At 43.6% G+C, this 121,896-nt stretch overlaps 4 protein-coding genes across 6 annotated transcripts; 3 read left to right on the top strand and 1 right to left on the bottom strand.

The window, feature by feature from the left end:
• Positions 1–543: 543 nt before the first annotated feature.
• GPR61 (G protein-coupled receptor 61) lies at positions 544–1,899 on the top strand (the record flags this gene model as incomplete). Its single annotated transcript, XM_081225065.1, has 1 exon — positions 544–1,899. The coding sequence occupies one exon, from the start codon at positions 544–546 to the stop codon at positions 1,897–1,899; it is 1,356 nt and encodes a 451-aa protein (XP_081081191.1).
• Positions 1,900–6,115: 4,216 nt separating this feature from the next.
• GNAI3 (G protein subunit alpha i3) lies at positions 6,116–43,653 on the top strand. Its single transcript, XM_081222675.1, has 9 exons — positions 6,116–6,334; positions 27,021–27,063; positions 27,179–27,320; positions 32,271–32,428; positions 34,215–34,343; positions 37,715–37,844; positions 38,412–38,565; positions 42,897–43,110; positions 43,201–43,653. The coding sequence occupies exons 1-8, from the start codon at positions 6,217–6,219 to the stop codon at positions 43,085–43,087; spliced, it is 1,065 nt and encodes a 354-aa protein (XP_081078801.1). The 5' UTR covers positions 6,116–6,216; the 3' UTR covers positions 43,088–43,110; positions 43,201–43,653.
• A 1,840-nt stretch (positions 43,654–45,493) lies between these two features.
• GNAT2 (G protein subunit alpha transducin 2) lies at positions 45,494–64,701 on the bottom strand. The gene is made up of 8 exons (XM_081222685.1): positions 60,923–64,701; positions 59,149–59,191; positions 58,705–58,846; positions 57,585–57,742; positions 55,553–55,681; positions 55,192–55,321; positions 53,360–53,513; positions 45,494–52,825 (listed from the first exon to the last, which is right to left on the bottom strand). The coding sequence occupies exons 1-8, from the start codon at positions 61,038–61,040 to the stop codon at positions 52,635–52,637; spliced, it is 1,065 nt and encodes a 354-aa protein (XP_081078811.1). The 5' UTR covers positions 61,041–64,701; the 3' UTR covers positions 45,494–52,634.
• A 3,154-nt stretch (positions 64,702–67,855) lies between these two features.
• AMPD2 (adenosine monophosphate deaminase 2) lies at positions 67,856–79,442 on the top strand. 3 transcript variants are annotated; one of them, XM_081224343.1, is made up of 18 exons: positions 67,856–67,940; positions 72,860–72,990; positions 73,208–73,338; positions 73,894–73,962; positions 74,052–74,163; positions 74,416–74,602; positions 74,835–74,976; positions 75,089–75,178; positions 75,433–75,562; positions 75,729–75,923; positions 76,012–76,143; positions 76,353–76,516; positions 76,752–76,878; positions 76,968–77,131; positions 77,424–77,544; positions 77,798–77,971; positions 78,154–78,264; positions 78,380–79,442. In XM_081224343.1, exons 1-18 carry the CDS (start codon positions 67,931–67,933, stop codon positions 78,587–78,589), a joined length of 2,400 nt encoding a protein of 799 aa, XP_081080469.1. In that variant the 5' UTR covers positions 67,856–67,930; the 3' UTR covers positions 78,590–79,442. The 3 variants fall into 3 exon arrangements, 2 of the variants coding, with proteins under 2 accessions (XP_081080469.1, XP_081080470.1); XM_081224344.1 differs by lacking the exon at positions 67,856–67,940 and adding an exon at positions 68,838–68,943; XR_014015070.1 differs by lacking the exons at positions 67,856–67,940; positions 77,424–77,544 and adding an exon at positions 68,780–68,943 and having other exon boundaries at positions 78,380–78,398.
• The last annotated feature ends 42,454 nt before the right edge of the window (positions 79,443–121,896 follow it).

The raw sequence follows: 121,896 nt of genomic DNA, 5'->3' as shown, positions 1-121,896 counted from the left end.
TCAGAAGAGTTAGTAGTTCCCAGACCTAGGACTGGAAACGAGATCTCATGCTCCTTCTCCTCCCCGACAGCTGCTGCCATTCTGAGGAGACAAGAAATCAGGAAGTTTACATAAGCAACCTTAATACTGGGGCACTATCCCAGAGTTCAGCAGGACCCTGGGAAAGGGAGACAGAGGATTTAGAGTCCCTGGATAACAGTCCTTGAAAGGGGAGAAGGGTGTGGAGAAGAGAGGAAAGGAGCTGGAGACCACTCAGAAGACGGAGTGTTGAGTGGGTGAGGCTCCCGCATCTCTCATGCTCCTGCTTCCCTGCAGTCACCAAGGTGGACCCGGAGCTGCCTCCCGAGCCCTCAGTCCCCGGCCTTGAGGGCTGGCAACAAGAGCCTGCCCGAGAGGCTCCAGCAGGAGGCGCTCTCTCCCCACCCCAACCCACACACACAAAATTGGGAAGCCTGGGCCTGGGCTTGCCATCCCAGGGTCACTGGACTAGGATGGGGGATGGGCCTGTGACAGGAGGTGCCCTGGGTGTCCTCTTTCGGCCCCATGGAGTCCTCCCCCATCCCCCCGTCCTCAGGGAACTCTTCCACTCTGGGGAGGGTCCCTCAAACCCCAGGTCCCTCTACTGCCAGTGGGGTCCCGGAGGTAGGGCTGCGGGACGTGGCTTCAGAATCTGTGGCCCTCTTCTTCATGCTCCTGCTGGACTTGACCGCTGTGGCTGGCAATGCTGCTGTGATGGCTGTTATCGCCAAGACACCCGCCCTTCGAAAATTTGTCTTTGTCTTCCACCTCTGCCTGGTGGACCTGCTGGCTGCCCTGACCCTCATGCCCCTGGCCATGCTCTCCAGCTCCGCCCTCTTTGACCATGACCTCTTTGGGGAGGTTGCCTGCCGCCTCTACTTGTTCCTGAGCGTATGCTTTGTTAGCCTGGCCATTCTCTCGGTGTCGGCCATCAACGTGGAGCGCTACTATTATGTGGTCCACCCCATGCGCTACGAGGTGCGCATGACGCTGGGGCTGGTGGCCTCTGTTCTGGTGGGTGTGTGGGTAAAGGCCTTGGCCATGGCTTCTGTGCCGGTGTTGGGAAGGGTCTCCCTGGAGGAGGGAGCTCCCCGTGTTCCCCCAGGCTGCTCACTCCAATGGAGCCACAGTGCCTACTGCCAGCTTTTTGTGGTGGTCTTTGCTGTCCTTTACTTCTTGTTGCCCCTGCTCCTCATCCTAGTGGTCTACTGCAGCATGTTCCGAGTAGCCCGAGTGGCTGCCATGCAGCACGGACCACTGCCCACGTGGATGGAGACCCCCCGGCAACGCTCCGAGTCTCTCAGCAGCCGCTCCACCATGGTCACCAGCTCGGGGGCCCCCCAGACCACCCCGCACCGGACGTTTGGGGGAGGGAAGGCAGCAGTGGTCCTCCTGGCTGTAGGGGGACAGTTCCTGCTCTGTTGGTTGCCCTACTTTTCTTTTCACCTCTACGTCGCCCTGAGTGCTCAGCCCATTTTGACCGGGCAGGTGGAGAATGTGGTGACCTGGATTGGCTACTTCTGCTTCACTTCCAACCCTTTCTTCTATGGATGTCTCAATCGGCAGATCCGGGGGGAGCTCAGCAAGCAGTTTGTCTGCTTCTTCAAGCAGGCGCCGGAGGAGGAGCTGAGGCTGCCTAGCCGGGAGGGCTCCATTGAGGAGAACTTCCTGCAGTTTCTTCAGGGCACTGGCTGTCCCACGGAGTCCTGGGTTTCCCGACCTGCACCCAGCCCCAAGCAGGAGCCACCTGCTGTTGACTTTCGAATCCCCGGCCAGATAGCTGAGGAGACCTCTGAGTTCCTGGAGCAACAACTCACCAGCGACATCATCATGTCGGACAGCTACCTCCGTCCTGCCCCCTCACCACGAGTGGAGTCCTGATGGGCTGCTGGACACTTGGAGGGAGATGGGGCTGGGGGCCGGTTAGGACCGCAAGGAACTCCTTGTGGTATCACCTTTTCCCAGCTAGCTGGGGCTGGGGGTCTCTGCACACAGCTTTCGCTTAGTGTTTTCTGGGTCAGGAACAGAGCCAACTGGATGGATATGTGGCAAAAGCCTTGGACATGGCTGTGAGCCTTGACTCCTGGGGGAGGGAACCTGGTGAGATGGTGACGAGAGTAAAGGGTCAAGAAGGTGAGATGATGCCTCTCAACCAATGAACTTCCATGACTCAGGAAGCAGGGAAACTCTAAGGGTAGGAGTTGGAAGATATAGGGCAGCAGACCAGGCTTGGAGTTATTCTGGGGACCCTTTAGGATCTTTCATTTTTCAGTGTAATTGTCCAGGGCAGAAATTGCACTCAAGCAAGGTAAGAAAATGACCCATGTCTTCTCATTTCCTTGCTAGGTTTAAAAACAACTAAATTACAGCCAAGTGTTTCCTTTGAGTTTATAGATTTTTTTTTTTCTAGTTTTAAACCTGAGGTTTCCTTAAAGCGAGAGGACCAGCTGGGTATATTCCTTTCTTGAGTTTGGTCAAGCAAGGGGAAACAGCAATCAGGGCACACAGAGTAGAAGAGAGGAAAGTTGACTGCAGCTCTCTCTCTCCCACCCTCCAGGAACAGCCGTTTTGTTGTATTTTTCAGTTTCTCTTTTGGACATGGGAGATTAAGTTTGGGGCTTGATCTTAGCAGAGGCAAGAATAAAGCAGGAATGTTTTTCTCTTTGTCTTTTAGGATGAAGAAGTGGAAAGATTGGGGGTTGGATGGCTGAAGGTGGGGGTTAGCATTTGAATCGCTAAGGTGGTTGGATACAGAGAGGCCTGTAGTAACCCAGACCAATAATCCTGTAAATCTTTTTTTTCCAGAGCTGGCCTCCCTGATCTCTCTCTTCATGGCAGTGACCCATCGCCAGCCCTCTGGACAATCGGGTACAAGAGACTAAGGTTGGGAATGGGAAAGGTGGGGTTTCCATGGTTCATTAAATGCCTCCCTACTCCCATTCATCGCTCTCAAAATTAGCTTCAGTGGCAAAGACTTAAATCTCTCTCTTATCTGCAGCCCTGGGTTGGAGAGGGGGCATGGGAGTTGGGCTCAGCTGTTCACTGATTGAGACTGTAGGAACTGTGTTGGGTGGTCTTGGTGGTGGTATATTCAAGGGAGGGGGAATAATCACAAACTGGACAGGACACCCATCTAGGACTACCCGTCCGTCCACTTCCCTCAATTCAATCAGGTCACATTAGAGAGTTGAGGCCGGACCACATGGTGGTGTGATCTGTATTTGAACAAATTCCTGGCTTAACTGAGCATCAAAGAGGAAGATGGCTTGGTGGGAGTGGGACAGTTTCCCCTCTGAACAGTTAATAAATAATTTTTATTATAAAAAGTTATGCTGATATCAACATTGACTCCTTCAGTTCAACTCAGTGCATGATAGTTGAATACCCTATTCTGTAAGATTCACAGAGGATTTGCAGTCACTGCCTTCAAGGAGTTCACAGTCTAATTTGATCAGGTACCTTGTATTTTGACAGAGCATTTACATATAGTAAAGCACTATGGAATGTGTTAAGAGAAATATATTGAGGAATATGTTCGTGGTTCTAACTTCTGAGAGTTCAGCCTATTGCAGCAAGATGCCTATATGGAGTCTTCCTGCAGATTGAAAGTCTGGGGGCTGTAGATGAAACTCTAGTTGAAGAAAATAATTTATCACATGAAACGGGGCAGCTTCTCCTCCTCAGATCTAGGAAATTTTCCACGTTTCTGTCTTCCTACCACTAGACTTACTCTAGTCCAGTGCTTATTACATTGAGGAAATCCCTTAGATAATATGTACACCGAGGAGAGTCTTTTGCGATTGAAATGCATGTTCTCCTCCTCTCTCTCCTAAAGGTAAATTCATAAGGGACGAATCTCATTCCTAGATACGGGGAAAACTTCCGACCACCACTGATGAGCTAGCCGACCCTAAACATTGCCAGCAGGTGGCAGTGTGAGCCCAGTGGAGCTAGGAAAGATGAGTGCAGGTGGGGAGGGGCGGGGGGGGGGACATTAAACACTGCCTGGCAGCCATTTTGTAAACTTATTTTGCCTTTTTGTTTGACTTTGCCCTCCAACTCTTCCTTCGCATACATCAAAGGAGAAAATCTTAAGTACAAGAATATGGCTAATTCAGGCTGAAGTTTCCTGACACTGTGATCTCACTGGTGTTTATTACAGAATTTGACATATGCTGGTTCATTTGCCATTTATTTTTCCCGGAGTGGATCATGAAGGAAATAAAATTTTCTCTTCTATTATGCTGAGAACTTTCCCAACAATTTGTCATGACCACCTTCCAGGGGTTTTCTAATCACCAGGATCACTTGGTAAAGTTCCATATGTAATTCTTAGCTGTGAAAGCCATTCCTGGACAAAATTTGACCTCTAAATCCACTGAAGAAATCAACAGGTTGAGAAAACCGTGCTCTCAAGTTATTTTTTCCCCGCACCCTGGTGGTGTTGGGGTAACTCTCAATCCTAGATGAAAACCTTCTGTTGTCGGGTCTCCCAGGTAACATCTTATAGTAGCATGGTAGAAAAGGAGTGAATTTGGAGTCAGATCTACTTACTCACTGTGTGAACTTGGGAAAGATGCTTAATTTCTCTGAGCCTATCTCCTCATCTGTAAAAATGGGGATAATATTAACCTACCTCACAGGGTTGTTGTGAGGAATAAAAGAGATGACACATGGAAGCACCTAGCCATACTTGGCAAATAGGTACTCAATAAATATTGGTTTTTCTTCCCTTTCCTCTTGCCCTTTTTCCCCATAAGTATTGATTATGGGAAAGCAGTCCCTTTTATTCTAACGGTCACTTGGAAAAGAGTAGGAGACTTCGAACTTTGAAGAACTGGCAGTAATAAATTATGGTGGATGAGGCTGTTTAAGGTGGATCTCAAGAAATTCCTCTAATGATCATCAATCACCATATAGACCTTTCTGTTTGGACCGTATATTCTAAGGTTTAGGTTCTATTGGGGAGATAATATTTAATCGTAGGGAAAGGTTTTGGGGGCTACAAGAGTTCCCCACCCTAGAATATATGGTGAGAGTATTTGTGGGGCTATTTGGAAGTAAAGGTAATTTAGGGCTACTTTCATTGTAGTATCCAGGATTATGAGTAAAAAGGCTATCAGTCTGGGGCTTTTATAGGGGATTTATCAACTTTCAGGTGATGCTATGGCTGAGAGGCAAATTTTACCAGAACTTCCCTTTCATGTGGTACAACAGGTAATTTTAATAGGAGATTCACAGGATGCACTGGTTTGTTTTAGGGTGTGGAACTTTGGTTGACTAATCCTGGTAGAAGTCCTAAGCGCTTAACGCAGGACGATATGTGAGCGCTAAAACTGGCTTATGTTGGGGAAAGACAGCATGGAAATTTTATGGAGAAACTACACTCTTACCTTTCAAGTAAAGTAAGATCTGTTAGCGATTTCAAGTGACCATTTACCAACGTAGTAGCTGGGCAACTCTCAAGTTCACTGGGTACATTTTGAGAGCAGGAGGCGGTGGGCCAGAGGAGAGGGCAGAAAGGGATCGATAAAGTCCCAGGCATGGTCGGTCTTACTAATTTCAGATGTGGAGCGCGGCCAGGGCCCAGACTCTAATTCTCATCCTATAGATCTGGCTGAGACAACTTCGGCCGAGAAAGTGTCCTACACTTGGGCAGAGGCTCCGTATCTCCACAGCCAGAGTCCAACTGGGTTTTCTGGCCAGTGAGAAATTCCCAGCAGAGATTTCCGTGTGGGCTGCGGCCTTTTATTTGGGAAGTCCCATCCCCCACGTCAATCTGAAGCCGCCTGTGTGACCTCGGGAGAGTGTCTTGAGCCGGAGAAGCCAGTCCCTGTTTTTTCCACACTTATCCAAATAAGGCAGCCGAAAAGGTGAAAGGGGACTAAGGTCGAGCGGCGCCCGGCGAGCTCGACAGGGCAGCCCTACACCACGGAACGGCCGCTTGACCTGCTCGCTCCTCTCTTCGTTCTCTCGCTCCCGGTTGTTCCTCCTTTACCCTAGCTAGACAGGGCCGAGAAGTAACGGCCGCGGGCGTTGCCGGAAGTGTCGTAAACCGCCGGATATCCGGTTCCTCTGGGCGCTCAGGGAGCTGACGGAGAGGGCCGCCGCCCAACAGTAGTCGCTGTCTCTGCCGGCTCCGCCGCAGTCTCCGGTGTGTGAGTGAGGCCGGGCCTGGTCCCCTCTCCCTCCGCCGCCATGGGCTGCACTTTGAGCGCCGAAGACAAGGCGGCGGTGGAGCGAAGCAAGATGATCGACCGCAACTTGCGGGAGGACGGGGAGAAAGCGGCCAAAGAAGTGAAGCTGCTGCTACTTGGTGAGGGGCTGGGGGCGGGGCTGGCGGGGTGTTCCCGAGGGCCCAGGCACTTGGGAGTCCTGGGCGGGGGTTCAGGCCGCGCCGGAGGAGAGGACCCCGAAGAATCTGGAGGGCGTGACGGACGTGGGGCGGGGTGTGGGGGGTTGGTGGCTGAGGCCGGAGGGCGTGATGAGGGGGTGGGGTTTTGGGGTGGTAGGAATTAGGCTGTAGAGAGGGTGTGCCTCCATGCTGGAATTGGGTTCAGCGAAGAGAGCTTGGAAGTGTGGTCCAGTAGGACATTGAGACTATTAGGAATATGGGAAAAGCTCATAAAGGAAGAGCTGCTGTTAGGGAAGGTTTTGCAAGGGGGAGGGGTTGGAGTGAGTTGGTAGCGAGGACGGGAGAGTGTGTTGGGCTTGTAGAGAGGGGGGCAGGGACAGAGTGGTCACATAGGACGTTGTCATTTATTAGAGAGTGGGCATTTTGAACTATCGGTAAGGTGGAGGAACTCGGTTATCCAGGAACAGGAAGGTGTGTGGTTGAGATAAATGACAAGTTCTCAGGTATAAAGGAAAAGTTTGGGTGCAGAAGCTGTGTGTACTTATCCACCTTTTTCTATTATTTTTATTCTCTTAAGGTTTTATAACTCCTTGTTTTTATAAAGTGGGAGGTTGTGTGAGCTGAGGAGATTTAAGGACTTGCTGGTTTGAGGTTTGTGGCATAAGATGTGATGATAATAGATTACACAGTGGGAGTTGCTGAATAGTTGCTAGGGATGATGTACAGTGGGACTGCAGTTATCTTAGGATAAGATAAATATTGGACATATTTACTGTAAAAGGTGTGACAGTGACAGATTTCTGGTCAGCTGTTCTTTTTTTTTTAAATATTGGCTTCAGGAATTACTTTTATTTTACCTGACATTTGTTTTAAGTAGCTTTTATGTACAGTCAGATGCATTTTACTCAGCATGGTTAGTTTTAGAATTTTTGAGAGACTGGTTTCTAGAGGCTCAGTAAATCACATAAAGTACCCTGGTATCAGCTTACCAAAAGATCAAGCCACATTTCTTCACCTTTAGTATTTTCTAGGGATCTGTTAGGGAAGACTAAATAAGAGTAATGGTTTCTGTAAGCAATAGAACTTTACTTTTTAAAACAAGTGATTTTTGGGAAAAAGAAGTTGCTTTAGAAGTGCCAAATTTTTATGGTGTAAAGCTCCAGAGGACACAATGCAGCACCATAACCCAGGGTTTATTTTGTACTCCAGGGTGTTCTGGGTGGCCATGCTAGTCTTTTCATGTTAACATGTTTGATGGTTTGTAGATTGCAGAAGCCCTGGTAACAGCTTTTTGGATAAAGAGGGAAAGTTATGCATTGGAGCTTGAGCTTTCAGTTTGAAGACCCGATCTTACAGAACGTATGAAATAAAATTGAAATTCCAGACTGCCACTGTCCATATAACAGTATCATTTGTGAATGAGCGTGGTCCCTGGTACATAGTAGATGCTTCTTAAATATATACTGTTAACCAGCATGTGCCAGCTAATGTTGGACATTGCTCCTTGGGGCCTTTCAGATGTTTGATATAAACCATAATACTCAAGGCATTAGCATTGTCTCTATTGATCGATTAGTTATGAAAGTAAAGGTGTATTTTCATCTTCTGTGGTTATTTTGATTTACATTCATCATTAGAGATCCCCTCAGGACATTAGCCTATTGTGATACAGGACTTTATAAATAGTGCATTTAATTAAAAACAAAATTAAACACATGATCACTTAGGGAACTTCAAAAGCAGTAAGTAAAAACATTTGCTTTTACTTTTCATCAGTTTCATTGTTTTAAGTAATATTTTTTTATATTCTTGAGCAAGTTAAATCAACAAATTCAAATAGGTGGCAGAGAGAGATGTTCTTGCTTGAACCATAACATAACACACTTATGAAATTAAAGTTACCTTCCTTGCTATTTCTGTAAGCAAAATGCACCCATCACTGTATACAAATAATTTTCTTTTTGCTGTAGAATACCTCCTTTGATGTACATGCAAGTCATTTTTTAACTTCATCACTGTAAAACTATCAAACTTAGTCTAAGTTGAGATCTATTTACTTACTTTTGGGTTTCCTGGCACATAATAGGTGTTCTTTAAATATTACTGTATTTCCTTCCTTGCGGGGATGTAATTTAGCATAGTGATTAACAACATGGGCTCTGAAGTCAGACTGTTTCAAATTCTAATTTCCAATTACCAACTATAACCTTGGAAAGTTGTTTACTCAATTTCTCTCTGCATCAGTTTCCTCATCTTTAAAATGGAGAAAACAGAGGTACTTCATAGGATTGCTCTGAGGATTAAATATGATAATGTGAAGTAGAACACAGTCTGGCACAAAATATTAGTGTAATGAATATTAGCCATCATTGTTATTATTATATCAAAATGAATGTTATAGATTAAAGGTACTATAGAAATTCAGATTAGTTAAGGAAGAATACAGTGTTATAATTCTCTGGTTACCTTTGGTTTAAATTTCTTTTAGATGTGTTATTGAGAAGCTCTTGATATACCAAATTAGTGTTTAATCATAATATTCTACAGAAAAACAAAATTATGTTATGCAGGGCTTCCTAACCAGAGTGTAGTGCATAGGAAGGCATCCAGTGTGCTGTTTGCAAATGTTTTATGGTTTTGAAATTTTAAATCATTTTTATGATGTTATGATTTTTAAATCATTTTATGATTAACTTTTCAAAATTTTACAGCAGTTGGAATGATATTTGAACATTTTTGGTATGATTCCATCAGTAAACTCTGAATTTGGCAATTGAAAATATTTGATTCAGAAGGCTTATACCAATTAGTATTTAATATCATCTGTAATATTTTGTATTTTATTTTTCATGTCATAATTTTATAATATAAAAAAAAAGTATTATTTTCACCAAGTCCCTCCAACTTACCCCAGTAAGCTTTACAAGTATTACCATTTTCAGCATGCGACATGATGTGACCAAAGTTGGGAATCACTGGGATAAAGCATAACAGTACTTCTTTTGGAGTCTCATAAAACTGAATTCAATTCCCACCTCCATTTACTAGCTGTGAGACCCAGAGCATGTAACTTAAACATATGAGTCTTAATTTTCACATATATAAAGTGGAGATGTGATGCTTATTTCAGAAGATCAAATGAGGTAACGTATGTAAAATACTTAGATAAATATTCACTAAATGGTGACTTCTATCATTACAATGATGTTTGGAAAACTTATCATTTTAGCTACTTTTTTCAAGGGTGTTTCAGACAGATATTTGATTATTTTTCAAATATTAATGTACCCTTTTCAAAGATCTTCAAGGAATTTTAATATAACTGTTGTGTGGTAAAAGGAATTAAACATTATCATTTAGTTTTGTAAGTTATTGAATGATCTACTCCTGTGCTATCTCTATCTATCCATTTCTTGATAGTTCCCCTTAGCAGATCTTGAGAAAACATTGTTACACAAAATGAGGTTAATGCTTTGTTCTTTAGGATTTTGCTGGTAGTGGTATGGCAAAAATTGAGTTGCATGCAGAGAATTGGAATCATCTAATTCACTTAAACCTTATATTTTATATTTGATTATTTACATTTAAATATCTGCATGTTACTGGCAGAATATGCTTGTTATTGAAAATCAGACTGTCCTTTGATAAATATGCTATTATATTGTCATAAGATGATATTCTTTATAATGTTTGCTATTTATTTGGCTTGAGATTCCTGGACAGTTATTAGATTTCTTGTGGGGATGCATCTTGTGCCTGGGCAAAAGAAACTGGCATAAAAAACAGAAATTCACAGTGCAAAAATAGGTTTGTTTCTTATAAGCACTTATTATTCTTTGTGTCTTTTATTTGCATTCATCACTTCTGCAGTCTGAAAGTGTGGTATCCCTTTCAGGAATTATAGTATTGTAATCTTGCCTGAGTATGCTAATTATGTAGTAAGTACAGGGATGACCATAGAGTTGGGTGCTTAGTACTTATTAGATTTGACAGGACATGTAACTTTTTAATCAGGGCTGCAACTGTGTTTCTTTAAAAATTTTAGCCTATTGAATGTATTTGCACTATTACAAAAAAGTCTTTTAGTTTTGGAGCAGTGGTCTCTGATAAAAATAGTTCGTTCTTTTATAGAGAAGTGAGGTAGAACCTCAAGCACTGTGCTCTTTATCCCTCCCCTGTGGTGCTGAGCTGCTTCATCCTCTAGTTGCTTGGAGAGGAAAAGGGAGTGGATGAGTCTCTACAGATATTTCCTCTTTTTTCTGAACCCTGTCTCTTCTTTCACAGTTTCTTCCACATCATGCCTTAAAAAAAAAAACAAAAACAAACAACCTGGGGTGTGTGTACCCCTTAGGGCTTCAGAAGATCCATGAACTTTCTAAAATTTTTAGCAAAATTTGTGGTTACATGTGTTTTTCTGGAGAGAAGAGCCATATTTTTCATCAAGTTCTTCTTCCATGGTACTGCCTAACCTCCTTAAAGTCCCTCATCTTTGGACCAGGAAAATCAGTAGCTGGCCAAAAATGGAACATTCAGAATGAAAAAGAAAAAACCTAGACGTTGTGGAAGGTCTTTTACGTCTTCTAAAAGTTTTTTCCTTGGAATTTTTGAGAAAACTGTTTTCTGTACTTGAGATGGCTCCTCTTTCTCCAGTTCCCCCAGTGACACTTGCCTCAAGTCAATATATCCAGTACAGAACTTGCCACCCCTCCTCACTTCTCTCTCCCAAATCCACCTGTTGTGAACTTTTCTGTTCCGGCATTGTCATTCTCAAAATCATATACACTGAAAACTGAACTTGTTTTTTTAACTCCTGGCTTGCTCTCATCCATATAACCAGTCAGTTGCCAAGTTCTATGATTCAGTTGTTACCAGATTTTTGTATTTCATGGGCCAGTAAAATTAATTTTTTTGTTGTTGACTGACTTAGGATTCTGACATTTTATTTTTGTTAGTAAATACATTTAAAAAATATCCCAAGGTCCATCTATTATTATTTCTATTTTAGTTCACTTTCCTCCATGAAACCTTTTTGATGTTCTGAATTGGATATGATCTGTCCCTCTTTTTGAAACCTCATAGTACTTTTTATGCTTACTGTTTACCATATATTATGGTTATTTGTATACTTAGCAGCTCCTCACTGTATATGGTCCTTGAGGGCCAAGAGAACTAACTAGGTATTTCTTATCTTTATATGTGCTGCAGCACCTAAGATAATGCTAAGGTGTTTTGCCTGAAAGGAATAGAAATTCATACTTCTTCCGGTCAAGGAAGGCTTTGTTGAAAGGATACAGTAGGCACCTTCATAGGCATCAGACAAGGATAGATAAGAAATGCAATACAACCAGGTTGCCTGCACGTGGAATGTAATACATGTCCCCTCCCCCCATTTCTCCTAGAGTAGACTGGTCACTTGCTCTGCTTTGTTGGTAAGTCACCTCTTCAGAACAGCTTTCTCTGCTCACAGGACTTCTTTGCCCCTACTCCCCTTCCCCCAGTCTTCAACTTTGACTTACTCTCATACCTCTGGCTCTCACACTGCCTAACCTGGTAGTTCAGGCACTTCATGTCATCTGACTCAGGTTCTCAGGATTCGCATTCCAGGTTCCTGGGAAAGAATATCAGATTGGCCCTTCCTTGTCAGGTGCCTGCCGCAGTCTAGTCATCTGTGGTGGGAATATGGCAGGGCTGTGGGGTATCATGAGTTTCATAAGGCTGACCCTTTCAGGGATAAGGTGGGTCAAGTTCTCAATTAAAAAGGCATGGCTAGAAAGTTAATGTTTAATAGATGACAGTGCCTACCAGCTAGTAGACACTCACTGAATATAAGGTGAAAATAATGGAATGAGATGGAAATATTGAAGAACTAAACATATCATTGCTTTAGTTTTTCTTTAATTCACAAGAGCATGCCTGCTAATTCTCAATATTAAGTTGTCATTTTGTATGGTTGGGAGATGTAATTAAATTCAACTTGAGGTAGGTGCAGGATTTTAAACTCCCATTATCAATGCATCCAACTCAGAATAGTTAATGTCACCTGATTTTAATTACCTTCAATTTTAATTCAGGAATTAATTTTCTTAAATGCCTATAATCAGTTCAGGGTCTATGCTTCATTGTCCCTGCTTTTTTCCAGTTAATTTTCCCCCCTATTATTTTTATGAGCACCAGAAAATTGTCCAGAGCTAAGGGAAGAGGTAAAATGGACCATTTTGCTCCTTGTTAATAATCTTGCTTAGAGGTTTTTGTTAGGGAGTAGGTAAAAACATTTGGCAAAGAGATTGCTCATAGCTTTTAGTTATCCATGCTGTGTCTTCTCCTGTTTAGTTTAGTTTTGTTTTATTGTGGGTTGGGGCTTGTCGGGGGAAATGGGGAGGAAGAGATGCTTTAAGTATTCAAGAGCTAGAATATTAGCAGTAAAGACCAAAAAATTTAAACGTGGGTCTCATAAGAATTGTCTAGAGCAGTGGACACTAAATTTGTTCAGATTACTGAAATTTGTTTTAAAATTTGTTTTGTAGTCAACAGAATACAGTAGACTAGCACTAATAAAATCCATCTATTTGAACTAGTAACTCAATTCAGAAATAGGAGATACCATGTAATGTAGGGCAAAGAGCAGAGACTGAAGACTGGGAGAGCAGTCCTAATTTCTGAGCTTCATTTTCCTTTTTCTGTACAATGAGGTCTGACCTCAGGGGTCCCTTGTCTGTGAAGTTAATATTATCAACTAGATGGAATATTTTAGCAAATTATAAAGAGGGCTATTTTTGTGTTGTTATTTCTCTTGTTCTTGAGTTTGATTAAAAGTAGTTTAACTTAATAAACCTGTTTAGGAAGATAGTTAAAAACTGAAGTTAAAAACCTGAAAGACATAAATTCACAAAGTACCCGTATGTAAATGTTCAAGGGAATATAAAGAAGTTCTTCTAGTATTTGATTTCTCCACCAATTTTAATTATCTTCATTTTGGTACAATTCTTTATCAGTGCTGAGCAAGTTAGAGTTATCCTTAGGCCTTTATCTATCCAGGCTATCCTTTTACCTCCTTGGTAATCATGTATATCGTTTCTGTAATTCAGGCTGCTTGAACTGAATAACATTGTGTTAGGATCACTGTTTAATTGTTCTAGTTTTGGTGCAATGCTGTATGTAAATGAAATATACTGTTTTCAATGTTTTGCTATTAGGTGGTAACAGAAATGAACATATCTGATAAGAACCAAGCAAACAAAAGATACCAAAAAGACCAAATTTGTTTGACTTGTACCTGAATAATGGCCTAGGTGATCTTAGAAACAATTTTCAGGAGGGTATAGTCTTTTTTTTTTTTTTTCTTCCTTTTTCTTTTTGGCTGCGCCACATGGCTTGCAGGATCTTAGTTCCCCAACCAGGGATTGAACCCAGGCCCTTGGCAGTGAAAGCATGGAGTCCTAACCACTGGACCGCTAGGGAGTTCCCGGATATAGTCTTTAGACATGAATTTCCTTTGATTTCTAAGTTAGACTTGGAAGATACTTAAAATTTAAGACTGTTAAGGATTAGCTGAGATGTTACTGTATACATTGTTCTATTACTATTTTGCTGCTATAGTCATCAGTCTAATTCTCAAATGGGTAAGTGTTTTAACATACATACAAAAGTCTTAGTTTTTTGGATGATGTTAGTATTTTACATCTCAAAAAGTTTTCGTTGCTTAACTTAAAAGTAGATAGTATTCTAAATTTTTTCTAGCTGCTCATGTAAATCTACAGCTGGCATGTCAGGCATCTCTCACCAGGATTAAAATACACACTATTTGTATATTTAAATTGTTCTTGTATCTCCTGCTTTTATTCATGTGGCCTGCTGTTAACACTTATTACACTGGTGATTTAGGGACCATTTAAATCAGACCTCTTTAAAATTAGCAAGGTAGCTGGATTCTTGTCATATTGTAATTAATCTTCCTGTAGTGGTTGATTGTGCAACCTATTTACACTGGGTCAGATACTCAAAATTTCCTTTATCCTTTCAAGTTGGATTTGAAAACTAAAATAGTATTCCATTGAATTCTAAGAACTAATGAAAATGTTACATTGTATTTGGATTTCTGTTTTAGCCATGTATTGATATCCCTAGTTTTTATGTTTTTATTTAGTGGATAGTTTGTATATTATGATATGATCTTGGAACTTACCGGTATGATTTTAGAATCATTAAGTTTAAAATATTTTAAAATCAGTTGAGAAACAGCAAAACTCCTCTTTAGTCACTGCTCTTGAGCTAATGTGGAAATGAATTTTGCCCAGGACCTTGGAAATTATATTTTACAAATTACTATAAATTATAGAGGGATTGTTTTAGAATGAGATACCTTTAATAGAACATTTCCCCCTCTATCTCCTGCAGTTAGAACATGGGAATCATTAACTTCAAAACAGAGCTCTGTTTGAAGTAATGATATAAATACTATAATGATTTATGTAGATAATGTAGTTCTGATGTATGGGAACTTCCTTCCTGTCTACTTCTAAGAAGAGAAGTATATTTCTTATTCTTTTATTTTTGTTATTGTGGTTGCAATTAAAATCCACATTCATGTTCTCATTGGTATTTGTAGTTCTTTCAACTTTTTCTAGACTACTGAAAAGTTTTTTAGTAAGCTTTTTGTTTTGGAATAATTTTAGATTTGTAGGAAAGCCGCAAAAATAATGCATGGAGTTCCTGTATACTGTTCACCTGATTTCCCTTAGTGTTGATGTGTTACATAGCTGTGGTGTATTTGTCAGTACTAAGAGATTAATATTGGTGCATTAATGTTAACTAAATTTCACACTTTATTTGAATTTCAGCAGTTTTTCCGTTAATGTTCTTTTTCTGCTCTGGGATCTAATCCAGGCCACTGCATTGCATTTAGTCAAAGCCACTTTTTATTAAGCTTTTTTGGTTTTCAGTGTTCAGAAGGAGGCTCATTTATTGACTTATTTATGATTAGGTATCTCTGGTTGTCTTATGTGTACACAGGTACTTTCCTAGCCTGGAGGTATAAATGAGAAATAGACAAAACTTTTAAGCAGCTCAACTTGTGGAGATATACAAGTAAACAATGGTAATGGAATGTGGTTACAGAAAGAGTAGCCAGTTTTGGAAGGAGGAAGAGGAGGAAGAGACAAATCAGGGAAGTCCTCCCAGAGGAGGTGACATTTGAGATGGACCTCGAGGGATAAATAGGAACTCTTATGGCAGAGACTGGAGAGAAGCACATCCAGACAGAGGGAATAGTATGTACAAAGACTCAGAAATATGAGTGAGCAAATAGATTTGCCCTGGAATAAAGGGTTGGCGCGGGAGGAGTGTAGGAGGTAAGGCTGGAAAGGTTTGCAGTGGATTTGGAGAGTATTGATTTGAATTTTTAGTAGCTGTATTTTTTTTTTTTTTTTTTTTTGCGGTACGCGGACCTCTCACTGTTGTGGCCTCTCCCGTTGTGGAGCACAGGCTGCGGGCGCGCAGGCTCAGCGGCCATGGCTCACGGGCCCCGCCGCTCCGCGGCATGTGGGATCTTCCCGGACCGGAGCACAAACCCATGTCCCCTGCATCGGCAGGCGGACTCTCAACCACTGCGCCACCAGGGAAGCCCAGTAGCTGTATTTTTAAAAAGCCACAGTTTATTATAGATAGATAAAGATAAATATAGATATAATTTGGGGAAGCCATCTAGAGACTTTGCGTTCTCCTCCCTCTTATTACCTGCCTTTTTTGCCATTCCACTACCATTTGCCATTCCAAATTCCATTTGGGTTTTTGTTTTGTTTTGGTTTTTTTTGTTTTTGCGGTATGCGGGCCTCTCGCTGTTGTGGCCTCTCCCGTTGTGGAGCACAGGCTCCGGACGCGCAGGCTCAGCGGCCATGGCTCACGGGCCCAGCCGCTCCGCAGCATGTGGGATCTTCCCGGACCGGGGCACGAACCCGTGTCCCCTGCATCGGCAGGCGGACTCTCAACCACTGCGCCACCAGGGAAGCCCCTCCATTGGGGTTTTGACTTACAACATTGGTGAGCATTTATATGGTAAAGGAAATTGAAATTGTAGGCATCCTTAGGAATGCGGAACCGAATTTGAATTGAAACTGAGTTGAAATTGTAGGCAACTGAATTTATAATATTTTGTTATTGGTGAATTTTTAAAGTTGGTATTAATTTACATTCAATTAAATAGGCATGCAGAAAAGTGCTGTATGCTGCCGTCAATGTTTGCGACTTAGATAGGGATATGATTTTAATATTTTTCAATGTAAAAATTTGATGAATGGATTTAACATTGCAGTTAACTTTGTAGGACACCTCCACTACATATGAATTATTTGTGTGGGTTAAATGTATATTTTACATTTTTATCTCACAAAATTTTGAGGCAGAGCTAGTAAGAAATGTACCTATTCAAAAACAGTTTTCAGTCAGGTCATATGTACATACCATGTAATTTAGCATTAGCACCATAGTGACATTTTGTTGCTCTGCTTTCAAAGAAGTAAAGGGAAAGTTACCAGAAGCCAAAATTAGAACATTGCGGGAGCCAGAGGATGATCCCCCTTCTTGCTCACAAGTGATTGATCCCTTAAGCATTCTTTCTATATTCCACAAAAGTGAGGAAGAAATCCCTCTTCTCCCTGTAAATTGGCCAGTTGCCCAAAGAGAACACATGATTCTTAGCAACACTCGAGTTACCTTGTTCATATTCTCAGGTGAAAAGATATTGAGGAGAGCTACTTGGCTGAGTGAGCTGCCTCTTTTTTTTTTTCCCCATTTAATCAAACCAACATTTTCCTTAGGTGATTTATGAATGTTAAAATGGCTATTAGCTTTCTGCTTTATGGTTTATAAGGCTTGTAAAATGATAGGATCATGTCCATGAAAGATGTGAAACTGAATAAATGATGCACTACTGTGTAAGCTGGACATATTTTGGTTGTTAGGGAGTTAAAAAAATTTCTTCCCTTCCCTTATTGCATATTCACCCTCTGGAAATATTTAATGAAAAAGTAATTGATATTGGGGAGGAACACATAGGTGACTTCAGAGATAACTGGTAATGTTTAATTTTTTAAATTGGGTGATAGGTACACAGATGTTTGTTTTGTCACACACGTCATAAATATCCCTTTTTGTATTCAATATTTAATTGAAACAACTTAAAAAGTTTTAAAGGCTGAAAAGGGGGTAATTGATTCTAATTAACTTAAAGCCAGTTCCATTCAAGGTGGTTTTTGTTTTTGTTTTGTTTGGTCACAAGGAATAGAAGACTCACTCAAACTAGCTCAAAGACTTGGAGAGGGGAATTATTGTTAGAATAGAGATAGGTTTTATGAGAATGAAGGAAGACCTGAAGAATCAGGCCACAGAAACTGAGGCAGCTCTGGCATTGGCCAGGCTATTTTCTCTGCCTTTCTTCTCTTTCTTTCTCATTGTCTTCATTATTTACTATTTCTGCCTCTTTTTACTTTCTTGTCTTTACTTGTTCTCCTTGGTCTCTTCCTCTCTTTTTTGTCTCCTTGGTCTCTTTCCTCACTCATTTTCTATCTCTCCTTTTGTATGGACTCTCTTCTCTCATGACATCTGTAAGTCTCTCTGTGCCTTTGTCTATTCTGTTTTCTCTCCAGATCAACTTCCTCTGAATTCTTTCCTTTATGGTATTGATGTGCATGAAGCCCTATAATGGTAACCTAGGTTTTCACACATTGTGACTTTGTAGTTTAGGATGACTTTTTCTGTATCTTCCAGTGCAGATTCCTCAGAAAATCTGGCTGGTCTTACTCATCTTTTGGAGCTAGATCACAGAGGGTGTAGGCCCTCTGTCCCCCTGTACTGGGTGACTCCTGTGTCAGGTATTTATTTACTCATTATCCAGCCACAGAGAGGGGCATGGCCCAGATCCTGTAGGCCACCTGCCCTGCAAATGAAATAGGGATTTCTCCAGAAGGGGTTATGGGCAGGCAGGTACTATAATATATCAATTAAGTTTCATCAAAAATTTCTTAATGCATTTTAAGCCTCTTTGGTGATTGGTATGTGATTGCTTCCTAGAAAAATCTTTTTCAGAGAAGAGACCCATTATCTTTGTCCCAGTCACAACTCACTGCTATCTTTTATTAAGATATTCATTCATTCACTGAACAAATATTTAATGACCACTCACGTTTCTTGCACTCCTTCAGGTATTAGGATACAGAGTGGGCAGGACAGATTCATAGCAGTTAATTTCACTGAAGCGGATGGTGGGCACAAAGGAGCTGGGACTGGGTTTTGAGAGTGAGGTTTAGAGGGGAATAGGGAGAACAGGAGGCTTGTGAATGAGTCCAAATTTATTGCCAAGTATAGTTGTGAGATGAGAGTTGAAGGCATAACCAGGAATGGGTGTGGGGCTGACTAAAGATAGCAGAGGAATGGAAATCTTCTGTTTCTGTTAACTGCCTATATCGAAAATTCCATCTATTGCAACTGGCATTTGGAAAATGTAATTAGGCAACCACTGGATCTCATAGAAACTCAAGCCATTCATCTCACAGTTATTAATGTGTCTACTGTGTCCTAGACTGTGCTCTAGACTGGGGGTAGAGGCACAAAAAGAAGGCACTGTTTTGTGCTTTCGAGGAGTGTGCTTTTGAGTTTAGGACTAGTGGAATACTAAACAGGCACCAACCCAAATAATTAAAATAATTTGACCAAGTATTAGTGTTGTGGTGTTTGACATTAACCTGTAGGATCAGGTTGAATCTGGTCAGAGTCACCTTGAGGGAGAATTACATAGATGTGGAAGGGTTTTCAGGTTGTACCAAAAAGAGTTTTGTTACCATTTAAATCAAAATCAAGAAAACCCATTAGCAGTTTATGAGATTCGGAGCTGGAAATAGAGACAAAAAAATTTTTATTTTTGAGTAGCCAGAGCTGGCTAGAGATAAAATGAGGTCAGGTGTCTGGGAAGGACAGTTTGGGACTTGATTTTGGAAATTAACCTCTGGGACTGATGCTGAAAGGGAATAATCTGTGCCAGCCAACAGAGCGGGACTATTAATTGTGTTCAGAGGGAATGGGAGAGGCTTCAGCAAAGATTGAAGTTTGAGTTGAATAGGGTTTTCAAAAATGTTTAAATGCAGAGGCTTGGCATGCTTAGAGGGACAGTGGGCTGGGTGAAAAAATTATTCTGTTATTTCAGGTTAAGGAAACTTGCTAATTTCACAAGAAAAATATATCTAACTTCTCCCACGAGACCATAAATTCCTAAACTTATTTGTATTTGAAGTCTCATTGTCTAGCAATGCCAGGCAATGCAGGATATGTGTGTGTGTGTGTGTGTGTGTGTGTGTGTGTGTGTGTGTGTGTTTTAAAGGCTGAATAACAATTTTTGTTTGCTCTGTGACATTTTTCCCATCTGTAATTTTGCTAACCATTTCTTTTACTGAATCAGGAAGCTGGAAACTGGTTTTTGTGCTAAGTATGGTACCTTGAAAAGCATTTTGGATGAAATGTCATTTTTTACCTTAATCTGAGTTTTTATTATCTTGGCTACTTATACCTCTATAGAAAGGAATCAGTGGGAACAATAGATAACCTTATTTTTGGAAATAGCAGGAACTGTGCTCCTGTGATCCTTAGTTATAGATATTCACATTTTTTTTTTTTAAGAATAGCAGTCTAACTTGAATGTTCTGCTAGTTTAAGACTGTATATAGAATATCCTTGAGCATGAAGATAGGAGCTTGGCTGCCAGACAACTCTTACTTCCTTACTGTTGCTACACTCTTTAATTCTTTCTGCTCTTTGTCCCTTCTTGATCAGTAGTGCATAATTGAAGAACATGCTGATCACTGTACTATGGTAGTATTGTGGATTGTTGGGTTAATAGGAAGATGTGGATCCATGGTTTGATTTGAAGCCTCTGTGTGTCAGAATTAGAGATTTAGTCTGCCTTTAGCATTATAATAATTATAATCATTGAATATTAGAATGCAACCATAAAGCACATCTAAGCCAAAGTCCTTCACATTTTATGTGTAAGGAGACTGTCATGAAATTAGGTGACTTACCCAGGGTCACAAGCTAGTCATGGCAGAGCTAGGACCAAGGTCTCCTCTTCCATAGAGTTTGTTCCTACATGGTATCCCTAACTAAAAAAATCTTTTTAAGTGCCTGAGTTGTAAATGAAAGGTGAGAATAAGTTAGAAAGAAAAATCAAGTTACTGACTAAGCTTTCAATCTGCTGTGGGAGAGAGGCTGGTCTGTGCCTATTGCAGTCATATGTTCCCATATATCTGATTATGCAGGCCTGTAGAGAGACCATGAGCATGTGTGTCTAGCACTGGCTAGAGGGTTATCCAAAAATAGTGGCATATTGGGGCTGTGAGACTTCTAGAAAAGGGGGTGTGCTGTAGTTATAATCCTGGCCTTTTAGAAGTTTCATGCCTTCTCTACAGAAGCAAGTATTTAAAAGGAAAAGGAGGTGTTTCAGGTGCCACTGGAATAACTACTAGTACATGAGGTAGTGGTGCAGACTGTGGGCAAACTTAAAGGAAAAGCTGCAGAGGTGCAGATGGGTGAGAAGTATGGGAGAAGAGGTAGCAGACAGGAGTATCTAGGGCTGAAAATAGATTTTAGGAAGAAAGTGTTTTTGTTCTTCAGGGTAGGGCAGAGAAAATGACTAATGCTTTGATGTAGTTTGCTGTAGCTTTTAGGTTATAAGTTGCTGAGTAAGTGTGTGAATCCAGGTTCTATCCACGGTATTGTTATTGTGAGACAGCAGCTAAGTAGTTACACCATTTCTACTGAGGTTTTGAACCAACATCAGTATCCAAGAAGTTTTCATTAAATTAAACACTTCGGGCCTTAACATTACTTGGTGGTACTTGGAACAGAGGAAACAGCATTCACAAATAATGGCTGGTTAACATTTACTGAATACCTAGTATGTGCTAGGCACTGTTCTAAGAATCATCTGTTGACCCCTGTTTTACAGATGCGGAAATTCATTATGCCTGATGGCACCGAAGTATGAAAGAGCGTAATATACTCATGTACCTCCTTTGGGCTGGTTTTAAGCTTTCTTTTAGGCAAAATGAGAGAGAAAAAGGAGGAGGCATCAGGTGACAGTGTGGTTTTGAGTGTCAGCCATCTTTCAGGGTAAATTTTTAAAACCACTGTGTATGTGAGCTGAATGCGTTTACTCATATATAATAATTTGTACTAGCAATTCACTGGCCTTAAAGATCTTGCGAAGAAATCATCACCATTTCTTATTTTTCACATTCATAATGTAGTATATGTTATGGGAAGAAATAGGTGGGCCTGTGATACGGTACCTGCTCTCAAGGAGCTCCTTAAAAATAAAATTTAGAGTATATTTAGCTAAATACAGTGAGTCTACAGTAGAATATATACTGGTAAATTGTTTTCTGTCTAACGGTGTTGGTGATTCTGTGTGCTATCCTGTACACACATTTCTTTCTTGTTCTGTTTGATTGTTTATAACATGGTTTTCTAAATTAATTCCATTCCTTTATTCTCTGCAGATTGCCTTGTTTCTTTTGTTGAGAACAAGACCATCTAACTTAGTTACTTGTCTTCCTTTTCTCTCAAAAATCTCTGTAGCTTTAGCTCTCATCCTTTTTTCCTATTTATATTGGATGTACTTTAGATACATATCGTTTTAAGGATACATCTTTTAAGTTGAACTGATCCCATTGCCTCCTGTCTCTGGAGCCTTTCAGACTTTTCTTCCCTACATGTCCTATCGCCTGCCCAGTTCCTCCCTTTCTGCCTACAAAATCATCTTCAGTTCCTTCCTCTTCAAGCCATAGAGTCTGTCTTTGCAATTCCTTTATGTCTATCCCATTCTTTATATCCTTATTATTGAAGATTGAAGATGGGCAAATGAATCTCTCCTTAAATTTGTGATGAATTTTGAAGGAAGATACATAAAAAGATGTACATAAAATTAGGAAGTTTCAAACACCACATGTGTATTGGGGAAGGAAGGTGAGACAAGGGAAGCAGTTTGGGGAAAACCTAAGAGTGAAAAGTTATTAGAGAGAGAACATACTACTGAAGCAGTGGAGCACAGAGGACTGAGGTAAAAATAAAGAGTTCAGACCTAATAAGAAAGGGTCATAGAAAATGTTGGAAGAATTTGGAGAATTATTAGATAAAGTGATGTTTTTTTAAAATTTATTTATTTTTGGCTGCATTGGGTCTTCCTTGCTGCGCGGGGGCTTTCTCTAGTTGTGGCGAGTGGGGGCTGCTCTTTGTTGCGATGCGTGGGCTTCTCATTGCGGTGGCTTCTCTTGTTGCAGAGCACGGGCTCTAGGCGTGCGGGCTTCAGTAGTTGTGGCACATGGGCTCAGTAGTTGTGCCTGCGGGCTCTAGAGCACAGCTCAGTAGTTGTGACACATGGGTTCAGTTGCTCCGTGGCATGTGGGATCTTCCCGGACCAGGGCGCAAACCTGTGTCCCCTGCATTGACAGGCAGACTCCCAACCACTGTGCCACCAGGGAAGCCCTGATGTTTTTTTAATAGTGCCATTTGGAGATGATGAGAGGGAAGAGGGGCTTTGAGCTAGAAGTTTGAGAAAATTGCAGCAGTAACATCCAGTAGGTATATGTCAGGCTCAGATAGATGTGTGAGGAGTAGAAAGGATTAATTTGAGAAATGCATAAGAAGAAGATTTTGTTACAGCTTGATGTAAGGAGAGAAGAGTGAGTAGGTTCCAGATGACTCTTAGATTTCGTACCTGGAAGGAAGGTAAGATGGTGGCACTTTTCATGGTGATCTAGAAGCTGAATGGGTCAAAGCCTTGGTATAAAACAATTCATTCTTTATTTGTATGAAATGCTATGGAACACCTACTGAAACAAATCTTGTATTTAGTTCTGTGGTCAGTAAGAGGTGCTTTCTTTTAAGAGATAGAACTGGATGCCTAATAAAAACTTGGGTGAATATATGTTGTGTGATAATAAAGAGAAGGACAAACTGACATTTTATCAGGGAGCCTTGGAAAAACATGAGAGAGAGAGTGCAACATTTCTTTCTTTTTTTTTTTTTTAAATCAGCACCTTCATAGGGGTAGAACTTCATGAGATGGGTAAAAATTGATTCTGAGATTAATAAACTTATTATTTCACTCAAAATAATCCAACATCAATGGTAGAAATGCTGTTTTCAATACATTAAAGAATGGTGCACATTACTTCATTAATCTCTACTTTTTGTAGTTAATTTTGTAGTTGCTGCTAACATGGGATAATCTGGGAATTGTGTGTTATAGACTATTTTAAATGTAAGTGGTATGCTTTTGTATTCTCTTCCTCAAAATTGAATCATTAGGGGTTTTTTTAGATATGCATGGGAGAAATCACTTCTTTCTCACACTGTCATTAGGAAGTTCTTTGTGTGCTCCTTGAATATTAACTGTTTTTGTGCTACCCCGATTACCAATTAAGTGATAAGAACAGAGATAAAATCATATATAAATGTGCCTTTTGATTCTCTAAAAATGTAGATGTTTGAAATTATAAAATTATTTGAACTTTATTTTAACTAACGTTTTTGGTTGATAGAGTTGAGAAATATTAATAAAGGATCATGCTTATTGAACAATAGTCATTCATCTGTTCAGCAGTATTTATCTACGTAACCAATTTATGTCAGGCACAGTTCTAGGCCCTGGGAATACGAGGATAAATAAACGTTCATGGAGCTTATATTTTGTGGAGAAGACAGGGGATGAAATATGTAATGTGAAGAAGTGACATGTGCTTTTAAAAATATAACAGAGTAAGGGGAGAGAATGTGATTGGGTGGGGGCTGTTTAGATAGATTAGTCAGGGAAGGCTGTTCTGAGGGAAGCAGAAACATGGGTGAAGAAGATCTTGTAAAAACTTATTCCAGGCAGAGAGAATGGTAAATGTGAAGATCATGAGACAAGATCTAGCTCATTGAGAACCAGTTTGGTATGTTGGAGGAAAAACAAGAAAGCTGGTCTGACAAGTGCAAGACAACAAAGTGGAGAATAATAGGAGTTGAAGGTAAAGGGGTAGACAGGGGCCAGAGCATATTGGGCCTTATTGCCCATGAGTTTTATTTTGAGTGTCATTGGACACCATAGGAGAGTTTTGGGACAGAGTTGTGACATGATCTGATTTACATTTTACAAAATTCATTCCAGCTACTGAGTGGAAAACTGCCCATAGGAAAGGTGAGGTCTAAAGCATTGGACCATTTAGGAAGCTTTTGCAATGATCTAGGCCTATGGTTTCCAGTATGCTCATGATCATTGTGGTGCAAGAAGAAACTGTTAGAGCTATATTTATTTTTATTTTTAAAAATTAAGCTCTACTAATTCAGTATACATATTGGTCCTGGCACCCACATTCCATCTGTATGTTAACTACATGTCACTTACCAGTTTTAGCCTGAGTAACTGGGTGAATGTTGAAGTCATTTACTGAGATGAGATACATGGTGGAGCAGGGTTTGTTTGAGGGTAAAGGTGGGGAAGCAGTAAGTCAGTTTGGGCATTTTAAGTTTGAGATGTCTACTAGAAATATAAGATTTATCAGGTAAGTAATTTAGATATATGTGTCTGGAGCCAAGGTTAGAAGCCAGGGTATGGATTAGAGATCTAAATTTGGGAATCATTAGCACAGAGGCAGTGTACAAGAACTTTGGAGCCAACCTGTGTGTATTCAAATTTCAGCTTTGTCACTTACTATGTAGTGGTGGACAAGTGAATTTGTCATCTGTCTATAAAATGGGGATAGTAATAATATCTACCTCACTGGGTTATTGTGAGGATTAAATGAGTTAACCCAAGTAAAGTGTTTAGAATAGTGTCTGGCATGTAGTACTCACTAGCTGTTAACTCTTATCAGTTTATGAGTGGTGTTTAAAACCATGAGCTTAGATGAGATGACCTAGAGAGTGAATTTAGATAGAGAAAAGGTCCAATGAAGGAGCTCTGAAGCAATACAACCTTTGGAATTCAGAGACAGGAGGGAGGACACTGAGAAGGAGTGGGGTAGGAGTCAAACCAGTAGGATGTTGGACCTAGAAGCTTGCCTAATGAAGAAAATATTTCAAGAGAAGTCATCAACTTGGACTAGTTCTGCTTGAGAGTTTGAGTAAGATGAGGACTGAGAATTGACCATTGGATTTGTTAAGATGGAAGTTGGAGACTTTGAGAAATGGGTAGAGTAGTGCGTATGAACACCTGATTGGAGTGGGTTAAGGAGAGAATTGGGGGAAAGAATTGAAGAACATGTATATAGACAACTCAGAGGGGTTTTGCTATGAAGAAGAAGAGAGAAAATGGAGTGGTAGCTAGAGGAAGATTTGTGGAGTCAAGGAAAGGTAGGAAATGGGGTGTGTTTGTGTTGATTTTAAGATGGATAGTATAGCAAGTTTGTATAACGAAGAGAGTGACCCAGTGGGTAGAGAAAACTTGACGATATTTGAGTGACATGGGACAATTGTAGCAGCCAAGACCTTGAATAGGTAAAATGAGGTGGGTAAGTGCACAGCCTCCAATTGTGAACTCTCTCCAGGGTTAGTCTTAGACACTGGCAGAGGTAGTTCATCCACTGATAAAGGTAGAGATTAATGGAGGTGCAGATAGATTGGTGGGTTTGGTTATGGGAAAATGAGATAATTTTTTCAGAGTGCTTTACTTTTTCCATTAAGAGGGTGGCAGGATCATTAGCTGAGAGTCAGAGTGGGTAGGGGTTTGTAAGGTTTGAGAGAGAGAAGGTGGTGTCAGATAGGCATCTTGGAAGGGGGGAGAATGAGTTGACTAAGGAAGTGCAGGTGGAGTGTCAAGGAGTTCAAGTGGTCCATCTGACATTTGTGGTTGTTAAAGTGATTCCAGCTGGCTGAGGAGGGAAATGTGGTCTTGAGGGGGTATACAGTGGGAAAGTGGTAGGGACGATGCCTCCTCTGTTGTGAACTCTTTAGTCTCATGGCTGAGAGGATTGCTGCTTCTTAGGTCCATGGATGTTGACAGAGGAATTAATAAAAGTGAAGAAGCCAAAAAAAATCATTTCATTTTTGCGTATGTTCAGTGTCTATGTCATTCACGATGTTTCATGTAGAGCAGCGGTCTTCAACTTTTTTGGCACCAGAGACCCGTTTCATGGAAGACAGTTTTTCCACGGGAGGCAGAGGGGAGGCAGGGGGATGGTTCAGGTGGTAATGCGAGCAATGGGGAGCGGCAGATGAAGCTTCGCTTGCTCGCCGCTCACCTCCTCCTGTGCGGCCTGGTTTCCAACAGGCTGAGGACTGCTGTCAGTCCGCCGCCCAGGGCTTGGGGACTCTGGATGTAGAGGATGAGTTCCTAGAGGTGTTTATGTTGCTGTATCTCCTTTAGAGTGCCTACGTTACACAGGTGATAATCAAGATGGCCCTGGAACACTTTCAGTGAATTATATTTGGTTGCTGTGTTACATAAAGAAAGAAAAATCTCTACTGGAGAAGCTTTATAGTTTTTCCTGATAGATAGAAAACCTCACCAAAGTTTTCCCTAGGACCTGTGGTTTCTGTTAATCTAGAATTATCACTTAGGTTGATTTCATACTTTTGAGCTGGATTACAGATGAATTCAAAGGCTGGTTTTCTTTTGTTTCAGGTGCTGGAGAATCTGGTAAAAGCACCATTGTGAAACAGATGAAGTAAGTTGGAACATGGTCTTTTGTAAAACTACATTTACTCATAATGCATAAAAGTCCATAGTGTCTTTTCATTTTAGGTCCATGGTAATGAGTTGTGGTTTTCTTCTTTTTAAAGAATCATTCATGAGGATGGCTATTCAGAGGAAGAATGTAAACAATATAAAGTAGTTGTCTACAGCAACACTATACAGTCCATCATTGCAATCATAAGAGCCATGGGACGGCTAAAGATTGACTTTGGGGAAGCTGCCAGAGCAGTAAGTGTTTCTCATTTCCTCTTTACTCGCTCTTTTTCAGTAGATGCAGTTAAGCACAATTTGCTTCATGTGTTAGGGAAATAAATTTAAGCAACACTCTCAGATGTAGCAAAGTACTGTCTGCTCATTTGAGACATGTTAGCAATCTACTTTAAGAGATATTAGAGTACTACCACAAAGGTAAGTCTAGGAAATGGGATTCTGTGGATATACTATAGGTTTTTGTGGTAACTGTTTTATTCACTTGCTTCTTTTACAGCACTGTTGACTTTTATAGTAGTAAATGATAGTAAATTGAAATAATCTAAGAGAGGTTGTCATGATATGGAGCTCTGCTTTCTGAGGTGTAGAGATTAAAGGTAAATATCAGTGTCGCAGAATAAACTTGGTAAGGACATGAACACTAAGTCTTAATTTTAGAGGCAAATTTCCAGTATTCAAGAATAACTGTATCCCTATACTACATTGTACTATAGGCTATATAGAATTGGATTATACCATGTCCTAGTATAATTCTTGCACATGTCAGATATTCAGAAGTTGTGTTGATTGATTATAATACTTAGTGGGCCCTGAAGGTCTAGTTTATAAATTAGGATGTTTGATACAGTGGGGAGAGAGCCAAAATGAAAGTGGGGCATTTTTATATCATCATCAGCTAAATTCCAGGAGAAGGCTGGGAATGTATAGAACGCTTTCCTAGAACTAAGGGAGTCATCAGGTGTGTTCAGTGTCATACTTAGGTGCTATGGGCAATAAAAGGAAGTGACTTGGGGAGACTGCCTGGAAAGGCAAAGCCTATATGTCTGTGAAGTAGCTTAGGAACTCTTCTAAGCAACTCTCAATTTCTCAGATGTAAATTAATATTCAGTAAATAAGTGAGGAAATTCTTGGAGGGAAAAATAATAGAAGGATGGTTCTAATTGGATAGTATTAGATTAGGAAGACTAGAGGTGCCATAAAGGAAGGGCAGCTAGAGTAAGGGTTGTAAAATGATTGGCAAGAAGAGGAGCAAAAGAAGAAATGAAGAGGAATGTGTGGGGCATGACTTCTACATTTTTGTAAAAGGGTTCCATATCACAAAAAATCAGACACTATTTTTCTAAGCCTCTGAGCAGGAAAAATGTGATAGCTAAGGCAAAAATAAACAAACTCTTATTTTTGTCTTATTCCTTCTATCCCCTCTCTCAGCTGCCTTTCTTCTTCCTTTTTCCTCCCTCTTTTGACCAGCTCTTTCTTGTGTTCTTACTTTTTTCCTCCCTTTTCTCATTCCTTCCTATTACCCAACTCTGTTTCTCTGTTGTATTTGCTGTATCCAATAATTGGTTAGTAATACTGTATTTATTCTCTTCCCTCTCTTTGTTGGCTTTTTCTCCATCTCAGTTACTTACTTATTTTCTTAGTTTCCTCCTTCTTTACTTCTCACCCTCTGTCTGACCTCCTTTCTGTCTCTTGGTCATCCCTCCTCCTTTCCTTTCTTTCCACTATCAAATTAGTTGTTATTAATCATTAGGTCCTATCATTCCTTTGTCACCAGATGTAGTTGTCATATTCTGTCTTAGTCTGTTCAGGCTGCTATAATAAAGTACCACAGATTTGGTAGCTTATAAACAACAGAAATTTATTCCTCACACTTCTGAAGGCTGGAAGCTGAGGTCTGGGTGCCAGCATGGTTTGGTTAGGGCCCTCTTCCAGGTTGCAGACTTCTCGCTGTGTCCTCATTTGGCAGGAGGGGAAGGGATCTCTCGGGGGTCTCTTTTATAAGGGCACTAATCCCACTCATGAGAGCACCACCCTAATGACCTAATTTTCTCCCAGAGGCCCTATTTCCTAAAACTGTCACTTGGACATTAGGATTTCAACGTAAGAATTTGGGGGGGGGGGACACAAACATTCACACCATAGTATCCTTCCTCCTTTCACTTCTCTTTTATCAAATCAGTATCATTAATCTCTGGGTCCTAACACTCCCATGTCACCAGATGCAGTTGACATTATTAATTCCTCTCAGGCCTCCTGAATCACCTAGCCCTCCAGCATTCACTCATCCTAATCTACAACCCTTTTTTTGAAGTTTCTCTTTTCCTCTTGCATATGTAAGGATTTATATTTATAGCTCCTCTCTTATCCTTCTCTAGTTTTTTACACTTGTCTGGAGAGTGAATAGAAAAGCATAAAGCTGGGTGTGGAATAGGTTGCTTTTTCATATCTGCTTAAGGGTGGAGGTATGAAGTTCACTGTAAAGAGGGGCCTCTTTATTGACCTATAAAAGAGGGTTTATTATGGGCTAGCAGGAGTAGGTCTGTAGAGGGGTTAAGTGGTAAGGGAAAAATGTTTTGTCCTAAAACTTTACAAAGTCAGGACAGCAAAAATACGTAGCAGTAGCTCTCTCTCTATTTTAAAGTTTCTAAAATTAGAATCATGGTATTTAAAAAAAAAAAAGCAATACTTATTGAGGTTTTGAATACCTGCATGAGTATAGGTCAAATTTCAGAACCAAGGGACTATAAAGTCATTAAATGTTAAATAAAGTACTATTCCATATGTGTAGAAGGACATGCCCACTGTTGAGTACATTGCCAGTTTGTGTAATTTTTCAGCTTTTCTCATTCGTTCCTTTATTGAAAATTTTTATCTCTAAAAAGAGACGAGGGGAATATAGATATTAGATGAAGTTTCTTAGAGACGATTGGGTCTAAAGTATTACTAGGAAGAATACTGGAAAGGATCTCAAAGGAAGAGAATATTACTCAGCTAAGGCTGAAGATCCTGGGTTCGGCAAAATTAATTGGAGTGCACTATGGTTAGTTTTGGTTTGTTTTGCTTAGATGGATGCACGAGTTTTGGGAATACACAAGTCTTAGGAATTTTTGTTTACAATTTCACCTGTGGTCCGAAATGCTTTGTGCGTGCTAGTTTATTGTCCTAATGACTATTTATAATACAATTGATTGCTCCCCTTCCCCCTTTACTTCTTCTTTACCCAGTATATGTTTTTCTTTAGTAGTTGCATTTTTATGATTATTTGGAAATCTCTTGAGGCAGATAAATATTAGATTTGAGGTGGGAAAATCATCCCATGAAACCTATGTTTATTTTTATAAAGTATCTGACAAGCAGTGCTAGGTAGAATAAAGCAAAGCAATCACAATTCTCAGCCCTTTCTGCCCTCTTTACCTCTCACATATCTTTGTTTTAAAAACCGTAACCAGGACTTCCCTGGTGGCGCAGTGGTTGAGAGTCCGCCTGCCGATGCAGGGGACATGAGTTCGTGCCCTGGCCTGGGAAGATCCCACATGCCATGGAGCGGCTGGGCCTGTGAGCCATGGCTGCTGAGCCTGCGCATCCGGAGACTGTGCTCCGCAACAGGAGAAGCCACAGCAGTGAGAGGCCCTCGTACCGCAAAAAACAGAAAACAAAAAAACCCGTAACCACTTACAAAGCTATGTCTGTGACTCACGAAGTTTTGATCAGATCTCTGTGTTACTTTCTTCTTCTCCTTCTGCCTTTCTTTCTCTCTCATTTAGAGGATTATTATACCTTTGGGGAACGTAGAGACTGAATTATTCCCTTAGGGGTTTATTTCCCTTACTAGATTTCCAGACTTCTTAAATGTTTCAGTCTCTTCTTCTTCCTGTTCCTCTGAGATGAAGAAGGAAAAAGAGGACAGTTTCCTTAAATTTGATTAATGTTTTACTCCCTTTGACATGTTTAGACTTTACCTCTTCTGTGCTAGTCTTTTCATTTCTTTTTTTTTTTTTTTTTTTTTTTTTTTTGTGGTACTTGGGCCTCTCACTGTTGTGGCCTGTCCCGTTGCGGAGCACAGGCTCTGGACGCACAGGCTCAGCAGCCATGGCTCACGGGCCCAGCTGCTCCGCGGCATGTGGGATCTTCCCGGACCGGGGCACGAACATGTGTCCCCTGCATCGGCAGGCGGACTCTCAACCACTGTGCCACCAGGGAAGCCCTTCATTTCTATTTTTATTGTAGGCTTCCTTTAACAGAATGAGGATGTGTTACATGTGCCTGTCTCACAGACAGATCAGTATTTTTCTGTCAAAAAAAAAAATCATGGGCTTCCCTGGTGGCACAGTGGTTGAGAATCCACCTGCCAATACAGGGGACACGGGTTCGAGCCCTGGTCCGGGAATATCCCACATGCCGCGGAGCAGCTGGGCCTGTGCGCCACAGCTACTGAACCTGCGCTCTAGAGCCCGCAAGCCACAACTACTGAAGCCCGTGTGGCTAGAGCCCGTGCTCCACAATAAGAGAAGCCACCACAATGAGAAGCCTGCGCATCGCAACAAAGAGTAGCCTCTGCTCGCCACAGCTAGAGAAAAGCCCGTGCGCAGCAACGAAGACCCAATGCAGCCAAAAATAAATAAATAAATAAATGTATTTTTAAAAAAAATCATATGAGTAACCAGGATGGGGATTTGTAGGACAATCAGAAGAGATCTTTTCAGGGGACGGTGGTGTGTGAAAAAGTGGTAGTGGGAGTGAAATCATTCCTCAACTCTGCTCTGCACTTCTAACTGTAGTGGAGAGAGAAGGGGGACAGACTTCATTGTAAATTCTCTCAGACTGCACTGCCAGGAAAGGCCTCTTTCATACCTCTTTTTTTTTTTTTTTTTTTTTGTGGTATGCGGGCCTCTCACTGTTGTGGCTTCTCCTGTTGCGGAGCACAGTCTCCAGACGCGCAGGCTCAGTGGCCATGGCTCACAGGCCCCACTGCTCCGCGGTATGTGGGATCTTCCCGGCCCGGGGCACGAACCCGCGTCCCCTGCATCGGCAGGCGGACTCTCAACCACTGCGCCACCAGGGAAGCCCCATACCTCTTTTAAGTAATATAACATATAATGTATATCTGTGTGTGTGTTAAAGAGACTCTTGTCAATTCTTTAAGAAATGGAGAATCATGTGTCTCTCTCCTTTAACTGCTTTCTTCAGGATGATGCCCGGCAATTATTTGTTTTAGCTGGCAGTGCGGAAGAAGGAGTCATGACTCCAGAATTAGCAGGAGTGATTAAACGGTTATGGCGAGACGGTGGGGTGCAGGCTTGCTTCAGCAGATCCAGGGAATATCAGCTCAATGATTCTGCTTCATAGTAAGTAATTTTTCTCTGTGAAATGAAAACAGAAAGTAACTTGGTGACCCTAGTGAAAGTTCAGTGCCCATTCTTAAGGAACAGACGCTCTTAGAATTCTGTAGGATCCCTTTATAAAGATTGTTTCAGTTTAGTGTTATAGAGCCCTTGGTCATTTTATATGATTTGGAGAAAAATATTTCCTCTTGGAGTGTAAATGGGAGACTTTGCATCATGAAAATAGCTCCGTGGTCATTTATAGTAAAGAAGTGAAAGAGCAGAGAAATCTATTGCATCTGAGTCCTGGATCTCTTCCAGCTCAGTAGGTTCCCTCTGCATAAGGACTTTGCATTGATTGCCAACTAGCAAGGGAAATTAATATGTGATATCCCGTTTATGCATACAACTCTCTGTGGCTGGGCTGCACTATGGATTTCTCTGGTACTAGTCACCACTTATAAATCTTTTGCCAGATCACAATAGTAGACTTTGTATAGAAAGAGAATGTTGAGTCTTGGGATGAAGTTGAAGCATCTATTTGTTAAGGAAATTCTCTAGTGTTACATAGTTTTAGAGAATTTGTATTGATAATTAATACTTCTGTTAAGCTCTTACATGTTGTCCTATATTGTTTCTTTTACAATATGTTTATTTATAAGACCTATATTCAGAATGTGTGGGGTTTTTTTCTTAACGTGCTTTTGGGGGGCTTGGTAAGTTCTTGTTACTTGTATCCATCTCCATACTAAATGAAGGCAGTTCTAAGCATTAAGGTATTTTCTCCAATATTATATTTTCCTGCTTTTCCTATTATTCTAGCTCAAATTATTATAAAAAGATGAAATGATATTTGAAGAACTTAGCTTACTTTTTAAATGAAAACTTGACTTTAGAAACGTTTCAGGATTCATGTCCATCTCAATAATATTTTCAGTTGCAGATGTTGGTAGTTTAAATAATTCTCCCAGTAGTCATCAAGCTAGATTGTAATTTTTTTTAACATACATTCAGTAAGCTCTGAATCCTCTAACTACACCTGAAGACACATGATTTATAGAGTTTTTTTTTTCATAATTGTTGATCTGAGGTTGACTGATTCCTTAACATGAATGATGGTACTTAGTTTTATAGAAGATCATTAAAAATTCAGTTATTATGGTATCACCTATTAAAAAAAATCTTTGGGAACCCTGAAATTGTGAAGAATTTAATTTAGCTTTGAAGCAGTTTTTAAATTATTCCACTGAACAAATGAAGTTTCTTTGGAGGTATTTGTTTTTGGCTTAGATAAAAAAAAAACAACCTGTAACTTTTCTGTTTCATGAAGGAAAACAGGAAATACTCATTCTTATTGAGCTAAGTAGTTCTTTTTAATTTTAGTAATTCAAACAGCATTTTCTAATGTCCTAGCAAATGTTTAAATGTACAGAAGACCCATTAAATGTCTGAGGGCTTTTGTTTTGGTTAGGTTTTTGTACTGTGCAGTGCACAGTTGATTTAGTATTAAGTTTCAGGAATCTTTATTAAGAATAGCATTCCATGTTTGTTTTTAATTGGCTTTCACAGTTTAATTTTGGTAGAATTAAAACCACTTTTGTGTAGTGTATATAAAACCTACTTTAATTGTCCTATGCTAGGTTCATTTTTTTCTCATTATCTTCTGTGATACTGAAGATCTGATTTGTTCTGCTACTTTAGTGACAGGTTCAGAACCTGCTTTTGGCAGGGAACTAGTTTAGTCTGTTGACTTGCTGTGCACATGGTTGGCTTCACTAAGTAAAAATAAATGTGTATTTTACTTACTTAGTTACCTAAATGATTTGGATAGAATATCCCAAACCAACTACATTCCAACTCAGCAAGATGTTTTGCGGACAAGAGTGAAGACCACAGGCATTGTGGAAACACATTTCACTTTCAAAGACCTGTACTTCAAGTAAGTCATTAGCCTTTTTCTAGATATGCCACACACAAATATCTTTCTTTTAGTTAGTATCTCTTAATCAGGGTAAAATTTCTGTAGGCAATATTCTTTGATTTAGAAACTTATAATTATATTCATCAGCCAGTATTTGACTGTTTAAACTGAATGGGGGCCCAGGCGTTTCTTCTTTCTCCAAATAGCATCAAGTATATTTTCCATTTGGAGGAACTTAAATTCAAAATTAATTGTAACTTACATATCAATAAAAGTAATCATATGGTTACCAATTTATGTTATTTTTAATTTTATTTGTAGCTGCTTTTTTATTGGAATCGCCAAAACATGTATTGAATGTTTGTTGTTTAGAAGGGTAACAACAATACTAAAAGGATAGAAAGCTAGTGTTTTGGTTTAGTTTATGTGGCTTTGTTCTGGCATCTTGATATTAAAACAGAAATGCTTTTCTCACCAGTGTCAATCCTTTCTTACTGGATCGCACTTCTCTCTCAGTTTACTGGAATGAAGCTAACACTGTCATGGCCTTTGACTGATTTGTGCACAGTATCATGCACAACTTAGTTCTTAATACAGTACAGAATGGAATATCGATCTAGGGATAGAGGTATTTTGTGGAGGTATGATATAATATAAACAATTATTGTTTTAGAGAGAGAAGATTCTAGTATTCTAATACAGAGGATTTTCTCATCAGCACTAGTAATTCTAGAATACGCTTCAGCTTGTCTCTGTGTTAATGGTCTTTTGTAAATAATAGAACTGTCTTTTTGGTTCTTGTTTTCTGCTTTTATGACCTTTGAGATTAGGAGTAAATTTACCCCCTTCAGTATATGATGTCCTTTTTAGCTACTTCATTATGCTTGTATGTAGAATGTGATATTCAGCATTGTTGCGTGCAAATGTAACTTTTAGTTCAGATTCTCTCAATTTTCTTTTCTCTGAAAAAAATTGCTTCATAGGTTTCGCAAAACCCACACAGAGTTTAGATACTACTACATACTAGTTGAGGTCTTGAAATCTTAATACACCAAAAGAGATTTGAAACCTGGTGCAGGAAAATAGCAGTTCAGCTGAATATTTTTAGAATAGAAGAGCTGCTTATCATAGTACTGATGAATTTATTTAACAAGAATAGCAGAGTCTCCATGGATTATCACCCATGAAACCATAAGAGTGAGATATCTCTTGGTGTGCTATAAGATTAGTAATCCATTCATAATTATATGTCATGACCTTTATTTATTTAGTGTGGGAACCTTTTTTGTTGATGTCATAGATTGATCTTCAGTTAGGTGATTCCTGTTGGTCATTTTATGTCAGGATCAATAGCCAGATATAATTAAGGTGCTGCACCCGCTTTATTGTTGGCATGTAGATATCTTGTTATGAAGTACTATCACTTCTTCCTTTTCCTCTTCTCTCTAGGCAAAACCACTATCCATTTATTCAAACATTTATTGAGCATCTCCTATATGCAAGGCATTGTGTAATTGCTTACTTGCCTCTCAGTTATGAGGTAATGTCTATAAAATGTTGATCTGTTAGTGAATGATACTGTAAATGTTAATATGTGTGAAAAGCCCACTTTGGGAACTTCACAATGTTCTGCCAGTTTTATGGACTTTATAGAAAGAAATGGTGGAGCAAATTCAAATTATGGTGTACCAGTGTGTGTCTGCTCTTGAAAGGTCTATGGTGAAATATGTGATGTTAGCTTTCTTAAAACCTATAATATGACCTTGTATTAGAGCCAACTTGTGATTGCCTCATTCCAGGTGTCAGGACTAAAGGTTGAAAAGAACTGGGGAAGATCAAAAGACCAAAAGAAAAAGTTGGGTCATGAAGAGATGAGATGACTGTTCTCTTTCAAACATACATTGAGGAATTACTCAACTGTGTCTTGTCTCTCTCAATCTCTAGGGAGAAAATTCTCTGGAAATAGATCCCTAGTCACTGTAGATCTGACACACTGAACCAGCTTGGCAGAGTTTAACCCTAAAACATTTTATCATTGTCAGCAAACATATATCTTTTTTTTTTTTTTTTTTTTTTTTTTGCGGTACACGGGCCTCTCACTGTTGTGACCTCTCCCGTTGTGGAGCACAGGCTCCGGACGCACAGGCTCAGCGGCCATGGCTCACGGGCCCAGCTGCTCTGCGGCATGTGGGATCTTCCCGGACCGAGGCACAAACCCGCATCCCCTGCATCAGCAGGCGGACTGTCAACCACTGCGCCACCAGGGAAGCCCCCAAACATATATCTTAAGAGTAGCTAACCATTTGTATGCATACCTCCTCAGACCCTAGTACCAGTTAAAAAACAAAGCCGTGCAGGTCCTCCTTTTACTATAGGTGGTAGATGAGGACACTGCTGACAGAAGTTCAGCAGTTGACTCAGGATATCAAGTAAGCACCCCAGAAGGGAGTAGTGGTCTAAAACTGATCTGAAGTGGAACATAAAATGTGTGAACCGTTGAGGCTTTGTTATTTTTAATTAGGTTAAATAAGACTTGGAGTTGGGAAATATTGGTTAAATTTTGTGTTTAGATATTGGGTTCTTAGAGTCCTACCATAAAATATAATTTACTTTTTTCTGTAATTAATCTCTAAAATGTTTTCCTTAAAGAAAAATGTATCTCAGTTAACCTCAATTAAAAAAAAAAGAAACAAAAAGTAAGGAAAACAAAGTTTTGAATCAGTAGAGTTATGGAAGCAGAATGCAAGTTGGGGATTTATTGTTCTTTTTTTTAGCTAGAGAGATAAACCATTTTGAGAGGTAGAGTAGTGTTGTGGGTACCAGGTTGGATGCTGGAGTTAGAGTTCCAGTCCCCATTTGTTAGTAGTGTTCCCTTGGGCAAATTATTTAACATATCTGTGCCTCAACTTCTTCATCTGTAAAATGGGAATAATAATAGTACTGACAGGAGTGTTATGAGGGTTAAATTAGCTAATGTACTTTAAGACGTTTAGTGTCTGGTAAATGTTAGTTATTGTTACTATCTTAAGTTGTGTTGTTCAGCTCTTCATTTTTCCTGTCTTTTTCCCCTCCTTCTTTTAATCCATTTCAGTGCTTACTCTACTGACTTTTGGCATGTTTGACACAAGCTTTGATAGTGAAGAGGCTCAACTGTTTATCTAAAATGAGAATTTTAATTGTTCCTAAATTTTATTTTCTCATATTGTTCTCTTTTACATTTAACCACAGATAATTATTCTGACTACATTTTATCTGCTCCTTGTTTGTCTTTTCTATTATAAATGGGGTTTTGAATATGCAATAGTGGGAAGTTCCCTAACCAGTTCAGTTGAGGGAGATGTGTGTGTGCATGACCGTGCTGAAATTGTGCTTTCTTTCCCCTTACTCAGGATGTTTGATGTCGGTGGCCAAAGATCAGAACGAAAAAAGTGGATTCACTGTTTTGAGGGAGTGACAGCAATTATCTTCTGCGTGGCCCTCAGTGATTATGACCTCGTTCTGGCTGAGGATGAGGAGATGGTATGTTGGAGCTTCTGGTAAATAAAAGGCCTGTCTAATGCAGCAGAAAACGGAAAATAACTCTTAGGAAGACTTTGTGCATCCATTTACTCATTGAACTAAAACTTAAAATCCTTAATTTTTCTCCTTGTCAGTGTGATTAGATTTCTCAAACTACTGATCCATGCCCTCTTAACCTTAGGAGATATGACGGCACATTGAGTATGTGGGCAGGATTCAGCCTCCTGTTAGCCAGTCCTTACTCCCACCTCTCAACCGCTGAGGATTATAAAAATGAGGACTGACGCAGCTTTTGTGTTATCCGTGTCTGACTTCTTTTCATGATTGTCCATCAGCGCTTTTAAAACTTCTTGGTCTGGGACTTCCCTGGCGGTCCAGTGGTTAGGACTCTGTGCTTCCACTGCAGGGGGGCATAGGTTCGATCCCTGGTCGAGGAACCAAGATCCTGCATGCCTCGTAGCACGCCCCCCCCCCAAAAAAAAAAACCTTTTTGGTCTGTTGTTCATTAACAGTTACTCTACTTTTACTTTTTTGCTACTGACCTATCATCCTGTGTTTCCTTTTTAGAATCGAATGCATGAAAGCATGAAACTGTTTGACAGCATTTGTAACAACAAATGGTTTACAGACACTTCGATCATTCTGTTCCTCAACAAGAAGGATCTTTTTGAGGAAAAAATAAAGAGGAGTCCATTAACTATCTGTTATCCAGAATACACAGGTAAGGGATCATGAAAGATTTTGTTGGAGGTATACATCTTGAATCAAAACTTTAGTGACCTTCCTACAGCTGTCTTTTGTTTTGAACATTGTGTGTATTTCCTTATGGAGAGTGTTCACTGGTAGTGGTATCAACATTAAGCATGTGATTAAGACCCCTTAAGTCTAAAGTGCTATTCCAGACATAATCGAGTTTACTGTGTTTATATTTCTGTCCTCCTCATTTTCTGAGGCAAATAAAGAATGGTAAAAATCAAAATTTGGTATAAATATATTCACAAAATACAAGAATAAGGTGCAGTTATTACACTCAAGAAACTGATGTTGTAGAAAGAGAGACACTTGAAGAATTTCATTTTAGTGTAAAATGTTCATTAATAGAAGAGCAGAAGAAGGGGTTACCTCAATGGGATCAGTGTAGTCTTTTTCTAGAGGAAATGGCACTTGGAGTGAGATAGTAAGAGGATGAACTACGAATCATCAGGCAGACGGGGGAATAAAAACATTTTAGGAAGAGGAAACAGCATATATGGAAATATGGAGTTAAAAATGACATGATTTTTTCTGAAACCTACGAGGAATTTGGTATTGCTGGAGCTTAAAGTGGTGGGGAAGAGTGGTTGGAGAAGTGGACAAGGATGCTCGTGGAGGGCATTGTATCCCATGCTGAGACAGTGGGGAACTCTTGAAGGATATTCATTGGGGTACATGATGTAGTAGAAACTGATTTAGAAAGATTATGTGATAGATGGCAATAAAGATAGATAGTAAGGGAGTTGAATTAGTGAGGACTCTCTTAGGATGCAAATAGAAACTTTTGATGAAGATACAGGGATATATCATAGAAGTCAAGGACAAGAATGCAGACAGTTCTCAAGAATGCAGTTAGAATTAGGAACCCTGCAAGCACTGTCAAGAACCCTGGAAGCACTTCTTTCCACATCTCTGTTCTCTCCTCTCTGTGTCTCTATATTCTTCTCTCTTTCCTTACCAACTTTCTCTGCTGCTCAGTTTATGTGATAAAAGATGGCCCTGCCACAGTTTCTGTATCTCCTCCATTTAAAAGATCAGGCTAGACTGGGATTGTTTGGCCCAAGGTTCAAATTCCTAAAAGAGATTCTGGCCAGGGTTAAGTCAGGCAGAAACCCTTAGTTCAATCAGATGAGGTTAGGGACACAAACATGAGTGCCAGGGCTATATCACTATGACCTTTAGATCAGAATTGAGTATTTCTAGGAGAGGGGACCTCTTGTTAGCTGAGCAGACACTGTAAGTGCTTTATATAGTAAGGTGAAAGGGTGTAGCTAGGGTAAGGAAGTGGGACGAGTCAAAGGTACCCTGAGTTCTGTCTTAATTGGGTCCTGGTACTGTGATCTGAATTCATATTTAGGGATGTTGGTTTTGAAGTATCTACGGAACATCCTGATGGAGATATCTAACAGATAGTTATATATGTGGCCTTGGAGCTTGGGGAGAGGTTACAGGTTAGTAACAGATACTGATTTGGGGTCATGTGTAAATACAACATGGAAATGGATGAGATGACCTAGAGTGATGATATAGAATGAGGAGAGAAAAGAATAGAATGAGAGCGGATACCAGCCTCTATTGGCAGGAGAAAAAGAAAGGTTTGTATAGGATACAAAGAGAAGAATCTGGAAAGCCAAAGTATCAAAAACTAAGAGGAGAGTTTAAATAGTGAGGAGTGGTCAACAATGTCATATGCAGGTAAGTAAATACATTTTGAAATAATGGCCTCTGGAGTTAGCAATCAGGAGACCATTGACTGTTATGGAGAGCATTATCAGTGGGATGATGAGAGTAGAGCCAGGACCAGTGAGTTACTGAGTGGGAAGTGAAGAAATGAAGACAAGTGTAGCCTCCTCTTGAGCAGCTTAGATTACAGGGGAAGGAGAGATCTTTAAACGTTTATGGGCTTAGAGGTAAGATCCTACAGCAAAAGAGAAGTTACAAAAAGTGGATGTAATTGATGGAGCAAGATTTGTAAGCAGGTGGGAAAAGAAGGAATCAAAAGTCTAGGTAGGATGAATGGATAAACAAATTGGTATATCTGTACAATGAAGTATTATTTAGCTATAAAAAGGACCAAAGTACTGATAATGCCACAACTTTGATGAACCTTATAAACTTTATACTAAATGGAAGAAGTCAAACAGAATAGGCTACATTTGTGTGATTCCTTTTATATGATATATCCCAAATAGGCAAATCCACAGAGACAGAAAGCAGATTGGTTGTTGGTTATTAGGAAACTGGCACAAGGGGAATTGAGGAATGATTACTTAATGGGAATGGGGTGTTTTTCTAGGGTGGTGGAAAAGTTTGAAACTAGAGAGAGGTGGTGATTGTATAGCATGTGACTGCACTAAATGCCACTGTATTGTAAATTTATTGCATGTTATGTGAATTTCACTTCAACTTAAAAAAAAAAGAGCATAGATAGAGCAGCTGAATTTTGAATCAAAAGGAAGACATCTCTAAGACCAAAGGTACAAATAAGTGCAGATATAGATAACTTTTTGAGTGAGGTGGTGGGTTAAAAAGTTGAGATGGGGCTTCCCTGGTGGCGCAGTGGTTGAGAGTCCGCCTGCCGATGCAGGGGACGTGGGTTCGTGCCCTGGTCCGGGAAGATCCCACATGCCGCAGAGTGGCGGGGCCCGTGAGCCATGGCCGCTGAGCCTGCGCGTCCGGAGCCAGTGCTCCGCAACGGGAGAGGCCACAACAGTGAGGGGCCCGCGTATCGCAAAAAAAAAAAAAAAAAAAAAAAAAAATCATTCCAATTTTAACGGAGCTTAGCCTCAGAGCCTTAGGGCAATAGTTTAAATAACCAAAGGTAAACCAGTAGATGCAAAAGGGAAAGGGGCCTGAACTGTATACGTTTAAATGGTGAATTTTATGGTATGTGAATTTTACCCTAATAAATCTGTTATTTCTTCAAAGAGGGGGACCTGAAAGTTAAACCCTATTTCAACAACATTGGTAATTAACACTCTTAATCGCCTGCTTCCTACACAATCTTGTCTACTTGTGAATCTTTAGAACAGCCTTAGAAACTGTCTGCAGAGCCAGGGAAACTCAACAAAGACAGCATACACAGTTATTCCTGTGAACTAGGGGCTATTTTCAGTGACATTAAGCATGACAAAAATATATCAACAAATAAGTATATAAAGACGACTAAATAACAAAGAAAGGCTTAAGAAAGAAATGACTATTATTTAAACAGACTGTTTAAAGAACGGAAGGAGGACAGCTTGGTAGGTGCTTGAAATAGATTTACTGAGATGTGCAGAACCTCTGTAAATTAAAGGAGACAGATGTTTGAAACACATAACACCAGATTTTTGTCTGGTAGGAACAGATACTGATACTTGGGAAATCAGGACTGTGAGAATCCTTAAGAGTGAAGTCAATGAAAGATAGGCTTGGAAGTTCACCCTACCCCCCGCCACCCAAAAATAAATGGACATGATATTGAGGACTCTTTGCTGTGTGTGAAGATTCCCAGCTGAAACATTAATGTCAATCCTTTACTTGTCTTAAGTAAGATTGTTCTCCCATTCTAACACTTGGATACTTTCCATCAACTTACCCAACTCTCACCTCCCTCCTCCCTCTGAACAGATGACAACATTTCCAAATTCCCTAAGAAAACAGAGGCCACGGGGCTTTAAACTACATTTCAACTTTTTTTTTTTTTTTTTTTTTTTTGCGGTACATGGGCCTGTCACTGCTGTGGCCTCTCCCATTGCGGAGCACAGGCTCCGGACGCACAGGCTCAGAGGCCATGGCCCACGGGCCCCGCTGCTCCGCGGCATGTGGGATCTTCCCGGACCGGGGCACGAACTCATGTCCCCTGCATCGGCAGGCGGACTCTCAACCACTGCGCCACCAGGGAAGCCCTGGAATGATTTTGAAAAGAAGCATAACTTCCCCTTTTGAATTGTTTATTTCAGCATCACTCCAAGGAGCACAAGCTCTCTGACCTTTTAAACAGTTATGTTCTTCTAGAAATGCATCTTCCTACTTCCCTAGTTTCCTTTTATGCTTTCTAGATTTTTTAGCTAAAAAGTCTAAGTAAAAGGGAAAGAAACTTAAAGTTTTGTTTTCCTGGATCTTTGTGATAATTTTATTTTACTTATAATGAGATTCTGCACTCAAGAAACATGTAATGATTGTAGAAAAATAGAAATCTGTTTATTTCAATTGTGTTATATTTCCTCTCTCCATAAGTAAATTGTGATGGCCTGACTTAGTTGAGTCCAAGCAACTGTTTTAATTTGAACTGAGAATATTGGGTGTCTGCCTCAGGTTCCAATACATATGAAGAAGCAGCTGCTTACATTCAGTGCCAGTTTGAAGATCTGAACAGAAGAAAAGATACCAAGGAGATCTACACCCACTTCACCTGTGCCACAGACACCAAGAATGTGCAGTTTGTTTTTGATGCTGTTACAGATGTCATCATTAAAAACAACTTAAAGGAATGTGGACTTTATTGAAGAGTGTGGATGTTAAATAAAAGGTAAAACCTTGAACAGCTTAATTATAGTGCTGTACTGATGTCTCTTGACTTTGTAAACTTTTTCTAATTACAAATGTTCTTCTTTCCTAGTTATTACAGTGTGGAGTGTTGAGACCAGACTTCTTTTGCTGTCTCATTGGGCAGCTGCAAGCATGAACGGGACCAGGGAATGGCAGCGGCATGCAGAATTTTAGTACTCTTTAGCACAATCTTCTGTATTAGGGAACTCTTAATTGACATGAGATGCTAAAGTCAGACATTGGAATTGGAACAACTGTAAAGTATGATTTGATCATCAAGACATCACTTGGATTTCACAATCTCAAATGTTTAGGGCAGATGTCAAGTTGAGGTGCTGCATTCCAGAACTTCAATATGTAGCTTACTCTTTTTTTTTCCTTCTTGACAAACCACCAGTAGTTCATTTTTTTTAAGTTGTTTTTTTTTTTTTTTTTTTATCAAGGGAAGAGTAACTTCACTAAGTTTTATTTCTTTGTGAAAGAATCTTTATTAAAACACACACAGCCTTAACTATGCACATGATGTGACCAGATCATCTTGAAAATTTTCCTCTTAGTAGGAACTCTTTGTTTTTAACTCTTGGTATGGTCAGAATGTAATATTTCCATAATTACTTAATTCTTTACAATTATTGGGGCTTTAATTATAGCTTTTTTGGATGAAATTTATGTTATTATCCTGTTCAAAGTGCCATTATGGTTTCTAAATGGTAATTACATTGAAGAATTCTGTAGTAAGATTCCAGCTCTTTTTTTAAGCTTGTGGTTGAAGGTTAACCTGGTTTATGCTGATTACCGAATTACTAGATAAATGCTGATGTAGTATGATGAAGTCAGCTTCTTGGATACAGACACACCCAGGGCAGCTGCCAGTTAGAAATGCAAATTGCTAAATTCCAAACAGAACCAGTGACTTTGCTGCTACACATCTGCTAAATTGACCACTTCAATTCTTGCTTGTCCGTCTCAGTCATAGGGAGTTCTGTAAAAGATGCCCCTTGTTTTCCATCTTCCATTGGCTTTTTCTGTTGGGAAACATCTAAAGTGTATTAACAGTGCATGCCTTTACTTTGTAAACGTGGTGCCAAATCCCTGTTTGCCATTGTTTTTATCGTAGCAATGTTCATTGTAGTAATCCTTAGTCAGTACCTTCTTTTGCTGAAACTATTGATTTGGGGACTTTTTTTCCACTTTGTTGTGTGTACAGATTTTAATCTGTTACAGTTGGCAGCAGTATTAAAATGGTGAGTAAAGAGTCCAGGTTTGTTCCTGTTTGTAACTAGTCCTTTCTGGAAGTATTTTCTTCTGTTGCTTTTTGCCCCTGCTGTGTGCTTAGGCCTTTGTCTGAGAATGGGTTTAGGTAGAAGGGTTCCCTGAAGGTGTTAGTCTTTTGGTGTAATAGTATTGTTGAATCTTGGCCTGACTGAGCGTGTTATGTCATATCTGTGTTAGTGATATGCAGTCAAAACTCATTTTCCAGATTTACATTTTGGTTGTGTGGAGAGCTCTATTCACCTCAGCTTGCAGGTCCTTTTGTACAATGTACAGCAAATGTCATTAAATATTGAATGGTCCATTAGGGGAAGGCAAATGAAGAGAATGCATTTTAAGCATTCCAAATCAGTAGTTTGAGCAGTGCCTTTTGGGGTCTGATCTTTTTGGATTGGATTCTATTTCATCTTTTGATGTGACCTTTCACTAGTTCAAAAAAAAAAATGGTTGGTGGTCATCAAAGCTGGTTCAGAAAGCAAGCCACAGCACTTCAGTGCCTTTATTGGTAGTTTTTTTTTTTTTCTTTCGTGGGAAAAATATAACTATACAGATGGTATAACCGTATTATCTAACAGTTTTTTTTTTTTTTAGGATTGGCAAAACTGCATCTAAAAGAAAGCAAATTATCAGCTTCAATTGGTGATTGACTTATGCCCACAATGTAAATAGGGATAGTTCTTGTTCATTTTGAATATATCTTTTCCTTATTGTGTTCTGTGATACAGGATCATCTGGAAATGAGAACTGGTAGAATGTTGGTTTAACTGTAGTCTTTCTATAGTCTGGGCTAATGGCATGGCATTGATAACACAAAATAAGGGATAATCCAAAAAAATTAATACTTTGAAATGCATTTTGTATTTTCATTTGAATACGTCTGTCTGATATGTTAATTTTTAGCCCTTCTGTCAATGAAAAACAGTAGTTCTCCACATTTTTGCCTCTACACCATTTACATTTGTCCTGTGTTTACATGAGGATCACCTCTGACCCCCCCATGCCAAATAATTTATCAAAATGCACATTCCTTAAGGACACGGGGACACAGTTTCAATCAGTGGTTTTCAAATACGCCTTAAGTCAAAATCACCTGGATCCATCTCAGAGATCGACTCTTGGCTGGTGGGCTGGCATTCTGTAATTTAAAAAAGGTGATTCTGATCATCAGCCTTACAAATCATTATTGTATCAATATATTGAATTAAAAGGTCTTTTCTTACAGCAGAGCCAGAATGTGGGAATGAAACCTCATATCTATTAACCTGGAGAAAAAGGATTGATGTTTGTAATCAAAGAAGTGAAAAATTGCCTGTGTCTTTTTAGTGGAGAATACTGGAGATTTGTGATGGATCATGTTTCAGAATTTAGGTGCCCAGTCTTTGGACCACATAAGAAATCAGCACATCTAAGAAAATTAAATTTTAACAAATAAAGAACAGGAAACAGACACTAGCAGGAAGGATTGTTAACAGTACCTTTATTTTGTTGACAGTCACATCTTCTCCACCTGATTAAAACCCTGGGCTGTAGAATTGCCATCCATTAGGCTCTATGTAGAGAGGAAGTATTCTGCTCCTTAATGGCCAGTCTTCTCTTACCTTATAATTTCAGCCTTGCAACAGATTTCACCTCCTGGCATGAAAATTCCAAGAATTTTTACAGTTACTCATAAGTGGATCTTGAAATGGCTTTTTCACCGTGGACAGTTTAAATTCTAAACCTCTAATTCAGTGTATCATACTGATGGGTTGTTATTTTTCACAAGGTGCTGCATTCTAAGAATAGATGGATCAAATTTTTAAAAGCTGTTTTCTTCCCTTGTTTCTTTTTTATTCTCTAATGTATTATATTTGTGTTTTATTATATGCACATTATGGAGTATTTAGGAATAACTGCTGGTTCTTCTAATTTATTTGTCCACCTGTTATTCTTATATCCTGGCCACCGTTCTCTGATTTGTAGCTGTGACTTTCTTTGGACATTGCTTGCCTGACCTGACTAGTTACTTTTTATATTTATCCATTTGCTTAGCATAGTTCTGGAGTTTCCTGTTGCAGAGCTCCTTGCTGTATTGGCAGTTAACGTATAAGAGAAAGTTAGTCTCTCATCCAATTAAAAACCTGTCTTTGATTTTTTTCCTTTCTAGATGTTCAAAAAACAACAGCCCTCTACTCACTGATATTACCTGTGAAATCTTTCATATGTGACACTGACTTTAAGAACAAAATTATCTCAGTTTCCAAGTACTGCCAGGTAATTTTTGTGTTCCAGTTTAGACTTCAAAGTACAAATCAGAGTTCTGACCTGGACCAGCCACAGCTCTCCGTATAACTTTATGGCCACCAAACACAAGAGAAAACCAGGCTGCTTAGAGGCCTGGAACTGAAAGTTGCTCTTACTATGAACTATCAGAAAGTAAAAGATTTAAGTGAGGCGTACTGGAGAACTAACTTCCAGGGTGGTCAAGATCCTTGTTCCTTTACCTTTGTTTAGGTTTTAAATCCCCATTCCCACCCCCCAGTTTTCTCATAACCTTTTATGAGTTACTTCTGCTGAGGAAAGCATATTTCAGAACAAATCAGGGCAGGATGGTTATTTTCTGATACTATGTCAGGCCTACACCTGGCTTTACTCAAGTCTCTCAGGAATAAGAGATAATATGGAATATTATGCAGCAGTAGATACCTGAGGTGCAAGATTAACATACAGATTCTCTGGCTAAACTCCACTCAGTTAAAATGTCTGAGCCAGGTTCTGGGAATAGGTATTTTTAAAATAAATTCCTCAGGTGGTTCTGATGCAGCTAACCTGGGCCAATATTTGGGGACAACTGAATAGACCTTATATTAAAGATCAACCCAAATAGTAGACAACCTCAAAATCACTAGTGAATGACTAAGTTATTTTTTATTTGCCACTAAGTATAAAGCACCTACATGACTTAAAGTGCCTTTCACCCAGAAAATTAGTATGAGGACTGTTTGGTCAAAGAATATTCCTACATTTTAGATAGAGTATTTAGTTTTTATATAAAATTAAGGCAAAACTAGAAACTTGGGGTTTCCAAACTTTTGTTTATTTCACTCCATTTATTTATTCAGTGAAAATTGAAAGATATACCAAAGTAAAGATAAAATCCTATGACAAAGGTAACTGTGTAATAACATGAATATTCATTTACAGTTGGCAGATAAAAGAGCAAAGCTAGCTATAGAATGAAAGTCTTCTTGAGAGGGTTTGGGAAGGGGTAGGTAAGGGGAATAATTGAGGAGTCAAATATAATATAAAATCTTTGTATGCCCAGTGGTATATGTTCTCCCTTCCTGAAATCTAATGGGAATCAACATGGTAGTAGAAATAATCAAATACTAGTAAACATACTTCTGGGATACACCATCTCAGTGTGTTAGCATTCACTAAGCTGTGAGATCTTTGACAGCTGGCATATTAAGTTCTGTACAACCTGGTTTATCCTGTCTTCTTACCCTCCACCCCCACCCCCCAGCCATATTCCTTTGGGTTATCCAAACATTTTTACTGAGAGGCTTGTTTATATGTAAGAGAATATCTCAGTAGATATAACAAATCATAAGAAATTACCTGTTTTTTCTTGCTTATGTAAGATGAAGGTCCTCAGACTCTTATGAAGTTGGAGAGTTGCTTGATGCGCTGGGTTCTGGTCTTTTCCCTGCTTCCAGCTAGCTATGAAATCTTTCAGTCTTATATCCCTCATCTAAAGACAGACTAAATTATTTCTTCTAGCTGTGATATTCTATGTTTCTGATCAAATAGAAATGACACATTTAAAAGTGTTTTGTAAATACTCTTTATGATACTCAAGATTGTACTCCACTGCAAAAAAGGTAACCTCAGACAATACCAACAAATGTATTCATTGTGGCTGGTTGTCTTTTCTCAGCATCACTTTTCCCATATTCATTTCGAAAACCTGAAGTGAAGTTCAACTACAAATTACCCTATATTTTGCAAAGCAGGGTGAAAAGGTCTTTGTTTTGCATTTAAATCCAGTTCTTTATTTTCTATTCAAACTGGTGCTTACTTTTCCATGACCAAAGGAAAGAAAAGTTCCTGCAGTCTGCAGTATATCTGTTTGACCTCACAGAGATGTCTTCACGCGTTTACCTAGCAGGATCACCAGAGGCTCTGGCACACTTGCAGTCCCTGGCCCAACACTGAAGTCCTGCTGGAATCTGTGCTCCGGGGGCTGTGCCGGGTAGAGAGGGAAGTGGGAGGTAAGAGCTCTTCACCCTTCACCACCTTCTCCACCCAGCATGGCCGGCACACTTTGGTCTACGGCACATCTCCAAGTATAGAGTGGTTTTTGAATGCTGTTATTTTTCCCCTTGGGGATGGGGCCACCCAGATTTGGACTATTTGGGGTACGTGATTTTTTTTATCAGAGTAAGAACTGTTACAAGTAAATGTGTCTTTTATAGTTATACTGAATTTTTAGACTGAATTTTTGTGCTGCTTTTATTCCTCCTTTAATTGACAGAAACATAAAAGCACATTTCCAATTATATTTTTTCCATTTTTTTGTTGTGTTAAAATATACATAACATAAAATTTGCCATTTAAATTATTTTTAAGTGTATAGTTCAGTAGTACTAAGTACATTCACATCGTTATACAACATTACCACCATTCATCTCCAGAACTTTTCTCATCTTCCCAAACTGAAACCATACCTATTAAATAATAATTCCCCATTTCCATTCTACTTTCTGTCTTTATAAATTTGACTAGGTACTTCATATAAGTGGAATCATACTGTATTTGTCCTTTTGAGTCAATCATATTTTTATAAGAAAAAACTGTCATATTTATATGAAATGGAACTTAATTTACATTTGGCTTACTTTCATCAATGTCTAATCATGCAATGCAAGGGAAGTGTTACAGTCTCTGCCCTCTAAGTATAAGAACAGAAAATTATACCTTCAACAAACAAAGCTATTTATACTTTTACTGTTTTATGCTAATTTCACATTCCATTTTGAGACCAATTTGTATTTAGTGTGGAGATGATTTTGTTAAATATCTATGATTTAGAGATGTCATAATTTTAAAATGACCAAGGATTTGTTTGGGAATAGAAGGAGCTTAGGAGAATGAGAAAATTGACTTTGACGTTATAGTGTATGGTGGGCTGTCGGTATTACAGTGCATATAGAAAGACCACTGGCTTTGGATTCAGAAGACCTGTTTTGGAGTTCTAGTTCTGCTACTTCCTAGCAGTGTGATCTTGATGAAGACTCTCCACCTCCCTTGGCCTCAGTTTCTTATCTATAAATTGCTAGTGGACCTGGAATATTTTAAGTTTCTTCTAGCTTTATCGTTTTAAGAATTAAGATTGCAGTACGTGAAAATAGGGTTGAGTATTAGTTTCTGACCTATCTTGTCACAAAAAAACAATTTCACCTATCTTGTTTCAAGAAAACAATTTCTGATGATATAAAATTCAACAGTATAGTGTAAATTTAAAATGAAGCAAAAGAAGACAGATATAGACAGCAGAGTGAGTATATGGCATAATTTTGGTTTTAAGCTTTCTAACAGCTGTTTTATGCAAAGAGAACTTTTCATGCACACAATCAAAATGTCCATGAGATAAAAATAAGCCAGTTGGGTAGGAGAAGTACCAGTGGAGTTGTCTCTAATAGTATGAGGTTTGGGAACCATCTCTGGGCCTGACAAACAAGCTGCGGTAAGGATTAATGCTTTTTTTGGAAGCTTATCCAGAACATTTGAAGTCCTCTTACCTTTACTCAGAGAACATCTCGGTGTTGGCTAAGAGCTTCAGGAAATTGTTTTGACTTTGTTCTAAGGAACAAGAGAATGGATGACCAAGGCCCGCTGTTTTTATTCTGTGTAGACTCACCAGAAGAGTTTTAGCTTGAAAATATTATAAGATGAATAACCAGATCCTAACTTCAGTAAAGCAGCTGTAGAAGTGTTGCTTTTAAGTACTGCTACTTCCTCATCCAGCCTCCAAGGTAACCTTTTTGCAAAGTGCATATAGGGTGGCTTGTGTGAATTTGTTTATAAACCAGTTAAAAGCTGGGATGTCTACCAGAGCAAAAGAAAACGAAAACACAGCCGTGTTTTATTCTGCTAGAGATTGTTCTACCAGAAGACCTGTCCCACTGGCTTTGTTTTCATGCTAGTACTGTAAGGGCAGGTTCTATATGAACATTAATAACCGAGGAGCTTGGGTTGGGCTTTTACAGTTTGGCCCATAGCCAATTCCTGCCTAGAGTCAAAGATCAAGGAAAAGTTAATAAAAGAAGCAAATAATCTGGCATGATTTGGGGGTAGGTGGGGCTACCCTACTTGAAGGTAGAATAAATGGGAAAAGTTACATCTGGGCCCTGAATAGATAAGATCATAGCTATAGCAAAGATTCTTAACCTGGGGCTTCAGAACTTCAAAGATAAGACTGGGTTCAGTATGTTGGTTTCCTTTGTAATTCTCTGAATTTTATTTTATGCATTTTTAAATACTCTGAGAAGAGGTCCATAGGTTTTATCAGACTGCCAGAGGGATCTATGATACCAAAAAAAAAAAAAAAAAAGACTCAGAGCCCCTATATGTTGAGTTAAAGCAAAGAGGTTAGTGATCTTTGGAGCGTGCCCTTTAGTATAGTCCCTGAACAGTGCTTGGATGCAAGAAGTCTTACCCAGATTTTTTTCTTTGGCTTAAGTGTTTTAATCGGCAGTGGGCAGAGTAGTTTTCCTTATTTTTCTGGTAATTTTCCCAAGTTGGTTTCTCTTCAAGGAATCAGAAAGGCTATTAAATGAATCCAATTTTAACAGCTGCAAATGTATTCTTCAGTGTATTTCAAGCTCATATGGCTCTCTAGTATCAATATTGCTAGTAGTAGCCTAAGTGTGAATGTATATTTTTGGCAAGGAGCAGATATTCATTTTAATTGACACTTTCTTTTATATACTAAATCTTGGATGCCCAGAGCTTTCCTCACTAGTAGTTGTAAATGCTAAATCTATACTTGACTTCACCACCTCCTGTCAAGATAAATACAAGCTTTGTTTCCCCCCAAAGGAGTTCAGGGAATAATTTAATTGTTGGCCTGTTTGGGGAGATGTTGTTTTCAGCCAGGCATCTCATGGACCCAACTGCAAAGATTTTCAGTGCCTAAAGCAAAATCAGCTGCCTTTTTTGTTCTCCTGAAACATGTAGTGGTTGAAACAAGGATTTTAGGATTGCTCACTTATTCTAAATTCTGTGATAGAGAAGTGGGAGCAATAAAATCAGTAATACTCCAAGTGGGAGTGTGTTCTGTCCTCCAAGTTTATTCAGAAAGTGTCTTGTATAGCTGATAAAGTTACTTACAGGGATAAGTATCCCTATACTTACAGAGATACAGGGAACACAGTCTTTTTGGCAGTTTGGGAGCAGAGGGATAATCTGTGCTTAATAAAAATCATTTTTGGGAATCCCCTGGAAGTCCAGTGGTTAGGACTCTGTGCTTTCACTGCCGAGGGCCGGGGTTCAATCCCTGGTCGGGGAACTAAGATCCTGCAAACAGTGCGAGCGGCCAAAGGAAAAAAAAAATCTTTTCTGGATGTATACCTTAGAAACTAAGAAACTCACAACTTTTATCTGGTGATTCAGGTCTCTGAGCTAAGGCACATAAAGGTCTGTTAGTAAAAAAGGGTGGTAGGTTTAGTGAGGTTCTGTTTTTAATTAGTTTTTTTGCAGACTGCAGGGAAGGTTTGCTTTTTTGTTTGGGATAATTCATCTAAAAATCTGGTGTTGAATTTCATGAATGGGAGCTTTTATATAGGATTTCTTTCTGTCACTAACCACACAGCTTTTATGTGCCTTCCCCTCCTTCAGTTATGTTTATGATCATTAGAATAACCCTGTGAAGTAGTATAGAGAAGTTATCTTCATTTTATAGATGAGGAACTCAAGACTCAGAGAAATGAAATATTTACATTTTTGTAGTAAGTTGCAGAACCAGTACTGGAACCTGGGTCTTCTGACTCCTGGCCTTGCATTCTTTAAACTGTACTAGCTATCCCACTTTTAAAAGAACGTATGAGACACAATTGCAATCATACATACTCCATCTCCAAGGGAGAATGGATGTATTCTTGTCATGGTATATTGACCTAAAATTTTCTGCTTGAAGTTACCCAGATTCTGAACCTGTTTATAGAACGTATACTTGAGGAATGGTGAGAATTAGAAGAGTCCACAGTCCTTGAGGTTTTCTTTGATGATAATATCTGTAACTGCATCAAATACAAATTTGACATTCTGGGTGTCTGTGGCACAGGTCATGTGACTGTAGATTTCTTTGACATCTTTTCTCATGTTGAGGTCAAGGAATTGACTCTTGATATAATTCCCTGCATCCTCGTAAGAGTTGTTCCCTGGTTTTCCAGAAAAATAGTGAAGAAGTGGGATAAATTAACCCTTCTTAGTTGCTCACTTTTTAAGTGACTCACTTGATCCTCGAAATGTTGTATTAGACAGCTGCAGTTGGGGTCCTATTTTTAGAGGGAGGGCCCTCTCCTTTATTGCACTCCAGTGTTTCCCACTTGAGTTGAGCAAAGAAATTGAGGAGAGAGGTGTCTATGTCTCACCTTGGTTTCTGGCAGTTACCATCTGAACAGTCGGTGGGTCTCCTGAATCTAATGTCTGCTCTATTCAGGAGACATCTGAATTTAAACCTCTAACTGAATGCTCAAGTTTCTCGGGTTAGACATCCAAATATCACTTGGACATTATAAAGCTCATAAGAGGAACTGAATATTAAAGGGATAAGGGATCATCAACTTGGCAAAGCAGAGGAGTTACACTTACTACTCCTTAAAGACAAGTTCCTTTATGTCTCCTTGGTATAGGAAATGAGGCAGCCACCTGTCATTACTATGAAAGAATTGTCTCCAGCCCCTGGCACTTACCATCATACTCTGGAAAACAAATGCTGAGATGGACTTTCTTGATTTTTTCCTCAAAGAGGTCCTTCTTGTTGAGAAAGAGGACAATGGAAGTAGCCGCAAAGAACTTGTGGTTGCATATACTGTTGAACAGGTGCAGTGACTCATGCATACGATTCTAGTAAGAGGAAACACCATCAGAGATATCAGGTTGGGCTTATGGGATATCTGTCTACTTCCTGTTCTTGCTCCCCTTGAAGAAACCAGTGTTCCAAATGTAAAAGGAAAGATAGGGAACAGCTTATCTCTTTTTTAGTGTGGTAGAGTAGAGCCAAAGAGATCTGACTTCCTTCTAATCCTCTTTATATCACAACTGTATGATTTGAGGGAAAGTACTGAGCTTTTCTGAGTCTCAGTTTCCCTCTCTCAGGATTATTATGGAAGTCAGATGAGATCATGTATGTATAGTGTCCATGATAGTAGGTGGTGTACAGTAAATGTTATGCAGATCTTTGGCAACCAGGGCACAGCTTAGGACTTTGATATCCTTAAGGGCTGCTGATTCAGGGTTAAAACTGGGCCCAAGTTAACATATCCACATACATCTCCAGGATGATTTTGATAGGCTTCTGTTATAAAGTCCCAGATCTCAGTTCAGGCAGGAACATAATAGGGATTATTTGGCCCTTGTGCCAAATGGTAAGGGCTAAAGAATTTCCCAATGCCACAGCACAAGCACTTCTGCCTTATTTCCTTCTCTGATTGCCACTTTCAATAAGTGAGAAGTAGTGCTGTAATCTGCAGAGTCCAGAGGTTACCCAGTGCCCCAAACCAGCCTATTGTTAGGGGGTAGACCTTTAGGGTCTTGAAGTGTGCTATTAGCTGACTTGGGCTCAATCTTTTCACCTAATAAAACTAATTAGTAGCCTTTTCTCATTGCTAATACTCCTATAAAAACCCTTTAAGACCTTCTAGACTTCAAGGTTAAAGATGGAAGAGATCTTGGGAAATGAATGGCCCTCTAAGACATTTTGGCTAGAAGATATTCGGAGTGCACTACTGTGAACCTAAACTACTAAGGAGAAGGGAGAAGAACTGGAGCAGGGAATAGAAGGATAGAAGCTTTGTCTTCTATCAGTAAACTGTGGGCCTCTGTTTATAGAGCAGATGCATATGTAAAATTGGCGTTTTCCATGCCTTTGACATGCTCTGTCTTAAACTTGGAAGGTACCTGGATGGGCTGACACTGTTCCTGCAGAGCTCCTGTCTTGTAAAACTCCACAGGCTCAAGAGGACCACCCTCAGGTAGTTCTCCAGCTGCCAATTTAAGTGGCATGTGAGAAAACTGGTTTGCCAGTCTCTCTCTAGTCCTGTTGACACTGAGTATATATTTAGGCTTCCAAGTGAGGTTAGTATGCAACCCCTCTATCATGTTGCATAAAGATACACATCGTATGTTGTTCTTTCTGCTCTATCATTTTCATCTCCTATCCTTTACTTCCATAGGCAGCCTGGGAGACTACTAAGTGTGACTCCTTTGCATTGCCAAGTTAATGATTACTTATTCCTTTAATACTCAGTTTGTCTTATGAGATTTTTGATGTCCTAAGTAGTACTTGGATGTCTAATCGGAGACCAAGCTCTCAGTAAATCTGGAGCTCTAAAGTGCTAACCTAGAACCTTCAGAAGAGGTTTTTCTAGAATTATTTGCCTGAGACATTGGTCTGCTAGAAGACTGCTAGACTGTTAGTGTTAGCTGAAATCACCCAAGTTGGGGTAATGGAGTGACACAAAGTTTAGAGGAAGGGTCACAGGGGAATTATCTATCAAAGCTGCTTGGTGCAAAGGTCACTCACCACTTCATCATCTTCCACCAGCACCATATCATAGGCACTGAGGGCTGCACAGAAAATGATGCAGGTGACTCCCTCAAAGCAGTGGATCCACTTCTTTCTCTCTGATCTCTGCCCTCCCACATCAAACATCCTGAGAGAAGAAACACCTGTTTTCAAACGTATACCCAATGTGTGACCCACATGCACTTGGTGTTTACCCCACAGAGGTGGCAACTTTGGGGCCCGTTAGCAGTAAGATGGGAAGTGGAAAGGAAAGGGGGAGAAGGAGGAGGAAGTCAGACTGGGCTTTTGTGAAAGCCAGGAAGCATACCTACGTCCCTTTTTGGGTATCTGACATGCTCCCAGGGAACCATGTACTCACCTGAAGTTCAAGTCTTTGACAGAAAACCTGGTCTCAATGATGCCTGTGGTTTTGACTCTGGATCGTAGCACATCTTGCTCATTAGGGAGGTAGTCAGGGGCTGTAATTCGGTCTAATTGATTCAGGTAGCTGGAAAACGATTGGCATTGATAATATTAAATTTTCCACAGCCAAAGTCAAGAAAGGTGAAGGGTTTTACCCAAAGGCATATAGCTAACTTAATGATAGAACCAGCCTAGAATTCATATGGTTAAATCTAGGAGTCTTTCCTTCAAACCCTCTTGTGTCCTTACAAAAGGAAGTGTGGGATGGGCTGAGGGACAGGCCCATTTGAGGCAGAGGTTCTGTCCCATTTAAGTCAAGTCAGATAACTTTTCCTTCTGTTTCACCTGACTACAAGGTTTTCTAGACCCTTGAATGAGACTTGGTGGTTTAAATGGGTACCAAAATTCCATCAAGAAGCAGGAGTATATTAAAAGAGATTTTAGAAATATATGAGATGTGAACCAGTGCAATGCATGGACCTTGTTTATATCCTGAATCAAGTTGAAGAGAAAACATTTGAGATAATTGGGGAAACTTGAATGAACACTGACTTGGATATTTGATGACATTAAGGAATTATTAAATATTTAGATATAATTATGTTGTGATTCTTTTTTTTTAAAGAATATTTTTTAGAGATAACATAGTGAAATTTTTAGGATGAAATGATATATCTGGAGTTTACTTGAAAATATTCCAGTGGGGAATGGAGATAAAATGAAACAAGTGTGGCCATCGGTTGGTAACAGTTGAAGCCAGGTGATTGATTGTATTATTCTGCTTTTGTATTCGTTTGATAGTTACCATTAAAAAGTAAAAAAAAAAAAAAAGCAGATGTGAAGTGAGAGGACTGAGAGAAAGAGGGAGGGCAAATTAACTATATGCCAGACATTTTCACATTTAAATTCTCATTTAACCTCATAAACCTTCAAGTTTCATATCCCATTTTACAGATGAAGGAAAAATCCAGAAGAGTTAAATAACTTGTCCAGGACAAGAGGCATTGTGGTATACTGTAAAAAAACATTCAACTTTGTGGACAAATAGACCTGGATTTAAATCCAGCCTCTGCCATTTATCTATATGACTTTGGGCAAGTTAATTTACTTCTCTGAACCTCAGGTTTTCCATCTGTAAATAGGACTAATAAAAAATACTATCTACCATAAAGGCATATTGTGCAGATTAAATGAAAAGGTGTACCTAATGCACTGAGCAGTGCCTAGGCCTGAGTGAGTGAGTGAGTGCTCCAGGGATAGTAAATGATAACTTTATTATAAGATTAGGTGATAAAACAGGGGCTAAACCCAGGTCTATTTGACTCTGAAGCTCATGCCCATCTATGATATCATGCTGTTTGAGGTAGTATTGATAAACTCTGTGTACCTTATCTTTTGGGGACCAACTTTGCAAAGTTAGTGCTCTCTAATCCCTGACCAACTTTCTTTGGTTTGCCCTGGCAGTTTGTGTCCTGTGCCCTGGCACTTTGACATAAGATGCTATGGGTGAAGGAGATTTTCATTTTAGGCTAGTGGCTTAAGTAGAGCCTGTGTTGCCAGCTAGAAATTTCAGCCCTGAGAGGGTCATGATGAATCATGCCTCCTAGGAGAATGCGTGGCAGAGCTGCAGGGCTGTATTAGTGTTCATGATTCTGAAAGGAGAGGCTACGTGTTTGATTTAAGAAGGCAGGAGCTGAGGGCTGTTAAACAGAGCACCTCTGTTTTGAATTTTGAGTCTTCAGCTTTGTAGGTTGCAGTGAACCAGTGTAAGCAATACAGAGTGGTGGGAACTGTGGCAAATGTCCCAATATAAAGGCATTAAATTCAAAGCATAGTAAAACACTGCTCAAGCCTAATAAGACAGGCATGCAGCCTGAATTCAGTCCTTGGGTCTCCAGCTGTCAGTGCCTAAAATTTTCGGCTCGCTGTGATTTCTCCTAGAAGGTTGCTGATGCCTCATCCCACCCCCTCCCCAATCAGAGTCTTACTAGGATGCCGAGTCACTGAGCTGGTACTCTGCAGCTCTGTCAAAGCAGGCTTGCACCCCACTATCCTTCCACAACTTCTTGATGACCTCCACCAGCTCAGGAGGCATAGTGCCCTCCTCAATGGAGTCAGCCAGGTTGTTGAGCTGTCGCCCATCATCCTGTAAGGCAGAAACCAGGATGAGAATTACACGGGAGTAATGGCTTTCCAGGAGGCTTTTGGGAATTCTGCTGAAAGGAAAGCATTTTGCATTGCAACCAAAGCCTAAGGTGGAGATGGTGTCCAGCAAAGATTCTAAATAAACACTGATTAATTTTTGAGGGTGCTTCTGAGATGCAGAGGGTGGCAATATATCCAGTCCTGGGATGCCTAGTGGATAACGGAGGTCCCAGGGGCTTCCTCTGTGGTGTTTCCATCTTCCATCCTTAGTCCAAAAGTGAGTGTCCTGCCACTAAATGTGGGTGCTCTGCTGCAGGGAGATTGGAAGTTTAAAGACCAGATTGACCATGAAATGGACAAGATGATAGACAGCAACCTATCACCTTTGTTTTTTCAATGATTCAAATCTAGGAAAAGGACAATACTGGAACTAGGAATTTGGCTTATAAAAGTTCCACAGCCAGGGCAAAGAACCTGAGGGGAACAATTTAGATGGTAAAATAAGACCAAAAGGCAGAGGAAGCTGAGCAGATTTCTTTTTTTTAATGAACATTTATTATAAAGGTAGGAATTGCATGCTTTGCTAGGACTGAAGTAAAAAAAAGCTCAGGGCCTCCCTGGTGGCGCAGTGGTTGAGAGTCCGCCTGCCGATGCAGGGGATACGGGTTCGTGCCCCGGTCTGGGAGGATCCCATATGCCGCGGAGCGGCTGGGCCCGTGAGCCATGGCCGCTGGGCCTGCGCATCCGGAGCCTGTGCTCCGCAACGGGAGAGGCCACAACAGTGAGAGGCCCGCGTACCGCAAAAAGAAAAAAAAAAAAAAAAAAAAAAAAAGCTCAGCAAGTGGGGTTTTAGTTACATAAACTTTTTTCTGACCCATGTTTCCTCATAGCTCATTGGCCACTGGCCTGTTCACCTCGTTAGCTTTTCCTCCCACCCTTAACCACATAGCGTTAACCACATACCACACAGCTTGCTTCAGCAAAGTCAATGCCCAGTGTGGGCATGGCCCGGATGATAGCCAGGATGGACTGTAGCACATTCCCATAGATGATGGCCTTGTACTCCAGGCATTCTTCTGGTGAATAGCCATCCTGATGAATGATCCTGCAAGGAGGAGACACCCAGCCCTTCGTTGGACCTGAGTAACCAGACCTAAGGGATTGGGACTCTGGGAGGATTTAAAGGGTCATAAGAACCCAATCTCTCTATTCTTACTGCTGTCCCGAAGTGGAGAGTGAGGGACGTGGGTCATGCAGATGAGGAACGTTGGGAATAAGATCCTTTATATCCTTTACATCTGGGTTCCTTAAGAACCCAGATAAAGAGCCCTTTATCTTCCATGCTTCCACTGGCTCTACTGACTTCTTCACCCTACCTCAGTCCTTAGGGGCTTTGTTCCTACTCACTTCATCTGTTTGACGATAGTGCTCTTTCCTGACTCCCCAGCACCTGCAGGGAGAAATGCTTATGCTTCAGATTTCCACCGGCTCTCCCCACCCCTCCAGTAGATGGCCCGTGAGAAGTCTAAGCCACTGCTCGCTTGGGAGCCTTGTTAGGGGAGAACACATAGGGATGATTATTGCCCCGATTTCTGCCAGCTTTGAGCTCAGGCCATTTGATCTGGAATTGGAGGAGAGTTTCTCAACCTCTGCATTATTGACACTTTGGGCTGGATGGTTTTTTCTGTGGAGGGCTGTCCTGTGCATTGTAGGGTGTTTAGCAGCACTGGCAGAGGCCAGTAGCACTCCAATCTTCCAGCTGTGACGACCAAAAATGTTCCCGACATTTCCAAGTGTCTTGGGGTGGGGGTGGGGGTGTACAAGATCTCGTTGAGAACCACTGATAGCTTCAGGGGAACTCCTTTAACACGTTTCTACTCTGCCTGTTTTTACTCAGGAGAGTGATCTTGGGGTGGGATTGGAGAAAGCTGGATCACCTCACTGAAATACTATTTTTTCGTTATCTTACTGTTTCCATTATTGACTAAAATGTTCTTAGATCATCATTCACACCCCACTTTCCCTCTATCAAAGACCCGCATACCCTTCAGCTCTCTCCCCCACTCTATACTATCCCTGATGCCTTAAACATCGCCCCCCCCCCTCCCCACTTATCCTGTGCTTGGTCCCTCTAAGCTTCTTATCCTGAATGTAGAAGAAAGCTGCTTAGGCTTAAAAGATCTCGCAGGGGCCTTGCCATCTCTTTCCCCTCTGTAGCCTCCTGGGCTCCTTGGAGTCTGCTTACAGAGATGTGCTCTTTAGTGTGTCCTTAGGGCCATGCCACAGATCAGCTGAGGGAAGGGAGGTGCCTTAGTTTGGGGCCCTAGTTCCCAGGCTCCTCATGGGTTTGGAAACCCAGCCCAGCCAGCCAGTCTTCTGCTATAAAGATCCTACCTGCTCCAGCTTGCCTACTTCCGTACTACCATTGGGGTTTTTTCCTAAGCCAGCTGTCCCAAACTCTATTGTTTTGGCTCTGTTTACAGCCATGATCAATTTCTGACCGACTGAGGTGCTTTTCTTTTTTCAGCACAAACCTGTGATCTGCTTAGGAGCTCATCAAGCTGATGATCCTCCCATCTGGCAGGGGCTTTAGAGGCAGCTGCTGAATAGAAAGCCAGGAAAGGACTTCTCTAAAGACTCCATTCCTCCCCACTCAGGGCTCCCCACTTCTCATATTTTACAAATTTTTTTTACTGAAAGCAAGGAGAAGGAACCAGTATACTTGGTAAGAACCATTAGGCCTATCCTTGGGACTACATGACACTGATTATATGGTAGGACTTCTGAGTGCACTGTCCTTTTCTGAGTCCTTGACTCAGAGTTTCTGTTTGTAGATTCAGTAAGTGTCTGCAAGCCTAGAGTTCATGATATTTGCTAAGTTGTTAGGTGTTAGGTTTGGTTAAATCTGGAGATGGGTGGGTGCATCCTGGCCCTCACACTATTCCTGGTTCAAGGAAGAGCAGAACAGTTCCAGAGTAACTTTGGCATTCTGCATCTCGTTGGGGTGGATGTGTTCAGCCCTAGAGCTCCTGATCCCCTAGCCTGAGACTGGATTGGGAGAAGAAAAATGACCTTCCATCCCTCCTCCCCACACAGTGGGCTAGAAACCACCTACCATCCAGGATAAGCAGGAAGGAGCAGTACCTTCTCCTTCTCTGGTTCATCTAACCATCTCGCTCACCCAGCAATAGCAGCTTGACGGTCTTGGCTTCCTTGTCAGCATCCTCCTGCAGCTTCTTTTCTAGCTCTTTGGACCTCTTGGCCAGTTCTTTGTCCTCAGCACTGGCTCCACTCCCCATCTTTCTGCCGTCTCCTCCTTGGTGGCTTCCTCTGGCCCTTAAGCTTCTCCTCTAGGGTTTCCTATCTGAGAGATGGAAGATAAGGAAAAAGTAAATTGGGATCGGATCACGTATCAGTTTCTTAGTCCTCCTAAAAAGCCAGTCTATAGGGAGCTGGGTGAGGGAGTGGGCTCTATATTCTCGTACCCTGCCTGTCTTGCCCGAGACTATGTACCTCAGCCAGAGACCTACTTAGTCTAGGGATTGTAGCCTTTATATCTAGCAATGTGATGGGTTGAGCCAATTAAGAGCTCAATATGACAAAGGGCAAAGACCCAAGTGTTTCTGTAACTAGGGAAGTGATGTGCTGGATTCTGACACAGGAGGATAGGATGCAATGCTGGAACTCTCTGGAATAAGATAATGGTTGCCCCATCCTTTTGAGGGGCTGATCCCCTAAAAGTCTTTTCCTTCTTAGATTCACTTGCATCTTAGAGCTAGAGATTAAAGACACAAACAGAGGAAGCTTTCCCCACGTTGAGACTCCAGATTACAAAGCTTCAAGGCACCAACGCACACTCTTCCATCATAGCAGGCCGGTCCTGGCAAGGAATCTTTGAGGTTTACCCCTTTTTGGAAAGATTAGAAATGTTTCCTCCAGCTCCTCCAGTGGCTGCTGCACCAGGAAGCTATTAGCATTGTTCCTTTATGTTGGCTCATCTCTTTATATATACTCCTGTTATTAGCACTTAATCACTTCATTATTGTCTGTTTTACAGATGGGTTTCCTCCAGACTGAATTCCTCCCCTCAAAGGTCAGGTACCAAATCTGATTCATCTTTGAATCCTTCAGACCTTGTGGTTTATTAGTGGATCCTCAATGAAGTTTTGATGAGTGAGGGAAAGAGGAAAAAGGGTATGTGGTAGAGGGAACGGGGCTGCTTACCCACTAAAGCCACCTGGGGCCTAACTTCACTTGGCAAGTGAACTTTGCTGGTATTTAGTGTGGAGGGTTTGTGCTGCCTCACATAACAGTGCTTCCTTGGGAAATTAGACTCTAGCCTCTGGCTCCTCAAAGGTCAGGGCAGCCCTTCCTCTGGCTCTCGTCGCAGCTGCCCCTTCCCAGGGAGAGATGAGCGTGCAGCCTACAAACTGCCTCACAGACATATCAAAGACTCTCTCCATTGGTCATACTTGTCTATGCCAATTATTTCAGTTTACTTAAATGAGTTGCTGTGGAAGCTCCTCAGAGGGAATGTTGCTACCGAAAATGTGGTGAAAGGCCCAGCACAGATCACCTGGGAGCTGCTTATAAGTGCAGAATCTTAGGCCTTAACACAGACCTTCTAATTCGGAACGTGCATTTTAACAGGATCACAGGTGACTCTAAGGATACTAAAGATTGGAAAGCTCTGCCCTAGGGAGTACTAGAGAACTGTTTTTTCCTCACACTGGCCAAATCATAAGAATTACCTGGGATGCTTGTTTCTATATTTCATCACATCTTAGATGGCACTGAATGGAAGATCATTCTGATTTCAAAGAGGTTAATATATGTGTGTTTTTAAAAGAGTGTGTTTTAGAATCAATAAGTTCCAGTAGTAGTGCCAATTCTAGAGCCTGAGAAAATGTATTCTAAACTAACACAGTTTGAAAAACCCTGATCTAGAACAGTGGTTCTCAGCTTTTGGTGTATATTGGAATTTACCCAGAGAACTTAAAAAAAGAAAAAAATACTGATTTAACTGGTCTGGAGTGCAGTCCAGGCATGAAGAGTTTAAAATTTCCCAGGTGATTCTAATATGCAGCCAATGCAGAGAAACACTGAGCTCCAAGTATTTAACTTGCTCTTTCCTTTTAGAGTGGAATTGCGCAGCAGTGGCCAGGTAGACTGAGAAAGTGGGAGGTAGAACCTAGGTCTCCCATCTACCAGGTACCCTGAGCTATCCCTGATCACCTTCCTCCTACCCACCGCCTCTCGCCTGCATATCTGGGTATCTGGCTGAGAAGCCCTGGGCCTGGAGCCCAGACTCTCAGGGCTGATGGAGAAGTAGGCAGCCGCCAAGGTGCCTTCCATGGCGATCATCTTTTCCCAATCAAAAATTGGCAGGTGCTTATTGACTTAAGGGAAAACAGGAGAGTCTTTGAAATTGTGACTGTCTTGGAATCTTGGCTATAAAGTTTCAGTAATGATACCTCACCAGCCCTGCCTAACCTACCCACAATATTGGTAACTTATACCTAGGCCAGAGCTGCGCTGCAGCCTGCACTGTTCAGAGCAAGGAACTGCCGGGAACTGTGCTAGACAGTTTACGTGGCTCATCTCAGTTAATTCTCACACTGACTTCAAGGTAAGTGCTCTTGTCCCCAAATTACAGACCAGATAACTGAGACTTGAGGGTTAAGTAACTTTTATTCAAGGTCATATAGCTTAGTAAACAAACCAGGCAATCTTTCTTTCCACTACTCCACAAAAGCAGCCAGAGAAAGAACGTTGGGCAAAAAAAGACGGGCAAGTGCATGAGCTCAGTAACAGCAGCACTTGCATTGTTAAAGGAACCACTGACTTGTTTCACAAGTGGGGAAAATGTTTGAGCTTGTTCCTTTTTTACCTACCACCTCAGCAAACTTCTGTGCTGCTTCTCCTTGTTTCCTAGCTTGCTGGGCTCCCAATTCCCACTACTAAGCTGACTATGGGACCTCCTGGCCCTCACCTGCCCTCTAATTGCACAGACCTGCCCGCTACTATGCATGGACCATCCTGATGCCTCCTGCCTCCTGTCTTAAGCTCCTGTGCCTTTCCTGTGGCTGTTCTCCTTTATTATCCCATTTGGGTTCAGTGTCCTGGTAGAGTAGGTGCTATTCCCATTTTAGAGGTGAGTGAACTGAAGCACAGAAAGGCGATCCACATGTTACTAAAGTTAGTATCAGAATTAGCTAGAGCTCATGTGTCCTAGTCCACAGCCCTTATAACCCCCCGAAATTTTTTAGCTTCTTTAGCAACAGACTTTATTGTTTGAGTAGTTACAATATTTTGAATGAAAGAAAAAAATCACTGTTTTCCAACTAATTTAATCCTGCTTCCTGAGTTAAGGGGAAGTCTTAGGATCTGTCTTATACCCAGTGGTAGGGATTGTGTGTAAAGCCTTGTCCCAGCTGGAGTTGGGGGGTGAGCATGAAGAAAGAGGAACTCCCTTCAGGGTCTTCCAGTCCAAAGGAAGATTTGGTGTAAATGCACCGAGAAACAATTTAGTTAAAGGAGCACTGTGCTAGTGCTGGAGAATTCAGAGCTGTTTAAAATCTAGCCTGTACCCCTGGTAGAAAAGACAATTGCATATCTCACTGTCAAATTGATAAATTCTCTAGTAGAAGAAGGGAGGGAAACATTTTTAAATGAACAGACTTTCAACAGAGAAGCAGAACAACAATAGAAATGGGGGATAGACATTTGGAGGAGAGGAAAGAGCTTGAGAAAAAGCATGGAGGCATGAGGTACAAAGTGTGCTCAGAGAAGACTGGGAAGTTTGATATGACTGGACTGGAGTAAAAGAGTGGAAAGTGCATGGAGGGGAGGGCTGGGAGACGAGAACAGGAAAGGAAAATTGGGGCTAGCCAGTGAAAGGCCTTGAATGACAAAGGGTTTGGCTAAAACCCATTTAAGACATAAGCAAGTATGGTTGGATACAGCCGCATGGTGCTATAAAAAATGTGGGGTGACTGGGGTGGGGGACTGGCTCCTGGGAGAAGCTGAGAAAAAGAGCTGAACAGCTTGATTCTAGAAGGATCTAGGCATAATGTTTGGTTTAGGAAACTCATGGCCAATGATCTTTTTGAGGCTGCAGGTATTCTCTCCCAAGTCTAATATCTGCTGAAAGTGGTTTGACCTTGGTAGGAGGCTGACATCACAGGTGAGCACCAGGCGAGAAGCTAAGAGAAGCAGTTCTTCAGAGAATTAAGGAGTGCATTGTCAGTGGGGGCCTAAGGTTCAGGGAGGGCCATTCCAGGAACCATGTGGGGTACAGGCTAGGCAGTGAGGAAGCTGGTTTCAAGCTAGGGAACATCCCAGAGGCTCAAAGACAACATTAAGTCCCCAGTATGAAAACAGCTGGAGGTCAGAGAGGATGACTCACTCCTTCATTTCCCAAACTGTTCTACATAGACAATGAAACCCCATTAAGATTCTTGCTGATGTTGTGTAGGTGGGGAGATTGAGGCTTAGCTGTAATCAGGGCAGACTTCCTAGCAGGGACAGCATACTGAAAGTCTAGAAATGGGAGGGTTATAGGGTGAAGGGTGTGTTGTAGATGGGACTAGGGAGGAGCATGAAGGGACTAGTGAACTGGTTTTCCTAGGTAGGGTGGAGGGCAGGAATTGCCACCTATGGGCTGGTTAGGTAGGTAAACAGGTAGGTAGGTCTGGATTAAGGGGGAATCCTAAAAAGACCTTGCCCAATACAAGATACCACCCTTTAAAGTTACATCAAAATTTGCATTGTATCAGAATATAGATGACCTTCTACATGGTTACCTGGGACTTGATTTTTAATTTTGAGATTTATTTTATTATTCAGTGTTGAGAGCCCAACAGCCTCAAAATTCCTAAAGGCCCCAAGACTAACTTAGTCTGGGGTTAAGACATAGGAGAGTCTTAACTAGGTGGGATGTGGAGGCTATTACAGATTTTTATAGACTTTTATTGCTTTCCATTTCCTTGATTATAAAAATCATGGATATGCATTGTAGACAGTTTTTAAAATGCAAATAAGTATAAAGAGGAAAATAAAAGCCATAATTCCACCACTCACCGATAATCATTTGTTACACTTTTTGATGTGTTTGTTTTCTATGCATATATGTCACATAATTAGGGTCATACTGTATGTACAGATTTGTGCATCCATTTTTTTCACCTAACTTTACATTGTAAACATTTTCACCTTAAGAGATTCTTCAAGAACGATTTTTAATGGTTGTATTTCATTGTATGCATATGACATAATTTAAACATTTTCCTATTGTTGGACCTTTAAGTTTCCAACCTTTCTATGTGATAAACATTGAAGTTATGAACAATTTTGTGCATACTTTTCTTGCAGGGCTTTTTAGAAGAACAATTTCCTGCAAGTGGAATTACTGGATCAGATAATATGAACCTTTTTAAGACTTTTGAGTAGATGTTGCCAAATGGCTTTCAGAAAGGTTATATCAATGTTTTTTACGACCACCAGTAGGATACGTGTGTCCCATCTCACTAACTACCCCCTTGCCTGCTTTAGGATTTTCTTTTCCTTTAATCTTTGCTAATTTGATGGGTAAACATGGTATTTCCTTGTTCTCTTTTTAGTTTTATTGATTCTTTGTGAGGTGAACTTCCCCCCCCCCCATGTTTACGGAGGCCATGGTTTTTTTAGTTTGTCCAGGGTGAAGAGCAGTAAGTAGGCAGGGATCAATGGAGGCAACACCAGGTGCAGGTAGAGAATAGGGTTCAGGGTCCACAATCCAGTCTGGGTAGGAGGGGAGGAGGCAGAGTTCGGGAAGGAATTTGGTTGAGGTGGTGAGAACTGGGAAGAGCTGGGCAAACAGCATTAGTACAACTGGGTGTGGGGGAAAAGGGCTCCCACAAGGTGGAGACACAGGAACAGAGTAATAGCTGCTAATACGTTTAATTATGTGCAGTGACGTTATAGGGCCTTTCTCCCACAGGTTTCCTTTAAGTAGGATTCTCTGCCACTTGGGAGTGGGGGTTCTGGTTGTGTGGGGTATCTGCAGTCCCCAAAATAGCCCAGCACTCCTTTATAGACTGCAAGGTGAATCAACCTCTGAGAGTGTAAACAGGGGACCAAGGCCAAAGCCCAGCAATGATATTACGGAACATTAACTGAGTAGTAACTACAAGCCAGGCACTTAACTTATATTAGTTCATTTATCCTAACAACTACCATATAAAGTGGGGTCTCTTACACTCATTTTATAGAGGAAATAGAAGCACAGAGAAGTTAACATTCCCAGTGGCAGTCAGGAAGTAGGTGGAGTCTGGAATTGAACCACACTGGCTAGAGCCTAAGCTCTTGACCAACAAATACAGAAATAAATGTGGGAAGGGGAGTCAGAATTGCAGGACACACCTTGCCTAGCTACGCCTGCCGGGAAGGACTTCTGCTAAAAGAGAACCCTGGCACAATAATAATAGCTATCTTTTATTGGGCACTGACTTTGTGCCAGGTATCATGCAAAGGTGCTTAACGTTTCATCCTCACAATAACCCCTTTGAGTGAGGTACTGCGATTACCCCATCTCGCTTTACTGGTGAGGAAGCTGACGCACAGTACTTGCCCAAGACACTGCGGGGCGGATGCTGAGTGGCGGCTGCCCACGTGGCGCCGGGAAGAGGAAAAATGGCGGGGGCGGGGCCGGGGCCGGGGCCGGCTTGGCGGGGGAGGGCCCGAGCAGGGGCGTGGCCAAGGACTTGGCTGGGCCTGGGGCTGCGGAGAAGCGCGCCGGCGCTGGCGAGGTTTCAGTGGGGTTGCACCTGTTGCGTGACTCCCCCACAGTCCAGCTACCCGAGTCAGACCCGAATACCCAGAAAGTGTGGAGAGAAGCCCAGACGAATTCCGGGTCCCGCTCTCTGGGGAGCACGTGGCCTGCCCGCCTCTGGAGTGCGGGGCTGGGGGTCGGGACGCCGGGGTCTACAAGGCCAGTGCAGCGGCCCAGGTCGGCGGGGGTCCGCCTCCCTACAGCCAGCAATTTTGAAAGACTGTCTTACTTCTCCCATATCAGTGTCAGGGCAGGGGCCCTTGGAGCGACTTGCCGGGGTCTGGATCCCAGTCCTTCTCCCGTCCCTCGCGACCGGGCTTCCCGGCTTTGCAGACCCTGGAGAGCAGACTTCCCGGTACCCCTCAGGGCTCGGGCAGCATGGCCTCAGGTGAGTGTGTGTGCATGTGAAGGAGGGCAGGGTCTCTGGGACAGAGAAGTTCAGTGTCCAGGGTGACAAGAGGGTGGGCACAGCCTGCAGACCTACGGGAGGCAGACAGCTCCTCCCGGGGAGCGCCTGGAGAGCAGAGCCTGAGTGTGGAAAGACAGAAGGAAAAGTCAGAAGCCGCTGGGGTCTCTTTCCCAGACCCCAGAGAAGCCCCTGACTCCTGGCCTCCCTGCCTTCCTAGAGGGTAGCTTCTGTGGACAGTGGAATTTTCCCAAGACAGGCTCCTCCCTACTGGGCTGGGATTCTCAGTTCTACCCCCATCCTTCCCGAGCTGGGCTACCCCTGGGGCCGGGGGTCAGACGAGGAAAAAAGGGGACTCTGCCCCAGAGGGGCTGGATTTTCATGGAATTCGCTGGCCTTGAGAGGGAAGTGTTCTGAGCTTGGGGGTGCTTGCACTGGATCTCTCTCTATTACTATTTGTTTTCTCCCTGGCTGGCTGGACCAGTTAGCCTGGACTTTGACTCTTTTGCTCCAGAGCCCTGGCAAGGGGCAAGGGGCAAGGGGCAAGGGGCTCCTGAGGGCTTCGTGGAGTGCTGGGGCTGGCCCTTCTCCATCTTGTTTCCTCACTTCCACCCCCCAGGGGAAGTGAGGAAACAAGTGACACGACCATCCGTGTAACTCCGGGGACTGAGGAGAGGAAGGGAGGGTTAAAGGGGCAGGGATGGAGGCCCCCCCTCCTGAGGTTGCCTAGACAACATCAGAAATCATGGACAGGGCCTCTTCCGTCTGCGGGGCCTCTGCTTCCTGCATCAGTCACTCCCGCTGGGGGCGGGGCAGAGGAAGGGGTTGGATGTGGCAGAGCCAGGCCCAGCTGGTGCGGCTCAGACTCCCCCCGCCGTCTCTGCGGCCGGAGCCATGGCATCCTATTCATCTGGCTCCGGCAAATCCAAGGCCAAATATCCCTTTAAGAAGCGGGCCAGCCTGCAGGCTTCCTCTGCAGTACCAGGTGAGCGTGTGCTTCCTGGCCTCAGGCTGGCTCTGCCCCTACGTCTCGCCCAGGCCACTGGTCCCCTCAGGAGGGGGGCTTCTCCTGCACCTTCTCTGCAGTGGTGCCCCTTGTCCCTTTCCCAGGGACAGCTGGCTTGGGAGGTGGTGGGGGGGGGAGGTGGGGGGGAGGGTGACAGGGTTCTGTGTCGGTGATGCTGCCCTCTGTAACGAGGAGTGGGCGTGGGTGTGGGTGCAGCAAGAGTGTATTTGCACACGTGTCAGCGTGTGGATGTGCTAAGACTGTTTGCATGTGGAGTGTGTGTGAATGGAGTGGGGGTTGTGTGGGACTGACTAGTTTGCAGACTGGCCACACAGCTGGTGGCTGTGCCTTTACCAGGCAGGCTCAGGCTGTCCTCTTGCAGTTAGTTACTCTTTCTAGGATCCTAGATCTTGAACCCCCTTACTGGGGGTCTGATGTTAAGGCATACTTATTGCCGCCGGGCATCCTGGATCTAGGGGCTCAACTGTATCTATTGTTTGCAGTTTGTTCATTCCTGATCTGTCTTGTGAGCTTCCTCAGAAGTATGGGGTGCCCTTGGGTTGGGCCCGTGCGGGGGCTCAGGCTGGGGCCGCTGCCGGCCTGCGTGTGCTCCTGCACCCTTTGGTTCGGCTCCCACTCCTGTAGGCATCTCTGCACCGTTTGGATCTGGCAGCGTGGTGCAGCTGTTCCCATCGCCCTGAGGGCTTGGCTGCCTGGGTCGGTGCTTGCTGAGGGATAGCTACCTGCCGTCTGCTGCTCCCAGGCCTGTGGCTAAGGGAAGACCACCCCCACTTTGGTGACCAGGTCAAGCCAGTGCCCCCACCCCCGGAGCACCTGTCTGTACTTGTAGCCTGATTTTGCTTATGCCTACCTCCTGGTTTTCTTATGCTACTGAAGATGCTGGCCTGAGTTCTGTATTGGCCTGAGGGTCTGTGTTCTTTGTGCCCAGGTCTGTGCCTCCAGAGGGTGTGTCCCCTGAGGCTAGATCTGTATACCTTGGGATGGTCACATGGTGGGAGCATCTGATTCTTGGGGGTCAAAGCCTTGGGTACCTCTCTTCCTGCCGAGGCAGCCTTGGCAGTGAGTGAGGGGCTCTGGTCAAGTGGGTAGACAGGTTGGCAAGAATCTTGGAGTTAGTGGGAATGGCTGGGGAGTAGCCCCCTCTGGCTTTTGACCACCCCTCCCCACGCCGTGTGGGTGTGGGTGTGGGTGTGGGTGTGGTGCTGTGGCACAGACCCTGGGAGAAGGGACCAGCAGGCAGCTGGGTCTTCTAGACCTGGCCTCAGGAAGTGTGGAGGTTATTGCCTGTCTGTCACCTCTAGTGAACCCTGGCAGCCCTGTGTGGTGGCTTGGCAGGCTGGGGGGATGGCTCTGCGTGCCAGAACCTGTCCTGGTCACCCCAGCATTTCTGTGGAGACCCTGGGTCACCCTGCTAGGAGAGGTGGTTGAGATTAGGGCCTTTGACTCAGTTCTGCTGACCCGATACACACCAGCCCTGGAGGTCTGTGGTCAGCCTCTCTGGAGGGGGTTAGAAGTGAGGAGGAGCCGTGTAGGGTCAGGGTTCTTGGGGGAAGCAAGGGCCTTAGGCTTTGTCTTAACACTCTGAGGGCAGAGCTGGTGCCCATCTTCCTTCCTCTTTCTGCTCTGCCCTCTTCCAAGTAAGAGACAGTGTTCCCACCCTGGCAATTCTGTTCTCTTCACACCCTCACTGCTCATTGCCTTGGCCTACGCTGAGCCCAGAAGCCCCCCCAGTGGGTGGGACTGCATGTAGGGAGTGTTTGGAGGGTCCCAGGAGTTCATAATCACAGATGATGGTACGTTCCAGAACACTTGCAGAGCCGTATCTCTGTGCGCCTTATAGCAGCTGTGGCTAGGCAGGGCAGGACCCCTTATCACCCCATTATAGGCAGACTTGAAGCCTCCGGAAGGTAGAGACTTGCCAGTAATTGGGAACAGAGTCAGACTCAAGTCCTCCAAATTCTAGTCCCACTTCTGAACCTCTTCTCCTGGGCAGTCTGTCCCCGACGATAGGCTTGGACAGGGGCTGGAGGTCTAGGGGGCCATGAACCAGTCCCCTGGGCAACAGGGAAGCTCCGTAACTGGTCCTTTCCTGGACTGAGCCTCTACCCTGGCTGCCAGCCAGTTCCTGTCCCCAGCAGGGGCCCTGTCTCTCCCAAGAGACCCCGTAGTCAGGGGCCCAGAGGGCAGTGGTGAGCAAAACAAGGCCATTGGGCAGAGGAAGCTGGCCTGGGGCTGTTGGGTATGGAGGTGAGGAGGGCTGCTCGTCCCCTCCTACTCTTTGGCTAGCCAGGCCCTACACACTATCCCCTAGGGTACTGCATTTTAAGGAGGCTTGTCCCTTCCCTGCCAGCCTGCCCTGCCCATATCGGCCTGCCCTGCCTCCTCCCCCTTGGGGGCCCCACTTTGGGCTGGGCCCTGGCACTGTAGAGGTTAAGGGCCTGTTCAGTTTGGGGGTTCCTCTTATCTCCCAACCTGATACTCCTTCCCTTGATTTCTTTACTCCCCTGAGCTTCCCCAGCCCCCTGCTTGCCGTCATCCCAGGGTCTCCCCTGCATGCAGCTGCACTTGGTACAGCCCGTGCCGGCCCCTGAGCTGTCCTGGGGGACTGGCTGCAGCTCCACTCAGCAAACAGGCGGGCAAGGGGCACAGGGCTGCTGGCCGGCGCTGCCTGACTGCAGGTAGGGCCCAGGCAGGCACCAGGGCGAGGGGGGGGGGGCTAGGTCCTGGATCTGGGGCAGGCACCCCCTCTTCTTTTTGTCCAGCCTTAGGACAGGACTCTGGGGTATTGGGAAGTGGGCCCAGAGACTTCAAGGCATGCTGCCTGGTAGAGCCTCTAGTCCATCCTGAGCCACAGTGGAGAGGGAAAAGGAGAGTGCTGGAGGGGAGTACCCCCCACGGCTAACTGGGAGAGCTTCCTGCTGGGAGGGTGGGGCTGGGGAGCCCAGGGAGGGTCCTCTGGGGTGGGCTGGGAGCTTCAGGCAGCTTCTCTAGACTATCAGCTTCAAGGCTTTTAGTGCCAGCCTCCTGTTGGAAGCTGAGGAATTCTTCCTTCTGTGGAGAGAGACTCTGGCTTATGATACTCCCTTCCCGAGGGCCTCCGGCCCAGATCCTGGGGCCTCTGAGTGGCGCAGACTGTTTGTGGCAGCTCCCTTTGGAGGGGCAGCCAGCAGTGGGAGGGGCAGCCTGGGGCCAGGCCACAGCTTGGCAGCCCTGGGGTCCTGGGGGAGAGGGCAGGTCTCCAGGGAGGAGGTAGGGTTCCTGCTGCCAACCAGGTCCTCCACTTCCTCTCTTCCTCTTCCCTTGAAGGCTGGTCCCCAGGTCAGAGCTGAGTGGCAACTGTGGCTTCCCCAGGCTTTGTAGGTCTAGGGTATCAGGCGCAGACCCTGGCCCTTGAGAGGGGGATCTGCTGGTCCAGAGGCAGGTCTGATCCTGGACTGTCTGCCCTGGAAGCTGTGCACTTGGCATCGCTGGTGTGGCCTTAATGAGCGCCTGGAGTGGGGTGTGTGTGTGTGTGTGTGTATGTATGTGTGTGTGTACATGGACACGTGGGTGCCTGCCTGTAGCAGGTACTCACATGGAGGTTCTCTCATGGCCTGATGGGGTGGCCCCTAGTCCAGGATTCAGATTTTTATTCCTGGGGTGAATGAATCCACTTGTTCTAGGGGCAGACTTGTGGCCCCACGCATGAGCCTGGAATGGGTGAGGGGTCCCCATGCCAGACTGCAGGTGAGGTCCACATGCGGGCTCACTCCTCAGCCTCTTAGGGGTGACTGGCCTCTCTCCGGGGCTGGCCTGGGGCAGGCAGGGGCCCAGGGCTTCCAGTGCACCCAGGCCCTGCCCTTCACCCTTTGACCCTGCATCACTGTCTCCACAGAGGCTCGGGGTGGGCTGGGGGCCCCTCCGCTGCAGTCTGCCCGATCCCTGCCAGGCCCTGCCCCCTGCCTCAAGCACTTCCCGCTCGACCTGCGCACGTCTATGGATGGCAAATGCAAGGAGATCGCCGAGGTATCGCCTGACACTGCACCCTGTGTCCCCCCATCACTGCTGCCACGCCTAGTCTTTGCTCCCCTCACCCCTCCTCCACCTCACCTGTCCCTTTACTTCACGCTTGGCTGTGCCCTGATCCCCTAGCCTGTACCAGGTACCCCCAGCTCCTGTGCCCTCACCCCATCCCCAGACCTTGATGGCTAGGCCACACTGACCCTTCCTTCCCTCCCACCAGGAGCTGTTCAGCCGCTCCCTGGCTGAGAGTGAGCTCCGTAGCGCCCCGTACGAGTTCCCGGAGGAGAGCCCCATTGAGCAGCTGGAGGAGCGGCGGCAGCGCCTGGAGCGGCAGATCAGCCAGGATGTCAAGTAAGCCCCCAGGTTCAGAGCCAGACAGGCCACCTCAAGGGGCAAGCCATGGGGTGAGGGGCACAGCCAGGCGGCCATGGGGTGGGGGGCACAGCCAGGCGGCCATGGGGTGGAGGGCACAGCCAGGCGGCTATGGGGTGGGGGGCACAGGAAGCGTGGGGTTGTGGGGAGGGACACAGGACAGTTTGCCCAGCATCCCTCTGTCTCCATCCGGACGCTTTCAGAGCCCCATCTCTCTTATCTTCCAACCAGTCCTCCCTCTGGGGCCCCCTGGGGAGGCGGCACAGAGCAGTGGTGTGAAGCATAGGCTTTGGAGTCAGGCTGCTGGGTTCTGGTTCTGTCTTCTACCCAACAGCGTGGCCTGGAACACGGTGCTTAACTTCTGGGTGTGCTTTCTCATCTCTGATGTGGGGCAAGAGCAGCACCCACGGCATAGGGTTCTACATCCCTGTGAGGACCACAAGTGATACCACATGCACGGCACCTAGTACAGTGCAGGGACCTGGGAGCAAGGGCCTCATCAGCTGCCTGACCTCTCACTCCTCTCACCTCTAGGCTGGAGCCGGACATCCTGCTTCGGGCCAAGCAAGATTTCCTGAAAACAGACAGTGACTCGGACCTCCAGTGAGGAGGGCAGAGGGGTGCGGTGGATGCAGGGCTGGGGCCTGTCCCACTGCTGTCTCTAGCCCCTCCCTCGTACCCTCCACTTGTAGGCTCTACAAGGAGCAGCATGAGGGGCAGGGCGACCGGGGCCTGTGGGAGCGAGATGTGGTGCTGGAGCGGGAATTTCAGCGGGTCACCATCTCTGGGGAGGAAAAGTGTGGGGTGAGTGTCCCCGTCCCCTGGATCCTGCTGGGCTCCCTGAGTCTGGGCAGCTGGGGGTAGAGGCTAGAGAGGAGGGTATTTATCTTTCTTGAAGCTGGAGGGGCAGAGGGTCTGGCTGGAAGCTAGTTGCTGTGCTGAGAGCAGAATGGTCTGAGAGTTTCTGGGGTCAAGGCCCAGGGAAGAGGTGAGGGTGAGCCGGGTCTGGGTCTGGGACTGGGACCAAGGAGAGTGATTCCGTGTCCCCGTCTCCAGGTGCCATTCACAGACCTGCTGGACGCAGCCAAGAGCGTGGTGCGGGCACTCTTCATCCGGGAGAAGTACATGGCCCTGTCGCTGCAGAGCTTCTGCCCCACCACCCGCCGGTACCTGCAGCAGCTGGCCGAGAAGCCCCTGGAGACACGGACCTATGAGCAGGGCCCGGACACCCCTGTGTCCGCTGGTGGGACCCCCCATCCCTGTCCTACTCCAAGTGCCCTGGTATCCCAGGCTCCCTGAGCTTGGTGCCCAAGAACCTCAGCGTGCCTGCTTCTTCCCACACCCGAGTTCATTCCAGCCTCTTGGCATGCAGGGGCGGAGGCAGGGGCAGGAGCTGTCCTGCTGGGGCTTCTGGGTTAGGCAGTGGGTGGCCTGGAAGAGGCCTGGCCCTGACTCCACCCTTCTCACCCCTGCAGATGCCCCAGTGCACCCCCCTGCGCTGGAGCAGCACCCGTATGAGCACTGTGAACCAAGCACCATGCCGGGGGACCTGGGCTTGGGCCTGCGCATGGTGCAGGGTGTGGTTCACGTCTACACCCGCAGGGAACCCGATGAGCAGTAAGAGGGCCGTGGGGCATGCTGGGGGGGAAGCCGTGGCGGGCTGCATTGGCTCGGGAGGGCCCACAGGGCCTGGCTTGCTCTCCTCACTCAAGCTCCCCCTACACACCAGCTGCTCAGAGGTGGAGCTGCCGTACCCCGACCTGCAGGAATTTGTGGCAGATGTCAATGTGCTGATGGCTCTGATTATCAACGGCCCCATGTGAGTCTGTGCCCGTCCCAGACACTCGGCTCCCCTCCCAGCCCGGATTCTCCCAGCCCCAGCCCTGCCCCAGACACCTGTCACCCAGTCTCCCACCCTTTCAGTCACTGAGTCCTAGATTTTCCTGTCATCTCCTGCCCCCTTGGCAGCCTCAGGTCTGCACCTTCCTGCTTCCTCCCTCTGCTCTGCCACCCAGGCCCTCCCAGGTGCTTCCTTGCGGGCCTGAGCCCCTGCCTGCTTCTCCTTCTGCCCAGAAAGTCATTCTGTTACCGTCGGCTGCAGTACCTGAGCTCTAAGTTCCAGATGCACGTGCTGCTCAATGAGATGAAGGAGCTGGCCGCCCAGAAGAAGGTGCCACACCGAGATTTCTACAACATCCGCAAGGTGGGCCCTCACCCCCAAGCCTGACCCTGCACCTCTGCCCAGCCTCCCCCTCCAGGGCCTGGGTCCCCACCCAGCATCCAGTTTGAAGAGCCCTCTCCCATCCCACCGCCCAGGCTCCGGACTATCCTGGCCTCCCATGGACCCAGCAGTCCCCGTTCCCCCCCAGGTGGACACGCACATCCATGCCTCGTCCTGCATGAACCAGAAGCATTTGCTGCGCTTCATCAAACGGGCGATGAAGCGGCACCTGGAGGAGATCGTGCACATGGAGCAGGGTCGCGAGCAGACGCTGCGGGAGGTCTTCGAGAGCATGAACCTCACTGCCTACGACCTGAGTGTGGACACGCTCGATGTGCATGCGGTCCGTCCCAGTGGTAGAGGGGCTGAGGGGCTGGGCCAGTGTGTGGGCCAGGGGTCAGGGGTGACTTGGGCCTGCCCTTCTCCCCCAGGACAGGAACACCTTCCATCGCTTTGACAAGTTCAATGCCAAATATAACCCTATTGGGGAGTCTGTCCTCCGAGAGATCTTCATCAAGACCGACAACAGGGTTTCTGGGAAATACTTTGCTCACATCATCAAGGTAGGGAGGAGGGGCTGCCGGGGCCCACGTACAGGGAGGGGCAGCGTGGGCCTGGGGCAGCCCTCCCTGACTGGGTAGCTGGGGGCTTGCATAGCTGGGTGGGGAGGGTGGGTGAGAGGCATGAAGGGGTCTGACTGAGCACACCTGGTGGGCACGAAGACAGGGACGGGTGAGAAGCCTGAGGGTGACAGTTGCCTCGCACGTCCCAGGAGGTGATGTCGGACCTGGAGGAGAGCAAATACCAGAACGCGGAGCTGAGGCTCTCCATTTACGGGCGCTCAAGGGACGAGTGGGACAAGCTGGCGCGCTGGGCCGTCATGCACCGTGTACACTCTCCCAACGTGCGCTGGCTCGTGCAGGTGCCCCGCCTCTTGTGAGTGTCCCTTGGAGTAGGAGGGAATGTGGGGGCAGAGGTCAAGAGGCCAGGGCCTCCTCCTGCCTTCCTGGGATGGCTGGCTCTCCCCTGTCCCAGCCGAGCCCTCGGAACAGGAGGGACTCCCTGGTCCACTCACGGTCTGTCCCGCCCGGCCCACCCAATATGGCTCAGAAGTGCTTCTGTGATTCTGCCCTGACCTGCACATACCTGTGTGCACTCGTCTCGCCTGCAGTGACGTCTACCGTACCAAGGGCCAGCTGGCCAACTTCCAGGAGATGCTGGAGAACATTTTCCTGCCGTTGTTCGAGGCCACCATCCACCCTGCCAGTCACCCGGAGCTGCATCTCTTCTTGGAGCATGTGAGGGCGTGGCCCAGGGCTGGGTATGGGGGGGACACTGCCTCAGGCCCGGCTGCGGCTCTGGACCTGACCCCAGAGTCCTGTGCCAGGTGGACGGCTTTGACAGCGTGGATGATGAGTCCAAGCCTGAGAACCACATCTTTAACCTGGAGAGCCCCCTCCCTGAGGCTTGGGTGGAGGAGGACAACCCACCGTATGCCTACTACTTGTACTACACCTTCGTCAACATGGCCATGCTGAACCACCTGCGCAGGTGCCTGCCCCTGGGCTCCGCTGGTGCCGTGTCTCTGCCTGCCCTGCCGGCTCTCAGCCAGCAGGCCTTACTCTGGGCCTGCCCTGGGCTGGGGCCACCAGATCTCTGACCCACCTCTTGGCCCCAGGCTTAGATCGGATGGGTTCTCTGCCCTCAGGGCCCTGTGGGTCAGCCCTCGCAGCCAAGAGTCTGCCCCTGCCCCCTGGTCCTAGGCCCACAAAGTCACTGGGTGGGGGCTCAGGAGCCCAGGCGAGCCAGGCTTGGGACCCGACGCTGTCTTCATGCCCCCCAGGCAGAGGGGCTTCCACACGTTTGTGCTGAGGCCGCACTGTGGGGAGGCCGGGCCCATCCACCATCTGGTGTCGGCCTTCATGCTGGCTGAGAACATCTCGCATGGGCTGCTTCTGCGCAAGGTCAGGCTCTGCATCCCAGCTTCCCCTCCTCCCAGCCCTTCAAGCCTCTTCAGCAACTGGTCCTCCTCCCCAGCTTGGACCCCAACCTCCATACTGAGGCCCCAACTTGGATTCTGGCTGTAACCGACCCTCTGCAACTCAGGCCCAGCCTGGACTGCCCCGTTCCCCACTGTGACCTGTAACCCCCAGAACCAGGTGTCCTCCTCAGCCTGGAGGCCACCTGACAGGCCTGCCCTCCCTGTTGCCTGCCCAGGCCCCGGTCCTGCAGTACCTGTATTACTTGGCCCAGATTGGCATCGCCATGTCCCCGCTCAGCAACAACAGCCTCTTCCTCAGCTACCACCGGAACCCCCTACCTGAGTACCTGTCCCGTGGCCTCATGGTCTCACTGTCCACCGACGATCCCCTGCAGTTCCACTTCACCAAGGTCAGCACACGGCGGCAGCCCGGTGGGCGGGTGTCCTGGGACACAAAGGCCACCCGGACAGGGCAGGTCTCGGGGCTGGTGCTGCCCTCTGCTGGTGGAGTGCAGCATGCCTCGTGGCAAGTCCATGGGAGGGGCGGGTGGCAGGCCCGGTCCACCCGCCTGAGGGAACCTGGCCTGTGCAGGAGCCACTGATGGAGGAGTACAGCATCGCCACCCAGGTGTGGAAGCTCAGCTCCTGCGACATGTGCGAGCTGGCACGCAACAGTGTGCTCATGAGTGGCTTCTCCCACAAGGTACTGCACCCCCTTGGCATCCCCTCTCCTCCCCTGCTCTGCATTTTGGGAAGGTCCCAGCGTTCCTGGCCCCTCAGAGCTGGCTGCAGCCCTGCCCATTATCCTGCCCCTTCAGGTGAAGAGCCACTGGCTGGGACCCAACTATACCAAGGAGGGCCCTGAGGGCAATGACATCCGCCGCACCAATGTGCCGGACATCCGTGTGGGCTACCGCCATGAGACCCTGTGCCAGGAGCTGGCGCTCATCACGCAGGCCGTGCAGAGCGAGATGCTGGAGACCATCCCGGAGGAGGGGGGCATCACCATGAGCCCGGGGCCTCAGTGAGCCCAGCCCACACAGTGCCCCCGCGTCTTGACACCTTGACCACGTTCTGTCCTCAGACCCCTCCCGCCCTGTTATGGTCTCTGCATGTGTCTGTTCTTCTTTGTTCTGTCCTGCATGTCTCTACCTGTGTCTGTGCCACCCAGGGAAAATGGTGCCCAGGAGCCGCTTTACCCTTGTCTTGGCTCAGGTGGCACCTGATGGCCCAGGTTTGAGGTCTGCCCTGCTGGTGGACCTGTCCCAGGATCCTCTGAAGTCTGGCTGTCCTGCGGGCATCTGAGTGTCCACAAGAGCCAGGGATGGTTGTGGGGGTCTGGCCCCTCTGGCCCTTGGGGTCCTGGCTTCGGCAAATTTGAGCTTTGGCTGGGGCTTGAGTTTGGGCCTCTGTCTTGCTTATGTGGCTGAGGGGCAGTCAGGTGTGGCCTGTAAACGTGTGTTGTGGGCACGGGCTGCCAGGGATCTGTGGCAGGTAGAATTGGCTGAGTCACAGCCCTGGCTGTCTGGGCTCGGGCCCTGGAGGTGCTGGACCAGCACCTCCGCCAAGTCACGGCCCAGCAGCTTTCACCGTCCTTCCTCTGGTCCATGTGCTCCCCTGGTGTCAGCTTCCTGTGCCTCTGTGGGAGGGGGCAGCTGCCCTGTGCTGTGTCTGGGGCCATTGCAGCTGGAGGCTCCTGGATCTGCCACCAGCCCTGAGGGTAGTATCCCTACTATGGTTCCCAGAGTGTTGACCAGACCTGGATCCCACCTGGTCCCTTGTGTTGTGTTCTGGACCGAGGCCTTTGCTATGAAGTGTGGTGTTTTCATACAGTCCCATCTTTCCTAGTGCATGAGAAATAAAGATTATTTAAGTAATGAGGCAGATGGGGTCTCTGTTGGGAGAGGGAGAGCCGTGGTGGATGGTGGCTGAGGTCGGGTCCAGGAACACTGTGGATGGAGATACAGCAAATTCTGAGGGGAGTGACTGGGCTTGACTGAGTGTGTTTATGCATGTGGAAACTGACAAAGGAAGCGGGGTGGGAGGAGAGGCCCACCGGGGACCTGTCTGCTGCCCCTAGGCCCTCGTCCAGCCCGCCCCCTCTGAAATGGACACTTGGCCCCAGGTCTCAGGCACATCTCTGTCACATCTGTTTGGGGAGTAGCATCCCCTTTCCACCTTCTACTTCCTCCTCACTTCCAGCCTCTTAGGACACCCTAGTAAATGTGAGAAGGTGAGATTACAAGCAAGCCTGAGGCCAGTGGTTCTGAAACTCTGGGGACATCAGGCCCTTCTGGGGAGCTTGTTTAGAATGCTGTTTCCAGGTCCTACCCTCTGCGCTTCTGATTCAGTAGGTGGGAGGCATAACGCAGAAATCTGCAAGCTCCCGGCAGATTCTCTTGCAAAGGGTTGGAGCAAGCGTATGCCTTCTGAATCCAGACCTAACCAGCTTGGCTTCAGTCCCATGTTTAATGTATGATTTTTGGAGCACCTCCTTGGGCACAGAGGTTGCTAGACTCTGTTGCCCGTGTAAGGGGGAGAGTGGAATGTGCCCTGTGCTGTGCAGGGTCTTGGGTTGGCGATGGAGAAGCTGCTTGCTGCTGCTGCTGCTGCTGCTGCTGCTGAGTGGGGAGAAAGACGGCGGGTCGCTTCAGACACAATTAGCCCTAGAACAGTGTGAGCCTGCCTAACAGGGCCTGGAGAGGGAACAGGAGGCTGGCTTCCTCCCCACTCCTGGGCAGCTCGCTCTGCTCCAGCCCCGCCTCTCTTCCTGCATCTGCATCTTGCCCAGCCCTCTGGGCAGAAGCTCCCCTGATGCCACTGCCTCCTGAGGGCTACTAGCCAGGTTCACTCCTGGCCAAGACCAAGGGTCCTTCTGTCTTCAGAAGGCATCTCTAGCCAATGTGTTCTAGCCGTTTACACAACGTAGAGCAGAACGTTAGAGCTGGATGCTGAGCAAGAGATTGTACAAGTCTGGCTGGTTTCTGGTTGGGGAAACAGGCCCAGGAGATGCAACTGGCTGGTGGCGGAATCTGGGCTGGAGCCAGGGGAACTCGGGGTCCAGGGCTCCCCACCTCACGCTGGGCCTGCATCTGCCCAAGGGAGGATGCTTTAACAGGCTGAAGGGAACTTACTTTTCAAGGAGGTGAATGTATTTAATGGTAAAAACATTGTGTCTTCATCTGTAAGACAAGGAAGGAGGATTAGAAGATCTTTCTAGAAGGCAAGAATTACCTGTCTCATTTGCTACCACTTAGGACAGCCAAGACTCTGTATTTTCTTATTGAACTTGTCATGTAATAGAATCCTTCATTCCATTTTCTCATCCCTTGTACATTCTTCTCAGTGTTCTGAGGCCTAGCTGTAAGAATATTACCAATTTTAAAAGTTTAACAACCTCTCCACTAATTTTTTTTAAACAACTTGCTTCTAGATATTTTGTCTCTCAGAAATTTCTCTTTTAAACATTTATTGAGAGCAAATAATTTTAAAACAGACCTTAGTACTTTTTCCTAACTGAAAAGAGTAATTTTCATGTAAAAAGTTTGGAAAATATAGAAAAAATGGGAAGAGGAAAAAAGCCCACTCATAATCTACCAGTTTCAACAAATATTTGAGCAACTTCTGTCTGAGATACATTTATATGTTTAAAATATATTTTATATATTTACATATTCCTTTCAGTTCTTTTTAAAAAGGCATTTTAAGTTGAGATCATACATGTATTTTTTTTATTTTTATTTTTTTGCGGTATGCAGGCCTCACTGTTGTGGCCTCTCCCGTTGCGGAGCACAGGCTCCGGACGCACGGGCTCAGCGGCCATGGCTCACGGGCCCAGCCACTCCGCAGCATGTGGGATCTTCCCAGACTGGGGCACGAACTCGTGTCCCCTGCATCGGCAGGCGGACTCTCAACCACTGCGCCACCAGGGAAGCCCATACGTGTATAATTTTGTATTTTAAAAATATCTTAATATCCTTCCACATTTCATTAATATTTTTACATTCTTTATACATTTTAATCACTGTACACTGCCCCATGATGAGCCTCACCATAATGGCTCTTCTTTGTTAAGAATAACTATGGCCTAATGTTGTGGCTACCAGTGTCTGCTTTGGCTCCAGACCACTGGGGTTTGAATTTTGGCTTCACTGCTTACTGGCTGTGTGACCTTGGGCAAGTTACTTCCCCTCTCTGTGCCTCCAGGTCCTCACCATTTTCATAGGGATAATAATAGCACTTTCCTCATGGGTTGATTTTGGATTCACTGAGTCTCAATATAAAGCACTAAGTGCTCAATAAATATTAAATATTATTATCTTTGCATATAGGGCTTTACAGATTATTCCTAATCTAGATGACTGTGAATGAAATGACCAGGTCCAAGATATCTATCTTATTGCTTCTTGATAGAATGAATCAAAGTGTGTCAACTGAAGTTAAAGTCCTTTCCCTGCCTTCTGTCTCACCCACTCCAGTGCAGTCCTTCTACCTCCTTCCCTTTCTTGGAATTATGTCATGACCCTCCTCGTGGCCTGCTTGGGAGGTGTATGTGGAAGTCTTTGTGAAGAAGCTGCATCTTCCCTCCTCTCCCTCCTTCCTCGATGGTCGGGATCCAGGGCTTCTGCCTCTTGCGTGGAGAAGGGAGTGGAGTGGATGGCAGAGGGAATTCAAAAAACTGGTCTGCTCTGAAGGGCCCCAGACAGAGTACAATAAAACAGGCAAATCAACTTGTCTCGGCCAGTCTGCTTTGAATGGGCCCAGCCCTGAGTGACGTCTATACTGGGGAACTGTCCCTTGTCAGTCAAAAAACGCTGTGGCTGGGCGGGCTGTGCCAGGCCACATCACACCCTACCCTGCCCTGCTTCACCTTCTGGTGCCCCATCCTGGGGGACTTGAGGGGAGCAGGGGGGCAATTGGCTGTGCCCCCAGATGGAAGGGGCTGGTAAGGCTTGGTTAGGATGACAGTGATCCTGATTTCCAAACCTTACATGAGAACATTCGCCCCATCAAAGCATTGCCTCATTCGTAAATGTATGTATATGGAACTCCAATAAAGATTTAAGCATTAAATCACATTTAATCCAACATTTGGCAAATTACTTTGTTTTCAAAATGAGAATACAATTACCCAAATAAGGATGCCCTGGACCATCCGGGGTTGGGTGCTCTGGCAGCTGGACCTGCAGGGGCAGGCTGCTTGTCTGGAGATGGAGAGGAGCCAGTGTGCTGGCTTCGCGAGCAATCCTGTCCTATCCAGGGGCCAGGGCGGACTTCTAAAGGCCCGGGAAATGCTGGAGACTTGAAAGAAAAACTTTGGGGGCTGAAAAATATGAAAAAGTGTCAAAATTGCTAAATGTTTAACTAAATGCCTTCAGAAAGTAACATGTCAACTTTAATATTTGTTAAGTTTGGTATCCATACAAATGTCACTATATTTGAAAACAATTTGTAGGTTGGATTTTTGTCATAAATTCCAGAACATGCAGGAATGACTGAAGAGAAATCATAGCCAGTAGTAAGTTGAAAGCGTTACTCAGAGTCTAGTAATTTCAAAAGCAAATTCATAAAAATCCTTTTACATTTCAAGCAGAGTTATATTTAATGAGGAATGTGGGTGCAGTTAATGTTTGTGGTGATGAGGGTGGGGCCTCCGAGAATCAGATGCAGGGTCTGGAAAGGGCTGAAAGCACCCCGCCCTGCAGTCCTGCTCTGGGCGGGGATCAGCTCAGCTCGGGACTAGCCTGGCCCCTTTGCCCTCCTGCCTCCCTAATGAGTCTGGGCAGACGCAGGGCACCTCTTACTGCCACAGGCATCTTCTCTAGGTCTGTGCAGGACCATGTGTGCCTGGAGTTTGTCTCCATTTTGCAGATGAGAAACTGACTTGGATTTGAAACCTGAGTGTTCCACTTATTAGCTGGGCAAGTCGCCCCTCCTCCCTGACTTTCTTGGTTTGGGGGTGACAACCCATTCTCAGCCTGTGTTTTCCATGTGGGGTAAATACCTCCTGGGCACCCAGCACTGGGCTGAGCACTTTACAAGTGTGAGTGCATTTCGTGTGCCTAAGGACTCTGCATGCTAGCTCTCATCATGATGCTCTGCCTTAGAGAGAAAATTGAGGGTCAGGGAGGTTAAGTAACTTATCCAAGGTGACCCCACTGGCAAATGGAAGAGCTGGGATTTGAAGCTAGAACAGTCTAGCTGCAAAGTCCTTGTTCCTCCTACTCTATGACGGTCCCTGGGGCGGGGTGGGGGGGGGTGCTGTGAGTACTGCATGTCTGGTGGGGGTGGGTCTCTGTAGAATTGGGTGCTCAGGGAAGGGACAGTGCCTGGCTCTGGTGAGCAGATGGACCAGCAGAGGCAAGGCTGGAGGCACAAAGGCTGTGGAGGAGGCTCCTGTAGCATCCCAGGTGCGAGTGGGAGTGGAGACGAGATTTTGTGGGGAGGCAGTTAAGACCAGTGGTGAAGAAAGGGGTGGCAAATAAAAGAGAAAGGGGTGGAAGAACTGGCCTCAGTGGCTGGCACAGCTTGATCAAAGACTGAGTATGTGAATGCCCTGAGGCAGGTGTGTACTCCAGTTGGCCACAAGCCCCATCCCTCCCTGATGCCTTTCACCTGGCCCAATCCACACCCTGCCATGGAGGTATCTGACTTTGTGATCCCTGGGTTAAAATCACTGTTTCGCGGTACAGCTGTTTCACTTTATTAGCTGTGATCTTGGGCAAATTGTATGAACTCTGAGCTTCAGTTCTCTTATCTGTAAGATGGAGACACCAAGGTCTCCTGCACTGGCTGTTGTGGACATTAAATACCATATATAAAGCTCTTAGCAGAGTGATCAGCACACAGAAAACCCTTGGTGCTCATGTGAAACTTATGAAACCTTAATGCCCTTTTTGCTTCTTGTCTCTATCTCTCCATCCACCCCTCCTTCTCCCCAGCAGACCATGGAGTCCGATTCCTGCTGCTGCTTTTTGCTCACATCCCAGAGGCAGCAAAGACATTTACTGGGCGAGAGGCACGTGCTGGGGCGGAGGTGGGGGAGGAGAGCAGCAGGGAGGAGACCCCTTGGCTGTACTCACTGAGGGCCTCGGTGGGTGAGCATCTTAGCAGAGGTCGAGATGGAGATGGTATTCAAAAGCTGCGGAGGGAGGCAACCCTGCAGGCCTGATCCTCTGTCTGTCATGGTGTCCGGAGATGAACAGTGGACAGGACCCGACTCCCTCTGACCGAGGTCACAGGAGACATGCAAGTCTCACAGCAGAACAGGCAAGTTACTCACCAACTTATGAGAGGGAATCAAAACACCAAGCAGAGGATTTTCTCAAAAGTCAATCAGCAGGGGGCTTCCCTGGTGGCGCAGTGGTTGAGAGTCTGCCTGCCGATGCAGGGGACGCGGGTTTGTGCCCTGGTCTGGGAAGATCCCACATGCCGCGGAGCAGCTGGGCCCGTGAGCCATGGCCGCTGAGCCTGCGCGTCCGGAGACTGTGCTCCGCAATGGTAGAGGCCACAACAGTGAGAGGCCCGCGTACTGCAAAAAAAAAAAAGGCAATCAGCAGTGGCTTGGTGAGTGGTGAGATGCAGCCGGGGTTTTGAACAGCCTCTGTTGGCCCTGCGGCTCCTCCTCTGCAACCATGTGTCCCTGAGCAGAGCCGTTCTAACTCATAGAGTGCCTTTGTGTATTTAGAAAAAGATGCCCCTTCTCTGAGGAGACGGGCCTCACGCTGGGGAGCACAGCTTGGTGAGCAGGGCATAGGCTGGCTTTTGATCCCTGATCACCCAGGGGCTCTTGTCAATGGATACCCTGTTGGATGTAGGTAGCAGACTGGCCCTGGGGCCCCTGGGCACCTGCAGCCTGAGGGTGTGTGTGCAGCCACATTGTCACTGATGCCACTGGCTCTCGCATCTGCCCTTGGAGGATGTCACCCAGCCAGGTCTGGGAGTTCTTGGCAGCATCCTACATGAGCTTATGAGTCAGATAAAGCTGCAGTCACCTCTGGTCCATCCCTGTCCTGTAGCTGAATAAGGCTCAGTGCCCACGGAGCTGCCCCAGTGCCTCAGTGCCGCTGTCGGGGTGCACATGTTCATGCCACAGTGTCCCCAGGACAGTCTGCCTAGGGCGCTGGAGACCCCACTGTGAAGAATCGGGCGCATGGCTCTCTCCCGCCCCCTCTGCCACATCCCGTCCCTGTGCATCAGGGCACTTGCAGGGCTGCTTGAACACCTGGGTCATGCGCAAACCCAGGGCTGATGTTCACCTGCGTATCACCTTTGTGGCAGGATAGGAAAAGGTGGCCCCTTTGGGCAGACGTGGCCGTGACAGCTCACAGAACTGATGGCATTTTTGGGTAGAGAAAAGGGTGTTCTCCCCCAACGCAGGTAATCACAGGCAGCCATGCCAGGGCGAGTTCCTTGGTGAGCAGAGAGTAGACTGGATTTCAGCTTCCACTTGCCCAGCCGCAACCCGGGACTGGTAGCCCTATGCAGTTTCCAACGTGTCCACACGGTGACAGTACTGAGATCCTTGTGAGAACCCTATGGGCTTCTGCCCGCAGCTCCTGGCTCTGAGGCTGGGCTGGGGCACCCAGTCCAGGCATCCATGCCACTGACTCATGCAGTGGGCACCTGTGGGGCTCCGCCCCACTAGCCCAGTAGGCAGACTGGCTCACGTACAAATCCTCCCCGTGAGATATGGCTTAGGCTAAGCCAGGAGTCCCCCAGGAGTAGACCTGCCCAGGGGCCAGCTGACGTGGACACCCTTTGTCCTGGACAAGGATTCTAATCCTTTTTTTCTTTTTTAAAGATTTTTTTTGATGTGGACCATTTTTAAAGTCTTTATTGAATTTGTTACAATATTGCTTCTGTTTAATGTTTTGGTTTTCTGGCCGCAAGTCATGTGGGACCTTAGCTCCCCAATCAGGGATCAAACCCACACCCCCTGCGCTGGAAGGTGAAGTCCCAACCACTGGACTGCCAGGGAAGTCCCAGGATTCTAATCCTTTTGCTGTGCTGTTCTAGACCCCGCTCTACCCCTTTCTCTCGTTACCACATTCTTCTTTCAGCTCTGTGGGCCACGTGTGGTTAGGCCCCCTCTCCTTTTACATTCAGCAGATCCTGACTGGGTTTCCTGGCTGCCTCTGCTCCTCATCTGGAACACCCCTTAGTTTTAAGATGATTTCTGCAGGAGTTCATTTTATCTCCTCTGAGTGGATTCTCCTGTAACCTTAAGAGCTTGAGGAAGGCCTATTTGTCCCTGCCATGTACCAGCTGCACCCCAGTCCTAGTTGAGGAGATAAGGTTCCTTGCTAAGAGTGCTGGCAGAGGTCCATTTGGGCTGTGGTGGTCAGTGGGGAGGAAGCTCTGGGCTCCAAGGAGGAGGTGGGCTTTGATCGGGCTCGGCAAGGATGGAGAGAACCTTCATGGAGGAGGGGGAGGGAGGAAGACATCCTGGGGCTGCTTGGGGGCATCTCCCCCTCATCCTCTGGTGTGGGGTCAGTGTCCTGAAGGCCACAGGGGCAGTGCCTCGCTGGGGTGGGACCTGGAGGGGTCTCCTTGCCTCTTGGAGACGGGCTGAGTCAGCTGGCATGGGAGGCTTGTTCAGTACTTTGTTCCCCGTGGGTGCCCAGCATACAGCTCTGGCAGGGAGTTTGGGGGCCTGAATTCATCCATCAAGGATAATGATAACAATCGCTAACATTTATTAAGCACTTTCCATATGCCACACACTGTTTTAGGAACTTTACATGTATGACCTAATTTACCTTCAAATCGGCCGTATGAAATAGGCACTATTATTATTGCCATTTACAGAGGAAAAAGGCACAGAGCAGTTAAGTGACATTCCCAGGGTCACACAGATAGGAAGTGGTGGACCCAGGATGCCAACCCAGGAGGTCTGTCTCCAGAGGCAGTGCCCCACTGCCTTCTTCCTTTGGGTTCTGTGGATGAGGTGGCCAAGGAGCCCATGATGGCTAGGCAGGGTGGAGGCTGGTCCCACAGATTGTCAGGGAAGGCTGGCCTCACCAGCCCCTCTCAGTGAATTTCCACATGGAGGCTGTGGTTACAGCCCTACCCTCTGGGATGGCAGCCTGGGCCCTGTCCTGTCTCTGTTACCCAAAATTAAAATCAACTCTTTGTCCCAATTTTCTGTCTCATACCTGCCAAGCCAAAGCGCCACCCCCTGGACTCCCTGTGAATGCCCCACCTACACCTGTATACCTCTTCTGGCTTTTAGGGTCTTCCTTTGATCTCCTTACTGCCTTCTGGCTCCTGAGCAGAATTATTTTTCTCCTTGGAACTACTTACCACTTATATGGCTATGACATATATAGTCCTAAGTGCAACCCTTATCCAAGACCTGGAGAAAACAGAATGCCTTCTACCTGCCTCTACCCTGAGTCAAAGAGAAGTTACTATCATCACTTACCTCAAAACTGGGGGTCAGGAAAGGATGGCCTTTTCAATAACTGGATGTGCATATGGAAACAATGCGAACAACTCCAGCCTCACACTAAATACAGAAGTCAATTTCACAGGTCTTGAAGATCTGCTTTATGTGAAAATATAGAGGAACACCTTGATGACACTGGAGTGCAGATTTCTTAAACAGGAGACAAAAGCACTAATCATGAAGGAAAAAATGATAAATGAGATTTATATTAAGATAAAGAAATTCTGTTTATCAAAAGCCACAGGATGAGAGCAGAAAATAAAGGGCTTGCATCCAGAATAAAGTGTCCCTACAAAGCAATAAGAAAAAGACAACACTAGAAAATAAACAGAGGTCTTGGTCAGGCATTTCACAGAAGAGGACATCTAAATGACCAATAAACACACAAAGAGGCGTTCATCTTCATTTGCCATCAGGGAAATCTAAACTGAGGCCTCAAACTGCTACTACCAGACACCTGCCAAACTGACCAAAAGGAAAAAGCTTGATGACACCAAGTGCTGATGAGGATGTGGAGCCACTGGAACTCTCGTGTGTCATTGGTGGGAGTGTCAATGGGTGCAACTACAGAAAACTGTTTGGTAGTATCTGGCAAAGCAGAACATAGGCACGCCCTGTGGCCAGGAACCCCACTCTGAGGTAGAATGTCATAGCAGCACCATCCAGGTCGCTCAGCAAGGGGTCTTCTCAATGCTGGTCAGCTGTGGAATAAATAAATGTATATGGCAGACTCACACAAAGGAATGCTAGACAGTGAGGAAAATGAACAAAACATAGTCACACACAAACATGGAGGAACGTCACACAAGCAGTGCTGCTGGAAGAAGCCAGACACAAGAGCACAGTATATGCTATGTGATTCCATTTATGTAAACTGCAAACCAAGGCAAACTACTCTAGTGGTAACCCTTGGGGGTAGTACAGACTTTTAGGGCTGTTTGGGGGTGTTAATAATGCCCTATTTTTATCTGGGTGCCAGTTATCCAGAGTGTGGATTTTGTGAAAATATATCAAACTGTACACTTGTAACTTGTGTACTTTTCCTATACATATTTAATATGCCAGTAAGAAGTTAAAAACCAAAATCATGGGTAAGGGTGGGGCTAACCCACAGACCTGCCCTGGGAACCCTGGCGATCTGAGTCAGGGCATTCTCATGTACAGGACCAGGTAGAGACTACAAAGGAGACTTGGGCTCTGTGGTCAGGTCCCTAGTATTAAAGTGGGAGGCGCAATTATGGCCCTTCACCAGAGGAGATTTGCCTCCACCTGGGGCTCACCTTGATGCAGGGGATAAAGGAGATTTGGAGGCCTCTTGCAGAGTCGGGGTTGGGTTTGGCATGGGTGGCTAGAGGGGAGGCAGTGTGGGCCAGTACAGAGTGACAAACAGACATAAATCTGTTTTCCTGCTTCCAAGCTTCAGGCTTAGTGTTTGCCAGCCTTTCCTACCCTATCTGCATAGAGCCATGCTATTATTTTCTTAAAATTGATTTTAAATTAATTCACTTAAAAAATCAGTCTCAGTGCAACTTCACAACCACTAGGATGGCTATAATTAGAAGGAAGAAAAAGGAAGGAAGGAAGGAGGAAGGAAGGAAGGAAGGAAACAAGGAGAGATTGAAACCCTCATATATTGCTGGTGGGAATGTAAAATGGTGCAGCCGCTGTGGGAAACAGTTTGGTGGTTACTCAAAAATTGAATCATAGAATTGCTATCAGACCCAGCAATTCCACTCCTAGGTATATACCCAAAAGAATTGAAAACTGGTATTTAAATAAGTACATGAACATATATATTCATAGCAGCACTATTCACAATAACCTAAAGGTAAAAATAGCCCAAAGGTCCATCAACAGATGAAGGGATAAATGACACTGGTATATCCATGCAATGGAATATCCATGCAATGGAATATTATCCAGTCATAAAAAGGAATGGAGTACTGATCCATGCAACAACATGGATGAACCTTGAAAACATTACGCTAAGTGAAAGCAGGCAGATACAATAGGTCATATACTGTATGACTCCATCTATATGAAATATCCAGAATAGGTGAATCCATAGAGACAAGAAAGCAGATTGGTTGTTCCTGGGGCTGAGGAAGAAGAATAATGGGGAGGAGTTGCTTAAGAGGTATGGGACTTCCTTTTGGGGTGATAAAAACCTTTGGAACTAGACAGATGTGGCGGTTACACAACATTGTAAATGTACTTATTGCCACTGAATTGCTCACCTTAAAACGTTTAATTTTATGTTAGGTGAATTTCACCTCAATATAAAACAAATGTGAGAAGAAACAACCAGCCTCGGTTTCCTTACTGGTAAAAAGAGGCTAATAATACTACTTACTTCATGGGAGGTGGTAAGGAATAAAACAGTGTGTGCAAAGTGGCTCGACTGCAGCTCGTCAATAAAAGGTGGCCATTGTTCTCTGAATGCCACTTCCTAGGGTTGCAACAGGGAAGCCCCAGTCTCCCTGCTGGCCCCTGGGGGCTGTGGCTTACATCCCTGGGCAAAACCCCCGAAGAGCTCTAGCTGCGAGGTGGCATGTAATGAATGGGCTGTCGCTCTCATGTGGACAAAGGTGTGCCCCTTGCAGGAGTAGTGGCACTGCTGGGGAGCAGGCAGGGTTCTGTGGGAGGCCTGGAGAGGCTGAAGCTGGACACTCCCTGGGCAAGAGGGAAGGCGTGGCCCCTCTCCCTCCTGGGACCTGCACATATGGCCACCAGGGTCGCTGCTGGAGCTGTCCTCCCTGTGAATCGGGCTGGGACTCAGACCTTACAGAATACCAATCACTTAAACTTGCAAACCTCCTGGTAACCATGCAGTCTACTACGTGTGAGTTATGTCGGAGTTCACCAGTCTTCTCATGTCGCCGATGATGGGGTTCAGGGCAGGCTACGCCAAGATGTGTCCCTCTGGCATGTAGATGATTTTGAGCTGAAAACAAGGAAGGCCCAAAAGACTCAGGAAGAACCTTTGAAATTCCCTTACTGCCTAAAAGAATTTATGATAGGAAGCCTGTCCCAGGAAGGAGCTAACTATAGTAAAGTATGAATTAGGTGTGCTAGACAGAGAGGAACCTAGCAAGGCCCTTTTGATCAGTCCTCTCTGTGTCCCATTGTTTTTTGCAGGCCCAGCAAACATTTGTTTACCAAACATTAAACTTTCTATCTTCCTGTGAATTACCTTACTTACTTTTTAAATTAAATTTTATTTTTTAAACATCTTTATTGGAGTATAATTGCTTAACAATGGTGTGTTAGTTTCTGCTGTATAACAAAGTGAATCAGCTATACATATACATATGTCCCCATATCTCCTCCCTCTTGCGTCTCCCTCCCACCCTCCCTATCCCACCCCTCTAGGTGGTCACAAAGCACAGAGCTGATCTCCCTGTGCTATGCGGCTGCTTCCCACTAGCTATCTGTTTTACATTTGGTAGTGTATATATGTCCATGCCACTCTCTCACTTCGTCCCAGCGTGACCTTTCCCCTCCCCGTGTCCTAAAGTCCATTCTCTACGTCTGCGTCTTTATTCCTGTCCTGGCCCTAGGTTCTTCAGAATCTTTTTTTTTTTTTTTTTTTTAAGATTCCGTATATATGTGTTAACATACGGTATTTGTTTTTCTCTTTCTGACTTCACTCTGTATGACAGACTCTAGGTCCATCCACCTCACTACAAATAATTCAATTTCGTTTCTTTTTATGGCTGAGTAATATTCCATTGTATATATGTGCCACATCTTCTTTATCCATTCATCTGTCGATGGACACTTAGGTTGCTTCCATGTCCTCGGTATTGTATATAGAGCTGCAATGAACATTGTGGTACATGACTCTTTTTGAATTATGGTTTTCTCGGGGTATATGCCCAGTAGTGGGATTGCTGGGTCGTATGGTAGTTCTATTTTTAGATTTTTAAGGAAACTCCATACTGTTCTCCATAGTGGCTGTATCAATTTACATTCCCACCAACAGTGCAAGAGGGTTCCCTTTTCTCCACACCCTCTCCAGCATTTACTGTCTGTAGATTTTTTGATGATGGCCATTCTGCCTGGTGTGAGGTGATACCTCATTGAAGTTTTGATTTGCATTTCTCTAATGATTAATGATGTTGAGCATCCTTTCATGTGTTTGTTGGCAATCTGTATATCTTCTTTGGAGAAATGTCTATTTAGGTCTTCTGCCCATTTTTGGATTGGGTTGTTTGTGTTTTTGATACTGAGCTGTGTGTGCTGCTTGTATATTTTGGAGATTGATCCTTTTTCAGTTGCTTCATTTGCAAATATTTTCTCCCATTCTGAGGGTTGTCTTTTGGTCTTGTTTATGGTTTCCTTTGCTGTGCAAAAGCTTTTAAGTTTCATTAGGTCCAGTCATTTATTTCTGTTTTTATTTCCATTTCTCTAGGAGGTGGGTCCAAAAGGATCTTGCTGTGATTTATGTCATAGAGTGTTCTGCCTATGTTTTCCTCTAAGAGTTTGATGGTGTCTGGCCTTACATTTAGGTCTTTAATCCATTTTGAGTTTATTTTTGTGTGTGGTGTTAGGGAGTGTTCTAATTTCATTCTTTTACATGTAGCTGTCCAGTTTTCCCAGCACCACTTATTGAAGAGGCTGCCTTTTCTCTATTGTATATTCTTGCCTCCTTTATCAAAAATAAGGGGACCATATGTGCATGGGTTTATCTCTGGGCTTTCTATTCTGTTCCATTGATCTATATTTCTGTTTTTGTGCCAGTACCATACTGCCTTGATTACTGTAGCTTTGTAGTATAGTCTGAAGTCAGGGAGCCTGATTCCTCCAGCTCCATTTTTCTTTCTCAAGATTGCTTTGGTTATTCGGGGTCTTTTGTGTTTCCATACAAATTGTGAAATGTTTTGTTCTAGTTCTGTGAAAAATGCCATTGGTAGTTTGATAAGGATTGCATTGAATCTGTAGATTGCTTTAGGTAGTAGAGTCATTTTCACAATGTTGATTCTTCCAATCCAAGAACATGGTATATCTCTCCATCTGTTTGTATCATCTTTAATTTCTTTCATCAGTGTCTTATAGTTTTCTGCATACAGGTCTTTTGTCTCCTTAGGTAGGTTTATTCCTAGATATTTTATTCTTTTTGTTGCAATGGTAAATGGGAGTGTTTCCTTAATTTCTCTTTCAGATTTTTCATCATTAATGTATAGGAATGCAAGAGATTTCTGTGCATTAATTTTGTATCCTGCTACTTTACCAAATTCATTGATTAGCTCTAGAAGTTTTCTGGTAGAATCTTTGGGATTCTCTATGTATAGTATCATGTCATCTGCAAACAGTGACAGCTTTACTTCTTCTTTTCTGATTTGAATTCCTTTTATTTCTTTTTCTTCCATGATTGCTGTGACTAAAACTTCCAAAAATATGTTGAATAATAGTGCTGAGAGTGGACAACCTTGTCTTGTTCCTGATCTTAGAGGAAATGCTTTCAGTTTTTCACCATTGAGGACAATGTTGGCTGTGGGTTTGTCACGTATGGCCTTTATTATATTGAGGTAAGTTCCCTCTATGCCTACTTCCTGGAGACTTTTTATCATAAACGGGTGTTGAATTTTGTCGAAAGCTTTTTCTACATCTATGGAGATGATCATATGGTTTTTCTCCTTCAATTTGTTAATATGGTTTATCACATTGATTGATTTGCATATATTGAAGAACCCTTGCATTCCTGGGATAAACTTGATCATGGTGTATGATCCTTTTAATGTGCTGTTGGATTCTGTTTGCTAGTATTCTGTTGAGGATTTTTGCATCTATGTTCATCAGTGATATTGGCCAGTAGTTTTCTTTCTCTGTGACATCTTTGTCTGGTTTTGGTATCAGGGTGATGGTGGCCTCATAGAACGAGTTTGGGAGTATTCCTCCCTCTGCTATATTTTGGAAGAGTGTAAGAAGGATAGGTGTTAGCTCTTCTCTAAATGTTTGATAGAATTCGCCTATGAAGCCATCTGGTCCTGGGCTTTTGTTTGTTGGAAGATTTTTAATCACAGTCTTAATTTCGGTGCTTGTGATTAGTCTGTTTATATTTTCTATTTCTTCCTGGTTCAGTCTCGGAGGGTTGTGCTTTTCTAAGAATTTGTCCATTTCTTCCAGGTTGTCTATTTTATTGGCATATAGTTGCTTGTAGTAACCCCTCATGATCCTTTGTATTCTGCAGCGTCAGTTGTCCCTTCTCCTTTTTCATTTCTAATTCTATTGATTTGAGTCTTCTCCCTTTTTTTCTTGATGAGTCTGGCTAATGGTTTATCAATTTTGTTTATCTTCTCAAAGAACCACCTTTTAGTTTTACTGATCTTTGCTATTGTTTCCTTCATTTCTTTTTCATTTATTTCTCATCTGATCTTTATGATTTCTTTCCTTCTGCTAACTTTGGGGTTTTTTCTGTTCTTCTTTCTCTTTTGTTCTTCTTTCATCAAATTGCTTTAGTTGTAAGGTTAGGTTGTTTATTTGAGATGTTTCTTGTTTCTTGAGGTAGGATTGTATTGCTATAAACTTCCCTCTTAGAACTGCTTTTGCTGTCCATAGGTTTTGGGCCATCGTGTTTTCATTGTCATTTGTTTCTAGGTATTTTTTGATTTCCTCTTTGATTTCTTCAGTGATCTCTTGGTTATTTAGTAGTGTATTATTTAGCCTCCATGTGTTTGTATTTTTTACAGCTCTTTTCCTGTAATTGATATCTAGTCTCATAGCGTTGTGGTCAGAAAAGATACCTGATACGATTTCAATTTTCTTAAATTTACCAAGGCTTGATTTGTGACATAAGCTATGATCTATCCTGGAGAATGTTCCATGAGCACTTGAGAAGAAAGTGTATTCTGCTGTTTTTGGATGGAGTGTCCTATAAATATCAATTAAGTCCATCTTGTTTATTGCATCATTTAAAGCTGTGTTTCCTTATTTATTTTCATTTTGGATGATCTGTCCATTGGTGAAAGTGTGGTGTTAAAGTCCCCTACTATGAATGTGTTACTGTTGATTTCCCCTTTTATGGCTGTTAGTATTTGCCTTATGTATTGAGGTGCTCCTATGTTGGGTGCATAAATATTTACAATTGTTATATCTTCTTCTTGGATTGATCCCTTTATCGTTATGTAGTGTCCTTCTTTGTCTCTTGAAATAGTCTTTATTTTAAAATCTATTTTGTCTGATATGAGAATTGCTACTCCAGCTTTCTTTTGATTTCCATTTGCATGGAGTATCTTTTTCCATCCCCTCACTTTCAGTCTGTATGTGTCCCTAGGTCTGAAGTGGGTCTCTTGTAGACAGCATATATATGCGTCTTGTTTTTGTATCCATTCAGCCAGTCTACGTCTTTTGGTTGGAACATTCAATCCATTTACGTTTAAGGTAATTATCAGTATGTATGTTCCTATTAACATTTTCTTAATTGTTTTGGGTTTGTTATAGTAGGTCTTTTCCTTCTCTTGTGTTTCCTGCCTAGAGAAGTTCCTTTAGCATTTGTTGTAAAGCTGGTTTGGTGGTGCTAAATTCTCTTAGCTTTTGCTTGTCTGTAAAGCTTTTAATTTCTCCATTGAATCTGAATGAGACCCTTGCTGGGTAAAGTAATCTTGTTTGTAGCTTTTTCCCTTTCATCACTTTAAGTATGCCCTGCCAGTCCCTTCTGGCTTGCCGAGTTTCTGCTGGAAGATCAGCTGTTAATCTTATGGGGATTCCCTTGTATGTTTTTATTGTTTTTCCCTTGCTGCTTTTAATATTTTTTCTCTGTTTTTAATTGTTGATAGTTTGATTAATATGTGTCTTGGCATGTTTCTCCTTGGATTTATCCTGTATGGGACTCTCTGCACTTCCTGGACTTGACTGACTATTTCCTTTCCCATATCAGGGAAGTTTTCAACTATAATCTCTTAAAATATTTTCTCAGTCCCTTTCTTTTTCTCTTCTTCTTCTGGGACCCCTATAATTCAAATGTTGTTGCGTTTAATGTTGTCCCCGAGGTCTCTGAGACCATCCTCAATTCTTTTCATTCTTTTTTTCTTTATTCTGCTCTACAGTAGTTATTTCCACTATTTTATCTTCCAGGTCACTTATCCGTCTTCTGCCTCAGTTATTCTGCTATTGATTCCTTCTAGAGAATTTTTAATTTCATTTATTGTGTTGTTCATCATTGTTTGTTTGCTCTTTATTTCTTCTAGGTCCTTGTTAAACGTTTCTTGTATTTTCTATGTTGTATTTCCAAAATTTTTGATCATCTTTAATATCACTTCTCTGAATTCTTCTTCAGGTAGAGTGCCTAATTCCTCTTCATTTGTTTGGTCTGGTGGTTTTTTTACCTTGCTCCTTCATCTGCTGTGTGTTTCTCTGTCTTCTCATTTTGCTTAACTTACTGTGTTTGGGGTCTCCTTTTCTCAGGCTGCGGGTTCATGGTTCCCGTTGTTTTCGGTGTCTGCCCCCAGTGGCTAAGGTTGGTTCAGTGGGTTGTGTAGGCTTCCTGGTGGAGGGGACTGGTGCCTGTGTTCTGGTGGATGAGGCCAGATCTTGTCTTTCTGGTGGGCAGGACCACGTTTGGTGGTGTGTTTTGGGGTGTCTGTGAAGTTATTATGATTTTAGGCAGCCTCTCTGCTAATGGGTGGGTTTTGTTCCTGTCTTGCTAGTTGTTTGGCATAGGGTCTCCAGCACTGGAGCTTGCTGGTCGTTGAGTGGAGCTGGGTCTTAGTGTTGAGATGGAAATCTCTGGGAGAGCTTTCGCCATTTGATATTACATGGAGCTGGGAGGTCTCTGGTGGACCAATGTCCTGAACTTCGATCTCCCACCTCAGAGGCACAGGCCTGACACCTGGCCAGAGCACCAAGACCCTGTCAGTCACACTGCTCAGAAGAAAAGGGAGGAAAAAAAGATAGAAAGAAAGAAAGAATAAAATAAAATAAAGTTATTAAAATAAAAAATATTATGAAAAATAAAAAATTAAAATGTAGTAAAAAAAAGAAAGAAAGAAGAGAGTACCCTAACCAAAAAACAAATCCACCAATGATAACAAGTGCTAAAAACTGCACTAAAAAACAAAAACAAAAACGGACAGACAGAACCCTAGGACAAATACACACTCACAAAAAGAGAAAAAGGAAAAAACCAAATCTATCTATCTATATATATATATAAAAAGGGAGCAACCAAATCAATAAACAAATCTACCAATGATAATAAACTCTAAATACTAAACTAAGATAAACATAAAACCAGAAATAAATTAGATGCAGAAAGCAAACCCCAAGTCTACAGTTGCTCCCAAAGTCCACCACCTCAATTTGGGATGATTCGTTGTCTATTGAGGTATTCCAGAGATGCAGGGTACATCAAGTTGATTGTGGAAATTTAATCCGCTGCTCCTGAGGCTGCTGGGAGAGATTTCCCTTTCTCTTCTTTGTTCACACAGGTCCTGGGGTTCAGCTTTGGATTTGGCCCCGGCTCTGGGTGTAGGTCGCCTGAGGGCGTCTGTTCTTCACTCAGACAGGACGGGGTTAAAGGAGCAGCTGCTTCGGAGACTCTGGCTCCCTCAGGCCAGAGGGAGGGAGGGGTACGGAATGCGGGGCGAGGCTGCATTGGCAGAGGCCGGCGTGACGTTGCAACAGCCTGAGGCACGCCGTGCGTTCTCCCGGGGAAGTTGTCCCTGGATCACGGGACCCTGGCAGTGGCGGGCTGCACAGGCTCCCCGGAAGGGAGGTGTGGATAGTGACCTGTGCTCGCACACAGGCTTCTTGGTGGCGGCAGCAGCAGCCTTAGCGTCTCATGCCCGTCTCTGTGGTCCGCGTTGATAGCCGCGGCTTGCGCCCGTCTCTGGAGCTCGTTTAGGTGGTGCTCTGAATCCCCTCTCCTCGCGCACCCCGAAACAATGGTTTCTTGCCTCTTCGGCAGGTCCGGACTTTTTCCCGGACTCCCTCCCGGCCAGCCGTGGTGCACTAACCCCCTCAGGCTGTGTTCACGCCGCCAGTCCTCTCCCTGCGCTCCCACCGACCGAAGCCCGAGCCTCAGCTCCCAGCCCCACCCGCCCCAGCAGGTGAGCAGAGAAGGCACCGATCCTCTGTGCGGGAATCTCTCTGCTTTGCCCTCCGCACCCCTGTTGCTGCGCTCTCCTCCATGGCTCTGAAGCTTCCCCCCGCCACCCGCCATCTCCGCCAGTGAAGGGGCTTCCTAGTGTGTGGAAACATTTCCTCCTTCACAGCTCCCTCCCAGAGGTGCAGGTCCCGTCCCTATTCTTTGTCTCTGTTTTTTCTTTTGCCCTACCCAGGTACGTGGGGAGTTTCTTGCCTTTGGGGAAGTTTGAGGTCTTCTGCCAACTTTCAGTACGTGTTCTGTAGGAGTTGTTCCGCATGTAGATGTATTTCTGATGTATTTGTGGGGAGGAAGGTGATCTCCACGTCTTACTACTCTGCCATCTTGAAGGTCTCACCTTACTTACTTTTGAAGTCTCAAACTCCTACCATATCCTTCTCTTTGGTCCAGTGTGTGTGTGTGTGTGTGTGTGTGTGTGTGTGTGTGTGTGTATTTCATCTTGCCTGCTGTCTTTGAAATTCTTCATACTTATGTGGATTGCCTGTGTGCACATATTAAATTTGTTTTCTCCTGTTAATCTGCCTTATGCCAGCCAGAAGAACGAAGAGGGGGAGGGGAAAATCCCCCTGCCCCATACTGACTCATGGCCAGATGATCCCTCTAGGCTCCTCTCCTCTCCTCTCCTTCTCTTGCCTACACCCTGAATAGAGTCGAGGGGTTGCTGTGTCTTCTACACCGAGGGGGGTGAGCTTGGAGTGGAGGTCCAAGGCCCAGCCACCCCCAGCTACTGCACTAATGGCCTTGCCTCTGCCTTCAGGGCCGGGCTGATGCTGAGAGGCAGGCTGAGTGTGGGAGGGCTCAGACCCAGGAGCTGGTGGGTTGGAGTTGGTCTCCTTGGTTCAGGGATCTGGGGATCCGAGGTGTGTCTGACCCCTCCGTGTCACAAAGTCACAGCCTTTCCTTCTCTCCCAGCCACTTCTGCATGAGCCTGCATCAACCTCTGCTTCATGTTTAATTGGGCAGTTCTCAGCCAGGCTGGAGTTGACCTGCTATCCCAGATTGCCCGCTGAGACCACAGCTCTCATTGTCCCTCCTCTAGGGGTGTCCCTAACTCCTGATGCTCTACCAAGGGCAGAACTCCCTGAACCAGACCACCATCACCACCATCGCTACTTAGAGGTTCCTGCTTCTCCCATCCCAGGTCAGACCTCCTGAATGCATACAAGGCCCAGTTCCAGTCTTCTGGAGCCAAGCCTACAACCTGCTTTGTGCTCCTGCCAGACCAACTTGTTGCCACCATCGATTGAGAGAAAAACGCACAATGCAAGAGCTGTGAGTGTAAGTTTTATTCAGGGTCTTACAACCTATAGCTCAGAAGACAGTCGCTCAATAGCTCTGAGTAAAATGCTCTGAAGAGGTAGGGAGAGAAGCCAGTTTATATGTGATATTTAGCTAGGAATACATGCAGTCAAGCATACATCTTGGTGAAAGGTTACCGCCAGTCACAAAGGACAGATATCTCAAGTTAAGGATTTTAGTGCTTTACGGTGCATGGGAAGGTGCAAGAATCTGGGGTCATTAAAATTCTTCCTGTGACATGCACCTAACTGTCTACGTGCTACTTGTCCAAAGCACAGAGTATCCTGTTATTGTCTTCGTTTCCTCCCTCTGAAGCACAGAGTGCCCTGTTGGTCAGCGACTGCAGTGGGTTAATGTTTGTAGAACTGGGTGATGAGCAATGCTCTCTGTTCTTTACTTACAGTTTCTCCCCTTTTGGTGATAAATTCAACCAATATTTGGGAGGCATTTCATGACCAATATGTCCCACTGTGCTAGGAAGGCTCATTCCTAGGTCAAATGAGGATTTTGTTGACAGGCCACTCAATATGTTATGACTGGAATGGGCCCTTCTAATGGTAGCTGTAAAAGTCTCTGGACCACCTGTCTTACTGTATGGTCCAGGACATGATTCTGCCTTGTTGTTTCTTCCTATACCAAGAGTTACACTATTACAATCACTTTAATCTTACATTGCACTATATATTCGGTCAATCATTTCAAGTCACTTAGTCATCATTATCTTTGTCGGAGGCTCACTTACTCATTGGGAAATACAAGAAACAACAATCTTGTAAATAAGCCGAATACAATATAGCTAATAACAAGTAAAAATTTCAGTCAAGAACTCCCATTAGGTGCAGCCCAGTTTATCCCCAGTTACCTGACTCAGTCCGTTCTGTACCAACTGCTATCTTTAAGGGTAATGATATATTGGTATTGTTCATAAGACACCCAGCCCACTTTCCTACTGTTATTAGGCTGATAATCCTTAGTATGATTTGACAGTTTCCAACATAAGGAAACCTTCAGCCCTATGTAACTAATTCTTGTTGATCTTGATCTTCTGTTAACAGTTTTTTTTTTAATATAATAGTGTTTATTTTTACTTGTTGACAGTTTGCTTTATTTATTTATTTATTTTTGGCTGTGTTGGGTCTTCGTTTCTGTGCGAGGGCTTTCTCTAGTTGTGGCGAGCGGGGGCCACTCTTCATCACGGTGCGCGGGCCTCTCACTATCGCGGCCTCTCTTGTTGAGGAGCACAGGCTCCAGATGCGCAGGCTCAGTAATTTTGGCTCACGGGCCCAGTTGCTCCGCGGCATGTGGGATCTTCCCAGACCGGGGCATGAACCCGTGTCCCCTGCATCGGCAGGCAGACTCTCAACCACTGCGCCACCAGGGAAGCCCCTGTTAACAGTTTTAGGAAGCCATCAGTTTCTCCACTGGAGTTCTATAATTTCTAACCTAGTTCAGTGGTATGATCTAAAAGTTATCAGAAACCTCTACTTGTCAAAAAGTTCTTTCTATGAATTGTCTTGAAGATTATAAAGCCTTTTGTAAAAGCATCAGAGTAAAACAATAACTGTCTGTAAATGACAAGACAAAATGGCATGGTTAAAGATCTGATTATGATGCAATTGACAAAGAAATTTGGTTATTTCTGTGACATACAATATTTCAAGATAATAACTAGAATTGTGACTGATAACATTATACCAGGGCATATGCAAATTTAGTATAATTTCTAGAGCATTTATATTAATAACATTTATCCATACAATATAACCTAAGAAGGTTTATTATCACTGATTTGACAATGCTTCTCATGTAATTTAATATATCAAATAAGCCTAATTAGTTTAATATCTTTCTTTGAAATTTTCAGAGCCCCTCTGAAATGTTCCGAAGTTAGCTAGGAGTCAAAAGGACTTCATTTAGAATTTGATTTTGGAAAGTTTGTCAAAGATATCAAAAGATTTTAAAACACTTGGCCAAATAGAGTCATAGGTCACTGTGAAACAATGCTTATTCACTTAACCAAAGTGACAATAAAGATTTCAAAGGCAAATACACAAAGTTCCAACAGATTACTTAAAAGGTGAAGAAACTTTACAATCTGTTATCAAAAGCAGATTGATATTCCAAGAAAACTTTGTCCTCTTAATAGAGAGAAAAACAATTTCTAGTTTTGTACCATCTTACTTTTAATATTAAAATTCATTCATTCAGTTAAATTCATTCTAACCTTAGCCAGTCCTGACCACGCACAAAACTCTTTTCTCAGAGTTTCTTCCACAAACCTTTTACAACCTTCTTTGTTATCTTCAGATTTTGTTCTATGTTTTCCCTTTCTCTCTCTTTCTCTTTTTAACCTTTCTTTAGGACAAAATTACTTTTTTCCCCTTAACAAAACGCATTTCCATTCCTTATACCTTTCTTTCCTTGCATACCAAGATGTTTTTCCTTATTAATTTTAGTAGTTTTAATCACACATATTAATTAGAATTCTTAACTTTAAAAAAACTTAATTTCTAGTGAAAACTAAGAAGCAATTATAAACTGTCTTTCACATTAGCAGTCTGTAGATTGGCAAACTTATGAACACATTCCACAGCCTCTAGAAACACACATTTCCTCACAGCATAATTTATTTCCTCAATGTGGTACAAGATGTGTGTCCGATAAACCCAAACATCTTTCTTTCTTTCTTTTTTTTCTCTAGTAAGAAGACAAAAGGAGGTAAACTTAGACTTGCTTAGCAATTAATGCATAAGTATTTAATCTTATTTTGGAGATAATCTGGACATTCAATGAATTCCATAATTTAATGTAGCAAAACTCTAAAGTTTCAAGTTACTAAAAAGATCTGGAGAAACTGTTTTTAAGTAGACATACCATAAACATAATTACTCTTAAAAGTTTGTCTAAAAGCTCTTATCTCATTTACATTTAATTTACTTATGAAAAAATTCTCATACCAACTTAGTTTTCTTGCTGACAAATTTTGTTAAAGAGATAACATGAACATTTCACTTTTGGTAAACCTAGGTAGAATAAAAGTTTTACATTTAATGTTGATAACTTGACAGGCCTATTTAATTACACCAACCAATTGACTTGTTTTTATTTACTAAGGATTAATCTTAGGTCATGTGATCTTAAAAGAATTTGGATTAGTTTCTATTACATTTAGAAATATTTAATTCTGACTTCCCTGGTAATCCAGGGGTTAAGACTCCACACTTCCACGGCAGGGGACATGGGTTTGATCCTTGGTCAGGGAAGTTCCACGAGCCACACGGTGTGGCCAAAAAAAAAAAAAATTAATTCATAAGTATTTACTTTTAAGCCAGTTAAATAGAGCTGCTTTACAAATTAATTTTGGCAATACTCTCTGGAGTTAGAAACATATCATATCTATAGTATATACGCAGACATAATAGATAGACACAGAGATGGCATAGTTTTCATTTTAAGGTTTTAGTTATGAAACAGGTATAATACAAAACTCACTAGTTTATAAATAACAGTTGGAATAAATTAAGCCCTACTTGTCTGAGTTTAAAAAGGCCTATTTTCCCTTTTTTTCCCCTCTCAGTCTCAGGAATTGGAGATGTTCTAGATAAGAGAGTCCTGAGAAAACCTGGAGAAACATTCACATCTCAAAGGCACAGGGAGATAAATGTAATTTCCCCCCAGAAGGACTTTTGTTCCCTTAGGGTCAGAACTTTGAAAAAATGTTTTTTCAAGCTGGCTTTCTCTAGCTTCATACACACACAATTTGGAGCCCCATCTTGACAATTTCAGGTCGAGATCTCCTTTAGTTCCCATTTAAGTAAGTACTTCTAGGTATTATAAGCTCTGTACATACATAAACCCGGCTGGGGTGTTAGTCGGGGTTTGACAATCTGGTGCCCCTTTTTCTTTTTAGTTGAAGCCTTTGTTTCCCATTTCAGTGTTGGTTTGTCAGGATAAAATTACTATTGAAAATTGTGTGGCAGGCTGGTGTGCTGTTTGTGAGCTGAACTCCTCTAGGTGTCACCCGAGAGTCGTTTCAGCTCTTTTACGTGTCTGGTTTCTCACTGCAGCAGCCTAAAACCACTGTGGCTCTCAGAGCACTGGATGGTCAATCCTCATGTGTGTGTCTCTCAGCCAGTTATTATTTTATTTATTTATTTAGTTTTCAACATCTTTATTGGAGTATGATTGCTTTACAATGGTGTGTTAGTTTCTGCTTTATAACAAAGTGAATCAGTTATATGTATACATATGTTCCCATATCTCTTCCCTCTTGCATATCCCTCCCTCCTACCCTCCCTATCCCACCCCTCTAGGTGGTCACCAAGCACCGAGCTGATCTCCTTGTGCTATGCGGCTGCTTCCCACTAGCTATCTATTTTACGTTTGGCAGTGTATATACGTCCATGCCACTCTCTCACTTTAGACAAGCAGTTTTAAAATTACTGAGTGGTTTTCTCTATGGGACCACTGCACGGTATGTGGACTGACCTCCACCACTCCTGTAAACTTCTCAGTTGCCTTAGAAGTCTGTACCCGGCCAGTAGGAGCTCTGTCCCTTACCTTCGGAGCTGAAAGCTCTTATATGATATCTTCACTGTTATTCCAACAAACTCTGTTAAAGTAGGTAATTAAAGAAAAACACCAGGCCAGCTCCCTACCTAGTCACCCAGTCCAAACCCTCTCAGTGTCTTTCAACTGAGCAACTTTCCCACTGTCTTTCAACTGAGAATCCAGGTACTTCTTCCTGAACTTCCTTAAGTTCAGAGAAACCTTCTCCTCATAGCAAGGAGTTTACCAACCGTCAAATAAAACTCAGGATCATCAACCAAGATGTGAGATCTGAAGCCAGGAGAGACTTACCCAGTTGACTGGACTTGCTGATGAGGTGTATGGGCACAAGGAGACTTTGCTGGTACCAAGGCTCTGGATCCTTGTAGAGTTCAGGTGAAGGAGAGAAGTTTGCTCTGGGTCCCTTTGTGGTCACCAAAACTATTAACCAAAAGAAAGATGCACAGTGTAAGAGCTGTGAGTTTAAGTTTTATTCAGTATCTTGCTGAGGACTGTAGCCCAGAAGACAGTCGCTCAGTAGCTTGGAGTAAACTAATCCAAAGAGGTAGAGGGAGAAGCCAGTTTATATGTGATTTTTAGCTAGGGAATATGTGCAGTCAAGCATACATCTTGGCAAAAGATTACTGCTAGTCACAAAGAACAGATATCTCAAGTTAATGATTTAAGTGTTTTCCTATGTATGGGAAGGTGCAAGAATATTGGGTCATTAAAATTCTTCTTGAGATATACATCTAAGAGGTCTGCTTGTCCAAAGCACAGGGCATCCTGTTATTATGGTCATTTCCTCTGTCTGGAGCACCGAGTGCACTATCAGTTAGCAACTGCAGTGGGTCGGTCCTTGCAGAACTGGGTGATGAGCAATGCTCTCTATTCTTCTTTGTTTACACCTCGCTCCACATGGTCCCAGCCTTTCTCTGACACTTTCTTTGTACTTAGAAGTTTGCTTCACTAATCTTATCATGGTGTGCAAAAGCCCAAAGGTTTGATACAACGGGTCTTCTGCAGCCCAATGAGGTTTTTTTTTTGTTTTTTTTTTTGCGGTACGGGGGCCTCTCACTGTTGCGGCCTCTCCCGTTGCGGAGCACAGGCTCCGGACGCGCAGGCTCAGCGGCCACGGCTCACGGGCCCAGCCGCTCCACGGCATGTGGGATCTTCCCGGACCGGGGCACGAACCCGCGTCCCCTGCATCGGCAGGCAGACTCTCAACCACTGCGCCACCAGGGAAGCCCCCCAATGAGGTTTTTGCGCTCCAATCCACTGCTTTGAATCTTTCCAGCACATTCTTTCTGGCTTATGGTCTCTCTCGGGTGTATCAGTTACCTTGTTGACACCACTTCAAGTGTTTATAGATCTACTTACACTGAAATATTCTGGCCTTGTGAAGTTGCCTTTCTTGCCGATAGGGAATACAAGGGACACAAAGCGTTCTAAGAAACATCCACTGTGCTTGGTGTGTGAGGGTCCTTTGCTTACTGCCAAGTTTGCCTGGCACCAGCTCCCACAGTGTTTGGAAACAGTCTTGAATTGTTGTCGGATCTTCCGGTCCTGTGGTTTCACTCTGCAGGCTTTTCAGGCAGTGCGGTATCCTGGGTAGCACTGGGCCTTGGGGTTGGCTGGACTGAATCAAAAACATTTCAGTGACTTACTAGCTGTGTGTCCTTGGGCAAGTTACTTAATTTCTCTGAGCCTTAGTTTCCTCATCCATAAAAATGGGGGGAGAAATATGTAATTTAAAGAGATGATTTGAGAATTCAGTGAGAAAGTATATGTAGTAGATGTGATTGGCACTCAGAAATATTGGCTGGGATCATCAGTCAATGCAAACAGACCCCTCCTTTACAGAGGAAGACAGCTTTTTTCCAAACATCTTTGGCTGCCAAGAAGTTATTGTTCCCCAAGACATCCAGGAGCAGAGGTCAGGGAGAGGGGTATTTCAGGGTGCAGGGGAGAGGCGTTGCCACGTGGTGCTAGGGACCTGCACCCTCAGACAAAAGTAGGAGAAAGGCCATTTCCAACTTCTGCTGGTTTGAGGAGCTGGGCCCTCCATCTGGGCTGGGCGAGGCAGAGGCAGCGCTGTTCTGAGGAATTAGGTAAAAGGCCCGCAGCCAAACGTGGGATCAAACCTCAGAGAATAACAGAGCTTTGAGGGGCCTTAGATGAGCACTCAGGCCCCAGTCTTAGGAGAGTGGCTGCAGACTCCACAGGCAGCAAGCCAGGCCCGGCCTGAGGATGACACACGCTCACGGAACATTCGCCACGTGCAAGGCACTGATCAAAGTGCTTTTCACATGTTAGGAGATTCAGTTTCCCAAGCCACCCCCCATTAATGGCTTCTGTGAAATCCGAACTTTGTCTATTTTGTTCACTGTTGAATTTCACAAGAGTTCCTGCCACATAGTTGATACCTGCTACAAATTCGGTGAATGAACAAACCCTGTGAGGTTTGCCAGAGGAAATTCAAGTATGCAGAGAGATTAAGTAATTTGCCCAAGATTCCCCAGCTGGTAAAGGGCCAAGTCAGGATTGGAACCCAGGCCACAGTGAGAAGCTGTCTGCAAGCCTCTGGATTCCCAGTCTCCCCACTGCCTGTTTTCACAGAACGTCTGACCAGTTTCTTTCCCTTCTTGTGACCTGCTTACTTGGAGCTTTTCCTACCTTGGCTATCTGTAGATATCTGTAACCTCAGGAGAGTTACGTTTGGGGCACTTAGCTTCACCTACCCTTGATTTCCCATTTTCACAGAATACAATTTTCCTATATTTCAATAAAAGGTCTGGTTTACAAGTTTGCAGACTCTAGTTTTTCCTGATGACAAGGGTGTTGCAGGGAATTAGATCTCCAGGGTTGAAGGCTGGTGGATTTGCATCCAACTGGAAATCCTTCTGGACTGTCCAAGCATGTTCTGCACGTTCAGTGAGGGTGTGAGAAATGGGTGTGATGGTGTCTGAACCTGCCCTTCCTTCTGGGCAGCCTGTGAGGGTGTTATCGAGTCCAAGCTTGTACTGCTCACCATATGACAGGCCAATGAATCGAGAGACGAGTTGTTGGGCAAGGAATAGCGACTTTATTCGGAAAGCTGGAAGACCGAGAAGATGGTCTGGAAGAACCATCTTGCCTGAGTTAGAATTCAGCCTTCTTTTGTACTAAAAGGTTGGGGAGTAAAGTCCTGGTTCCGGTCAGCTGGAGGGCATGTGTTAGTTTCTTCCTCCCTGCAGTCATTCACAGGTGGGCCTGGTCAGGATGTTTCCTGCGAGCTAAACAAAGGTATTTTAGTTTAATGCTCATTACCTGGGAGGCAGGGCTCCCAGAGATGGGCCATTATGTATAATTTAAGCTTACAGGTGACATTCCTTTAGTGATTAACCTGTAATAGCAATGTTTCTTCCCTATTACAAGGGGTCATCTGTTAGAGAAGAAACTAACTTGGAAAGAAATCAAGGATAAGCTAGAAAGAGAGTGGCCACCGGTGTGGCTGGGTCTCCACTTCACTTTGGGGCTCTTCTGCTCCCCACCTCTCTGCGTCGTCCCTCCTCTCCCTCTACCCACTTCTCACCATTTCCCCTCCCGCCTCAGCCCCGGAACTGCTCATTCTCTTGTTCTGGAGCCTGGAGGGCTTTGAGCATTGCCCTGCCCAGCCTGGGGATGTTCTCTCCAGTCTGGGCCTCTCAACCCTCGCTGCCCATCAGCAGCACTTGTGTGTCTGGAATAAATATATGCAAGTGCCCTGTACCACCACCCTCCCCAGATTCGAATTCAGCAGGTCTGGGGGAGAGTTGAGGGATATGCATTCACAGACTCTGTCCACCGGTGATTCTGATGCGGGCCTTGATTGACAAACTGCTCTTCTGTCTTGCCAGGTTTCCTTAACTTGGGATTATATGACAAAGAGATGAAAGGATGTATTTAGAGTTACTGTGCTGATTCTGTGAAAAGAACTAATGTGCTCAGGAGGCTTACTTGGGATTTTTTTCCCCCAGCTTTATTGAAGTAGATATAATTGACACATACCATTGTGTAAGTTTAAGGCAATGTGATGATTTGATGTATGTATATGTTGTGAAATGATTACCAAAGCAAGGTTAGTTAACAAATCCATCCCCTCACATAGTTACCATTTCTGCACAGTGTGCGGTGAGAACATCTAAGATCTACTCACTTCGAGTAGACTTTCGAGCAACTTTTGAGTGCACGATGCGATATTGTTTACTATGGTCCCCATGCTGTACGTTAGGTCCTGGGAATTTGTTCCTTGTACAGCTATAAGTTTGTACCCTTCAACTAACATCTCCTCACTTCCTCCACCTCCAAGCTCCTGGCAACCACCAATCTATTCTGTTTCTCTGAGTTTGGTGTTTTTAGATTCCACATATAAGTGAGATCATACAGTATTTGTCTTTCTTTGTCTGACTTATTTCAATTAGCATAATGGTCAAGGTCCGTCCATGTTGTCACAAATGGCAGGATTTCCTTTTCCTTATTTTTTTCAAGGCTGAATATTATTCCCGTGTGTGTGTGTGTGTGTGTGTGTGTATGTATATATATACCATATTTTCTTTATCTATTCATCTGTCGACACTTAGGTTGTTTCCATATCTTGATTGTTGTGAATAATGCTGCAATCAACATGGGAGCACAGATATCTCTTTGAGGTAGTGATCTCATTTCCTTCAGATAAATACCCAGAAGTGGGATTGATGGATCATATGCTAGTTCTATTTTTAACTTTTTGAGGAGCCTCCATATTGTTTTCCATAGAAGCTATACCAATTTACATTCCCACCAACAGTGCACAAGGGTTCCCTTTTCTCTGTATCCTCACCAGCATTTGCTATATCTTATCTTTTTGATAGCCATTTTAACAGGTGTGAGGTGATATTTCATTGTGGTGTTAATTTGCATTTCCCTGATAACTAGTGATGTTGAGCACCTTCTATGCACCTGTTAGTCATTTGTATATTGTCTTTGGAAAAAATGTCTATTTGGGTCCTTTACCCATTTTTTAATCAGGTTTTTGGGGGTTTTGCTATTGAGTTGTATGAGTTCCCTATATGTTTTGGATGTTACCCTCTTATCAGATATATGGCTTAGAAATGTTTTCTCCCATTCTGTGGGTTGCATTTTCTTTTCTTTTTTTTTTTTTTTGTGGTACACGGGCCTCTCACTGTTGGGGCCTCTCCCGTTGCGGAGCACAGGCTCCAGACGCTCAGGCCCAGCGGCCATGGCTCACGGGCCCAGCCGCTCTGCGGCACGTGGGATCTTCCCGGGCTGGGGCACGAATCCGTGTCCCCTGCATCGGCAGGCAGACTCTCAACCACTGCGCCACCAGGGAAGCCCCTGCATTTTCATTTTATTGATTGTTTCTTTTGCTGTGCAGAACCACTTGGGATATTGTAACCTGTACGTTCCCAACCTACGTTGAGATAACGTTTCACTTTTACTCTGATTTGTGAATGGCAGAAGCCTCTTTGACCCAAGTGCCAGCTCATATATTCTCTTTCTGCTAGTTGCCCAGAGCACTACTCTATGAGTGTCCCCTGTTCCCCTGCTCTGACTCCAGTGTGGTGGCCTCGAGCCAGGCACAGCTGTCTCCTGTGGTGACATCCTTCATACCCATGTTTCCACTTCAGAGCCTTTAACTGAAAGCAGGTGGAAAGCAGTTAACAAGACCTTCCTCCAAGTGTGAGAACAATGAAAGGAATTACCATCATTGCTATCATCATCATCTTCACAGCTAACACTGTGTGCTAGGCAGCTCTAACTGCTTCATTTCATCCTCACAGCGACCCAGTGAGGTAGGTACTGTTACTATCCCCACTGAACAGATGAGGAAACTAATCTCTCAACCTCAGGCAGCTAAGCCAAAGAAGCTAGTGTGTCTCTAGGAGGGTTTACGGGTAGCAGCCACAGGCATAAACCTTACTGAGAGACCCATGTAACTCTCAGAAGACTTTAAACAGGAGATGCAAATTCAGCCTCTATCAGCATGGCTCCCCACACCTGGGATTCCAGGTCAAATTGCCTCACTCCCCACTCCATCCCTCCCCCATCCTTCTCTTCCAGTCCTCTGACCATTAGTGGAGCAAATGGGGAACAAATATCCCCTTGGGGGAAATCCTCTCCCTTCCCCACTTCAAGGTGTGGTCTGACTCCAAAAACTCATATTTGACAGGTGTCACCGTTCATGATTACTTTTCTCAAGGTTTGGGTTGGGGCTTAAGTAAGCACTAAAGAGGGACATCCCAGCCCAGCTCTGAGGCCCTCACTTTGTCTGGGACACAAAAAGTAGCCATAAGATTAAAGCATAAGCACCTATTGACCCCCAAAGTATGTAAATGAAGGAGGGCATGCATCCCACGTTAAACAAAGTGATCTCTTTAGACAAATAGGACAATTTCTTATGGCAGTTCTTTTGTTTTTTGGTCTTCAAAATCTCTTTAAAATGCTTAACCAGGGCTTCCCTGGTGGCACAGTGGTTGGGAGTCTGCCGATGCAGGGGACGTGGGTTCGTGCCCCGGTCCAGGAGGATCCCGTGTGCCGCGGAGTGGCTGGGCCCGTGGGCCGTGGCCGCTGGGCCTGCACGTCCGGGGCCTGTGCTCTGCGGTGGGAGAGGCCACAGCGGTGGGAGGCCCGCGTATCGCAAAACAAAACAAAACAAACCAACAAAAAAAAGCTTAACCAGAAGCTGAAGTTCGTGCAATGGAGTGATTTTCCAATTTTGGTTTACATTTCGATGTTAAACCATCAACAAAAAAGTGGGAAGGGAATTAGAATAACATCACGAGCTAATTCTGATTAATGTCTAAAGGGGATGATTAGGGAGACAGTTTCTCATGTTTTGCATTGCGCTAGCTAAATAATATTTCAGGGAGGAAATTTTTGAGTCTGAATTACATTTAGAAGCTAGCTTCCTAACACTAATTAAAGAAAGATGGACTAAATGCTCCCACCAAAAGACACAGATTGGCTGAATGGATACAAAAACAAGACCCATATATATGCTGCCTACAAGAGACCCACTTCAGACCTAGAGACACATACAGACTGAAAGTAAGGGGATGGAAAAAGATATTCCATGCAAATGGAAACCAAAAGAAAGCTGGGGTAGCAATGCTCATATCAGACAAAATAGACTTTAAAATAAAGACTACTAGAAGAGACAAAGAAGGACACTACATAATGATCAAGGGATCGATCCAAGAAGAAGATATAACAATTGTAAATATTTATGCACCCAACATAGGAGCACCTCAATACATAAGGCAAATACTAACAGCCATAAAAGGGGAAATCGACAGTAACACAATCATAGTAGGGGACTTTAACACCCCACTTTCACCAATGGACAGATCTTCCAAAATGAAAATAAATAAGGAAACACAAGCTTTAAATGATACATTAAACAAGATGGACTTAATTGATATTTATAGGACATTCCATCCAAAAACAACAGAATACACATTTTTCTCAAGTGCTCATGGAACATTCTCCAGGATAGATCATATCTTGGGTCACAAATCAAGCCTTGGTAAATTTAAGAAAATTGAAATTGTATCAAGTATCTTTTCCGCCCACAATGCTATGAAACTAGATATCAATTACAGGAAAAGAGCTGTAAAAAATACAAACACATGGAGGCTAAACAATACACTACTTATTAACGAAGTGATCACTGAAGAAATCAAAGAGGAAATTAAAAGATACCTAGAAACAAATGACAATGGAGACACGATGACCCAAAACCTATGGGATGCAGCAAAAGCAGTTCTAAGAGGGAAGTTTATAGCAATACAATCCCACCTTAAGAAACAGGAAACATCTCGAATAAACAACCTAACCTTGCACCTAAAGCAATTAGAGAAAGAAGAACAAAAACATCCCAAAGTTAGCAGAAGGAAAGAAATCATAAAAATCAGATCAGAAATAAATGAAAAAGAAATGAAGGAAACGATAGCAAAGATCAATAAAACTAAAAGCTGGTTCTTTGAGAAGATAAACAAAATTGATAAACCATTAGCCAGACTCATCAAGAAAAAAAGAGAGAAGACACAAATCAATAGAATTACAAATGAAAAAGGAGAAGTAACAACTGACACTGCAGAAATACAAAAGATCATGAGAGATTACTACAAGCAACTCTATGCCAATAAAATGGACAACCTGGAAGAAATGGACAAATTCTTAGAAATGCACAACCTGCCAAGACTGAATCAGGAAGAAATAGAAAATATGAACAGACCAATCACAAGCACTGAAATTGAAACTGTGATTAAAAATCTTCCAACAAACAAAAGCCCAGGACCAGATGGCTTCACAGGCGAATTCTATCAAGCATTTAGAGAAGAGTTAACACCTATCCTTCTCAAACTCTTCCAAAATATAGCAGAGGAAGGAACACTCCCAAACTCATTCTACGAGGCCACCATCACCTTGATACCAAAACCAGACAAGGATGTCACAAAGAAAGAAAACTACAGGCCAATATCACTGATGAACATAGATGCAAAAATCCTCAACAAAATACTAGCAAACAGAATCCAACAGCACATTAAAAGGATCATACACCATGATCAAGTGGGGTTTATTCCAGGAATGCAAGGATTCTTCAATATATGCAAATCAATCAACGTGATACACCATATTAACAAACTGAAGGAGAAAAACCATATGATCATCTCAATAGATGCAGAGAAAGCTTTCGACAAAATTCAACACCAGTTTATGATAAAAACCCTGCAGAAAGTAGGCATAGAGGGAACTTTCCTCAACATAATAAAGGCCATATATGACAAACCCACAGCCAGCATCGTCCTCAATGGTGAAAAACTGAAACCATTTCCACTAAGATCAGGAACAAGACAAGGTGGCCCACTCTCACCACTCTTATTCAACATAGTTTTGGAAGTTTTAGCCACAGCAATCAGAGAAGAAAAAGAAATAAAAGGAATCCAAATCGGAAAAGAAGAAGTAAAGCTGTCACTGTTTGCAAATGACATGATACTACACATAGAGAATCCTAAAGATGCTACCAGAAAACTACTAGAGCTAATCAATGAATTTGGTAGAGTTGCAGGATACAAAATTAATGCACAGAAATCTCTTTCATTCCTATACACTAATGATGAAAAATCTGAAAGTGAACTCAAGGAAACACTCCCATTTACCATTGCAACAAAAAGAATAAAATATCTAGGAATAAACCTACCTAAGGAGACAAAAGACCTGTATGCAGAAAATTATAAGACACTGATGAAAGAAATTAAAGATGATATAAATAGATGGAGAGATATACCATGTCCTTCGATTGGAAGAATCAACATTGTGAAAATGACTCTACTACCCAAAGCAATCTACAGATTCAATGCAATCCCTATCAAACTACCACTGGCATTTTTCACAGAACTAGAACAAAAAATTTCACAATTTGTTTGGAAACACAAAAGACCCCGAATAGCCAAAGCAATCTTGAGAAAGAAAAACGGAGCTGGAGGAATCAGACTCCCTGACTTCAGACTATACTACAAAGCTATAGTAATCAGGACAGTATGGTACTGGCACAAAAACAGAAATATAGATCAATGGAACAGGATAGAAAGCCCAGAGATAAACCCATGCACATATGGTCACCTTATTTTTGATAAAGGAGGCAAGAATATACAATGGAGAAAAGACAGCCTCTTCAATAAGTGGTGTTGGGAAAACTGTACAGCTACATGTAAAAGAATGAAATTAGAACACTCCCTAACACCACACACAAAAATAAACTCAAAATGGATTAAAGACCTAAATGTAAGGCCAGACACCATCAAACTCTTAGAGGAAAACATAGGCAGAACACTATATGACATAAATCACAGCAAGATCCTTTTTGACCCACCTCCTAGAGAAATGGAAATAAAGACAAAAATAACACATAGAACCTAATGAAACTTAAAAGCTTTTGCACAGCAAAGGAAACCATAAACAAGACCAAAAGACAACCCTCAGAATGGGAGAAAATATTTGCCAATGAAGCAACTGACAAAGGATTAATCTCCAAAATTTATAAGCAGCTCATGCAGCTCAATAACAAAAAAACAAACAACCCAATCCAAAAATGGGCAGAAGACCTAAATAGACATTTCTCCACAGAAGATATACAGACTGCCAACAAACACATGAAAGGATGCTCAACATCTTTACTCATTAGAGAAATGCAAATCAAAACTACAATGAGATATCATTTCACACCAGTCAGAATGGCCATCATCAAAAAATCTAGAAACAATAAATGCTGGAGAGGGTGTGGAAAAAAGGGAACACTCTTGCACTGCTGGTGGTAATGTGAATTGGTACAGCCACTATGGAGAACAGTATGGAGGTTCCTTAAAAAACTAAAAATAGAACTACCATATGACCCAGCAATCCCACTACCGGGCATATACCCTGAGAAAACCATAATTCAAAAAGAGACATGTACCAAAATGTTCATAGCAGCCCTATTTACAATAGCCCAGAGATGGAAACAACCTAAGTGTCCATCATCGGATGAATGGGTAAAGAAGATGTGGCACATATATACAATGGAATATTACTCAGCCATAAAAAGAAACGAAATTGAGGTATTTGTAATGAGGTGGATGGACCTAGAGCCTGTCATACAGAGTGAAGTAAGTCAGAAAGAGAAAGACAAATACTGTATGCTGACACATATATATGGAATTTAAGAAAAAAAATGTCATGAAGAACATAGGGGTAAGACAGGAATAAAGACACGGACCTACTCGAGAATGGACTTGAGGATATGGGGAGGGGGAAGGGTAAGCTGTGACAAAGTGAAAGAGCAGCATGGACATATATACACTACCAAACGTAAGGTAGATAGCTAGTGGGAAGCAGCCGCATAGCACAGGGAGATCAGCTCGGTGCTTTGTGACCGCCTGGAGGGGTGGGATGGGGAGGGTGGGAGGGAGACGCAAAAGGGAGGGGATATGGGAACATATGTATATGTATAACTGATTAAATTTGTTATAAAGCAAAAAATAAAAATAAAAAATAAAGAAAAAAAAGAACAGTATAAATGCAACTGAGAAATACGTTGTTTTTAAAAAGTCTCAAAAGATTACACATAGGCATGCCTTCATGTAAAGTTCAAAACAATGGAAATTAAAATGCATAGCTTTTTTTTTTATCAAGGTGAAGTTCACATAAAAAAAAAAGAAAGCTGACTTGTGGACAGTTGGGTCTTTTGTTTGTTTTATTTATTTATTTTTAAATTAATTAATTAATTAATTTTAGGCTGTATTGGGTCTTCGTTTCTTTTTTTTTTAACATCTTTATTGGAGTATAATTGCTTTACAATGGTGTGTTTGTTTCTGCTTCATAACAAAGTGAATCAGCTATACATATACATATATCCCCATATCTCCTCCCTCTTGCATCTCCCTCCCACCCTCCCTATCCCACCCCTCTAGGTGGTCACAAAGCCCGGAGCTGATCTCCATGTGCTATGCGGCTGCTTCCCATTAGCTATCTATTTTACATTTGGTAGTGTATATAAGTACATGCCACTCTCTCACTTCATCCCAGCTTACCCTTCCCCCCTCCCCGTGTCCTCAAGTCCATTCTCTACGTCTGTGTCTTTATTCCTGTCCTGCCCCTAGGTTCTTCAGGACCACTTTTTTTTTTTTTTTTAGATTCCATATATATGTGTTAGCATATGGTATTTGTTTTTCTCTTTCTGACTTACTTCACTCTGTATGAAAGACTCTAGGTCCATCCACCTCACTACAAATAACACAATTTCATTTCTTTTTATGGCTGAGTAATATTCCATTGTATACATGTGCCACATCTTCTTTATCCATTCATCCGATGATGGACACTTAGGTTGTTTCCAGCTCCGGGATATTGTGAATAGAGCTGCAATGAACATTTTGGTACATGTCTCTTTTTGAATTATGGTTTTCTCAGGGTATATGCCTAGTAGTGGGATTGCTGGGTCATATGGTAGTTCTATTTTTAGTTTTTTAAGGAACCTCCATACTGTTCTCCATAGTGGCTGTGCCAATTCACATTCCCACCAGCAGTGCAAGAGTGTTCCCTTTTCTCCACACCCTCTCCAGCATTTATTGTTTCTAGATTTTTTGATGATGGCCATTCTGACCGGTGTGAGATGATATCTCATTGTAGTTTTGATTTGCTTTCTCTAATGATTAATGATGTTGAGCATTCTTTCATGTGTTTGTTGGCAACCTGTATAACTTCTTTGGAGAAATGTGTATTTAGGTCTTCTGCCCATTTTTGGATTGGGTTGTTTTTTTGATATTGAGCTGCATGAGCTGCTTGTAAATTTTGGAGATTAATCCTTTGTCAGTTGCTTCATTGGCAAATATTTTCTCCCATTCTGAGGGTTGTCTTTTGGTCTTGTTTATGGTTTCTTTGCTGTGCAAAAGCTTTTAAGTTTCATTAGGTCCCATTTGTTTATTTTTATTTCCAGTTCTCTAGGAGGTGGGTCAAAAGGGATCTTGCTGTGATTTATGTCATATAGTGTTCTGCCTATGTTTTCCTCTAAGAGTTTGATGGTGTCTGGCCTTACATTTAGGTCTTTAATCCATTTTGAGTTTATTTTTGTGTGTGGTGTTAGGGAGTGTTCTAATTTCATTCTTTTACATGTAGCTGTACAGTTTTCCCAACACCACTTATTGAAGAGGCTGTCTTTTCTCCATTGTATATTCTTGCCTCCTTTATCAAAAATAAGGTGAGCATATGTGCATGGGTTTATCTCTGGGCTTTCTATCCTGCTCCATTGATCTATATTTCTGTTTTTGTGCCAGTACCATACTGTCCTGATTACTATAGCTTTGTAGTATAGTCTGAAGTCAGGGAGTCTGATTCCTCCAGCTCCGTTTTTCTTTCTCAAGATTGCTTTGGCTATTCGGGGTCTTTTGTGTTTCCAAACAAATTGTGAAATTTTTTGTTCTAGTTCTGTGAAAAATGCCAGTGGTAGTTTGATAGGGATTGCATTGAATCTGTAGATTGCTTTGGGTAGTAGAGTCATTTTCACAATGTTGATTCTTCCAATCGAAGGACATGGTATAGCTCTCCATCTATTTATATATATCATCTTTAATTTCTTTCATCAGTGTCTTATAATTTTCTGTATACAGGTCTTTTGTCTCCTTAGGTAGGTTTATTCCTAGATATTTTATTCTTTTTGTTGCAATGGTAAATGGGAGTGTTTTCTTGATTTCACTTTCAGATTTTTCATCATTAGTGTATAGGAATGAAAGAGATTTCTGTGCATTAATTTTGTATCCTGCAACTTTACCAAATTCATTGATTAGCTCTAGTAGTTTTCTGGTAGCATCTTTAGGATTCTCTACATATAGTATCATGTCATTTGCAAACAGTGACAGTTTTACTTTTTCTTTTCCAATTTGGATTCCTTTTATTTCTTTTTCTTCTCTGATTGCTGTGGCTAAAACTTCCAAAACTATGTTGAATAAGAGTAGTGAGAGTGGGCAACCTTGTCTTGTTCCTGATCTTAGTGGAAATGGTTTCAGTTTTTCACCATTGAGGACATGTTGGCAGGTGGATTCTTAACCACTGTGCCACCAGGGAAGTCCCCAAATTCAAGTTTTGCACCAGCTTACTTTTAAAATTCATTTACTCAGTTAAATTTATTTTAAGCTTAGTCAATCCTGACCATGCTCCAAACTCTTTTCTTGGGGTCCACTTGCCACAAACCTTTTTATCAGTTTCTGTATCCATTACTTTATTTTTCCATCTAGAGCAGCCACCTGTAAGTCAGACCTACTTCTTTTTCCCTTAATAAAATGCAATTCCATTTCTCATACCTTCTTTACTAAAAACACACATCCTACTTTCTTTAAGCAAGCATGAACTGTCCTTTATATCAGCACTCTGTAGATTGGTAAACATAAATCCAAATAATAATTTCTTGAAAAATGTGCTTTCTTACAGAAAATATCTCAGTGTGGCACCAAACATATTTATTAATAGTTCTAGACCTTTTGTTTCTCTGTAAAAGGAAGCCAGTGTTCAGTAATTAATGTTTCAGTATCTTATTTTATTCCTAAAAAGTTCACCCGAAGCTCTTATCTCATTTGAATTTTTTTCCTTCAAAGTTTCTTCACATTGAGTTACTTTCCTTGCTGACAAATTTACAATGGATATAACAAGATTTTATTTAGCTTATATTAAACCTAGATGCAATAAAAATGTTATACTTAATGTTGGTGACTCTAAAGACATGTTTATATTAATTAGATCAACAAACTTAAACATTAATACCAGGTATTAATTTAATACTGAATATTTCCCAGTTCATGTGAACCTGAAATTCATTTAGCTTAATTTCTCTTGTATTTAGAATTGCCTGATTTATAAGCCCTTACTTTTCTTTAAGCCAATTAAATAGAGCTCACTTACAAATTAACCTCAGCAATATTATCCAAAGACAAAGACATACACTGAGACATACATATATCCAGACAGACACAACGAGAGATCTAACTTCATTTTCTAAACTTAGTCATGAATTAGATATCACAATGTAAAACTCACTAGTTTATAAATAACAGTTGGAATAAGAAAAATTTTTAAAGGCTTCATTCCAGTTTTTTTTCTCAGTTTCAGGAATTAGAGATAGTCTAGATAAGATAAGTGTTCCTGAGAGCCCTGGTCTCAAGGCACAGGGCGAGAAAATCAAGTTCTGCTAGTAGGACTTATTCCTCAGTGTCAGAATTCTGAAAAAAAGTAACAAGCTAGCTTTTTCTAATTGCACATGAAAAAAGAACCAGTTTTAGAATTTAAAAAAGTTTTTTTCTTAACCAGTTTTCTCCAGAGTCTAAAGAATATTGTGGCCACACTGTCAAAAATCATCTTTCTTTTTCCTTGGTCAGAGTAGTTTCATAGCTAAAATTTAGACCAATTTAATGCTCAGATTAGCCTGGATACAGGGGCAGACTGGCTGATAAAATGTTGTCCCGGCAGGGATTGTCCCTCCAGGGAGGTGGGGTCTTAGTTTGATCAGAGGAGTCTGAAGGAGTGAGGGAACTTGCAGGAAGGGGAAGCTCGGTTCCCCGCTGAGAGTTGGGAGAAGTTAGAAGGGATCATTTAGAACATCAGGAGAGTCTTCCTCAGTCCATTTTCCCATACTATGGCAGTAAAGATCTAATTGTAAGAGACCCATTTTCAGGCCATTTTTTTCCATCCCCCTACTTAAATAAAGGCCAGGCAATGTTACAGCAGGACCTAAGCTTTCCTTTCTCAGCCCGTCTGGCTTAACTGCACTCCTAGAAATGAAGTCCAGCATCCTGGAAACATTACTAGGAGGTACCTGAAGGAGATTCAGAGCATCCTCTGAATTTCCTTCAAATCCTGTGCTTGGTGGGATTTTGAGTGTCCTCTACTCTCCCACTGATCCCTGACCAGAGATCTCTGGTCTACCCAGTCCCTCGAGTGAGGGGTTCCTTGAACCACTGCTGGTGCATTGCCAGGGGTCTCCTTGAGCATTGCAGTCTGCTTGAAGGTGGCCAGCCCAATAGGCTGTCCGTTGCAGTGTATTGACTGCCAACGCCTGGAGTGAAGGGGGAACTCCGGAGGAATTGGAGTTGGCCGCAATGGAAAATGCCATGGGGGTCAGGACCTGAGGGCCTGAGGGGTGGGACTTGAAAAGAAAGTGAAGCAGAGAGCAAGAGAAAGAGGGCAAGAGTGCAAGTCAGAGGCCTCAAGCCGCAGCTGGGCAAAACCTGCAATTTACCTTAAATTCCCTGGTTTCAGCACCAAATATGATCTCAAGTGGCCTAGGCCTGTAGAGGCTTGAAGCAGGGTTTTGGTTCCTGGCCAGAGACCAAGGTCGGGTCGCGGTGGTGAGAACACCAAATCCTAGCCACTAGAACAGTGGTCAGTGACAAGGCCCTGGCCCTTTGGCTTTGCAGAAAAGAATTCCCACAAAGATGCAAAGTAGTGAAACAAGTAAAGTGTCTATTAGGAGAAAAAAAAAGAGTACAGTACGTGTGGATAGACACCGGTTGGGCTCAGAGAGAGAGTCACACCCTTGTGGTAGTTTGAATCACTTTTATGGGGCATTTCTTCCAGGTTTCCTTTGACCAGTCATCTTGCTTTGCCTGGTTCTGAGTCCATATTTGGTATATCTCAGAGTCCTCCCCTATGTGCTTGCACTTCTCTTAGCCAAGATGGATTCTAGCGAAGAGGCCTATGGGTAGTTGACATCACTTACTATGAGGTGGCGCCCCCTCCCTTTTTGACCTCCAAGGAGGCTTTCTGTGCATGTGTAGTCGGGGAGGTCTCCTTGACTTCGAGAATGAGGAATATGTGGTCTTTTATCTCTTATCTGGGCAGGGCCCAGTCTCCTCCATCATCCTGCTTTTATGGAGTTTCTGCTATTATGGAGTTTCTGTCCACAGGGGATGAACTTCAGCTGTTTGGCCTGGGTCCCATCTATCTCCTGCCTCACTCTCACCTTTCATCCAGGTTTTGCTGAGTGAGATCTGGTCTCTTCTGCAAGTTGCTTGGGCACTTTCTGAGCCCCTTTGTTTTGCTAGGCGTCCATCCCTTTGTGGGCAAACCCTGGGAACCTAGAAGTCTTTTCTGAAAAAGAGAACGTTTTTGCAGAATGGGAAGAACAAGTACTCCTATAACAGGATGTTGACTGGAAAAAAAAACCCTCACAAGTTAAGAGCAGTGAGTTTCAGTTTTATTTGGGGACCTTACTGAGGACTGTAGCCCAGGAGACAGACTCTCAGAGAGCTCGGAGGAAATGCTCTCAAGACGTAAAGTAGGAGACAGTAAGTATACGAATTTTTGGTTGGGAAGTACATGTAGTCAAGCATGCATCTTGGTAAAAGATTAGTGCTAATTATTGAAAAACAAATATCTCGTTAATGATTTTAGTGCTTTTCTATGTGTAGGAAGATGCATGAATCTGGGGTGACTGAAATTCTTTGTTTGATATGCATCCTAACTCTCTAAGGTCCCCCATATCCAAAACACAGAATGTTTCATCCTGGTTTTCTCCATCCTGAATTCCCCTCAGGGCACACTGTCAGTGGGTGACTACAGTGGGTTGCAGCTTACTCCTTTCTAAAACCGATAATGAGGGAGACTCTTTAGGCTTCTTACTATTCATGGAAAAGACTTAAGATTTACATTCATTCTTGACAAATCCTTAAAAGAGGCTGTGAATTAGATTTTGGGTGAAGGAGCCTTTCTAACCATTTGAATTTAAAATGGCCTCTTTTCCTTTATTTTTTCCCTTTGGTTTCAGGTTCTACCTTATTAAGTTAATCAGGTTCAGCCTCAGGTCATTGTGGGCTGTATTTACATTTCTGAAATGTGGGGATTCGCAAGACATAGTTGGTTTTATTTTTTAAAAATATTTATTTATCTGGGCTTCCCTGGTGGCGCAGTGGTTGAGAGTCCGCCTGCCGATGCAGGGGACGCGGGTTCGTGCCCCGGTCTGGGAAGATCCCACATGACGCGGAGCGGCTGGGCCCGTTGAGCCGTGGCCGCTGAGCCTGCGCGTCTGGAGCCTGTGCTCCGCAATGGGAGAGGCCACAACAGTGAGAGGCCCGCGTACCGAAAAAAAAAAAAAAAAAAAAAAAAAAAAATATTTATTTATTTATTTGGTTGCACCAGGTCTTAGTTGTGGCATGTGAACTCTTAGTTGCAGCATGCATGCAGGATCTAGTTCCCTGACCAGGGATTGAATCTGGGCCCCCTGCATTGGGAGCTTGGAGTCTTAACCACTGCACCACCAGGGAAGTCCCCACAGTTGCTTTTAATTCCCCAAAGAAATGGGCTGCCACCTAAATGATATCAAAAGATTGATTTGCCCAACTACATTTTCTTTAATTTGTTTTTTTATATCAGAAGGAAAATTTCCAACT

This window comes from Mesoplodon bidens (assembly GCF_964165515.1).
Source record: "Mesoplodon bidens genome assembly, chromosome: 2".
In the NCBI taxonomy this organism is placed as follows: Eukaryota; Metazoa; Chordata; class Mammalia; order Artiodactyla; family Ziphiidae; genus Mesoplodon; species Mesoplodon bidens.
Note: the sequence above shows the minus strand (reverse complement) of the source record. Positions and strands in the feature narration are given on the sequence as shown.

Coding starts and splice junctions, on each gene's coding strand:
- GNAI3 (XM_081222675.1), top strand. CDS start 6,217: ATGGGCTGCACTTTGAGCGCCGAAGACAAGGCGGCGGTGGAGCGAAGC. Junction 27,064..27,178: donor ACCATTGTGAAACAGATGAA/GTAAGTTGGAAC, acceptor TTCTTTTTAAAG/AATCATTCATGAGGATGGCT. Junction 32,429..34,214: donor CTCAATGATTCTGCTTCATA/GTAAGTAATTTT, acceptor TTACTTACTTAG/TTACCTAAATGATTTGGATA.
- GNAT2 (XM_081222685.1), bottom strand. CDS start 61,040: ATGGGGAGTGGAGCCAGTGCTGAGGACAAAGAACTGGCCAAGAGGTCC. Junction 59,192..60,922: donor CGTCAAGCTGCTATTGCTGG/GTGAGCGAGATG, acceptor TTCTCCCTGCAG/GTGCTGGGGAGTCAGGAAAG. Junction 53,514..55,191: donor TGGTGGAAGATGATGAAGTG/GTGAGTGACCTT, acceptor TCCTCTTACTAG/AATCGTATGCATGAGTCACT.
- AMPD2 (XM_081224344.1), top strand. CDS start 68,853: ATGGCATCCTATTCATCTGGCTCCGGCAAATCCAAGGCCAAATATCCC. Junction 73,963..74,051: donor GACAGTGACTCGGACCTCCA/GTGAGGAGGGCA, acceptor CTCCACTTGTAG/GCTCTACAAGGAGCAGCATG. Junction 74,603..74,834: donor GGACACCCCTGTGTCCGCTG/GTGGGACCCCCC, acceptor TCACCCCTGCAG/ATGCCCCAGTGCACCCCCCT.